General features: G+C 39.8%; 1 protein-coding gene and 1 long non-coding RNA gene across 4 annotated transcripts; one reads left to right on the top strand and one right to left on the bottom strand.

The window, feature by feature from the left end:
- The first annotated feature begins 17,761 nt into the window (after nt 1–17,761).
- Nucleotides 17,762–25,960, top strand: OSR1 (odd-skipped related transcription factor 1). Its single transcript, XM_039569833.1, has 3 exons — nt 17,762–18,106; nt 23,459–24,151; nt 24,710–25,960. Exons 2-3 carry the CDS (start codon nt 23,505–23,507, stop codon nt 24,843–24,845), a joined length of 783 nt encoding a protein of 260 aa, XP_039425767.1. The 5' UTR covers nt 17,762–18,106; nt 23,459–23,504; the 3' UTR covers nt 24,846–25,960.
- Nucleotides 25,961–85,921: 59,961 nt separating this feature from the next.
- LOC109143727 lies at nt 85,922–135,455 on the bottom strand. 3 transcript variants are annotated; one of them, XR_002044061.2, is made up of 3 exons: nt 135,361–135,455; nt 134,638–134,749; nt 85,922–86,329 (listed from the first exon to the last, which is right to left on the bottom strand). It is a non-coding gene; the product is annotated as an uncharacterized LOC109143727 (long non-coding RNA). The 3 variants fall into 3 exon arrangements; XR_005604315.1 differs by lacking the exon at nt 85,922–86,329 and adding an exon at nt 90,836–91,998; XR_002044063.3 differs by lacking the exon at nt 85,922–86,329 and adding an exon at nt 124,631–124,850.
- Between the last annotated feature and the right edge of the window lie 8,724 nt (nt 135,456–144,179).

The following is a 144,179-nucleotide window of genomic DNA, read 5'->3' as shown; positions in this document are numbered from 1 at the left end:
TGAGAGGTGTTATTTCAAAGACAAGAATGGGCTGCTCTGCTCAGGAAGGGGATAAAGGGAGTTGGACACAAAACAGAGGGAAATTAAAAGCCCAGTGGCTGGGGTCTGCCATAGAAAAAGTAGGTAGAGTGAACACTGGGTTTTTATCAGTTTCCAGCTTTTTGGCTGCTGCTTTACTCCATCTGTAGATTAAGTCAACCTCTGGCTTTCAACTCAGTGCTCTCCTGAAGTTGTGTGCCTGCCCCAGATTGTGTCTTTCTCTCAAGGAATAGCCCAATATGCTTATGATCTGAAGAGCAGAGATTAGACAAGTTATTTTTTGTGTGAGAGCGCCATGTATTCTCCTCTTCCTGATTTATAACAGGAATCTGAATCACAGTATTTCATTCCAGGGAGGAGACACCTTTGCTCTGTAGGTGAATGATGACTGATGCTCTCTCTAGCTTGCTTGGTAAAAAATTCCAGTTTGGGATGTAGCCTGTGTATTAACTTGAAAAAGCTGGGCTCTAGACCCTCCAAAAATATTTATAAAGAATGACTGGGAGTTGTGTATTCGTGCAGAAGATACATTTTAGTCACGTTGTATGTATGGAAGCATTGACACAGTGGATAAACCCTGGATATCTCCAGGATTCATCCAAAAAGGCACTTGGAATCCCAGCTGGATTTAAGTGTCTAAAGTTTCAGTTAGACATCTAATTGTTGTCTGGATTATTCATCACTTTTTTTCCTCACAATTTCTCTTTGAACTTCCTCTCTACTGGAAAACCAGTATGTTACAAATAAGCATATCCCCAGCAGCTGGAAGTAAGTTAAAGAATACTCACCCTGCAGTATTTCAGGTCTTAATAAAGCCACTGACCCAAGAAATAGAAACCTATAAACTTTAGTGCTGGCAGGTGAAGAGCTTTTCACTGAACCTGTCTTCTTAGATCATGGGTTTTGGCTATGCTGTGTTTATACACTCCTCAGCCATGATACAATATGTTATGGGCCACCCTCTATTCCAGGTCCTGTCCAATCAGGTTGCAAGAGAAAAGGATCACAGTTTGTCCCCACACCCCTCAGCCCTGGTGGGTATGCTAATTTTTGTCCAGCCGAAACACCCAAAAAATCCCTCACTTTCTCTCTAGCCACTGCACAGTTTTGTGGAGAGCTACTCCCCTGCCTGATGGATAAAATTCACCTTGTAAACACTTTTACTGTCAAAACTTGGCTTTTGAATCTCTGCACAAACTCCCCTGTTAATTGCCTTTGACTGTGCTCCCACCGCAGACAGACCTCCTCAGAATGTCCACGTCTTCATTGCCTCAGCATAAACCTTCTGCCAGATACAGTCCACTGAAGGCAGGTGCTGAGAAACAAAATAGCTGTTGTGAAGTAGGAAGTGGGTCAGTGCAAAAAGAAAAAGGATGGTGTCATAGGTTAGCAAGCATAGTCCCGGAAGGGATGTCCTTGCTGAGGAATGCTTACAGTTTCCTCTGGGACCTGATAGAACCTATCAGCTGGCCAGTTTGAATATGGACAATTCTCTAAGCCACTTAAAGTTGTGACCACCTCTGTGATCCACACTTAAGAATAGACAAACTCCCCCCCAAGCTCTCTCTCGTTTCTGGTGCTGGGACAGGTGGCTGCTCGGGCCAGGCCGGGCCGGGCCACAGCCATCCTGGAGCCGATGGACCTGTTCCAGCCGTGGAAAGCCCCACCCCCCTCCACTGTGATAAGAAAAATTCAACATTCCAGCTGCAAAGCTGCAAGGCCGAGGTGAGATTAACCCTTTTTATTGCTGTGAAGAGCTGAAAACCCTAGGGAAGACAGAGAGGAGATGCTTAAAGCTGAAATTCTGTTGTGAAGCTATGATATATCAGCGTATCCCGTTGTAATTTCATGAAGATATGGGGGGTGGAGTGTTTAGCTCGTAAGGAAAAGCACCTGCGCTGAGATAGGCAGATGCTGACGCAGCTGTAATTTCATGAGAAGTTTGGACAGGGAGAGATGAACCAGATGAGGACTTTTGCTCCAAACGGGAAAGGAGAAAACCTCAGTCCCTAGAGATGAACCAGATGAGGACTTTTGCTCCAAATGGGAAAGAAGAAAACCTCAGTTCCTAGAGATGCTCCCAGAGATAGTCCTAACAATGAAGATGAGGAAGACCCTTTGCTCCCAGGGAAGTAGAAGGGCCTCTGTTCTTGTTTCTGAATGGCTCAAGCTTAAAATTGTACCCCAAAAAACTTCAAGAGTGGACCCTTGAACGCGGGAAAACCAATTGTTATCTGTGTGTGACCTTGAACAAGCTGCAAGTCGGGGGAAGGGACTCACATGCGAGCAGAGAGACTCCTCTTCCTAAATGGACTGAACAATATTTGGAAGTGGGCGGCTGTCTCGTCGTGATAATGTTTTCATAGCACGAGCAAGAAGAGACTCCTCTTCCTAAATGGACTGAACAAGGTTATTATGGAAGTGGTAAACAGACTGAACATCTTAAGGGTTGTCTTTTCACATTGTCAGTGGGAGAAGGGAGGAAGGTGGGGGGAGGAGGAGAGTTCTGAAGGTGGTATAATTTTTTTTTTCCCCCTTCTTTTAGGTCTGTTAATAAACTTCTTTATATTCTTTCAAGTTTGGTGCCTGCTTTGCATTTCTCCTAATTCTTATCTCACAGAAGATAAACAATAATGAGTATTTTAGACGAAACCACTACACTGAATTGGTGTTTCTGCCCGGTTACAAACCCGACCCGCAACAGATGGGAAGATAGAACAAAACTAACAGCAGTCTGAACAGCCCTAGAATTGAGGAGGGGAAAGCTTTCTCCTCCTTTTTCCTGCAACCAGTGAAAACTGAGAGTCGGGCAACTGTGTCTGCCTAAGTCCCATCTAAAGATTCTGGGATTTATAAAGTGATTCCAACTTTATTGATTCCAAAAAGCATGTAAAAAACCATTTTGACTTCAGAGTGCTTCTGTAGATAACCAAGACAGATACACAGCATCCTAAATAGGACAGCTGAGTATTGAGTCCAGCCTAAGCACTGGTGACTACAGACATAATGCCTAGAAACTGAAAGGCATGATAATCTGAGCATAGTTATGATCAGTGTACAGTCACTTTTCTTTAAAAAAGAGATGGGAATTAGACAAACATCTTTTATTATATTGCTTGCACCTGGGACACTGGTTCAGACCCACCCCAGCCTGAAGATATTTGAACCTTCTGCTCCCACCCTGAGTGAAAGTACCCAAAGACTGCCAGTGAAAGAAGGCAAAGTGTGTTACTCTTCTACGCACACACACACACATGCCAACACCCAACTGTACCTCTGTGCACCCACAAGTGGTGCTTGATCATGAAACCAGGTATTGGAACTACTCTCTGAGAACTGTGGAAATCCCTGCTTTTTTCTAACATTTGTAAGAAATATTATCATTTGACCTTAAATGGGACTAAACACAGGCCATAGCTGAATGGCATAATACAAGGATGGAAGATATTTACACTGAATGAAGGGCTAGTGAAAACAGTGTAGACTAAGGCTCAGGTCCAAACCTCAACCATGGCTGTAAACAGTCTATCCATTCAGGCTGTTCTCATCTGCCATGGACACAGCAAGAGATCCGAGATCCCCCCTCCCTCTGACACCTTGTTTCCTTTCCTGTGATGTGGTTGTGGCAAAACTTGTGTTCCCACTGCTTTTGTAATGTGAGAAACACCTATATCCTACAGCAGGGAATAGGACATAGGGATTAATGTCTCTTATCGAGAGAGCCTCTAACTCCATCTCGCCAGGAAATGTCTACCTGCTTAAAAGGCAATGGCATAATCAATGAACTGATGGCAGAGGAAGAAAATTGAACTTGGTCATCTTTTCTTCTTGGTTATGAGAGCTGGCAAAGAAGGTTAACAAGAGACATTTGCCCTCCCACCCCTAACAAACACCGCTTTCAAGAATGAATTCTGCATGTTCTGCCCTTATACTGATTAGTTCAGTTTTCATGAAAAATTAATGGTGTGGTGATCCTTGCCAGAAAGAAAACCCCTTCAAATCATTAATTTTTAATAAAACTTAAAAAGGTCAGGCATATTCATGTGTTATTTGGAAAAATATGGTTAACAGAAGTCATTGAGTCATAACGTCACCTTCACTTAACTATGATATGAATCAACAGATTTGGTGAGTCCAGGCCAAGTCTTAGCAGACAGGATTGTGCATTGCAAAGGATGTGCCCTACCACTGGTGTAACTTGGCAAGGCTTGCTGGAAGCTGGAGGAGTTATAGATCAAATGAGGAGGGCTATCCTTTTTACCATCTTGTATCCTGAAGGCCCGAAGGCCACAAGCAATATGAGAGTGATTCCGTGCCAAATACAGCAGTATTTGTGTGCAGCAGGTGCTAAAAGAATGGGGTTTAAAACAGGTTAGATGAATAGCACTCTGTGACTGCCTGCTTCTTCCCACTGATTCCAAGGCAGCTTACCCCAGAGGCAAACTTCTGCACTGGAGATTTCTAAAACTGAGTAAGGCAGTGCCATTCCCTGTTGCTTTTCACACTTCCTCCCCAGAAAACAGAATTATTTCAGTTAAAATTACTAGTGACTACCAGTGGTCACTCTCTTGGTCACTGAAGTTAAGAAAGAAAACAACCAAGTAAATATAAGCTCAAAATTTTTTTTTTTGCTAAATTCTCTGTATCACCTGCTTTTTTAGATCATACTAAATCTTATACATAAACCAGAGTGGAAAACCTTCATTGTGTACATACAGAGTCCATTGCATATGGAATTTACATCCAACGTAATTCAGTTATAACTATCCTTATAAATTCATAGAGACTGAAGGAAAACTCGATTGAAGAAGATGGCTTTGAAGTGAACCTTCAGCCTGACAGTCAAAATCAGGCTCTGTAAATTACGCAAAATTAATATCAGAGAACCAGCATTCAGCTAAAAGCTCTTATGCATTTTTTTGGTCATGATTTTTGGTAAGAATGCCTTAGAGAGTGAAATTCTGGTTTTATGGAAATCTGGATAAAGTAGGGATTCTATGTAAATGTTTACAGCTTACATGCCCATGTTGAGAGCTCTAACACAATGTGTTGAGTCAAAGTAGAACAGCAATATATGATCAGAAAATTAATGGACATGTGAAAACACAAAGCAGTCTCCATTGCAAACAGCTCGAGAGCAGTTCATTGCCAAATGAAAAATTTAGTATGCTATCCATCAAATAATATAAAATAAAGCCAGATTAGGAAGAGCTTCCATTCAGAATCCATAAGTAAAGTGTCATGAAGTGTGAAATATAAAAGTTTAGTCTGATCTGAAAAGTTAAGCTCAGTCAATTATTCCCAAGCATCTCCTTTAGCAATACAGTAGCTGCACTAAATCTAGAAATAGTTGACTTGAACAGTGGCTTTAAAATCTAAAGTACTAAGTAAGAACAAAAAAAGTACAGATACAATCTTTATTAAATATATATATATATATATATATATATATAAAAGGAAGATATTTGACAATGACAAAAAAGGTGGAAATGATACTACAGTCCTCTAAGAGAGGAAGTCAGGATTGTATGGTCACTGGAAATCAATACTGTTAGTTCCTGTGAGGAGATGAAAAATATCTAAACCCAACCACAACTACAAACATCTGGATGCTCAGCTGCCCTGCTGGATGAGAGGAAGCAGGTGCAGTTGTCCTCTTGGTTTGAATTAACCTTACATTGCTCATGGCAGACATTCCTGGAAGAGGATAACGGCCCCCAGATGGAAACATGACCAGCCCCAACGCAGTGGACAGGACTGTCTGGATTTCAGTGGGAGAAATGGTGCTTGGGTACGGTCAGCCACAATAAAGATCTCATCTTTGAAAGTCATAACCTTTTCCATACCCTCTGTCCTCAGTAAACACTCTCCCTTGAGCCAAGAGAGAGATGAGAGAGCCTCAGGAAGATGGAAAAGGAAGAGGAAAGACACTCAGCTGGCCTGCACACAGCAAGGCTTCAAGAACTGAGGCATGTACAGACAGGATGTCTCTGTTGGGAGAGGAGATTTGTAACCAATATTGTTCAGGTCAGCTGAGTTGGAAAAATAGCTAAGTTGTACAACTGTCTGGTTTGTGAATAGCACGGTGTTACTTCAAAGAGGGCTATATTTCAGACTGTGTTTGTTAATCAAGCTTATTTGTATGGATGAATGAGACTATAGATGCAAACATCACATAACCATATATCTTGGGTACCAAGTACCTTTGGCACTTAAATTGCTGTAGAAGCCACCATTAAGACCGCTAATTCAAAATGAAGGAGATGCAGAGAAAGTTCATCAAAAGGAAATTGGACATGAGGCATCCATCTTTCTGAACAGGATTTGTTTACCTTAAGGCTATGAAAGCCGAGGAAGAGGAACATCAATGAAGATAAACAGTTTAAATTAGCACAGAACATATGGGTGTAATAAACTGCCCATGAGATGTAAGATGTGGGATGTTAGAATCTGAAAGGACTTTCTAAGAGATAAAAATATGAATAAACCCCCAAAATAATTCTCAACAACTTTACAATTATGTGTAAGAATTCCACGAGTAGACAATTGTCCTGGTTTTGACTGGGACAGAGTTAATTTTCTTCACAGCAGCTAGTATGGGTCTGTGTTTTGGATTTGTACTGGAAATGCTGTTGATAATGCAGAAATGTTTTCATTATTGCAGAACAGCTCTTAAACAGCATCAAGGCCTTTTCTGGTCCTCACTTCACCCCACCAGTGAGGAGGCTGGGGGTGCACAAGGAGCTGGGAGTGGGCACAGCTGTGACAGTAACTCCAACTGACCCAAGGGATGTCCCATATCATATGGCATCTTGCTCAATATATAAAACGGAGGGAAGAAAAAGGAAGAGGGGGAATATTCAGAGTGATGGCATTTTGTCCTCCCAATCACCATTACGTGTGATGGAGCCCAGCTTTCCTGAGGATGCCTGACCACCTGCTTTCCCTTGAGATCTGGGGAAATAATTCCTTGTTTTACTTTTCTGATGCAATTTTTTTTTTGTGATATTTCACCTATTAAGCTGTCTTCATCTCAACCCATGAGTTTTCTCACATTTACCCTTCCAGTTTTTTCCCCCATTCTACTGACAGGAAGTGCGTGAGCTGCTGTTGGGGGTTGAGTTGCTGGCTGGGGCTAAATCATGACAAAAATACAAAACTGGATGTCCAGAGAGCGGAGACCAAACCACCTTGACTCAGGAAAACCATTCAAGTTGAATTTCTAGCCTTAATATTTTCCTGTAACTAAAGGTGTGAGTTGTACCTTTAAGTTATTTCCTTCCCCAAGGATTATGCTAAGAGTCATGACTCAAAAGGCTGCCTCTGCAACTTCCAAAGGAGATCAACAAATTTAAGTGTAGACTCTCTTGGATAACTATCCACAGATGAGAAAAGCAGCATTATCTGGTTTCAGCTTTGCCATTCTTCTTTGGGAGGGGATGGTAAGGACCACAGGGAATAACCAGTCAGAAGTCATGATGTCTGATCAGAGAACAGTTGTTGTAGAAGAGGCAAGGTTCAATTTTGAGGCTTCACTCCTATCTCTAAGACATACATAATGTCCTGCTCGTTCTCCATCAGACAGAAAGAGTAGAGCAAGTTATAAGTCAGAAGTTCATGACTCTGGTCCTGCCCCAAATCTGCTGCCAAAGAGAGGCTGGTGGTTTAGAAGCTTACCACTGCTTTATGTGAGCAAGTTTTTGTGAAAGCATTCACAATTTAGGAAGTAATTTTGGAAAGCTGACTGTTCCAAACAAATGCTCCCCAAATTGCTTAAAAATTGCATTGTGACTAAACTAGGACAGAATATAACAGTAGCTGAGACAAGGCCAAGTTGAAGAAAATGCAGATTGCGAGTAGCTATTTTCCCCTCTGTGAATTAGGATATCTAATATTTTTCTTTACTTAATCCCTGGCAGTTAGGTGAGCATATTTACACATCTTTTACCCACCTTTTACAGATGTATATACCAGTACAGAGAACTGATCAAATGCTTTGAACAAAGCTATGGATGAGTTTGGTAGAAGAAATTGATCTATTCCCACACATCTTCATTCATAGCCACTGTTGTTCCTTTTGCCCCTTTCTTGGGTAGAAAAGCATGGTTTTAGCATTCACATTCACTGCTACACCAGGGACATCCCCTCCTTAGTTGCTTCACTTGCATTTCTTTATTCTGCTACTGTTCTCTGATCATCTTTATTACCACACTGGGCAGATATTGTTACTTTGGAGTTGCGAGAGACTGAAATGTTAGTGGTTAACGACCAAAAAAAATTGCCCATTTTTCATTCTTTTGGGTCTTCTAGTCAATATTTCTATCTTGGCTTCTCAGTGTTATGCTTACATTTATGTTATACACCTGGTTTTTTTAATTCTTCCACTATTCCTGCTTTCTACATTTTTTTTAACTTCAGTACTTTTGTCACTTTAGTGATGTAGAATATTGAATTGAAATTCAAATGTAATATAAATTGGAATTAACAGGGTTTAAGTCTCATCTGTTTCTCTATGGCTCTCTTCCATTTTGGAAAGCTACCCATGTTTTATTTTCTTTTTCCACCTTGTTGACTGTATTGATAGATGAATTCCTACACCTTGCTACATGCCAGCCTCACACTGACTGCTGCCCCCTTCCATGGGACACTGAGTGTGGATGAACCCAGCCTTCACTGCCTCCTCCCTTGCTGTGTCCAGAAACAGATGGCTGTGATTTTTTTTTCCTGTGGCTTGTGCTTTCACAATCCTCATCAGGAGATTGTAAACTCAATATTAGTTCTGAGGTATGTTCACATTTTGTTTTGGGTTACTCTATCACGGTCTACCCAAATTAGGTTGGAACCAATGGGATCTGTCATCTAACTTAGCTGACTGTAGAGCAGACAGTAATGAAAAAAGGCAACATTATGTACCTGACTTATTCAATTGACAAAAAAATTCTGTTATCTCTACTAAATAGTTTAGATTTGCTTACTAAAATGTCTGTATAACAAAAAGTAAGATGGTGATCTTTAGCATTGAGAGGTGTTTCTTTTCCCATTACAGGAATGAGAACTATTTCTAATGAGATGTCAAAATCTCCAGTTACTGTTTAGTAACAGTAAATAAAAGTAGTAACAGCAAATAAAAGACCTTGTGGCAACACAAATATCACAAAAGAAACCACAAAGATTCCTGATGTAATCATAAGGGAAAGAAAGAGGATATACATGTTTTAAAATGCATTTAACAAAACTCACTTGTACAAAAATATTTAAGCCTCGAGAGACTATTATTCATGCTGAAACATTTGATTCGCAGTATTTTCAGTGCAACACAGTAGAGATTTCAGATGAAAATTATTTTTTTCTTTAAGACAGAAAGTCCCAAAATGAAGGCTTTAACTGGCGAGAGCATGAACTGTGGATTATTTCAGCTGCTGTGATCTGGTAAATACCCACTTTAGCAGATGCTGGTAGGAGAGGGCAGCACGAGGAGGCATTCGGCCAGCAGGTGGCGAGTTTTCTTCAGGATTGCACTTCCAATAAAAGATTTTTATGGTCCTGTCTGTTCAATGATGCCCTGACTGTATTATTCCTACAGCTTTATACACAAAAGCCTATCTCAAAATAACCTTAAAGGCCTGACCTCAAACCACGAATAGCAGGAAGTTCTCAGGGTTGAAACTCTGTCACTACTTAATTGTCCCCTTGGGCCAGTGTATTGCAGCTTATTTGGTATTTAGAATCACCTGATGGCACAAAGCCCCCCCTGTTAGGTGACCTTTATCTCTGACACTTCAGCATGACTATGTAGGATAGAAAATTTTCTTTCTGACTTGACTCTTAACTTCCTTTGCTTTCGTGACTTTTAGTTGGTCCCTCAGGTTTATTTCCATGTAGTTTCAAAGGGAATTTATATCCTTTATGAAAGTTAACACTAAAAAAAACCAAACCATTTTTTTCTATAGTGCTTCTATATATTTAGAAACTGCTAAAAACAGGAAAGCCATTGTGAGTGATTATACAACTAGAATATATTTCTTATATATTATCCTAAATAAACATAATTTTAGGGTTGTTCTAAATATCAAAATTCTCACCAGATCAATATTTCTACATATTTTAGCCAGGCACCAGTTCTGTATTATTAAAAGCATCACTTTGTGTTAAAATAACACCTTTCCACTGAGTAAAAGCCAAGAATTGAATCTGCAGTGACACAGTACTGCAGTTGTTAGATATTAATGTCACTGAAGTCAATCTTAAAAAAATCATATAGTTTTCTGGGGGAGAAAGAATACTGCAACTCCATGGCTGCTTCAGTGTCATGCAGTCATGTCAGCAGTGCACAAATGGCTAAGGACCAACTGGCCTCTGGCACCAATCATGTTATAGAAGAGAGGGGGCACAGATGTGGTTTAGATGACCAAGGACTGATGTAACTGAATTTAAAATGTCCTTGTCCGCTGTGGAGAGTTGGCCATTGTGTCTGCCAGCAGCACTGGTCAATGAGCTTGCACCCAAGGGAATGGGCAGCAGAGCTGGGACCAGCAGCTATGGACAACACATTTGTTTGGAGCAGGGAAGCCCTGGATATTTAAAATACCACCCACATTTCTGAGCTGTAGGTTGTGACTCCACAGACCTGACCCAGCAGAGCTAGCCCTGGAGCCTGTCCACGACTGTCGAGTGAGTTTGCACAAGATCTTCCCAGTCTTCAGCACCTCTTCTCCCTGTTTGCTGTGCCAGACAGGCATGGCAGCTGTCATGTCAAAGGCACGGAAAGCTCACAATTCTGGGGAGACTGTTAGAGGTCTGTGGCACAAATGATGGTCCAGTCTCCCCTCATGCTACTGCACATGGATTGAATGTACCTTTGGGGTCCAGTGTCCAGTCTGTTGGGATGAAGGGATAGGAATATTGGCAACTGACTGAACACAGAGCCTTGTTTCATTACATATCTATGCAGTGGACAAAGCCAAAACAAGATACCAAATAATTAGGATGTAAAATGTGGAGTCCTGTCTGTTTGTATTGCAATCTCCAGTCCTGCTAATCCCAAAGGAGATGCTGAACTGCTGCCATGAAATGTTGCTGTAATTAAGTCCTTGGAAAAGCTTTTCTAACCACGTCTTGTGCAGAAAGTGTTTCATTTTTTTCATTTTTAACAAGATTCTTGTCACATAGGTGTATGAGCTATCAACTACTCCAGTTATGTACATCATTAACTCCTGAAGATGAAGCCTGATAAAAATGTAGAAATAGAAAAGACTTATACCCATCCTCTAACCTTCAGGCTATGATTTGAGATACCTAAAATAGGGACCATTGGCTCTGTATATGTGCCAGCATATGGTTAATCAAAAAAAGGGAAAGGTTTCTCTAAAATGATCTCAACAGGAAGTTCCCTGCTTTCAGGAAATGCTGGATCCACTGGAGATTACTAGTCCAATGTCACTGTGATGAAATCACTCAATGGAAGATAAATCTTGTGGAAGTCTGACTCCAGTCCTGTGATTGACAGACCATGGCATGTGGATGTTGCCTTTATTCACTGAAAGTTATGGAGTCCTCTTTTAAGTGCTAACTGTAGTGAATATAAGCCTTATCAAATTACATATCATTCAAAAAGTTTAAAAATATAAAGGTCACTGACATTCCTTGATTCAATATACATATCCCCCTACTTCCATTGTGCTGTGTTAATCTCTCTCTTTGTATGTATATGTATCTACATATGCATACAAAGGTTCTTTCCTTTTCTAGTGTACATGTATTTATATGTACACATACATAACTTTAATTCCATAGAAATCTTTTGGTACTGCCTAGAAGTAACTCTTTCAAGTCTGAGAGATTGCTCTTGGAGATCCTTTTTCCTAGAGAAACCAGAGCTGGATGAGTTGGAGGATACTCCTACTGAGTTTCCAGGCTAGCAGAAATGTATATTTTATAGCAGTAGAGAAAGGATTTCTCTTTAAAACATGTGGCATAGGCATAATCCAAAGCAAAATGATGTGATGTCCAGGCTTTGCTGGCATTCTACTTCAGTGTCCCAACTCACACTGCTCTTTGTCTCACAGGCCCCTTCGGAATCATGTCACCAAAGCCTTCTGTTCCTCTGGGATCATTAAATCCTTACTCAATTTCCAGCAGATATGGGAATTGTATGTGAGCAAATGTAATGTACACAAATCATTCCAGCCACCCTTGTATTAAATGAACTTTTTTAAGAAGCTGGTTTTGACCTGATAGAATATAATGGTTTCAAGGGAAACATATAGCCATTACAATCCATCATATAAATGAATACTTAGGGACACCTAAATCCAAAGATTATTTGACTGTTGTACATATACTGGCTTAAAGGAGGCTGGAGGATAGACCCCTCAAATCTGCACTGAAAACATCTGCACTTTTATGAAATTTTTCTTAAAAATGAGCACATATAAAAACTTTCTCAGATTTCCACAATGATCAGTTCATTTTGAATCAAGGTGACCCCCAGCATCAAATTACATTTTGGATGCATTGCTAATAAATTATTATTTTAGAAAAGCAAAAGATTTCAGAATGATAAAGAGTATTTTATATGACCAGTTCTGATTGCAGACTCTGGTTTCTCTATAACCTGATGGTTTTTCATGTGTTATTAATTACTGTGTACTGTACTCCTTTAACATCTATGGCAGATACTGTAAAGCTGAGGAAAAGCAAGAGATATAAAATACAAAAATGTTCTGCTTTTGCTTCCTTTTGTTGCTCTCTTGCAATGTAAAAACAGATAAATGGTTTCCTCTTTCAAATACAACAAAAAGAAATTACTCCTGGGAGGAGCCCTGGGATGCCAAGTTTGAGCCTGGATTGAATTTTTATGACCACTGTAAAAACTCCTGAAAATAGGAAATTATAATGGAAATGCTGACTCTCACTGCACCAGTGTGAGCAGCACCACCACGGCATTATTAGTGATCTAAAGGGGCTGGAAGTTAAAGTGGAATCATTTACACAGCCGACTTCACACCGCTTTGCAAACAAGGGGTGTGTGGGGTGGGGGACTGGGGGTGGGGGGAGATCTTGCACTTAATTAGTTGCTTGCAAAATCCATTGTGATTCTTGAAGAAGACAAATCCCCTATCGCTCTACTCCGTGCTCTGGATTTTCTTTCCTACTCCGAGAAATTGCTGGCAGAGGGCTGTCTCCGCCGGCTGCGCGGGGCGCGGGGGGGCCAACCGGGACTTACGCGCCCGCGGATCTCTCCCCCGCCGCAGTAACTCTCTAGAGAAGGGCGGCAATATATTAAAGCGCTGGGTTACATCTCAGCATCGCAATCAAGAGAAAACGATTTCCCCCTTGCTAACAAAATGGAGATGTTCCAAAGTTTGGCTTTTATTTTCAGGGAGCCCTAGAAGTTTGAAAAAAACCCAAAAAACTCGAAAGTTGGCAGAACAGCGTTATATCCATCTCTGCACCGCTTTTCTTTTTGGGGGATGGAGGCGGGAGTTGCTATTTGAAGAGCGTTTACTCGCACCGCGGGAGCAGTTTCCACCCGCGTTGTTTGCCGCTATTCTTCTCTTTCTTGTCATTAGCAGCTATTAAAATAATAAGGCTACATGGAACCTGAGGAGCGAACTGGGGTCGGGAGAGAGGGGGGATCACTTTGGGAAGCGGGGTGCGGGAGCGCCCGTGCTGCCTCCGGGCCGGCCCCTCGCACACCGCCACCCGCAGGTCCCGGCCACGCTCCGCGCTCGGCCCCCGAGGGCTCGTGGCCCTTCCTGCCCCTTTCTGACTCTCCCTTTTCATCTCAGTCCGGGCCATTCCAGGGAGGGCAGTCCACACACTCCTTCACCGCGGTCGTCAGCAAAATCGGAGGAAGAGGAGAAACCAGACAAAGCGAAGAAAAGCAGAATATATGTATACACATATATGTATCCCAGGTGGTACAGATAACCGGGGCGTTACACCTTGCCCGGGGAGGTGTGAGGATAAGGAGGGGAACGCTGAGTGCACTTGTGCCTGCCTCTCCCCTGCGTGTCTGCCGCTGGGGCTGCTCCATCCTCCCGGTGAAGCTCCGGGAGCGAAGAAGTTTTGGAACCTTCGCCGAGCTCTGCCGGCTGCTCAGTCCTGCTCCCGCTTCCTTTCCCGGGAGCGTCGGGAGCTGCAGGGCTGCCGAGCGGAGGCGGCTTTGCCCAGCCATCCCCCACCCACCGCCGCTGCGTTCGCCAGACTCCAGCGGCGATGGAGCCCCTGGACTCGCCGAGCACACGAGAACCTCCCCCTGCCCCGCCGGAGCCGCTGCTCCCCCCAGCCCCAGCCCGCCGATGATGCTTCGCGAGTAGCACAGTTGTTTCTTCTCAGTAAAAGAATTTTTAAGGGACAAGGGCAGTTCCCCGGTTGGGAGAAAGTCCCACGGAAGCAAAAGGGAGTTTTATCCTGTCTATGGCTATGGAATGGGGCCGAGAATCGTTTTTCTTGCAAAGGTTAAGTGGGTGAAGCTGGGTATCCCAGCTGCAGGAGGGAAGAGGAACATCAGTCAGGCTCTATAGACCTCTCCCAGCACGCGTGTAGGTGTATCCAGGGATGACCGGCATCCGCAGGAGCTTAAACCAGAGGAGGCGCGAACCCCAGTGTCCGCGGTGCTCAGGGTTAGCCCTTGAACCCAGAACTCGTTAGAGAGGAGGTGACAAGCGCAACAGGCTCCCCTGGGAGGACGGGGAGGGACGGGAAAATGCTCTCAGATGTTCTCCCCGTGCCCCCTGAGTCTGCTCCGCAAGGGTCAAGAAGCCGCTCCCCCCGGTTTGGGCACCAGCGCCGGCACCGACGGCACCGGGGCGAGGCGGCAGCGCCCGACGGCGACTCCGGCGCTGGGGGAGCGCAGCCAGCAGGCAGACCCGGCGTGCTGGGCGCCGGGTGGTGTCCGGGATGCTGTTCCCCGAAAATGGGGTGCAGAGCACAGGGGGCCTTTGCCTTGCAGATACGTGGGACAGGATAGGGACGGGGATGACTTTGGGAATTGGATACAGGTGAGAAATAGGAATGGGGGCTCCTGTCTCCCCAGTGACCCCACAAATTTCTCCTGAAAGGAATTGGGTTTCACTGTCACGTCTAAATCCTACAAACGTGGGTAGCTTTGGGAGCAGATGCCTTCACTTTTTACAATTCTCTTGAAGTTGTAACATTCCTAATCGACAGCAGATCTTCGCCATGGAAAAGCGCAGCATATTCCCTGCGTGTCAGAGCTAACAGTGGTTTTGCACCCCGTTCCCGGTATTAGGTTCTCCACCGCTGCAACTTGACAAAATGAAAATTAGCAAGGGGCATCATAAAAATCCATCTGAGAATAAAGGTTTTGGAAAAACATACCCTTCATAGCTTAAACACCAGATATTTAAATAAATGCATTTAACAAGACAGTTAACCTGAAACTTCAGTTCTATCGCCAGTGGGTTGACAAGTCCAAATATTTTTATTTTTTAACAAATACGTAAATATCAGACAACACATTATCCAGGCAGCTTTCAGCTACAGCTTCCAAGAATACTTTGGAATAAAAGGATATCTCAACGACCTGCTTTGATTATAAACTATTTTCGCGTGGGAATAATTTTTTTTGTGTCTCCCTCCCCCATAGACAATGAGATCATTTACTTCCATTTATTTCGATGTTTAAGTATTTATTTCGGAATGACGGGGTTTATATCTGGAAGTGCGTGGTTTTTATTTTGTTCTGTCAAGGGCAGCACGTGCAGGTATCATTTCTGGTTTTGTGTTTGCCGTCTCAGCTAATCTGCTATTTCTCTAAAGAGAAATGCGATTTCTGTTTTATTAGTGCACGCACCCACCCTCAGCTATAACAAGATTTTTCCTATGGGAAAAGATACATCTCCAGTTAGAAAAGTCTGTCTGCGGTCTGTGTCTTGGTCTGGGAACACTTGGGAATCTTACATTCGTGTTCTGACAACTGGACTTAAACTATATTTGAAAATGCAAACTTATTCAAAGAAGTCAGCTTACAACATCGGGCACAGGATCGCATTCTCGACAGGAATGAAAATACGAGGTTTAAGAGTTTGGGATTTGAGTTTGGTTTTTTGGTTTTTTTTTTTTTGTTTGGTTTTTTTTTTTTTTTTACTTGATTTGGGGGTTTTTGTGTGGGTTCTTTTTTTTTGGGGGGGGGTGGGTTGAGTGTGTGTGGGGGTAATGAAGAAAGAGAGAAAGAAAATAACAGCACGAAATGTGAGAGAACAGAAGAAGAGCTGGGAACGTCTTTGCTTCGCCTCTGCCTCATAAAAATGCCACTCGTTTACAAAAAGAGGGAACGAAAATCTCTTCTCCTGCCTGGAGCAGAGTGCAATGTTGGACCCCAAACTGTTCATAAAAATAGAGAGGATTTGGGGTTGAAATGGCAGTGCTAGGCTTGCTTCGCCATGCTACTGTCATGTTCATGAACACTTATTTCGCAGGATGATAACGGTGTTTTCTTGTTTCTGTTTTGTTGATTTTGGTTTTATTTGTTTGCTTGTTTTTCCTCCGGAGAGGGTAAAAAAAAAAAAAAAAAAAAAAAAAAGATGTAGTAACGGGAGTGACATGAACAATAAAAAGACACATGCGTGTCCCTGAGCACGGTACCGTGTTATCCTGACGGATCTGTCTTCGCTCGCATATTATATTACTCTGGCTCCTCGGGACAATGTAATACACCCAAGCAATTTTTCCCCCTTCACGGATCTAAAGGAGTGTGAATGGATGGATGAATAGAAAAACAAATAACCGAGGAGATTACGGCCTCAGGATTAATTATAAAGCATGTTTAACTTTTTTCTTTCGAGGGTTATTTTGCTTTTCCTGTGTTGCCCGAGTAGTCGCCCCCGGACCTAAGCAAAGCTTTGCGGCTCCCGATCCGCAGAGAATCCGCGGAGTTTCGCACGCTGCGGAACCCCTCCGGGGCGCGGGGAGAGACCCTCCCGGCCCGTGGGAGGAAGGAGAGGAGGAAGGCACCGAGGTCAGGGGCGCTGGGGCGGAAAGCGGGGATCAGGAAGGATGATGGGGCGGGCGGAGGAAGCGGCTCTAACCCGGGGGTGGACCCCTCACAGGTAAGCGGCTCCCGAGATCCTCTCGGAGGATCTTCTCAGAGACGCAGAACAACTTTGGACCCCTAAATCCATTCAGCGGGAGCAGATCCCTCCCTCCATCCTCCCCCCACTTTTTCATCCTTTCTGCCTTTGTCTCCCTCCTGCCCTCTGAGCAGGTCCCGGTGAGTCCTGTCCCGCGGCTCTGCTCGGCGGGGAGGGGGCGCAGCGCGGCGGCCGGGAGCGGCGCGGTTCGGCGCGGTTCGGCGCGGTTCGGAGCCGTGCGGCGCAGAACGGAGCGGTGCGGAGCGCCGGGGCCGGATCTGTGCAGGCAGCGCGGCCGCGCAGCGGCGCCGGGGGAGCGTCCCGTCCGCCGCGGAGCTGCGCGGGGAACCCCCGGGCCCCGGGAGGACGTTCCGCCGCGGGGGCCGAGCGCAGCGGGCCCTGGGGAGATGTTCCGGGGGAGGCTGCGGGAGCGGGGCGGGGGGGCGAGGTGAGAGGTTTGCGGGCTGCGAGCCCCGGGCTGCTGCGCCTCCGGGAGAAGCGGGTTGAAAAGTTGGTTCTTCCCAGCCAGAAACTTTCTCCCTGCGTGCGCATGCCCGGAGTGCGGTGGGAGGTTGAGGGGGGAGCTGGGAGGGGGGGTTGAAATAAGGAGGAGGCAGGAGGGAAGGGATCGGTTCAGTCTGAGCGCGACTGCTCTCGGGCGCGTTCGCACTCCAGCGCACGCAGCCGGCTCCGGGAGCAGGAGCAGGGAAAGCACCTCCGGTCCCGCCGGCCGGAGCACCTGGACACCTGGCCCCGCTCGGATCTGCCTGTACCCGCTGGAGGAGCAGTGGGGTGGGTGGGGTGAGCTGTGCCCCCCAGGGCCAGCACAGACACTGACCTAGCCCAACCTCCTTTTTTTTTTTTTTTCTTTTTTCTTTTTTCTTTTTTTTTCAATTATTTTATTTTACCAGCTCAAATTTAGCCCAGGATCTTTTAACTGCTGCCAGCGGTGGAGCACAGATCGGGATTAGGTAAATAAAAAGACCAACTCATTCTGTTTGGTTTCTGTTTTGCCAGTCCTCGGGGGTTGGGGATATCGATTCAAACATTTCCTTTAGGCTACCTCCTTTCTTTCTTTGACCCCATCCCCTCCCACCATCCCCTGGATGGTGCAGAAGTGTGGAACTTGTGGTTCACGTGAGGAGGACTGTTCTCTTTGGGGTGGGCGGAGGGCTTGGGGTAAGCCTTCACATGGGTCTCGGATATTTTGATGCTATTTAAAGATTTGTCCTCCCCTTTCAAAGTTGTGTCTCCCCCCTTGCGGAGAAACAGTGTTTCTAACCAGAGCTAAAAATGACACGAGCAACACAGAAGCCTGCATGTCCTTTTCGGACTTGAACTTCCAGCTTTTCTCCTTCCTGTTATTGGCTTTTCTTTCCTCTTCTTTCTCTTCTTTACTTATTTCTGCGGGGTTTCTTCTTTCTTTTTTTCCCCCTTTTCCTTCTTTTCCTGCAACTCCACTGTTTTAGGATCTGAAAAGCCTTCTCTGTTTCCTCCCAACGCCATAACAGAAATGAACCTGATGTTTATACTTGTCTGAGTGGATCGAAACAAGTTCAGCGCAGGAGAGACTAAGCTTCTCTCGAGGCCAAGCCTATAAAGTGTCAGTGCAAAGCCGAGGATTAGGGTATGGTTGTTACAGTTGGCTTTTGGGAGGGAAACTATAAAAATAGAGCATTTTGGAGATTATCGTAGCGCTGCAGGAATTGTTCGATAAATCGCCAGTCAGGCAGGAGGGTGAGGGTCGAGTCCCGGACAGGTGCACAGGAGGTCCGGTTCAGTAAGACCGGAGTCAGCTGAGAAAGAGGCCCTACCCCTAAGGCGGCGCCGGGCCCGGGGCCGCGGGGCTGCAGCTCCGCTGCGGAGCCGGGCTGCGGACGGCCGGGCCCGGGGATGCGCCGCTGTGCCCTGCCTGCCCCCGGGGCTGTCACCGCAAAGCTTTGCCCCCCACCCGCGGCTGTGAGTCCTGTGACAGTGGGAAGAGAGGCAAGAAATCCTCCCTGTGTCCAGGAGAGAGGAAGGGCGATTTATTCGTGTGCAGGGGAGGCACCGGGCACTCGTCTAGGGAGAAAGCGAGGGTGGATCTTGTCCTGGGGGCCTTTCAGCATCCGAGGGGATTGCAAAAGCACGCACACAACACCCCCAAACCTACCTAAAAACTTGTGCGGAGGGAAGGTGGAGAAGCCTGGCCCTGCGGCCCTGCGGCCGTCCCGCGGCAGCCACCCACGCCCGCCGTGGGGCCGCGCTCCCAGCCGTGGCCTCGTAGCCGCTGTCCCTCCTGGGGCCGAACCCGGGGATCTTTGCTGTCTTGGATAAAGGCTGCCCCGGGCAGTGTAGCGATCGCTGGTGCACTCGGCCCCCGGCTATTATTTATTATTATTATTTGAGAAGACTAAAGCCCATCTCGTTCACCCGCGCTCGCAGTGGTGGTCTGGGGAGACTTGTCAACACCGATTTCGTGATAAAATGTGAATGATGATTTTATAAGGATTGAGCGGAGATATCCAAGGCACATGCTGACTGAGTCCTTCCAGTCCTCATTAATGTTAGCAATTAACTCTTTCACGCTCAATTAGCCCCGAATAAACCTGCTTTAATAGATTCTGCTCACTTCATTAATACTTTGAATAAATCTGAGCTGAACAATGCACTTTACTCCTCAAGAGCACCACACTCGAATAATGCGGAGCGAAAGGGCAGTTTTATTCCCTTTCCACTTAGTTTCCCCCCCACAGACCTTGTAAGCTCCATTTCCTCGCTTTAACTTTAGGAAGGGAAAATTTCGTCCCCTCAAAGAGGACAAAATAAATAGGCGACCTGGTGGCAAAACGCTGCACACCAATGTGTGCAGCCGAAAGGACGGGGCTACCAGACTTGAAAAAAATCAGGAAAAATTGGGGAACTTTTTTTGACAGATGAACCTGATTGCTGTAGTTTGAGGTTCTCGCAAGAATGCATCATTTTATGTCCGCTACTTTATCATGTTTGTAAAAATAAGCAGCGTCCTCAGGGTAATTTACCTCCTCCATTCTTCCATGTGGAACTAATTAGCAAACCTCATTATTTATGAGTCAGGTATTTAATGTAACAAATATCGCTTTCAAAGGACACGTCGGAAATTGATAATTCAATGTAGAAAGGAAAAATACCGACTGGCCACAAGATTACTTACAAATCCATTTAATTTCGCCTCCTGCTATGCTACCAGCAGAAAGCCGGGTAGATTTTTTTTTTTTTTCTGGCATATAGAGTAGGTAGAATTTAATTTGGAAGGTTAAGATTGCAATGGTCTTAAAACAGTGGCAACTGGACAATAGTATTACCGTATCTTCACTCAGGACAAAGGGTAAGAAAGCTGGAGACAGATGTAGTCTTTCAAGTTTATGATCCTATTTTGCAGGGTAAATTTATCTTGGCATGAGTGGGTTTTGTTTCAGTCAGAACACAAGTGGTTTGTTCTTAATTACTCACCGAGCTACTCTTTGCTAAAAAAGAAAAGCCCGCACAGTTTTATTGCTATGGGGGAATTTAAGCAGAGAACTGGCGGGGTCTTCTTCTGTTAAAAAAAAAAAAAAAATTAAAAAAATAAAAAAGAAGACCCGATAACGATCTGTTTACATGAAGCAGAATTAAAGGTGGAGATGACACCGAAATCAAAGAAACGTTGATCTCTCTGCAGGCAAGAGGGAGACCAGAGAGTTACTACACTGTGAAACACATTTGCTTTGATGTCCCGAAGTGAGGGGACTTCTTTATGAAATACCCTGCTCTTTATCCATATTTTTGACTATCCTGGTCATACAGAGCAAAAGTATAGCTTACATTTCTGGAAAAGTGCCAAGAAGCTTGTAGTAACATGAACACTCTGCTCCCACATCCTCTTTTCTTCTTATTTTCTTCTCCTGTCTTTTTTTTTTTTTTTTTTTTTTTTGCCCCTTGTTGTCTTTTGCTTTCTCATCCTTTTTAAAATTTGTTTTTTGTTTTTTTTTTTAATTTAACAAAGCTGCTCTAGCAAAAACCCAAAAACTGTGGGCTTAATGGATGCTATTATGACCTGACTGTATTTCTCCTTGGTTTGTCCTTTATTGGGGAAATCAAAAGAGAATTTTTAAAATGCTTTCAAGTGAAAATTTACCCATATTGACATAGTAGATTTCTGTTTATATATTCCATATTAAATGTTTTCTAAGGATATAAAGAAAGAAAGAGGGATAAACTTAATTTGCAATAGCCTGTTTCATATTTGAGATATCTAGAGCTACCTAGACAGGAAAACAGACACGGAGCCATTGTGACAGACAGAAACAGACATTTTCAGGTACCTGGACGAGATGACAAGAGTGTTTTCTGTGCACTTTGTTCTCGGGGTCACCAGTTGAGGCATTTGTGCTGTGATGTGGACATGCTTAGTGTATAGGCAGCACTAACTAAATAAAAGTATATCCCCAGTAGAGCAACAAAACAGTCTGGTTGGTTCAACAGCCCTAAATAGTTTAGTGAAAAAAAAAAAAAATAGAAAGAGGGAAAGAAAGAGGAAAGGGAGGAGAATAGAGAATATAATGTGTGCATTTTTCAATCAGTCACTATCCAAAATGTATCCAATTGAAAAACAAAAAATGTCACAATGTCTTATTCTGGGTCACTGCGGTGGAATTCCTCTAAGGTTTGAGTCTCTCTTCCTGCTACTGTTTTATGTAAAACAGAGTGAAAGGTGGGCCTGGAGTATAGAGCTGCTCAGAGTAAGCTTCTCCCTCTCACACCCTCCCAGCCGCAGCTCCTCGTTCCAGGCAGCAGCCCACATATAAATCATGTTTGTTTCCCTGGTCTTTAGACCTCTTCCACCACCAGTTTCCACACCCCCAGACTTCCAGCTCAGAGGGACAACTACTGCTCTGCTGTGCTTTGCTACCTCCATTTCTCCAAAGAGGCTTTACTCTTCACATGGGGGTGAACTCTAGTCCAAATACTGCCAGGATCCCTGTGGGAATCTTTTGGGGGAACCTGCTGTGACTGAGCACGAACCCTGTAAGGATCTTATGAAGACCCTCTGTGGATCCCGTGGGAACCCTGCAGCAAACCTGTGGGGATTCTGGCAGAAAATAGCCCCACCGAAGGGAAACCCCAAAGTTCTCTGGGGGGAAAGTGAGTATAAGTTGAGGACTGTGGAGTAAGGAGGAGGCTCTCTGGGCTGCAGGGATGTGATGCTTCCAAAAGCCATGGGTGCTCTCTCACACCCACAAAGGGAGGAAGCTATGTCCCCACCAACAACCCTCGGGAGGCATCTCCTGCCAAATGTTTGACAGCAGCTGGGGCTGAATTTTCAGACTGGGCCAGATGTGCCTCAATGCTGCTGCCTTGTAGCATTTTCCCCCTCTGCCTTGTGGGATGGGAGGATGGGACGGGTCAGGATCTGGCCCAGAAGAGAGGCTAGGGTCTTGGCAGGACCCTGAAACACAGACCAAAGTGGTGGCACCCAGCCCAGAGAAGGGCTGCGGCCCTGCAGCTGCTGGTCTGCGTGTCCCATGGGAAGGGTTTCTCCAGCCCCAGTCTTTTTGCCTTTGAAGGGTTCTAATTAAGCAATTGCCTAGATTAGGATGTGGGCTTGAAGCCAGACACTTCTCCCGGGGAAGAGCAAATGGCACTTCAGATTCGTCACCCAAATTCAGCATTGTCCAATTTCTTTTTGCAGTACACAAGAGAGAAGGCTTTGGCTGGTATTTTCCCCATAATGTTTTTTTCCCCCCAAAATTATTTTCTCTTTTTGAATGAGGGAGACCATGCAGTTCTGAGCATCCAAGTGCCTCCATCACCTCAGAGGCTTGGCTGAGGCCAGACCACAGGGAGCTGAGCAACCCAGGGGCAGCAAACTCCACACCGTTCCCCACGTCACCTCGAGTCAGGGCTAAGCGCAGTTTCTCTGGACAGATGTAGTGGGCAGTATCTCACTATTTTCTAAAGGCTGAGTTCACCCAGGAAGGGATTTTAAATTACTGGGAGATGACTGAGATTTGTGGGCCAAAATGGCATCTCTCGGCTGTCCCTGTGTAGAGGATCATTGAAAGTCTGCATAGCAGGGGATGCTGCTGGGAAGCGAACAATTGCAGATGGAGTACAACATTTGTGTGCAAGAGAGAGATGGGGAGAGGGGGAATCTGGGGATACACTCTTTGGAAAGACCTGGTCAGGCATCTCCAAGTCCAAGGCAACCTCCTCCTGTGGCTTGGAGAAGGATATTAATGAGGGGTGAGGTAAGAAATTCCCTCTGCTTTTGTTTTCATATAAATCTACCCCTCCCTCTTCCCCTCTTCATCTTTATTTTCCAGATATTTTCCTCCCCTGTTCCCAAGATCCTCCTCCTGAGCGGCCACCATGGGAAGTAAAACCCTGCCGGCCCCAGTGCCTATCCATCCTTCCCTCCAGCTTACCAACTACTCCTTCCTGCAAGCATTCAACGGGCTGCCTGCCGTGCCCTCTGACCACCTCTCCAACCTCTATGGCTTCAGTGCCCTGCACGCCGTGCACCTGCACCAGTGGACTCTGGGCTACCCGGCCATGCACCTGCCCCGCTCCTCCTTCTCCAAAGTGCCCAGCGTCTCCAGCCTGGTGGATGCACGGTTCCAGCTGCCGACCTTCCCGCTCTTCCCACATGTCATCCAGCCCAAGCAAGAGGCTACCAACATGACCCTCAAAGCCAAACCCCGCTTTGACTTTGCCAACTTAGCAGTGGCTGCCACACAAGAGGACCACTCTAAACTGGGACAGGCAGACAGTCAGGGCTCACCCGCAGGGCTGGGGTCTTTGCTTGAGGTAACTAAACTCTCTCCAGAAAAGAAACCCACACGGGGAAGGTTACCATCCAAAACCAAGAAGGAGTTTGTGTGTAAATTCTGTGGCAGGCACTTCACCAAGTCCTACAACCTTTTGATTCATGAAAGAACCCACACCGATGAACGGCCCTACACATGTGATATTTGTCACAAGGCCTTCAGAAGACAGGATCACCTGAGGGATCACAGGTAACTATTTTTCTTCTCCTGTTCTTTTTCCTGTGTGTATTCGTATTTTCCCAGTTACCCTCCTACACTCAAGATTTTTGTAAGAAAAGTCAAGTACCCATCCAGCCAACAGTGTTCCCTCTAGTTTTTCCTCTGCCGGCTGCTGGTGGAAGAGCCCAGGTAAATCACCATGGAAGACATACCTCACTCACTCCATAGAAACAACTTTCTTTTTAAAACAGCCCTCTTTTTAGCTTCCACAGATGTTTTCACCCTCCATTTGCATCATCTTTTGTCCTCTGCCTCTATGATCATTCAGAAGTGTCATGAAGACATGCAGCCTGATGACCCCAAAGTAAGAGAGAAGCTCTTTATTCCTAAGAAAGGCACCCTATAACCTTCTGATGCCACCCCCCCTCTTGCCCACACGCATACAGACAGTTGCCCGGGTGCCGCACTCCAGCACTCTCAGTCTCAGCAGTAGGTGTAAGAAATCTCCAGCATGTTCTCCCCTCAGGTAGCTCACTGCTGAGTTTAGGCCAGTTATTTCTGACATTTCAATTGTTTTTCTCTTTCTAGATATATCCATTCTAAAGAAAAGCCTTTTAAGTGTCAAGAATGTGGGAAAGGATTTTGCCAGTCCAGAACACTAGCAGTCCACAAGACACTGCACACGCAAGTAAAGGAACTGAAACCTGCCAAACTTAAGTGTTGAATCTCCAACCTCTATGAACTTTTCCTCCCCTTCAGACTTTATACCAAACCTAGAGCAGAAACAAAACTTTCAGGACGGGAGCACTGGACTTTGTGCTTTGTTTTGGTTTCTACTTTAAAAAGGGCAAAATGTGCACCCCTTCAATCCCCCGTCCAAGCAATTAACTTCCTAAGTTGTGGGTGAAAAGATTATTTTCCATTTAAAATACACATGAATGATACAGAGAGTGCTAGCTGACTTGTGTGGCTTTGATAAACTTTATGCCAAAAGGTGGTGCTCACGTGTTGGACAGGAATCTCTAAAACCAAACAAAAACCCACAAGACACCCCCGACCAATCCCCTCCCAACCTTCCTCCCAAAAAAACCAAACCAAAATCGTAGCTTCCAAAAGTATTACTTAAGAAAATCCAAACTCTTATTTTATACTTTTTTTTTGACTGTATAAAGCTTCTTATTTTTACACTTCAGGAAATACAGAAAATCCCAGAAGACGATTAAGAACTGAAACGGTGGTTTTTCATCACAGCACCATTAAGACAAGGAGAGGGGCAACCTGCAAATCTCATTTGCTAGTTTGTTTTCAGAAAGGGAGAAGAAAATTAATGTTTGGAAATGACCTAAGTCTCTCAAGTGGGGCGTCCTATTATGCGTTAGAAAACGCATCGCGATCTCAGACCCACGGGTTCCTGGTGTTGGGACAGATCAGAGTTCATGGGACACAGAGACCTTTTTTATTACCTTGCGGTCTAGTGTGCTGTGAGGAAGTTTGTAACTTCTGGACTTATTTAAAAAACCCAGAGGAAAGAAAGATAGCAATACGTCAAACTGACGGTATGCACAACGTGGTTTTAGTGGTACTTTAAAGTCTTCGTGTGTCCTGGTGTGAGAGAACAAATCTCAATTTGAGAGCGTATTTTTTTAAATGCTGGCTTTCTGAACAGTGTATTCAAATTAAGAGACATTCCAATAAGTTCTGTTTATTAAAAAAAAAAAAAAAGTTGTATGGCTGTTTGGCACTTTATGCTGATTATTGGTAATTGACATTTATCACTGGATTGTGTGTGGTTTTTAAGTATTAAAATAAATTGTTATTTTACAGGCAAGTCTGCATGGACTACATATGTGTTCATTTGGTTTCTGATCTCTTCCCTGGTAAACCCTTTGTCAATATTCAGAACCTAATTATTTTTTGATTATTTTTTCTTAGTTATTTCCTCAGTGGTTGTTTCTACCAGTCTTGGAAAGTCTGGATCTTTTTTCTATGCATTAGTTTTCCCCCTCCTAATTTTCTTCCCCTCTTTTTTTTTTTTTTCTTTTTTTTTTTTTTTTTTTTAAGGCTGACAAAAGTAAACACATCTGCAGAAAGTCAAATAATTTTGCTGCTAGTGAGGAAAAAAACAATCGTCTTGGGTAACTGAGTCGTGGGTATTAGCTGATAAGATTAGGTGTCAGAAGTGTTATAAAACAAATCAGATGAGTAATGGGTGAACTGTTGCTGCTCTCGGAGCCTGGAGGCGCTGCGGGGAGAGCCGCCTTCGCACCCCCATCCCTGAGTTTGTCAGGAGCAGGCATTTTTCAGTCACATCTTCGGCCGGTTCCGCGCTGGTTGGGGCGGCCTTTGATTCCCGGCAGCTGTCTTAGATCAGAGATGTTTATTCCACTGCGAAAACGCTTTGGATCGAGACGGGGAGAGAGCTCAGTGCCGGGGCATCCGCTTGAGCCTTTGAAGCGCCTCTTGCCGCCGTCCTTTCTCGTCCCCCCGGCAAACCCTAAACCTTCTTCCTCCCGTCACAAGTCAGTGCCCCCGCGATAAGAGAAGCCTCCTTTCTTGCAAATTAGCGATGTGGCAGAGGTGACCTCGGAGCTGCCCAGCGGCTGCTGCGCGGTCGCGGCGCGGATGCTCGGCCGCGGCGCGGATGGTCACCGACGCCAGCCGCTCCGTCCAGTGCGGCTCCTTTCCCCTTCCCCTCTGCCGCTTTTAGTAATTATTTTTTTATTTGGTCAAAGAATCCTATCAACGACAGGGAAAAAGTTGCGGTTGTAACTCATTTAATATAAGGGGAGGGGAGAGAAACTTCTCTCCGCTTCTTATTTATTGGACACCCATTCGAGCGCACCGTAACTAATGAAAAGGCACTTGCAGGACGGGCTGCGGACCCACCTCCAACGTGGGAAGGCCCTCGGGGAGCTCGGGATGCGAAGTGCCGCCTGCGCATCCAGCTCCGGAGCCTGGTAGCATGTGCAGAGTTTGAAGCCGGCTTGCTTTGGCTTTGCTTCCCACCCGCCACTCGCTTCCCACCCCGCGTGAAGACTTTTTGTTTTGGCATCTGAAAAGCAGCAAGTGAGGGGTGCAGGAACCTGCAGGCAGCCCGGGCCGGCCCTGCGCGGGAGGAGGGCGGGACAAGTGCGTAGCCCTGCGCTCCGCTCCGCCGGCATCTCTCTCATGTGCGGAGTCCGGCTGGGGCTAGGAGCATCCAACCCTTCGCGGCGCTGGCCCCGCGCGGCCGAGCCGGGCCGGGATGTTTGCTCGGCAGCTTTTCTCGGACGCGATTTGAAGGTGTCGTCTCCCCCGCCTCTCCCGGGTCCTCCATGGGGGTTCAGAGGGATTGCTTTGCGCAAATCCCGCAGGAGCGGCCGCCTTTCCCCGGCATGGGTCGCTGCCCCGGAGCGCTCCATGGGACACGCCAGCCGCCCCCGGCGTGTCCCGCTGCCAGGCCAGGGCACCGCAACCCGCGCCTGGCCGAGGGCTCACCAGCAGCCCCGAGCACTGACACGGCGTTAAGGGGAAGCCTGAAGGCTGGGTGGTTCATCCTCCTCCGTGCGGAGACTCAGAGAGAAAATCCCCGAGGAACTTCCCCGTCCCTCTTGTGTCCCTCCTGGCACGAAGTAAAGGAACAAAGATGCACCCGGGATCCTGTCGCGGAGCGAGAAAGCAAAGGGCACTGTCGCTTGGAACCAGGTTTTCAGGGGTCGTAACTACGAGGCAGAAATCCGAGTCGGGTGCACAGGGAGGGAGGAAGGGACTCAGGTCACTCCACCGAGGCTTTCCCACGGTCGCTCCACGGTCACCTTAACACCGGGAAACTGAAACACCCGTGGCGAGGTAAGAAACCGTGTCAGTAACTGGTTCCTGGGAACCATTAGAGCTGCGGGGTCGCAAAGGTGGAGAAATCACTCCTTCCAGCTGGGCATGAGAAGCGTTTCATTTGAAAAGCTGAAGCTTGGTGATCTGACTGCCAAGAATGTCTTTGGACCTGCATTTTTATGTGCAATTAAAAAGAAAAAAAAAATCTCCAGAATTGACATAATTAGAAATACAGATGTATTAAAACTATGTGGGCATGCTGAGCACAGGATGCACACACAACCTCTTAATGTCACTTGTGCTACACTTACATGTGTGTGCCTTTCCTCCTCCCAGAAGGCCACTTTTGCCCTCATGCTAACAAAGGCTATCTATCTGGTCATGCTCCCAGCTGCATCGGGGAACAGTTTGCCTGTTCCCTCCAGTGTTTTGAAATTTGCTAGGCAGTATCAGTTCAGAGATTCCAAGGAAAGCAAAGTAGAGATGAAATCATGACAGTCAGAAGAGATAAGTTGTACTAAGCCCCAAAATAAATGAAAGGAATTAGACGGGAAATGTGCCTTTTGAATCAGGATCACAAATAATTTAAATGATTAATTGCGTTCCCTCTCTTTCTTTTTCTCTTCTATCTTTGCATGTGTTTTAATCTGACATTCATGCAATGAATAAAACTTATTTAGGCCTCTGTCTGCCAATCGAGAGCAGATTCTGTTTTCACAGTTGCTTTAAATTTTGCATTTTCATCATAAAAACATCACTGAATGGGAGTTTGCAAGAGTAAAAAACCAGGCACCTGACTCCAGTTGCCTCTTCCTGCAAGATTTATGAGGGAAACACAGATTTTTTTTTCTTTTAATTCTTTTTTTTTAACCATTTCCAGTTACAGAAGGAAAACATAAAGATGTGTTGGCACATCTCTCTCTCTCTTCCCCCCCTTTGCATTCCAGTCATTCTTTTTCTGCCCATAAACTGTTAGTACTCCACAAGAGCCTGATTCTGCACAGCCTACTAAGCCTGCTTTGTTGGATGCAGGAAGAAATCCTGTCAGATGGGGTCTTCACTGTACATTCATGAAACAGAGCAAAAGCCTCTCTCAGAATGTGCACTGGAACAGCAAATAGTTACTTTTCAGCTGTGGATTGCATGTGCCTCTGAAAAGGGGACCACAAATCATTGGGTTTTTAAAGGTTCCGCATGAGTTGTATATTAATCCCAGTTTCCCTAGGGATGGATTAATCCCAGCTTCCCAGTTGTGTGGCTAGAGACAATGTGGATGGGGTTGGGGGCAGGGGAGAAGGGAGATGGGGAAAGGAGAGGGAAATTAAAAAGATATATCACAGGAATACATGGCCTAAGTGGCAAGGAGCCATAAGTACTTTAGTTTCAATACCTTTTCTACCTCTGTCACCACATGTAAACTGAAGCAAATCACTTCAGCTCCCTGTTTTGGTTTCTTCATCTGTAAATTGGGGGTAATGCTGCTGATTTTGCTCCCAAGAGACTTGGCACACTCATATAGAAACTCCTGCTCAACCCTCAGTAGTGAAAGGAGAAACTCCAATTTGTACGTGGGTAGCTGAAAGCAGGGGCCGATCTGGGTGATCTAATGGAGTGTGTACGACACATTTATATTCACGTGTAATTCTTTTCCAGCCCTGGTAGTTTTGTTGAGAGATGGAGTCCTAGAGCCCAGTATGCTTTTCTTCTCTACATTCCTATCCAGTGACTACACAGGAGGAATGGCATGGGCCAAATTCATCCCTGGTGGGACTCCAATGACATCAGTCATCTTTATAGGAGTTTTTTGAATGAAGTCAATTGGGTTTTATGAGGACCAAGTTTGGCCACATGCATATTTAACTGCTCAGGGAGCTGCAGCAGTGAAGGAATCTTCCCTTGCCTTAGGAAGAAACACTTCTCAGTCTGGAAGACACAAGCAAAGCCATTGACTTGTTTTACACAGTCAAGTTTACCTCATTTAAACTCAAGGAGCAGCTGAGGTGTGCTCAGCATCCAGCAGAACTTCAAAGAAACAGCAACCTAGCTGTCCCAAAATGTTTCCAGCTTTTGATGGAACTCTGTATTTGTCCTTAGGCTCAGTGCACATCCCACTGATCCCCAGCAGACTTGTCTCCATGACAGAGGGGAGTGCCGGGCGGGAACACTGGCAGAAGGTTGCGAGCAGAGCAGTGGCCTCAGCACGGCGCTGTGCTGGGGCTGTTCCCTCTGCGCTTCATCACACCTGGATGTTCCAGGGTCCCCGTCATGCTCAGACGTCTCTGCCACTTCCAGTTCACATCTCCCTCTATGCTGCTCTCTGGGGTTGTATTTCCACTACCAGTTGCACCTGATGAGAATGTGGTAGATCACTAAAAAGGGGCATTCTGTCCTCCACCTGTGACTTGGCTGCTGGTGCTGACTCCCCCTACACCTTACTCCTATGCTTTACTGGACTATGACATTACACCAAACATATACAAAAGTTTATATTAGCATTACAGTTTCTGACTGAGTGAATATTGAAAAATAAAGCAAACCAACAATTTGATCGGTGTGGGTGATTACCAAAAGTTTGTCTACAGAATTTGTCACCGCTAATCATCAAAGTTCATTCTGTATTTTTACTGCATCTTCTAAGGAACAAGTCAGCTTGAACAGCTGGAGAACTGTATTGTCTGAGTAGAAGAACATGTTTTCTGGTCATACGAGGGACCTCAACTGTTTCCCAAGGGATGAATGCCATGCCTCTTTTCCTGATTTCTAACCTGTCTTCTGTCATTACTAGATCTTTGAGTGATGGAACTCACATTTAATTTTCAATATTTTTACATTTTATGTGTAGAAAAATGAAATCTGAATTTATGGACTTGTTCATCTCTTTTACAGCAACTTAACTTGACTGAATCGAACAGAGCTATTCTAGTTTTACAGAAGAAGTTGTGAATTAGACCTAGTGATGATTTTGCTGCAGCCACAAAATCCATACTATCACATTTTTTGTCTATTTTTACTTTTCCTAGGTTTTAATTTAGCACTTCTGTCCCTATTAGTCTGTATTTCATACAGGAGAGAGAGAAAAAAAGAAATTATTACTAGCTTTTTAACAAGATATATCAGCTTGTACTAGAGACTTAATACTCAGTTTTTCTCTTTTTTTTTTCCTTCTTCAATCTTTATCTCTCAGGTAATATTGCTTCATTTTTTTTTTTAAATTCACATTTGTTAATACTTCTTTCTCTAATCTTTTTTATTCCTCAGTGTTGATGGAATTCTTGCCCTGCCCATCCCAATTTGTGTTTCTGCCCCTTACACAGCTCCATTTTAATTTGCCTACATGCTGCCGAAACTGTATTTTTATTTGTCACATCACTGGATCTGATAACTTTATTTCAGTCTGGCCTTTTTTTGCTACCCTCTGGTCTTCTTCCTCAAGCTCAAGTTAGTGTCTTCCACAATGAAATTCACTACAAATCTTTCTTTTTCCAAGTCTCTGAATTAATTCATCTCTTCATCCTCTTGCTTTTTTCACTTGTTTCAAACAACCACATAATTTCCAGTCTTCTCTCAACATGACACCTTTTCTCTTTCTGGCCTTTTGGTTTCAAACTGGAGCTGCTCAAATCACATTTTATGGGTGAATGATTAATCTATTTAACAACTTCTTTATCCTCTCAAGGATTGTCCAGACACAACATGGCTTTCTTCCAAACCTATGTGAAAATATTTCAGTTTATATATGTCTTGTAAATTCTTTTGAGGCTTGCTTTTTATCTATTCGTTCTCCAGCAGCTCAGTACTAGTTTAAAAAAAGTCTCAGGTACATTATCAGAGAAGAGAGAAGAAAACTTCCCAGTAAGGAAATATAAAAGTAGGTAAAAGCAGATCTCATCTGAAGTTATATTAGGTGGGAGAGGTCTGGGTGCTAAATGGTACCTTTGGGAATAACTCCATACTGATGAGTGGGTTCCCAATCTTGTTGTCCTTCCTCACCTGCCATAGCCCTTGAGGCCTATCAGGCTGCATGTCAGAGAACAAAGCAGGATGTCAGCAATACACAGCTATACAGGGCTGTGGAACTCTTCCTCTGCCCAGGAAAAGTCTCTTTCAGGCTCTTCCATCTCTTATTAGTCAAACACTCAAACCCCAAAAATAACAATTCCCGGTGTTTCTTCCCAAACTTACACAGGCTGCTGAGGCCACTTCAGTGTTCCAGGCACAGCCACCTCTGTTCTGCACATTTTCCTCTTTCCTGGGTGTCTCTTCTGCATGCTGAGAGCATCCACAGCCTCATGCTGGTGCCTTTTCCAGTCTGACATTCAGCTGGTCTCACTGGGATGTGCTCAAAGGTTAATGTAGCTGACCATACTGTCATGAGGCCTTAAGGATGGTTTTTTTCTTGTGGGGTGCATTTCATTGTAACTGGGAATGGTGATATGACAGCTAATTACACATTCTTATTTTTGTTTTGGAATTGTTTGATCTGAACTTTACCAAAATTCTGTATTTTACCCAACATGATTTTTTTTTTTTCCCACTTCAGATGGGAAATTTTGTATTATGAATGAAACTGTATTGGCTATAGGCTTGCAGGTTCTTTTCCCTATCTATTTCTTTGCACATGTGAAACTGGGTTTGTGTAAATGTTCTTGAAAGGGACATGAGAAATAACATCATCTGTGGCAGAAGGAGGAATCACAGACCATCAAGAATGTGTCACTTTCCAGGGCTTCCCTTTGAACTGTCAGTCAATTCTTTTGGTGCCTATTGTGTACTTTTTGTGTTCTTCCTTAAAATGCACTTCTCTTGGAAAACGACTTCTCTAACACTTTACAAACATCTCTGGCTTTCACCACCTCTCAAATACATTGCTGGATGTCTACTGAACATCCAGTGAGTTGCTGGATACTGCTGGTATGCCAAATTTAGACTGTGTGGTGAAGACTGCCCTGAACAACTCTGAGCATAGTGTTGGCTGCTGGTCTTAGCAACCAATAAATAATTAAGAAGCTGGATATTTGATGATTCTTAAAGAAGAATGACTCACCCAGCCCTCTACTGGTGATTTCTTCATTAGCACAGACATAGAGCCAGGCCAAGAATTGGTTTTCCCTTATGATTTTATTTGGTGACCACTTGGATATGGCTTAGGAAACAGTTAGTGTCTCTCCAGCAGTTGGGAAACATTTATTTCCAGCTGTTTATTTCCCTCAGTGGATTAATAAGTCTATTTCAAAGTGCTGCAAAAATGAAAACTAGATTTTCAAAATGGGGAAGGAAGAACATTCACAGAGACACAGTGTTTTCATCAAACTCCCTTTTTCCTGCACCTCAAATGAAATGCTTAAAGGAATGGCTCAGGTTCCTTAATTTTTCAAAGTACCTAATCAAGTACATAAACTACATGAAGGATAATAAAAGCAATTCCCTCCACTGGAGAAAATGGAAGGGGAAATCAGATGGAGTTGTTAATATTCTGGAACACAACCTTTCTGCTGAACTGGTATCAGCTCAATTATCACATTATGGAAACAACATTAAGCTCCTGCAAAGATTTCACTCAGTATGAAAAAGTCAGCAGGAAGGACTCAGTGCTTGGTGCCATTTACTCAGTCTCTGTGATCCATGAAGCCTCCTTCTCTTTTCCTCTGGCACAGAGTTTGTCTTAAACATAATTTAAGACTTTTTGTCTTGTTTACTGATGTCTTATATTCTTTACCAGGTGGGGATTTAGTCTCTTCTTAGTTTGTGAGCAGTATCTATTATACAGTTATCATGATTTTAATAAGATAAGCATTTCAGCCCTGGGTGGGTGGAACATACAGTCCTGTTCTCCTGAGATGCAGTAGGTAAGTTCCCTTCAATAGTAATCTTGCAAAAGTAGAATGAGCATGGATAAAGCTGACCATAAGGATAAAGCTCTCATTACTGCTGCCACTCCTGCGAGAGCAGTAAGATGCATCAGAAGGGACTGAACAGTGAACAAAAGAACAAGACCCTCATCTGGGCAATTCCATGGCCATAAAAAGAAGCAGAAATGATGGGTTTGTCTACAAGTCTGTCTACAAGTCTGTCTGTCCCTGGCATATTTCTCAGACCAATTCCTGCCACTGTGGAGAATATGGAAGAAAAAGATCAAGGGAGGCTTGGCTAAACCTGGAGGTGTGAACAGCAATTTGAAAGTCAGAATTCCAAAGCCAAACTTCTAAAATTAACAGCAAAGCACCAAAGTCATGGTGTCCCAATTTTCAGAGATACAAAGTGCCAGAAAGTCCCAACTACAGTCTTTGTTGGCTGCAAGTGTTTAGCACTCACAGCATTGATTTTGGCACTTGAATTCATGATTGTTAGTTTCAGTAGGGTACCCAGTTTATAAATCACTCCTTGCATTTGGCCCAGTGTTTGTAGACCTCCAGATGGAGAAGAGTGTGACCCAAAGGTGGATTTGGCAGCTCCAGTATGCTTTAGGTCAAACATCTGTAGGGAACATGTGTCTGATTTCCTTACAACTTCATTGTTTCAGTAGACGGTGTATCCAGTGCAATGTTATATCTGCTACTGAAATAGCTGAATGCAAATACCAGGAGCCTCTGGGAAATTTTAGTTAATAGGAAAATAATCTAAAACAAATTCATCTGGTTATACAGCCAGGAGAAAAGAAATGAAAATAAAAGGAATTACTGATCCAACCAAGTAGGCACAGAAATGAAACCCCTCTAGGATTTTCTTTTTAGTTCCTCCAACTTCCATTAATTTAACAAGCAAACTAGGTCAGCAGCACAGTCTTGTTATGAATAAATGAATGCCATAGATTCACTAATGTTAAAATGTCCAGGCATTCAGCATCATTTGCTGCTTTGCAGAGGGAGCTATGGCACAGCAACTCTATCTTTGGCTCCAATCCTAGTTCAGATACTCAGCCCTATGAGTCAATGTAGCAACTGCTGTAATGAAAACCCAGCTATTGAGAAAGCAAGCTGCAGTACCACAAAACATCAGTTAGCCCATTTCTAGCCAGGGTAAGAGAAGTCATGTAAACTGCATTTTCAGTTCCTACATTTGGATTTTAAACTGATGAAACTCTGTGAGGTCAGCCTGAGATGTGGAAAGTTTTGTATCGAGCTTTCATTACAATACTGATATATTTGCTTGTACTCTTCAGTAAACTTCAATAGCGAAACATGGTAAAATCTAAAGAAAGTTCTGAGATGCTGTTTTCTCCATGTGCTGTCTCTTTGTGGAAGAAAAGTTTATTAACTGTTAAACAGGTTATCAAAAATCTCAGTGGACCAAAAACTGATAATAGTGCTTCATGCACACAGTATTTTATTTCTCATGTGGAGGGTGGAGATCTCCACGGGGAATTCAGTGTCGTCCCCATAGTTTTGTTTTTTTGGTGTCAAGATACAAAAGAAGAAAAAAATGCAAATAAACACATTTGACTTAATATAACCATAAATAAGTTTAGTCCTAGCAAAGGCTGTTTTCCTGATCTGGATTAAAAAACTCATTGCAGAATAACTTCTTGGAACACAGGTAAGAAGTTTTACATAACAGATTGAAAGTGAATAGTTTACAAAAAGTTCAAATGTTGAAACATCTTTGCAAGAAAAATTGGCATATTTATATAAACAAAAATACATCACATAAATGAAAAAACATGCAGAAATATGGCTTAAATATATTTAGGGTGAAATCATACACTTTATGGCAGTGTTTGAACACTATCTAGAATACTGTAGTGTTTCTTCTGCCTAGTGTTATAGGCGTAAAAAGTGCTTTTAAAACAACTCATCCTGAATTTATAACCCGTACTTTTGACTTAAAAAAAAAAAAAAGAAATTGGACACTGAAAGGTGGTTAAGACATGCTAAGTCTGGCTCTCAATTTCCAAAAGAGTATGTATCCATCTTTGGGGTTTTTTTTGTGTTTCTGCTGTCAGAAGCAAGAGCTACCAAACCCTGTTGAGAATAGGTGCCACTCTTGAAATTGGCATTGCTGATGGCAGTAATTCCTGCCTGAACATGCATGCACATATGAACAGGCACATGCATGACTCGGCTGCTTTCATGTACCATTTTTGACCTGTGGGGAACTTCTTGTCTAGATGGTAGAGCTCAGAGTTTTTCTCAACTATTTCAGGGAGAGTTTCAAGACTTTTTGGTTCTTGGGAAGGATTAATCTCTCAAAATGCTGACAAGCTAATTGAGAGAAGTAATTTTAGGTTTAACTCTTCCACGTTTTCTGCTGATGTGCAGTGAGGATTGATTTGCCAAAAGGAAATTTGATACAAAGTGGGCATTGGCTTTAAAATTGTGAGTTGGTAGTACCAAAGATTTGTCTGATCCCTTTACAGTATAGACCACCTCATAATATTTCAAATTGAGAACTTTTTCTTGTATTCTTTTATTTTTAGTCTGTCATGGAAACAGTTCACAGGGACAACTCAACAGTCCCATATCCACTCACGTGAAGTCAATGTTTTAGATAGCATGTCTTGAAGAGATGCCGAAATCAACAGCATTTGTGATCTAGGATGAAATAGAAAATAAATCAAAACATTTTAATCAAACCAGCCACGGTTTTTACTTAGCACAGATGCTTCTATGTGCACAGCGTATCAAGCCACACTACGTGGCTTTGTGTTTAAGTTTGTAAATTAGACACCAATCTGTAACAGAAGTTTGGCAAAAGTGGAGAAAATAAAAATATATTCAGAATATTTGTTTAAAGCATAATACAAAATTAATCAAATTAATGAACAAATATTTACTATATGAGAGTATTTTAGAGTTTATATTGTCCAAATGATCTTTGCTAAGTAAATTGTTTGTGGAGAGCCAATATTTGCTTTTCAAACTGTCACTGATTGGACTGACTGCCTGGCAATATTCCTTTTTCCTGATTAGATGTATGAGTAATATTTCCAATGAATATTTTTGCAGTTCTAGGTTCCACAAATACTCACATATGGATACTTTAAATCTGGTGTCTGAATCCATTATGCCTGCAAAATTCATGGAAATTGTGGCTCGAAGATATTAATTAATAAAAACAGCAAAAGGATATTTCTACACAAAATGAATTGCAGTGTTTTCCCCAGCCTAACACCCAGACACCCGTTCTCTGGTAATAGACAATGCAGATACTTATAAAGAAATAAATATACATAAATAAAACAATTGAATTTTATTTCCTGCTTGAAAACTGTGTGTGGGTGGCAGTTTATTCTCTTCTCTTATTCCAACTGGGTCAGATTCAAGTTGGACTGGAACACAGTTTGCATCTTGCCCTTTTTCTTGTGAAACTTGGGAACTTGTAGAAAGGGGTCATTTGGCAGGAGAAAGTGTAGTGTTTAGAGTTAGACTTTGCAACAGAGGTGAAGCTTAACTTATTGTACTCATATGGTGGCTGGATGGTGCTTGGTTGCTCCTCTCATGTCAGCAAATCAGAAGCCACATGTCTTACTTTTTTTTCTTTAACTCCAGACACAGAATAGTGTCTTTCACGGGTCAAACAAATATCCATGTATTCAGAAGCAAAAATCATGATCATGCTGAAGGGTTTACAGTCAAATTGGAATGTCTCAGAATTTATTTTTGAGTCAATGTCCACACCCAGGCTTTTGTTGCAAAAATAAGTTTGAAAAGGAGGGATAAAATACTTTAAAATTGATAGAATTTTCCGTTTAAGCTTTTACTTAAGTATTTTCAAATTTTCACCTGCATTATATGCAAATACAAATTGTTCTACTTAATTTTTTATAGGTGTTCTGTAGATACGATATCTGCCTAGGCTGGCATGAGCACAAGACATATGCTGCACATATAAGTTTATTGTTTCTCGCTATTCCAAAGGTCAAAAGTAGGTTGGAGCTCTAGAAAACCCAGCTTCAATGTCCTGTAGTGGCTTAAGGGTAGCATCCAAACTGCTCATGGCTGTTTAGCCATGATGCTTCTGAAGCTTTTAGACAAGATGCTTCTGAAGCTACGACTGTGCCAGCCTATGAAGTGGGTCAGGGACTGGTCTCTGACTCTGAGACTTATGAATACACAGTTAAAATGAACAATTAAAGTCTTTGCTTATACAATAAAAACATCTTATCTCATGTGCTGTTAAACCAGAAGTCTTAGGGATGCAATAATTTCAACTTTTTGTGATGTCTGTGGGACACATTTTAAAATTGGGAATTATTGGTGTTGCATCATGAATATATTTCTTAGGAAGATGAACAATGATTTTTACACCCTCCTGCTAAAAGGAAGTCTGGTGGAAGTTTCATTAGGAGTCCTATCTGTGATGGTTTGGCCTGGTTGTGGAGCCAGGCTGATGCAGTGTGCTGGAGTGGAGGCTTGCAGAAGTGTTGGGATAGACGAAAACAGACATAAACAGCACGGTAAAACCAATATGATATTTGCTCAATGAACAAATCACCACAGCTTCTCTGGAAAGGATTTGTCTCATTTTGCTAGGCAGAGCTTCCTTTAACTGCTCTGAAGGGCTAGCAGATTTGGATTAGAAAAATGTCACCTCCTCCTCCTTCCCAGGGAAAGGTGATGTCAGAAGCTGTCCTGCATCTAACACTGACTTGGACACTGATCTTAGCTTCCTGTCTCTTCTGTATTTTTCTCTACCGAGGAGCTAGGTAACACGAATCTGGGTCTGAACCCTTGTTTGAGAGCCCATTTTGGGATTTTTTTTCCTCTTAAGTGTGGTCCTGGGGTGCTAGCAAATGAAGTTTGAAGTTCCTTGCTCAATCGAAACTGTACAACCACATCAACTCTGAAGTCTGTCTGAAACCTGGAGGTTTTTCTCTGTTTCCTGTGAGTTTGAGTGCACTGCTGCTAAGAGACTGGATAAAAGAGTAGAGGGAGAGGAATCTCTTGTTTCTAGAACCAGAAATAATGTTTGAATGATGTTCCCTTATTCATGTGGGCTGTTAAGACATGACTGAGCCTAGATTTAAAAAAACTTCTGCAAAATTTATCCTTAGCATGTTCACCCAGTGGGAGAGAGAAAGACCTCCTCCCTAGAAAGACATCACGCACCACTGTAATTGGCAACATGTGCATTAGACACACAACCTAAAATTAAATTGACATGTCTCAGGGATTCCATCTGCTGTCAGATCTAACCTACCACAAAGTGAGCACTCAGAACCTCTGTCTCTCCCCTCAAGCTTCAATGACAGGATAAAGTAGGAGTCAAGACACAAGATTTGTCACCATCTTTCTGTTAAGTATTCCAAAGAAAGATATGATCATCAAGATAAGTAACAATGGCCAAAACCCTAGAAGTCCAGAGTGTTCTGTGGGATGATTTCTCACCATTTCTTACATATTCTTCTGATTCATCTTGTGCCACTCATTGCTGAGGAAGGTTATTGGGTGACTGATTCACTGATTGACATGACTTTCCATGAAAATTGTTTCTAGAAATGGACTTGACAACAAAATCAAATAAAATGGGTTATTAATGAGAATTAAAAGGATGGCTGACGTCTAAAGGAATGTACAAATCCGTAAGCCAACAGACTGACTTCTAAAGCAAATATGACAAAACACAGTTGTTCCTGTAGATGCCTGTTAAAATCAGGGATTAAAAACTAAAGAAGCCTCATTGGCCTCAACCAATCCTTCCTTATGGCTGAAAAGGCTCATGGTAGTGGGCACTGTGCTGCCCACTAGATCTTCATTTTGCTGTGTATTGTCAAAAAGGTGATGTGCACATGCATAGAAGCTGAAATATTGATTTTAAAGTGAACAGGAGCGGGCATCTGCAGTTCATCTGTCACTAACAGACAGAAAACATTTTCTTGACTTAGCAGATACTTACATTTAAAATATTTTTAGCTGTAATAGTAATCCCTAACTATTTAAAAAAAAAACCCCAAACTAATTGGAAAGAACTGTTTATCACAGCCGAGCATTCCCAGAAGGGGAATCAATTTATATAAACATGCTAAAACTGACCTATTTATGAAATGTTATGGAGAGCTGAGAAGAGAACCACAACAGATCTTTATCTTATGTTCACTGTTTTAAAGATCAACGGTTGGGTGAAGGCTGAGGCTGGCTATCATATGTGTTTTAGATGTGAATGTCAAGGTCATCTAAAATCTGTTGCCAAAGTCACTGTGATTGCCAGCAAAATGTAAACTAATGTTCCAGGGCTCTCATTATATGCTTAATATGAATATGCTTCCCTTTGCACATAAATCACTGTGAATGCAACAATCAGTTACTCCTGCGAAAGTCACAAAATAAAAATGCAGATAAAAGAAACCAGCATAAGCAGTAAATGTAGCCCCTAAGGAAAAAAACCCCAAGAAGAATATATTTGTAATTTAATACATGGTAATACGCTATTTAAAAAGTTACATTAGTATGTATATAAGCAGATTTATTTTTAATGCAGTTTAATCTAGTAAATTAGTATGCATGTCAGAAAAATATTTGAAAAGACCAAATATAGTCTGCAAGTTCTATTTTGTCCATAAAATGTCTGTCACCTTCAGAGAACTTTCCGCAGACATAATTTATCTTAACCAAAGGGGAAAATCCTCACGCACTTGAGATCAATTGCAAAATTACCACAGAAACCATCAGAGATACAGTTTCTCCCAGACTTAATTTTACCAGGCAAGGATTCTTTCTGCAAGGACCACAGAATTTCTCTTTCACTAGGTGAGTGTTAACCATGCATGGTCATGGACACTTAAGAAAGACTGGGAAGGTGTAGAAGAGCCTCCTTCCGTCAGGACTTCTGTGTTAACAGGTTGGCAAAGTTCAGTTACATCTTTTGCTCCTCTCCATTAATACCCAGATGCAAGAGCTGCCTTCAGAGCTCCTTGGGAGGTTGTGAACATGCAGAATGCTCCACGTTACGTGTGAAGCTGCGTCAAGTATCATTCAGCAGCTCCTGGTCTGTCTGCACTGATGTTCCTGATGTTGATATAGATGTTTCTTCTGAGCACCTAGTTACCACAGAAAAGTGTAGGTCATACGGAAGTACTTTATCATTGCTGGAAATAGCAGTGCTCTGTCTCAAATTCTAAAGTTTCCCTAAAATCAATGCAACAGTGAGGCAAAGCCTTAAGCAGCATCATTCCAAACCTACAAAATTAGAACAGCTGGAAACATTGACAAAGAGTAAAACAATTTTCCAAATGAGAGAAACACATACAAGCTTAGGAAAGAGCGAGATATGGATTGTCTAATAGTGCCCTGTAACAGTGTTTTATTTATGATGTTGCCCAGTAGCACTGCTCTAAGCTAAAACAATCACTGTATAAACATGGATATTTCTAAGAGTGTTAGCTTCATTTGCTGAGGAATTGAGTGAGAGATAGGGGCAGGCAGACATAGCAAGGAGGAAGGGAGGGGAAAAGACTGACAGAAAAAACAAGGAGAGTGCCAAGGCAAGGAAGATAGTGTTTGTGTTTAAAAGTAGAACTTTAAGCTGTGCCAAATCAGAATTCTCTTTAGGAACTTGAGAGCTGAAAACTTCATGAGCATGGTCAGATCATGGGCAGAGGGAGACATTGCAAGTTCACTGTAATGTGCTGTTATGAGGCTGGGGAGAGAAAATGGAGAAAAGAAAGAAATGGCCTTTGGCCACTACTGTAATGAACTGAGGAAGGATAGAACATGAGCCTTAGCAATTCTTTCAGTAAGCCTGGCTCAAGCAGATGGTGTTTAACAAAATCCAGTAGCAGGCAGGGGATTTCATACCCTTTCTATTCTAGGACCAATAAATAAATCAGTGATACATATGCATAAATAAATACATAAACAGATGAGAATCAGCTGGTGAATTTGGTTTAGCTCGGAGTTTGCAGGGGGATGTTTCTGAAAGTTGAAACTCTGAAACTCAGGCTTAAATGGCTGAACTAACACGGCCTTGAAGAAACTCTGCACAAGTTCATTAAGTTGTTGGAATGGCACAAATTCATTTTGATGGGAATTACTCTGGAGCTAAGTTCAGCCCAGGGGGTTCACAGCTCTTAGTTTTGGTGCTCTGAGATCACATTTACATAAGACACCCTGTTTGGGAAAATACACTTCATTTGAAAAGTTATTTTGAAATTTTATTGCTGGCTCAGCACTGTTCTGGATAGTTTGTGCGTGGACTGTAACTTTATCAACAAAATTGCAAGAAAATAATTGCTTTCACTGCCATAAGAGATTAAAAATTTAATATTTTTTAATACAGGCTTTAAAATATAGCATCTCATCTATGGGATTTGTAAGGTAGGTAAGATTTATAAGGTAGGTAGTCATCCTCCTTGCATATCAAGAATTTTAGATTTCCATTTAGAAGATAAACTGTAGAATTCAGACAGAATCTAAGGCTCCTTGTCCCATGCAAGGAAATAATTACATCCATGGCTGCAGGGTTATCAGTGTAAAGGGTTCAAACATTTAATAAAGTGTGTTAATTCACTGCAATTAATGGTCTTACTGTCAATGAAAATGCTCAATTCCTATAAAAAAAAGAATAAGAATCAAGCCATCATTTCTCCTCTGTCCATCTTCCCCAAAATGGGGCAGCATGGTGGAAGAAACTAAACAGTGGAAGAAACTAAACAGTGGAAGAAACTAAATGGACTGGAAAAGGTCTGCGAAATCTTGTGAAGCAAGGAAAAAGGTAACAAGGAATCACTGTGCTCTCTCCGTTCTTCTGTGGGCATCTTTCTACTGGTCACTACTGGTGTCCATAGCCTGGACCAGATGAAGGTTTCATTGACTTAGTCCTGTGGTTTTCCCTCATGTAGAAATCATCATTATTCAAAAAGCTGGATGGCAGTGTTCTGCTCCTACATTTCAGGGAACTGAAGAAAAAAACCCAAGAGATCTTGGTCAAAACATTGTTGCTTTCTTTAATGAGAAAAATGGTAAAGACATTTCCTCCAATATTCAACTGGATAAACTTTACAGACACCATTCTGACAGAAATTCAGAGCATCCCATTTCCTTGTACCAGCACAAGAACTGGTTACAGAATCACAGAGCTGAGAATGATTTCAAGAAACCACCCACATTTCTCCTGCCTTAAAGTACTGTATTTCTGTAATTTCTGATAGAAGTAGTTCAAATCTATTTTAGAGACCCTTAATAAAGGAGAGTCTACAACTTTCCCAGATATTTTACTTCTTTTTGAATGTGATTACCTAAGGCCCAACATGGGTCTTCTATGTTTCAGTTTCATCATACTATTTTTCTTGGTCTGTTCAGCCTCAGTAGAAAGTGTATTCCCATTTTCTTGGATGCAGTCTTTTATACATTATTATGACCTCTCAGGGTTTTATTTTGTAGACTGTGTCCTAGTTCATATTTGGGATCAGACCTTACTCCAGCTACTCCATTCTATCTTTAGTAAAGGAATGTACGTCATGTAGGTGATGAAAAAATCTGTATTAAAAGTAGTAACAGCAGAAACTTGTGTGCGTGCAGCACTTTATCCATGCAGACTATTGCTTTGGAGTAGATTCCAGGATTCTGTGTAATCACAAAGTTCAAGAGCTTGTAAAAGAGTACTGTAGCAGGAGTAGACTCTCCTATTCCACATTTTATTTAAATACTTTATCAAATATTTGGAAATGTCATACTCACTTGGAAGTCACTGATACTACAGCTGATCTGCTACTGCATTCATGTTGCACCAAAATAGAGAAATAAAGTAATAGATAAATTATTCCTGCTATTAAAGTCTACAGCCATTTTTTCTTCTGCAGAGATAATATTAACCTTCATGAGAAACTGTGTATCTCAGGCCTGATTAACTAAATTAGGAACTTGTATTAAAAGGGCAGATTTTTCTTTGGTGCTTTTTTTTGAGTATACAAATTTTAATACTAACACATATTTTCAGTGCTGTGATAAACCTGATCTGTGCAAGTGACTTTCATGCTCTCAAAATAATTCAGAGCTAAAGCTCTCTTTAACTTGCTTCACTGGATATCTGTTTATTCTTAGGAATACTGAAGATTTTAAACAGTATGACTCTGTCCCTTCTCCCTGATTAGTAATTCACTAGAAGCGTCATAAAAAAAAAATCAAAGAAATGAAAATAAGTGGCATGACACTGGAGGCCCCATTCGAGCAATGTTGCAGCTCAAGCTGGAAATGGAATCTCCAGTTTCATTTGTTTTGATGTACTGTATAAATATTTAAAGAATGCAAGCTGCAATTTTATCCAGCCTTTGCTGAATTTCAGTGTCATGTCTTGGTGGGGGTCTTAATGCTGATACTAATTGCTCTTAAAATTGCTGGTTCAGCAGACCAATGGGGGATGTATGTAAGCCCATCTCTGCTCAGAAAAACAACACAGAACAAGTCTGACTTAAAACAATGCTTCAAGTCTCATTGAAATACCACAGAAGACAGTGAGCCTTGTATATACGTTATGGAATTCAATGCATGAATGATGAATCCCACCTAACCTTACTCTGCACATATGCCTTTACTGCATTTCAGGGCTTTTTGGTGTAGAAAGGATAATTTCATATGCAATGAATTAATCTGAGTGACTAAAGTAGACAAATAACTTCAAGTAAGTAACAGTGCCATTAGAGAATGTTTCGTGATACTTTTATTTAGAACATTCATATGAAAATCTCATAACCTGTTTATTGAGAAATCAGATCCTTGTGAGATTAGAGAGCCAGGACACTCCATCTCAGAAACTAACAGTGGTGTAAGATCAACAGTTAAAGAATAATATACTAAAGTGAAAGCTGTAGTGCTCTGTGGATTAAACTGAGGACAATCAGACCTAAAAATGTGAAATGAAGACCCTGGAATTTCTATCATGGGTTAATAACAGAATCACACTGACCAATAAAATATGTCTGATGGATACATGTAGCCTATCTTGGGGGATGAAAACCTGCCACCTAAAAATCTATTGGACTTTAAAATCAATTAGACTCACAGGGTAATTACTATAAGCTGCAACATGAAAATTTTTGGGAAACCATAAAATACCATCAGTCATTTGGCTGTTAATTCATCCTACTTTCCAACTGTGTGTTTGCTGAAGACTGTTCACAACATCTGAACAGAAAGAACACATGATATGGGAGGATACTCCTGTGGGATCATTAATCTAACCACTATGACATCCATACTCTTAAATAAAATAAGGCAGGGTTGCTGTTTGGCCCTGAGGCTGAGTGACAGAGGGTGATTTCTGTCCACAAGACCCCTCGAAGAGGGTGGCTCTGTCCAGACTGCTTCCTGGGAATGTTGCTTGGTTTGTGTTCTTTCCAAGCTGTGTTCCTGCACTGTGAGTCATTGCATTCAGAGCTGGGCCTTGAACAACCTTAGGAGTTCAAGGTCAGGAAAAATCACAGGACAGGACTTGCTCCAGTACCTACTCCTGTTTCATTAGGAATACAGTCAAAGTTCATGGACAAGGGCTTTGTCCAGTCTATCTACTGGTGGTGATGCTAGTTAAGGAAAGGGAGAGTGTGTGACCAGCTGCTGGATGACTTATTATTGGCTCAGAGAAAAGGTCCAAAAGTTAAGTAGAGAAAGTCTTGGTTAGTTCTGAACTTCACCAGCCTGCCTGGCTCATCAAAAATATCCCAGACTAATATTTTCAAGCCTTTAGTCTCTAAATGTAACCCTGTAGAAGAAAGTGTTGGCTTTCCCTGTAAAAGGATGGATTTTTGTTTAAATAAGAAACAGAAAGGTATTGTTAAATATTACTAAGGTGTTTCTGGGAGTCTCAAGACTTTATTTTTCCCTGGGAGAGGAGTATTCATGAATGCATCATTTAAAACTACAAAGACTCCCATGCTGGAAACACAACAGCTCACTGAGCAGACAAAATATGGGCAGCACCAAAAAATGCAGCCTGGTTTTGGAGCCTGAGGAGCTGGAAGGCAGTTGGCAACAAAATAGCAGGTTTTTGAGCTCCCCAAAACCATTTCAGAGGCAGTGTAAATTTTATTTTGTTTCTGGAGGTAAAGAAGCGTTTGTTCAACCCACTCAGGCACATGTGGTGATTCTTGGGATGTCCTGTGCATGGCCAGGAGTTGCACTTTGATGATTCTTGTGGGTCCCTTTCAACTCGGGATATTCTATGGTTCTATGATTCTACTTGATTTCCTTGAAAAAATAGATGAAAACTTTTTTGTTAATATTGTCCAAGAGAAATCACCTCTCCAAAATATTTTCCTGTTCATTTCAGAGAGAACATGTCTTATATGATCTGCTCTCCAAGAAAGCAGTCCCATGGTTAAACATGCCTGTACAAAAGTATGGGGAGTACACTTATTTTGGTTGCTTTATATACAGATGAATGTAACACTGACCTCAAGTCATTCATCTCACTTCAAAGCAAAGTTGTCTTTTCTCCACGTGATAGAACTGTCCTTTCTGGAGCTTGCAAAAAATACTCTTTCATGCTTTGGGTCTGTCTGTTTTTAAGGCAAGGAAACACATACCATTGCAGTTTTCTCATTCTGCTCCATGAGCCTTAGATAATTCACAGAGATGTGCAAATAGCTCTTAAAATTTGCCCCATTGGAGATACACAGTTCTAATAGTTTTCTACCTTTGTCACCTCTCAACTGTAATTTACTTCCCTCGATGAGACTTCTGTTTTCAAACACAGACCTCCATTTTGGTTTTGGTGCAATGAAGTCCTGCAAAGAAAGCACACAATGTTCTCTCCTGTAGCCTTTGCTGTAGTTTTTTTCTTATTTTGCAATGTCTTGCTAAATTTTTCCATGCCTCGGAATTCTGATAAGAACACCAGGAGTAACCAAGAGAAAGTTCAAAGTGAAGAAGAGGAGAAGAAGCTTCCTGATTAGCAAGAAAAATAAGTATTAAATGGCCAATATTGTGACAGATCTGCAATGCACGTCCAGTTGAACAGTTGGAAAAATGTATACAAAGGTATAACAGATTCATAATTACATTTGTCCTAAACCATTGTTTTTCAACCTATTCATAGAAGATAGTTTATGAACCTGTTTTGGGATTCTTCTGGTTGAAAGGAAGAATATAAATACAAAGTGCAACCATGGCTGCATTATGTACTGTATCTCAGATGATTGAAGAAATTAAAAACATGATGGACTGTGGAGTGTGCTGTAAAATAGAAATTAATGAACAAATGTGCTAATAAGTAAATGACATATTAAATACATTATGAAGTATAATTAGTAGTAGAAAACGATTGTTTGCAGATGACCTAGGTTTGTTACTTTGAAAGCAGAATCTCAAAGTAAAGCAAGTGCAGATTAATTCCTTGCCTTGTACCCAAGTCAATTAATTTTTTCTTTCCACAGTGTTGAGGGAGGTACCCAAGATTAGTTTTCAGAGTGTTACATGAATAAGTAAAATTAATGTGATACCTCTATCTGCAGAGTGCATTTTTACATGTGAGGATAAATTACTTTTGTGTCACTTTCAAACCTAAATAGTCTCTGTCAAGAGAATAAAATATCCATTAAAAAGATATTTTTAATGCTTATCAGAGGTGTTTCTGTGCCAAATACACACTATCCTGTGAAGTACAGAGTAGTGTGCTGGTTACTCCTTTGATCTCAATATCCTTCATCCTGGTCTGCTGCCAAGCATCATTCACTCTCTGCACAAATCAGCTGGAACACAAAAAAATGAATGCAACTGAATTCACATCTCACTTCCCCTATTTCTCTGCCTGACTGACTCTGATGTCTCCAGGGAAGCTGTTCCTCCCTAGTGTGGTATGAGCAATACCACCTACATCTGTACCTTCAGCACAGACAGATGGCATCTCCCTTGCCTAGTCAAATAACAAAGTGCCCCTCTTTAAAGCTTGGAGCTGGCCATGTTATGATGACATTTCTGAGGAAGGACAGCCTGTGGCACAAATACATTACAAAGTATAATGCAGAACTACTGATCTAACTCTGCCCACACCAGGATGTGATCACCTCAGCATGGCACTGTTAGTTCAGGTGCCAGCACTATTAGTTCAGGTGCAGCAATGTGCTAACACGGCTCTGCTACTTCCAACATCCACAGAATTTTTCCTGCAAAGAATTGCCATGCCTTGTTCAGCTCTGCTGTGTGGTGGAACACAGGACTTACACAAATGCCCTGTCTACATGATGCTTCCTCTTAGATACCATAACTACATTTATATTTACCTCTTCATTGGATTTAACAAAAAAAAAAAAAATCCATATAGGAAAAAATCTTTACTGTGAGGATGGTCGACATTGGAACAGGTCACCCAGAGAAGCTGTGGACGGCCCATCCCTGGAAGTGCTCAAGGCCAGGTAGGATGGGGCTTTGAGCAACCTGGTCTAGTGGAATTCCCCCATGGCAGGGGAATTGAAATGAGATATCTTTAAGGTCTCTTCCAACCCAAGCCATTCTATGATTCTACTCTATGAACTTAGGTGGCAAATTAACATCCAGTAAAAGACTTTGCCTTGAATAGTTCACCATCCTAATAGAGCAGGAGGGATAGGGGTTTGCCTAAAGCAGCAGATTAATGTCTGACATGCTGGGGTTTGAATTTCTGCTGAATCTACTCCCCCATGCCTCTGGTGATGCCTAAAGATTTTTAGCTGTTTGGGAAAGATTTGTGTTTTATTCCAGGCATCCCTGGATGCTGCCTCTCAGAGGTGCTCTGTGAAGAGTACGTACACCAAGGGAAGCCAGGTCACATCTGTTGTGTTCTATGCTCACCTGGTGCCCATCAAACTACACACATCTAATAGTGATGAGGGGGCTGCTCTGTGGCTCTATGGCCAAGTGTCACCACTCAGAGCCACCAAAAGTTCTCGGCAACACAACCTACAGCTGTGTGTGTACAGTTGGCCTGGCCACTGCAAAGGGCAGTACAGGCTGGCAGGGAAACAACAGCCAAGCACTGTTCTTTCATGCTTACACTGTGACAAGCACAAGGTGTGCAAATGTTTACAGCACTGTAGGGAACAAATAACTAACGATTCACCTTGAAACACAATGCGGAGATGCCTGAAGTCACATGCTCGAGATTTCAGAGCATAGTTCCCTCATGACAATACTGTGGTATTGGACGTCATAAAGCTTCAGAGTATCTTAAAGTAAATACGCAATGTTTCCTTAGACTAGTCTAATTTTTCTGTGCAATTCTTTCCCTATTCATTCTGATTTCTATCATGCTTTTAGGGTGATATAAACTTGACTGTATCATGAGTTTGGATCTGGCTGTATATAGCTTCCATGATTTATTATTTTCCTACATGCTATAGAATAGAGTATTTCAGTTGGAAGAGACCCACAATGATCATCTAGTCCAGCTGCCTGACAACTACAGGGATGACCAAAAGTTAAACATGTTAAGGACATTGTCCAAATGTCTCTTAAACACTGACAGGCATAGGGCATTGACCACCTCTCTAGGAAATATATGCCTATTTCTATGTTTAATTTGATATGGTGAAACTGAAGAATCACCAAAGTACTTTGCCCTGAAGTGTTGCCACCAAAGAAACAACAGCAATGGGTCCAAACAGACAGTGCTTTACACACATAATTCTCGGCAACCTAAACTTTCATTTTTGCACTAAAACAGCATGAATGTCCCTTAGAGAGGGATTGATTAGATTACTGGATTGCTTATATCCATTTTAAGGTACTTTTGTTCTGCAAAGGTGGTGAGGGGCCCTAATTGTGAATTAAAATAAGGCCTTTTCAGTCAAAATTGCTTTGAATTTTTGTAATCATTTAATAATGGTAATTATGATCCATTGCAAGTATTCCATGCCTGCAACACCCATGACACAGCTCTCAGTGGTAAACCTTGCAGAGCCAGGTATAATGATGAATGCCAGATATTCCTTCAGTGTTTTTTCAAAGGGTAAGTGTTTTACTGCATATGTGTCTACATGCACTGGACTTTGGTACTGAAACAGACCTGGTGGCACACGATACCCACACAGGTGGCTCTGTGAATAGGCTGTGTCCTGTCTGTGAATAGTCAGAGCATCACCTCCTCTTGCAGTAACAGAGATTGCACAGGGTTACAGTCAGGTGGTAGCTGCAGGTATCCTGGAACAGTCAGCTTGTCCAAGTTATCCACTGCAGACAGCAGATGGGAATGACCCATAACCTGCTTGTAGAAATTCCTTATTGGAAATTTTTTAGTTTCCTTCTGAATTTTTTGAACTTATTCCAAAAATCCTGTCTGTTTTGAATTTCTTTTGTGATCTTTCTTATTACAACGCAAGATGAACAAATTTTGAATACCTTTTCATTTACATACTAATACCTGATCATGGGAACAATTTCTGATGCAAAAAACCTTAAGAAAGAACTACAAAACAAAAGTTCAACTTCTGAACAAAATGGGTTTGAGTTTTTCAGGCTCTTGCACATCAAGTTGGTGACCAGACAAGTGCAAAGCAAGTGTAAATGTATACCGCTAAGGTAGGTGATAGATGAGAGAGAGAACTCATTTTAATATGCTCTTATACTATCTTGTCTATTGGAATGATGTTAAAAAAATATAATTTCAAGTCTATATGTTGCCAGATAATAAATAAGACTGAAACCCCTGAGTTTTGAACTCACATGGCACAGGTGCAAATGATTACTCCAAGTTATGTGAACAGAGGCAGCACATGCCGACATTTGGGCATGAGAGGCTTGACATTTACATATACATCTTCTGTGGGTGCAGCCTAAGAGCAGCAGCAGATTTTTCACTTTCCGTATCTGCAAGCCAGAACTTGATGAAACAATGGTGCTCAGTAGAGCCAGTGAGAATCAGATGGTAAAGTGGTCTAGTAAGAATAATTAAAAGTTTCAGGAACCGATATAATAGGAAAGAATCTCAATTATATTTATCTTAGTTTGATTCCCAAAAGAAGACAAGCTACAAAGTTTTGGCCTGTGCATGCACTTAAGACATTGGAACTCTGAATTAAGATGTATTCATTCAAATCCCTTTTATTGTAAAAGAAGGTAATGCATTTCACATCACTCTCACCACTGGAGTTTAAAGAATCCAGTCATGGACATGATTTGGTTGATGAACCACACTGGTGTGGATCCATGAAACTGCCTTCCACTAACGGTGACCTGCATTTTAGGGATAATTTTAAATGCTGGTGAAAAAAGAAATGAGTGAAAGCAGAACAAAAGAAAAACCAAAGCTCAACTGACTGAAAACTCCTGGAATAGACCAAGTAAAAACTGTTTGCTGTGCTCTTTCATGACACATCTAAGCAAACTCAGTGGAACAAAACCTCTTTGAAGTTCTTTAAGTGTTCAGTGTTTGCTGTGGTGCATTGCCTTGCACCTGCATTTGTGAAATAAGATGTATTCTGGAGGGGGGAAGGTGAGATGGCTCACTTTGTTGTGCAAGTCAAGTGCAACGGCAGCACACCACAGATGTTTGCCACATGTTGCACACATTTTAATATTCAGTAGCAAATGTTCTTATTATATGAGAGCAAGAAGAATAAGTTTCATTTCATAAAAGCAGGTGAAGTAAACCCCATTGAGATGTGTGTCATATGGAATGCATAATGGATGATGGTCCAGATGCATCCAAAAAAGAAACGTGCTTTGCGTGCAGCTGAGATAGGGAGGCTTGTGGTAAATTCTGCCCTCTGTCTATGAGGCTTTGGCTCTGGACAGGGATTCTTGTCATGTGTTTCTGCCAAATATGTTAGTATTTAACTCATATGTTTTACCATATTTGGGAATCTACTTCAGCACTTTTGTGTTTACCATTTGCATATTTTTTTCTTTCTCATTCTTGCAGAACTGCTTAGTTAAAAATTCAGTGGGCCCAATGGTTACTGATTTTACATTAACTCAAGAGAAGACACACACTTTTATCTTGGGATAAGTAGAACACAAGGAAAAAAAACAAAACAACCCCAACTAAAAAAAAATTTAAAAAATGAAACAAATTGAAATTCTCAGTAAGAGGACATTACAAGAAAATTCTGACCTCAAAAATGTACTTAGCTACCAGACCCTCTACAGGATAAGCCACATAGGTAATTGAATGAGCTGGTTTTTTGTCCAGTGAAAGGTATGCCTCCATTTTACAATGATCATTTAGAAGACGAAAGACCTAAATAAAATGTTGTCTGTTTGTCCAACCCTAATGTTCTCTGGGATCCTATTCCAGTCTAATTGTCATAATGGTGGTTATAGCAGTCAGTACCAAAGTCCCTCCTATGAGATGGAACTTGAATTCTTAATAAATCTGACTGAGTTCAGATGACAGGGGTCAGGAAATAAAACATAGGCTTTTACCAGAATGCTAATGTGTCAAATAAGGCTGCTTATTTAGGTGCCTAAATATGGATTTACTGCCTGATGTTTGTGTTTTACATTAGATTTGCATGAGTAACATCTGAAACCTTGCATTCTTGGCCTGAATAAATGAGTAATGTTTCTTTAAGGAAAAAATAAATAAAGCCAAAAAGCTAAAACCCCAGAGCCTTCATTAGTTTTTGTGCTAACCAACATTCTTATGTTTTATATTCAAACCAGCATATTAACATGAAACAATCATTCCAGATGGAAGAAAATATCACTTCTAGGGTCAGGAAAGGGGTACATAAAATTCTGGCAAATTAGAAGGAAAAATCTACAGGGGCTAAAAAGCTCATTAATATATGCTTTAATCCCCTTGTGGATCGTTGTGGTTTGGACCTGCAAAAACTGAAATGAGAAAATGCTACCATAAGCTGACCAGCTTTAGTGCTGAAAGGCAATATCCAAAACGTTCCTTGGGCTTCCAGGGAATGAAAGGCCTTGAATGGATATTTCTATATTGTTCTTCTGAACAGCTGACTGAGTAGACGCCTACCCTAAATTAACGTGTCTCAGGTTATGGTGTGAACTTCAACAGAAAGCATGTACCTAGCCAAAAGCCAGCATAATTTAGAAAGTATAGCACTTTATAAACAAGATATTTTTGAAGTTGTTTTTTTGTTGAGGAAAACAACAACAACAACAACAAAGAAACTCAATCATTGAACATTTTTGTTTTGCCTTGGGGATAGAATTTCAAGAAACTACAGTTTATGCCATGCTTTAGCTAATCTACCTAAATAAAGCATCTGTAACTCCTTTATGTGGTATATAGTATTTTGACAAGAAAATTTTACTGGTTTTCTGTCACAAAACATTACCAGACTATGTTAGTACATGCTCCAAATTTGTGTTCTAAAAGTAGAATCAGATGCTTCTTCTTTTGACATATTTCACCTGGTAAGACCAGCAAACAAGTCACATCTTTTACTATCTTTTCTTCTAACTAAGGGTTTGGCTCTTTGCAGCTGCAGGAGCCACATTGAGGGGCAACAACTCACAGAACGAGAGGCAACATTTTTAAACCATATTCAGCTACAACACCTGACTCTTGGTCCCTTTTGATGTGACATCAATTATCTCCATGTTGGGAAGTAGAACTCATTTCACATGAGTGCTGATTCAATTTGACCAAAAAGCAAGAGTTGAAGTCCCAACATGAGGCTGCAAAGCCAAGCACATGGCTGTAGCTCTGCATGAATTTCACCAGCTGGCTGTACTCTAGAAAACTCAGTGTCCATGGCCAGGACCTGCAGGCATCTGAGGGTGCTACTTGAAATGCAGCCCATTTATTTCATACCTTCTGAATCAAAACGTGATTTATTGGATCAGCCAAGAGGCTCAGGATGGGCCTCTTGGATCCAAACCTCTTACTGGAGGAAGTACTTACATATAAACTACTACTTCTGCTTTCCTTCCATTCCTCTCTTACTGCTTTCTTTCCATTCCTTCTGCACCTCTCTCACCTACATACACATTTGCATGTGTGTTACTCACATAATACATATAACTGTTGATTACTTCAAGACTTTGTATCAACAGAAGCTCGGCAGAAAGTGAGGCAATTCTATCAGCCAGGAACCTGAAACATTTCTGAAATGTTTCCTAAACATTAACAGGAGCCAGGAGGTATTTTGATACTCATATAAATTTAAACTCATTTATAACAAATACTGAATTTATTGGTTTATTATGCTAGCAGGAATCGCATATTGTACTATAAAATCAAAGGCCAACATAGTTCAGATATCTTCAGCTATAATTAAGACTTCCATGTATTTTATGAGATTTGAAAGAGAGGAATACTATAAAATCTATAGACCTTATTCATTAAAAAAGCTGCTTATGTAATCAATTCACATTTTTCAGTGTGTTTTATGGCATCCTGGAATATCTGCATTCAAGATATATGGGATATTTCAGCTATATTTATAACGTTTATGGCTGTGGATCTACAAATATAGATGGCATAAGGCTGCTAAAAGGTACGTTTGTTTTTATGCATGTCATTATTTATTATGTATATCACAGTTAGCACCCAAACTGTATGTACATGTTTAACGTCACTCATGTCAGTCCCCACTCTGGCAGCAAGATCTCTCCTTGATTTGTAGCTGAGCATCCACAGGATTGGTACTCTGATTTGCTTACAGTGGTGGTAGGAAGTCTGTGAAATAAACCAGGTGTTTCTTAAACTGAGTTTGTTTGAGGACTGCCCTCAGAAGCAGCTCCTGGTCTCCTGACTTCCAACCTCCATGTCTTCTTTATGGTCCCCAAAGGATCCAATCCCATGTCACTCACCCAGCCAATCTTTCTGTCAAGCTCATTTAACCCTCTAACTCACATATATTCCTTTGTTTAGCTCTATGCACCCATCCTAACAAACCTCCCCAGGATCCTGACATCCTTCTGGTGTGCAGGCCAGTGCTGCTGTCCCTGTCCCATGGACCTTGCTTTCTCCTGCTGCACACCTGTGCTAGTGCTGGTCTGAAAAGAGCAGCTCTTGCAGGCTTTAGAATGGTGCATCAGTGACAGCAGCCCCAGAGACACTGCCAGTTTTATTTCTATGCCAAGGCAGTGTCAGCCACAGCTCCTTACTCTGGCAGCGTAACACTTTCTCACGGGATCAGTGAGGCACTTACATAAGAGAAAGGAGAACTGCATGCTAACACTGGCAAAAAAATTTAAAGGTGCACATATCACAACTGATGAACCTCTTGTATAAATAATTTAGTTATAATTAACATCATTACTGCAATGGAAGTGAATGTTTTCTGAGCTGTTGATTCAGATCATAATTTTGCGGGATTTCCATGCCACTAGCATCCCAAAATTGTCTGATCCACTGATACAGATACTCATATATTTGGTAAAAAGGCATTTGAAGTAGAAAAAGGGAAGGGGAGTATGCTCAATAAGCCTCTGCCTCCTATCCAGCCAAGTTTAGAGATATTCCAACCCGATGTACCACTTTGTGGTTTTCGTGCCTTAAACTGAGCAGTGTCGTTTTCACAGTTTAAAGGGATCTGCTCAGCTGAGAGGGTGGCGGTGGCCTCCAGTCATGCCTGGGAAGTGCCTGTATATTTGCTGCCCATATCTGTTATTAATTTGAGTCTTAAAATAAACTTGTAGGCATTCCCACAGGAACTTGAAATTGAAAATATATGAAGGATTGGCAGGATCAGATTCATAATGATGCATTGTTACCATTTGTGATCAGTTTTTTGATGCTAAATATGTACTGTACAGTTTCATTACAGATTTCTTTCTCTAATAATCAACCTTACTGCTAAACATCTAAAGCAGGATTAAGCAAAGAATAAACTACTGCACAGCTAACTACAGTAGGGGAAGATTTATTTATCCAGGGAGATTTCAAGTGGACATTTAGATACTGCCACAGTGGCAGATGAATTAGCATGGGAAAATGCTGCTGATTCTTCTTTCCAATAGATCTAGCACATTAGCAGAACACCATGGGCTGGAAAAAATTATAATCTACAAATGGAAAATTGAAATATACTGAAATCTAACCAGGGAGTCAGAGGAACATGTCTCCTGGAATGGCTCCTGTGTTGGCAGAAGTGACTGGGCAGTGATCCCAGAGTGTATTAATCTCCAGTCATGAAGCTAACACAGGAAGGTCATTTAGTTATTAGGAAAATAAAACAGGTTTTATAAACTGAAGTGTGGTGATCATGAAAGGATTACACTCCTACCAGTTTTGCTCAGGACTGTCCACTGGCTATGGTTAGGGTAGCAGGACTGCCTGTTACAGATTGTCTCCAATCTGTAGGATAGCACAGCTCACAATCACACAGTTTGGCTTTCTGTCTTTGCCCAAAAAAGGTAGTCCCGAAATGTTGCCAAGATTTATGTCTCAGAGTGGCATCTGGCAGGAGCTACAGCCATGACAGAGAGAGTGTTAGAAGCTAAAGAGTACAGGCAATTGCTGTTCACTGCTCTAGCTAGCACCTTCTCCTCATTTTATTTGCTAGTACAAGCATTGCCTACATATTTTATAACAGCTCTCTGCACAAGGTATCCTTTGGATGTCCCTTGGCCTCCAGGGGCATCCCAGGACATGATCACTGGAAATCTTGAACCTCATTAGGCAAAAAGAATGGACAGGATACAAGGCTGGAATACTTCTCACCAAATTTTAGTGATTTATATGTAGTTGATGAAATAACTTATTCTATTTATGGATTGAAGCAAGGACTTTCACAAGCAAGCCACCTCAGCTCTCCACCTCACAGAGTGTCGGGTTTGAGTGCTAGCCCAAAGAGAACCTGGAGGTCTAGCCATGGACCAACTGCACTACGGCAGGCACACACACACAAAAGCACAGGCAGAGGTGAAGAAGTATAGAGAGAGAGAGAGAGAGGGCACTCTGTATAGGTTCCACAGAGAAAGTATACTCTCATGAGACAATGGGGCAGAGAACACAGCTGAATTTTTGACAGGGCCCACGGATTTTATAGTGGGGATGGGAAAGCGGGGAAAGGGACTACAGCCAATGAGATAAGGACAAGTAGGCGGGGTTAACAGTGAGTGAAACAATGGGAACAACACATAGGAGGGGAAGGAACCAATGGGGTGTCGAGTACTACAGAACCTTCTAGAACTATTACATATTTACTAAGGGAAATGAATATTAACAAACACATAAAACAGGGAGGGGAAAACATAAACCAATCATATAAAGGTATGTAAATAACTGAACAGGGGATTGTGGGTTCTCACCCTAACTACAGTGGGTGGCTAAACCTCAGGGCCTGACCACCACAGCTTATTATTGGTGTTCTCAGGGGTCAGGGGGGCTGCAGCTCCTTGCACTGCCATAACAGAGGGCAGGTTTAATTTTAGGAAAAGTTCTTCCCTGTGAGGGTAGTGGGGCATGGGGACAGGTTGCCTAGAGGAGTTGTGAATGCCCCATACCTAGAAGTGTTCAAGACTGGGTTGGATGGGGTTTTGAGCAAGCTGGTCTAGTGAAAGGTCTCTGTATATATGGCAGGGTGTTGGAATGAGATGATCTTTAAGGTCCCTTTCAACACAAACCGTTTTATGATTCTGCGATAGGATTGAAAACCTCCAAGAATGGATAGTGCACAACTTGTCCGGGCAACCTGTTCCAAAGCCTAGCTGACCTAAGGTTTTTGGCATATGCTAATTTGTGAACTGTCCCTGGACATCTGACAGCAGCCCTACTGCACCAATGTCCACTCATTGGCCTTCTTCATTTATCAGCATAGACACAAGCCCTCCCATTGCCAAGCAGGACCCCTAAAAGCTGGGGCAGGGCCATCACTGAACCAAGGAATGCAGCCTCTCCCCCCCCCCATCCTGGCCTTAGACTCACACATCAGAGAGAGAGTTGAAAAGAGATCAGAAAAAAAATACTGTTTTCACTAGATCTATGTTTTCATTTGCTTCATATTTTAGGAGCCATCAGACGAAAGGGCAAGAAAGGAAGCTACAAATCCTTTTCAAAAGGCAGAGAAAAGAAATGAGCAGCAACAACAACAAGAAAAAAAAAAGAAAAAGGTAATTTTGAAATATATCCTTAACTTCTAAGCTGTAGAGCTAGGCCTTGGATATTGTTAATGAACCATTAGCCCTGCCTTAATCACAACATCTCTTTCTTTTGTTCTCACACCCCACTGCTTTTTCACAGCCGGACACACTTGGATTTTCAGAAGTGACAGCACTCCTCATGAGCATGGCTCACGCTGGTTATAATGGACACATCTGTGCTTGCAATGTTTGTCCATCATACCCACTGTTTGCTTTTAGCAGCACGACGACGAGAGTGTGGCAGCCTGTGTGTGTGTGCATGTGTGGGAGCAGCAGCGAGAATGCAGAGACTACTTAAAACCCTGCTAAGCTGCTCTGTTTCTCAATACTGTATTTATTGCAACTCACTTTGTAGTCAGATGAATGGAGTATTTTTTTAAAGGAATTTTACTCCCAATTGTTTTTACTACAACATAAATTTGCTGACTGTTTATTAGACAGTAAGAACTCGGGCAACCCTTTGTGAGACTTGATCTTCTATTGAAATGTGTTCAGCTTTGCCCTGGAAGTTGGCCTTTCAGCTGAATAACAAAAACTCACAGGCAAAGCTCCCCATACAGTCACAGCATTGGTTTTCTCTGTGCAAGCCTTCCTCCAACACTCCCCCTCAAATGAGTTCCCTGTGGCAGTGTCAGTACTGGTGAGTGAAACATGGCCAGGGTGTGCTGTAAAATTGTGAGCACAATTTTGGGCATGGTTTCGGCCCTGGCCAGCAAGCAGCTCCTGCACAGTGCCTGGCAAGGTCTGGGGAGCTGCCTGAGTGATCTGGCTGCAGCAATGCTGATGTGGTGAGAGTGTGAGTCATGCCACATCCTTTTGGCCCCCTGCCACAGGCTGGCCTCCAGTATGTACTCGAGGAGATGCAATCACACTACCTGCTTTTTATTTTTTCCCCTTTTCTTTTTTTCTTTTTTCTTTTTTTTCCCCACTTTCTTTTTTCTTTTTTTTTCCTCCTTGTTTTTCCTTGTCTTTTTTTCCTTTTTTGGCAACAACTTAGATTACCATTATTTTAAGCTGTGATTCTGCACTGAAGGTTGCATGAATGATTCTTTCTGCAGCTTTGGGTTCTTTCTCTTCCACTTGCAACTCTGTTTTTACCCTACAGCAATTTCACTGACCCTGTCCTTACACTGAGGGAGGTGAGGGAACACCCTTCAGTGCTCTACATAAGTTTGAGTGTTTGTTGTCCTTGAAACTATAGACAGAAACCCAACCATACTCCTGTGTAGGGAAAGGATAAAAAAAAAACTTGCTCTTTTTGCTGTCCTTGATAATTATTTTTTTGCTTCCATGTATCTCAAAGTAGTTTTTATTTTCTTATATTTTATCTAGAATTTGCATTTCACATAGTCAGAATTAGAGAATGTTTTGAGTTGGAAGGGACCTTAAAGACCATCTAGTTTCAATCCTGTTGCTATGGGCAGAGAATATGAAGCATTTCGTGACGATTTTTTTCTTCAAGTTAATCCTATAAATTAGAATGTAATATACAAGGGGATGAAAAGTTAGCATTAAAGCATATTTAGATTTCATTTGTCCTTTTGTGCATCTTCCTACCATCATTCATTCAATCTGCTGTTATGTCCCCTTTCGTATATTGTATCCTAACAATCCTTTAGAACATTTCTGGAATGTTTATAAGCCAAATGGATATTGTGAATCTAATGATGCTAAATGTCAAATTAATTTCCTTATTGGCTCAATATTCTTGGATTAATAATATGCTGGTTTGAAATAACCAATATTTCAAAGAGAAACTGATTCTTCTACATTTATTATTTATTTCATTGAGCCAAACAATAATAATGTGAAGCAATCATACAAATTAATGTTAAAAAGATTCATAATTTACTTTTATTTAGTGATACTGATAGCTGGAACAGCAATGGCAAATATAATTAAAGTTGCATAACTTTTCCATTCTATCCTCTTTTTAATTTGCTCATAGTTTTCTTAATTGATCACTATCCATTCCCAACATTTGTATTCATAGTTTCTGTTAGTAAGCGATTTTTTTTGGTGAAAATCTATGTAAAAAATGTTCCAGCAATTCTTGAAAATAACAAAACTACAAAACTCAAAACTCAAAACAATCCCACAAAGCCATTATTTTTTCCCATAAAAAGAATAACTAAAAAAATCTGTCTTTTAAGAACAGCCTTCATCAAGATAGCTTGAGGAGGAGGATGAAGAGCCAAATACTTTGTTGTTATAAATGGGAAATGTCAGTAGGAAAAACGGGACTTGTGGTCATTTTTATGTGCAGAAAATCTGGCACAAAACTTGCTATGGAATGGTCTCTTGTGAGATGAAGTGATTTGGTAAACATTGGTTACATTTTGACCAGAGTGGGAATCTTTGGAAACTCAGCTCTGTTTGTGTGGAGTATATTTCTTGCATGTAGCTATGAGCTGTTACTCAGGGAACAGTGAGTGATAAACAGTTTGAAAATTTTGATTAAACAGATGTTTTGCCTTCCTAAAACTTGGAAGGTAAACAGATCTTTGACACAGAGAATATCCAACACCACTGTCCCAGTCTGAGAATACCTAAAACACCATTCTGAAAAGAATGGATGAATTCATCTAAGTATGTCACATTTTAGATCTTTCAGAGTTTAATTATTGCATGGATTTTGCATATACTCTAAACTAAGAACAGAAATTTAGCTTAAATCTTGATTGAATGAGCAATTATCACCATTAGAATTTTCCACTTCTGCTACCTTTTCCTTCTTTACTCTATATTTGGGCATTTATTGACATCTGGATTCCATTTGACTGAATATGTAATTGTAAATACAGTGAAAATAATCAGATCCCCTTTTTGAGAGGAATGTTAAGCAAGCAAGCCAAATACTTTGATTTTGCCCCAGATATAGTCTCAGCATCACTTATTTTAGAAAAATAAAGCTTTTTAGAAAAGCTGTTCCTGTCTTCATGAATCTGTCATTGAACAAAATTGTACTGGTTGTCCATAGATGGAAAAGATCAGGGTTAATCCCAAAAGTAGATTGTGGGCTTTGCTAACCACCTGTCAGCTAAGGACTACCACAGTAAAGAACAGGTTTGGAGGAGAAGCCAAAAAATACCTCCAAGAAACTTGTCACTGCTATAAATTCTGACCCATCAACATTATTGACAGTGGAATCCTTAGCACCTGATTTTAACCATTCAAATATTAGACATTTGGTTTAAATTGGTTACTAAAGTCCATTGTGTAGGCAGTGGAGAAATAGATACAAGTCTTTTTGGATGGTGATGCACACCAGCTTTCAGACAGTGGTGGCAATACAAGATAGACTGTCCTCTGAAGGTTATTTCTGATTCCTTGAGGTTTGGAGAAATGTTCATATTTTGCTGCAGGCACCTAACCCTTAAACTGCTAAAATCAGTGAGACAAATCCCAGAGCAGATTCTCTAATATCAGCAACAGTCAGACATAATCTATTGATGGAATTCAGCAGTTCATCAAATAATCCTTTTTCAGTTACAGTAATAGCAAGACTTGGCTATGCCACTTAACAGAAGCGAGAGGGGACAGGTGACAAGTAAGCTGTATTTGTTCACACATTTAGGAGCAACTTCTGTGAATACTGCATCTCAGAGACATTTTTCTTCTCATTTCTGTCACATTCCAGGTAGCAATTGCTGCAGTCTTGTTAGTGCTATTTATTGTATACCTAAAAGTACCCTAGTTGGCACAGAGGTCACTTTCTGTTCTTTTATAAAATAAGGAATATTATCTTTAGAAAGTGGCTAGTTTTCCCCTTTGTTCCCACATTCAATTCCTTAGGGAATACTAGATCAGTTTTGAGCTACACTTTTGCTTCTAACCCTGGAATTAATATTTTCAGCTGGTCTAAATATGTTTAATCCAGTACAAGACCTTTCCCTTTCATATTTTTTTTAATCTAATTTTTACCTATCTTTAAGTACACATCATGCTATATATGAAAACAGAAAGCCTTCTGAATTGGTAAGCACAAATATAAAAGGAAGGTGTGAAAAAGAACCCATTTCATAGCTTTGAAACCAGTGATCACAATGTGTCACATGAGACCACCCCTCAGCAAGTAAGAAATTAGAAATTTTGGGGGCTGTTGAACACCAAATTTTCACAGCAGACTGGCACAAAGTTGTTTAGCACAGGTGTTTCTGTAATTGTGATACACTGGGAAAATTCTCAGTGTTCCAACTTCAATGGCTCCCAGACTCACACTTCCACCTGCGTGGTGTGGTGGTCTGCTCTGAACACACTGGCCTGTAATCTGAACCATGCACTAACATGTGCCTGGCTCAAAAACCTGTTAAACCCACCCTTCCCCCCGTTCTCCTGACATCTTTGGGCTTGTTTCCTCATTTCTGTCTTTATGTTTAAAGGATTTACAAAATGGAGAAAATAGAAACAGCAGAAATCTCGTGGGACTGGAGGTGTGGGAGGGAGTTGGTCAGGTACTTCCAGTTTCGTAGGGAGTTAAATTTGCTCACTGCTCGGTGCAGGGCATGCAAAGGTCTTTGGAAAGAAATGTGATGGTGTTCTTTGTAAATGGATGACCCAATTTGTGGGGAAAAATTTGATGCATTGTTTCTGTTCTTCAGGTTAAGGTACTACGTAAAAAAAAAAAAAGAAAAAATAGACATGCAAATACATTTCAAGCCATTTATTTGTCTTGTGAGCTGTTTTTTTGACCAACATTGTTATGATTCCTACTAGCCCTCACATAAAACTTTGCCTAAGTAAATCTCAGTGTGCTTTCAGTTGTCATTGTATACTTACTGTCAGAGGTTCACTGCTGAACTCACCATTGTGCTTGTGTGTGTTTGTGTGAACAGAGGAGTCTCAACCTCATAATACAGGAAATGTGGACCAATATTTTGATAACACTTCTATAAACAAGTAGCAGAACTGTGTAAATAATTTTTATTAAAAAAAGATGTATGTAAAAATGTTAGTAGATAACAGAATATAACACACATGAATTCAGCCATATTCTCTAAGAAAAAAAAGAGGAAAAGACTAATTTTCTCTCAAAATCCTGGTTAAAGCAAGACAATTAAATTCTATATTACTAATGTTTATACATATACTTTCATTTACTGTTTGCTATTTTGTACAGGTACTATAAAATTGATAATATTTACAGCCAGAGCTTTCTTCAGTATTTCCCCAGAATGTATCTACATTGGAAAATTGCTGATTTACAAAAAACTTCTACAGATGAAAAAGTTTTAGTGAAATTGTTCTTAAAGGAAATATACAGAACTACTTTGAGAAATTCAAACTAAACTACTAATTTTGTTGTTTTCAAAAAAAAAAATTAATGTTACTTATTTTAAAATTTATTTTTAACTATAAAGTCTTGTTAAAATTATTCTTTGGATGGCATACCTAACTGGCCTAGAAAATTTAATTTCATCGGGAGCTAATTTTAAGGATCCTTCCTTTTTTCCTTCCTTCCTACCTTCCTGCCTGCCTGCCTGCCAGAAAATAAGTCCTTTTTTCTGACTATCTTTACAATATTAATGCTATTGATTGATATTTGAGAAATGGTGAAGTTAGGGAATTTGAGCAATTCAAGCAAGTTTTTCTTTTTTTTTTTTTTTTTTGTAGTATACCTAAAAAGACAAAACTATATATTGCTAAAATGACAGTTTTATCATGGAAAAGTCCTTATACTGATAATAAATTTTTAAGTATAAGTGTTTTTATATTGGCTGAACTGTGTCTAACCCAGAAAGGTCAATTTTACTGTCCTAAAATGGTACAGTTTGAGCTTATATATCAGTTAGAAAACGAGTGCCACCTGTGTCATCTAAAACATCACTGTGTCACCTTGAAAACCCTTCCAGCTGGCAGTAGCAAAGTCCCCAAGGTCTTAAGCAACCCTCTTTTCCTTGTTGTTGGTAATATTAAAATAACACTGAGGCAAAGATGTACTGTCTTTGTTCCTGAGGAGCAGGGCTGCCTCTCCAGATTGTTCCCACATCCCACGGAAAATGGCTGAGCTCTTGGCAGCCCTTCTGGTCCCCACTGACCTTGGGCTAACGCGTCACCATGGGGTCACCGGACGACAGATTGATCACCCTGAAAGTGCCAGTTTCTCAAGGGTCACACAAACAACCTCCAGTCATTAAAACTAACTATAAAAAAAAAGTCCATTCTCCTTTTTTTAAAGTGGGTGAGTCACAGTTTGAGAATGGAAAAATGGACAAAAACACTGAATAAACTCATCTCAATAATTTGTTTACTTCTATTTATCAGGCCTTGTAGATGACAACACAACTGGAGATGGATGTGAATACCCTCTGTTTAGAGCTATTACTATGACTATTTTTCTTAAATTCAAAGTAGAGCTAACTCAAATTAACACTGCAGAATAAAGAAAAATTATTTTCTTCTACAAATGATGTACTAAACTTGTTTTATTCTGATGGTGACACATGAGTCATGGCTGAAGAATAACCTACCTGTACTATGAAACATATTCTAGCTCAAAAAGGAGCAGATTTAAGCTGGCTGAAATAGCAGGGATTTATATGATATTTTCCTAAAAATGTCCCTTTATGTGGAATTTCAGTCTTTAATTGACCAGAATATCCAAAATTTAACTAGCTTTGCAAGTATTCAGACAGAAGTAGATATCACTTTTTAAGAGACACAGAATTTCTATCTAAACACAAACATTCTAGAAATAATAGTCTGAAATATTTTAATGCAATTTTTTTTCTAAAAAAAATTAAGACAAAAAGTATTCCTATTTTTCACTGAAATTTGCTCTGTTGACAAAAAAATCAACAAACCAACAAATTAAAACTAAAAGTCAAGAATTTAAATGTTGCGGATTGTAATGTACATCTTTAAAGAGAACTGAGAATTCACCCAAAATCATAATGTTGTAAAAGTAGAAATAATTCTTAATTTCTTGCTTTGAGGACTGTATGAAAAACAAAAGGAGTAAGATCTTACCTTTTTTTTTCCTTTCTTTTCATAAAACAAAATCTAAGGTAGTTGTAAGGATTTTCACAGTAGTAGACATTCCCAGCATAATAAACTGCACACCTGAACCACCAGGATCCTGATCTTTTGCATTCTATTAAGAGGAGGTGAAGCCTGTGTAATGCTAGATATGAGTTACCATGGTGGTTTTTAAACCTTCTGGAATGTTCACCTGTTCATAAAAAATTACTATGATGGTATAAAGTGTTATCTCTTTGCAGATGATAATTCTCTTCTGCTGAATGTTTAATACAAATTAATACAACAAAATTAATTAATAGTTAATGCAATTAAACAGATTTCAGAGTGTCTATCTCAAATGCTCCAGTGACCTATAAAAGAAGTTACATAACTTAAAAGAAGCTTGTGTTTATGTCACGTATTGAAATGATTCAGTGTCCACATGAGGGCTAAGTAAAAGGATGCCCCATTTTCTGTTGTGCTGCACTCGAAAATGCATCACATTTGCTTGAAGTTATTCATTCTCTGGGATCATGAAAAGAAGACAAATTCAGACAGTTTTTCACAATTACAGATATGCCTCCTTTTCTGTTCCTTTTTGTCTGTAAATGACCTCTTTCACTGCAAGATATGAAGGTGCAACATATGTACAGTAACGAATTAGCTCCTAAGAATTCTGGACTTGATTCGTTACTGCTTCATGTACCACAGGCAGAAGCTGACACTAGATTTAAGCTCCTTGCTGACTTTTAGTAAGTGTTGCATCCTTTTAAAAGGCAAAATAAACTCTCCAATATCTGTGAAATAGCATTTCTTACAAGAAGCAATGGGCCTATTGCAGCACTTGAATGCTTAGGTTAGAATTCATTAGATTCTCTGCCACGTCTTGTAAAGGACTCTTGGGAGCTTGAATAAACAGTTTTGAAGAAAATGCTTTGCTTTAATGATGTTTGTGTTTTCTTTGTAAACTGCAATGGAACCTGGTAACCCATGGAGGACATTTGCAGCTCCAACGTTTTCAGCTATAGCTGAGAGAGAGGAGGTTATGCTGAACTCAACACTTAGAGCTTGAGATTGATGCTTTCATGTGCAATTTGAAATGCATAAAAAGTATAAACAGATCTTCCTTCCCTCACCCTAAATTGCAGCAGAACCAGTGGTGTAACCTGTTTGCTAAAGGAGTGTCTAAAGAGAAATTTAAAGGCTTCAGCAAACTTTTTGCTGGAGAAGAGCTGAGCTATCCTGTCTTCTCAGAGCTGAGCTATCCTGTCTTCTCAGACCTTGAGGAAAACAGTTAGAAACTTGATACATTAGGACTGAGGGGAAATAACATAAAATCTTTTTTTTTTCTGAGGAGACCTTTTATATCAGTTTATGTTTAGTTGAAAAAAAAAAAAAGAAGCAAGAGGAGCTGGGTAGACAGCTGGGTTAACAGTAGGCAAGCACTTGCAGCCTGGTGACATTTGTGAAAATAACAATATTTTTCATTTGTAGACTCCTCATTTAGGCAGCCAAGCTTTACAAGCAAGTGAGATCCCTGCAGAGTGAGATCCTTTCAAAGGGTAAACTAATGTGTCTTCATACCAGATGCCTTTTCCTTGCTCATTTATGTCAATTTCTTGCTACCCTGTGTACTTTTTTGAGCTTTTCTGAGCTTTTATTTTTTTTTTTTTAATGACTGACAGATGTTGTGGATTGAATGTCTATGGCACCAGTCTATCAGCCAGTCAGTTCTGCAGAGGAAAACAAAAACCCAAATAAAAGCAAACAAAAAAAGAAAAGAAAGAAAAACCTGGGTCCAAATCCTTGGCTTTGTGCTCTTTGCTTTCTCCAGCTCCTGCAATTTGACTTAATTTCACTGTCTCCTTCAATACTTATAAAAGTAATGCTCACCTCAGACCTGACCTGCAGCAGCTCTTCCTGCTGCCAACTTGCTGTAAAATTTATTGCTTGTTTTATCGGATGACATGAAACAATGCCAGCAATTTCTCCAGTGTTATCTATATGTGATCAAACAGCACTGAAATTACCCACACTGAGCAAAGATATGTTGTTTTCTCTTGAATATTTTTAACCTGTAAAGTCTATTGGAACCATACTTGTTTGACAACAGAACTTTTAACCGGAAGCTTCTCAAAAGGAATACCTGACAAGCCAACATTCAAAAGTGCTGGGAAAAGGAATTTTATTTTATACTGCAGAACTTTGCAATATCATTTGCTTTAGAGGTCAGCCAGCTAAAGTTATTTATTGTTCAAAAGGTGTTTTTAATCAAATTTGAAAAAGTGTGGCTTCTCTCCAACTATGCCTCCCTTCTCCACAAGCACCAGTAATCAGGATTAAAGAAGTTTAAATAACAACAAACCTTGTGTCAACTCACACTGTTGTAGGAAAAGGAAAGTTGATTTTTTGTTTGTTACAATGTGCTTAAAGTTGAAAAAAAAACCCCTTCTTTCATCATTTAAAAGTACCCCCAAAAATTCTCAAGCCCTCTGTTTCACAGTGCTTTACACTTAGAATCTCTGATCACTCATTCTTTAAACCTAAGGACATGTCAACATTTGCAGTGGAGTGAAGCAAATATGCCTGTACTCATGGAAATGGAAGTCAGTAAAGTCTCTGTGTGTATCAGCACCCTGCAGACACACTGACAGGAATCCATAAAGAGGACAGTTGTGTTCATGCCTTGCTGTGACCATGCCTCTTTGAAGCTGCTTGAGACCTTTTTCTCTTGATGCAGCTCTGCATAAATGCAGTGCTTTGCAAACTAGTGGGGCTGTCTCTGCATCACACTCTTGCACATCTCCACCAATACGAGTGGAACTCTTTTGCATCTACAATAAACTATCCTTCCTTCCTTCCTTCCTTCCTTCCTTCCTTCCTTCCTTCCTTCCTTCCTTCCTTCCTTCCTTCCTGCCTCCCTCCCTCCCTCCCTCCCTCCCAAATTCCTTCCGAATTCCTTCCGAATTCCTTCCTTCCAAATTCCTTCCTTCCTTCCTTCCTTCCTTCCTTCCTTCCTTCCTTCCTTCCTTCCTTCCTTCCTTCCTTCCTTCCTTCCTTCCTTCCTTCCTTCCTTCCTTCCTTCCTTCCTCTTTTCTGAAAACCTCACACATTTTGTTGCAGTTACAATAACCCAACTTCCCCTTGAGGCAGAGAATATTGTTATCATCTACAAATGAGTAATTGAGGCACAAAAAGGTTAAGTGTCAGATCTATGGTCACAGAGAAAGTCCAGGGAAGGTGTATTCACCTTGTGTAACTTGAAGAATCTACCTCTACCTAACTCAAACCCCTTGAGTTGTCCATTTCCTTCCACTGATGTACTGAACAGCAGTGCCAGCATAATTTAAGTAGTATCCTAGGCTGAATTAAATGCTTCAAATACCTTTCCCCATCTTCAGATTAGCACTCCCTTTTTTTACTTCTGCCAGGTTAGAAAGATGTGTCAGCATACAGATCAAATTCTGTACTTCTTCAAAACATGAGCAAACCTTGAAGATGCCCAGTTGCAGTTCTTAGCAGGAGATTGTTTAAACTCAGTGAATGCTGGTCAACTGTTGAATCTTCATGTGTTGCACACTGTTTTGATAAACATTGTCTGAGTTACCATTCAACATACAATCTAAGTTCTGATAATGACAAACATTATGAAAGAAAAGAATCTGAAAGGCAAAAGGGAATAAAGGCTAGCTCCTGTACTCTGGGTCATTGGGAGTTTACATATACAGAGAAAACTCCAGCACTGCTGCAGTCAATAGGAATTTTGCCTTTGGCTTCAGAGGAGCTAGATTTTCACCCACAGACTTTCTGTGCGATGTGTTCTCATCTTCCAAAAATCTAGGTTGCTTATTTTATTTGCTTATTTTTTTTTAATTTGATGGTAGAAAGTAGGTTCAAAAATGAATTGCTAGTAACAATGCAGTGATTTAGATGTATTACCCTGCATTTTCATAACTTGGTCTGTTATGTTTATTTTTAGATAAGTTCTTTCTTCCTTTCTTCCCTTTCTTCTTTTCCATAGTGGCTTTAGTGACTTCTGCAGAGTTTTATAAACTTACCTTTTTTCAGTAAACTATTTGAAAACAACCATACTTTTAGAATTAAAATTTTGCTTGCTCCTTCCGCACAAACAGGTTGTCAGCTATGTAAAAGCTAAACTATCAAATAGTATTTATTTAATTATGATTTTATGTAGTTATTTAGGAGGGTTTATTAGGTTAGGTTATTTAAACCTAGCTATGTTTAAAAAAATATGCACTGTACAGAATTACATCAAATTTGTATAGCCCATAATACTTGACTACTATATCAGCATTTTGTTTCTGTATCAATATTTCAGGGATTTTTATCTATGGTGAAGATGAAGACATCTTAATGGAGAAATTAAAATAACAATACTCTACCTGTAGAAGGGCTGTCTTACTGAATAAAGTAACCAAATGCAATATGACTCTGAATATTATACCCTTAATATTGTATGAGCATTGTTGATCTCTCTGCAGTCCTTCTACATTTAAAAGTATGTTTGGGGAAGAATTGTGCTTATAAACTCAAAGGGGCTGGAATACGGTTCATAACTAAGACAAAAAGGGCTTGGAAATTATCTCTTGCAAGGCGCATTCGTATCTTTCAACTGATTGTGCCAGGGAGAGCACCTTCTGTGGTGTTAATCCTGGTCTGTGTAAGTGGGACTGTGCTGAGCTTTGCACCTGATTCCCATGCTGCCCCAGCCAGCAGAACTGGACTGGCACATGGGAATGGAAATAACCTCTGCCAGGTACAGGGCTCCTGTGGAACAGTGCAGAGGAGCAGGAGCTGCACTACGACCCAGTCAGTTTAGTGAACTGCCTCTGGGACAGTGCAAATGCCCATGCTTGTGGTAAGGCCACGGCTGTTTCCTAAATAAGCTGGTGGTGCTCGCTGCAGTTTTTTAGGATATTCCATGTGACCTACGCCCATTGACCTGAATGAGAATGAAAACCAGGGAACTTTCTCTTTACAGATAAGGCAGCTGAAACTCTTTGCTATTGACTGCAATGAAAAACTACTGGCTGTGGATGTAGAAACCACTACTACTAGAGCATTGAAATTATTTTAGTTAATGAAAATAGAAAGTGATTTCATTTGCATTAGCAGAACTTTGTTGAAGAGTTCTTTACAAAAGGGAGGGGTTAAAGAAAAGGTGTGGGAAGGACAGAGGAATATTAATGTTTTCCTATCCTGACTTTTTATAGGAATGGTGCTATTAATGGCTTAGTGAATGCTTGTTTGTCTCCATGTGAAGAAAGATGGATGTGTGAAGTCACCCAAGTTCCAGGGAGAAACAGAGCAAGACTGATTAATCCCACCTCAGCCTGACACCTGGGGCACATCCTTATCTAAGGGGGTAAATGGATCAGAATGTTACCACCCGTTTATTTATTCTCCTTCTGTTTGGAGACTTTCCCTGATTAATTACTCTCTAGTAATTGCTGCTGTTAACTAATGTCAAACCTAATTAACCTGGAGTCCCTTCATCCAGTACCTTCACCATCCCTTTGCAAAGATGAGAAGGTCATCAGCAAGGAGGTTCTGAGGATGGCCACACTTTACCCATTCGTTTATTTGCTTTGGGCCTTGTTTGCTATTCCTGCTGCAATGCCTGGCGACAGCTTTCTAGAATTCCCATCAAGTCTAATTGGCCTGCTGAAGCAGCAGTGAACACAAGATTTAAGAAATGTTTTCTTTAAAAACTTCTGGTCCTACAGACACTTTGAGATCAAGTTTCACTCTGCTGAAATCACACACAATTCCCTGTGATTTTCATGAGAAATACTGCAAGAAAGTATTAAAAGAGAAACATGTCTCTGTGGTTTGGAGGGACTGATGGCCAGGGGTGAAGAGTGGGTGGTGGTAACATAGCAAGGCATCTACAAAATCTTTAAAGGTTGCCAAAATTAACACATACAAGGTATTCAGTATCAAAGTTTTCAATATTTGGCTCCATAAACACAATACCGGTTGCAAAAACAAAGCTAAGGATTTCATGCTGATTACTTAAATAAAAGCTGTTTAATTATGAACATTTGGGAAATGGAGTTATGAAGGACTGACCAATATTGCTATGGCTTCCTAGTGTTCATAGCAGACTGTGAACACTGCGCCAACATCTTACTGTGTAGTGCACTGTAGATCCATCTATGGTAAACAGTCCTAAGGCTCAGTGTGGCTCGGGCAGATGGCTCCATGCAGAAGGAGGTCTCCCATCACTAAAGCCTGTGGCTTTTAGCTTCACTAAGCAGTGGACTTTCCAGTCCAAAACAAGCATTGTCTGTGGAGAGGCTGATCAGGGATGTCAAGATTTTGTCTGCTTTTAGCTATTTTCATAGAGCAGCAGTAGAAGATTTATTTCAGAAACATGAATAGGAACAAGTCAAGTCGTGTTACTATCCAGGAAATACTGAATGACACTTCAGATTGGTCACAAAGATCTAGTTTGCCTCTCTGATTTTCTAATATTAATGTTGAAAATATCTCTTGGAAATTTTAGTCCTGGATTACTCCTCTCTGTGTCTGACTTTTCAACCTCTCCTGTCCATCCCTCTGACTGGCTGCAAACCATTTTTCTGACTCAATTGCTTTATCTCACCATTTACAAGTCTCAAAGATACAACTTCCTGTTGAAGTTTTGGAAACATAAATGAAAGTTATAGAACGACTATGGTATTTTTGGATTCTATGTTCTCAAAAACACAGTTTTGGGTCACATGATTTACACTAGAGTGCGTAGTGGAGCATATTCCAAGTCAGTCACCACCTACCAACTGGTGAGTACTTGGTATGACTACCATGTGCCACCTGTTAAGGCTTTTCACTCACAAGTGGGATAGTAGAAAATCTCATAGAGAGAATAGATTGAACTGCCCTGTTGTATGAGAAAAAGAATCATTTATGAAGTAAATTCTGCACTTTAGAGTCTAGCATTACAAGATAAACTAGCTTTAATTTTAATTTGCTGTAAAAATTTAGATTACAGTAGTTCAATTGTTGTTTCACAAGAAACTCAATATTTGTACTGAGGAGAAAAGGAAGATGAGGACAACAGATATCTAGAGTTTGAAGTCTTTTTAAGCATTGTGTATAAGTTGTTTCCAGCTAGGAATCCAAGATGTAATGTTAATCATCAGATTAAATGAGTGTATTGTAATGATTTACTGGCTTGAAGGCTGGTATGCTTTATCATGATACTCTTTGTGTTACCAGTACTCACATCTTATTTACATCTTCTTTGAATTCATCTCCTTTGCTTCATTTTAATTCTTCTGTTACAAAAATTCTAAACCACAACACTCTCAATGGCTATGTCTCGCTACCAAATTAAACAATGACAGATAGTGTTTTCAGGACACAAATTTACTCATATTTGATTGCTAGTGTGGTGCCTGATGTATTTGGTCTGGATATTTTCATATTTCCCTAAATGATTGCAGGGCACACTCTTGAAGTTTGAAAATATCAGGGACTATTCCCACTAACTGGTTTGGACACAGCCACTCCACTTTAAAACCTGGAGTCCTCAGAAGTATTTTTTCCCCATATCACTGAGGTTCATGGCTAGAGATTGTCTTGGATAGGTCACTTTGCACTCCTTCTTTCTTGTCTCAGAAGTCCATTAAGAGTCATTCAGAATAAAATAATGTTATTCAATGTTAATCTTAAAATAGCTAACATTAGGATTGTGTTCTGCTTTGATTCTCCTATGAAGGCAGAGTCAGTGGAAGATAAAAAACTGAAGGAAAAAGGTATTCCTAACATTTCTAAGTGAAACACATCACCACCCCCAGCAGAACATTAAGCCTTCTTGGTGTAAGGACTGTACTTTCTAGATCTCCTGAGAACAATAAGGAAGATGAAATTGCTGCCACCATCTAAAGCAAGAAATGAACACTTGTTCCAGCTATACCCAAACATGTATATTTGACATAAAATATTCTGTTATTAATTCTAACCAATCATATAAAATATGGTTAGATTGTTAACAAAAATATAGGTGAAACTATCTGGTTTTCATTTATAGGATCCTAAAGCCTTAAGAATACTTACGAGCTTGAAGAAAGGCAGTCTTTTGTCCTCTTATTCTCTTACCTTCCCTGTGCAAGTACTAATATGAACAGGTGGAAAATGGCAGAATTCCTTCAACTGTGATGTCCACAGAGTAATGATGTCAAAGTGAATAAATTTTAAGAAAAACCTTTTTCCCCTCCCTTCTCCTTTCCCGTTACTTCCCCTCCCCTCCCTATAGTACAGAACAAACCATACTAGAAAAGGAAATATGGCAGGACGTGTAGCCAGATAACATCTGGCTGAGGATCTCAACTTCTGGAGATCTGAAACTGCTTCTATAATGGCAAGTTAAAGACTACCTGGAAACATTCCCAGACACTGAAACTGTGCACTGTGAAATAGTTAGCATAGACCCTGGAATGGCTTTGACCCACTCCAGCTAACCCCTTCCCAAGCATTCCTAGATAATGTGCAGGAGTCAAGATTGCTGGGGGATCACTGCCAGGAGGCAGTCTGGGCGGAGTTACAATTTAAGTTAAAAGACCTTAATTTCACAGATGTGGCCAAACTGTGCCACTTGGCCAGCCCAGCGCTCTTGGCACTGTTTAGTTTTCTGGTACAGATGTTACCTGAAACTTCCAAGATCTGTCCACACATACAGCTGGTTCTGCTACAGATTAGACTTTGTTTTTCTGGAAATATTTCTAGCTGGTCTATTGCAACTGCTCGTGAGATTTCTATTCTGAAGATATTTTGATATATATTTACCATTTGTGGTATATCTGAGTGTCTCACAGATACTTCTAACTTACCTGACTACACAAGATGAGTAAACAGAGCAGGATTATGAACATATTCTGAAATTCATACATAGATCTGGAATAAGAAGATAACTTTAAGGCTACCTTCTCCCCCTCTCCCCCCCCGAGACACCCAAGCCCCTTCTACCTATGATTTTTTTTCTTAAAATGTTGCAAGTGAGGTCGATGTCCAAATCCTTTGCAGTCACACTGAGTCTACAATGGCCAAAAACATTTTAAGAAATAATAATGATAAAGAGGATTTTCCAACACTATTTTAGCTCCTCCATAACACTGTCCAATGAAATGTCTTGTTAATGTAGTTCCCTCATAAAGTTACATCCTGCTAGAGCTACAGCAGCTCTGAAAACATCTTGGCTACAGATATCAGTACTAAGTGATCAGATTCTAGACTGATGTAGCTGAGAACAGAAATCTTCCTTTATTAGTCATCCTTTTGCTTCTATTGCTTTTATGAGCAGTATTGTCTATACTTAAAAGTGACAACAGTCAGATACAGGTATACTCATAGGGATGTATTTGTTTGTTTGTTTTCTTTCCAGCTGCAGCTCTACAGAAAAACACTTTCTTTTCCTTTTTGAGCTTAATCTAACAAGAAAAAAGTGAGTTAAGATGTTAAAAAATACCTTTACTGCCAAAAGGCTTTCCGATACATTTAGACCAGTTGAGCTATACCAAAAAACTCTTTAAGTGTAGACAAGTGTTCATACATGCTGAGTAAAGAGAAAATATTCTTGTTAAAGGCTTTCAGCATATTAGTCTCAAAATATATGTGAGGGAAATTGTCAGAGTAGTTTAGCATTAAATGTTTTGAAAAATGCATTTTACTGTAACGAAGACAAAGGCAAAGCCTTCTTAAGAGCCTTTGCACTTCCCAGGTGCCTTCAGCAGTTTCCTTTACACAAAGCAAGTTACAGGAGGGTTATCCATTGTATTCAAAAGTACCTAATTCTTTCTTTTCTTCTAGAAGTTACATGTATTTCTGTTTCACATGACAGATTCTGATACAGATATCTCTGTATCTTCTGACAGGTTAGGTCATCAGAAGATCTTTCATCACCAAAGAGAAAGACACATTAATACTAATAGGTTTCCCATAGGATTTCTACTCAACTGATTGCACTAATTTAGCTACTCTGTTTAGAAATACTACAGCATAATACTGGAAATACTAAATAAAAAATGGCAAGTTTTTGTCACTCTTAAGATGTAATTGACTTGCTTAGGATAACTGTAACCTAGAAATTAGCTTCTAACCTAGGAGACAGGTCTTTCCAGTGACATGCAAATAGAGTCCAGAGGAAGACAGTTTTATGAAAGAGCAAAAAGGAGACAGGAAGAGGAGAAATGAAGCAATGGATAGATTTATAACTGAGATTCAGCTATAAAAACCTTGGGAACTCACAGCCTAGGAGAACTGTGACTTGCATCCTTGGGCGTTTCTTTGACATGTGACAGATATGAAATCAAGGAAAACTGTGTGTACTCACTGAATGTTTAAATCTTGTACATTGTTTGTTCTTTCTTTGTCTTTCAAGTATCAAACCTAACAGAAAATACTGCTTTGCACATATAAAAAACTCCATCCCTGCCAAAATTTCAATTTTCCTGTTGTCCAAGGAGCTGAATGTAATTCCTTTATACATTGTTTATTCCTGATCCAATAAGTAACTTTATTTAGGGTGAAAATGAATTCACTGGGCAAAATTTCTGAGGGCATTTATTGCAGAAAAGGGGCATTTTATTTTAATACAGCTCTCTGAATTTTGTTGAGCTGATTAATAACACTAATATTTCCAGAAAGTCTAAAAAAACCAACAGTAATATTTAAAGTAGAAGAAATTGCATTTCAGTTATAACTGGTTTGTGATAAGAAACCATTTTATTACAGGGACAATTTGTACAAAATTTGGGAAAAAAGACATTAAGAATAAATATTAATTAAAATTGGACTAAATAAATAAATAAATAAATAAATAAATAAATAAGCAATCATATTACAGCTTGACTTAACTTCCTGTTAGGCAAAACAATATGCTGAGAACTTTACAGAGTATAAAAGCTAACCTCCATATCTGGGGTTGATAACATGCTGTGTCTCATGGCATTATTTAAGCAATGATTTCACTCCTAATTCTGTTTGTAGAGAATTGTGCATCAAAAGTCCTACAGCCAAATCAAGCTGTAAATGAGGTGCACTTAATAATTAATGCAGTTAATAATTTGAAAAAAAAAAGCATATAAATATCATAAATTCTCCATCAATAGTAGTCTTTCTATCAGAACTGTGTGGCTATGAGAGAGAGACTAACACAAACAGAAGTTATCAAAAGGTAATGTAGAGTAATCAGCCACATGCGCTTCATCAGTCAAGAGAAGTTCAGCACTGGAATAGAGAAACAGAGATTGCCAACTTTGTTTTGCATTTACATGGATGAATTTGACTCTTAAAGGACTGCAGAAAAGTATATATGAAGTGGATACTTAAACTATGCAATTGAACTTTGTTGATTTCTGTCAACCAGTATCATGAAATGCTCTACAGTTGACAGGGTTAGAGCAGAACACAGAAGGTCTGTAACAGTTTACAATATTTATTAAGAAAACAAGCAAAAAAATTCTTAAAATATTTGTCATCACACAACAGCATATGTTATTAGGTCTTTTGTACTGTGTGACTTGACCAGAAATTCCCCCTGCTTTGTACTGCTATTTACACTTGCTCACATTTCTTAAGATGTCAAATGTTTAAAGCACAATTTGGATATTTCTGCTCTCAGAAAATATAACCTCAATTGGATTCTCTTTCCTTCCTTTGTAATTTCTCCATACTTTGTAATACTCCATACTCCTTTGTAATTTCTCCATACTCCTTCCTTTGTAATTTCTCATTTGTAATTTCTCCTTCCTTTGCCTTTCTCCATACCTATACTTTTTTTATTTCTTTGAACAGTTCACAATATATTTATGATGTTTCTAGTGCTTCTTTGCTGAGAAATTTCATCAGCTTCATATCTCTGAGCTGCTGGTCTGAGTACATGCAAAAAAGGCTGTATTTTAACAAAACCGCTTGTGCCATGCAAGACAGGAAAAAAAAATGGATGAATTTTTGGCCTCACTCTTTTGCCTTTGCTTTCAAAAGGTTTATTCATATTTGATCTATAGTCCACTCAGTTTGAGGATGAGATGCTACCTGCATTTGTCTGTGCCTGTAAATTTGATAAGCAATCCATTTTTAGGCAATTGTGAGACATTTCTTAACATGTCAGCTATATGTCCCAGATGGAAACAAATATGCCAAATCAGTTATTTTTAACACATGCAGACAGAATTGTTTCTATTTGTCCTTGACAGATTTTTTTTCAGGGATGTCAATTTCCTTCCCTATCAGTTTATTAGTAAAATCTAAGTATCTTTATCCAGTGGCTCCAGCCAACTGCAAATAGAGCCTAAGATATCTAAATAAAACATCATTGTTTTTACTGACATCTCAGCCAACATCTCCTCTTGATCAGCCTTCTCCTGCCAGCTACAAAAAGCAAAAAAGAATCCAGAATGCAACAAGTTCCCAACCCTATTCTTAGCATGAACTTGTATTTTCTAGATTACTCAGAAGCCAAAGTTAGTTATCACAGAATGGGCATAGATGTATGTTCTCTGAGCTATACAATCCATCTGTACAAAGAAAACTCTGATGCAGTTTCTTTCTTGGCTCCAATTTCTGGTAAAGAAAAGTTTTTCAGTTAAATACACTTGCCATCTGCAAAGGACAGTAAATCAGATCCCATTGGTAAAAATATCTCCTGAAAAGATACCTTGAAATACCTTTGATGTCATGGTTTTAAACCCCTGACTTCCTTTTGATATGTCCAGATCCCTTCTTCAATGGCATTTCCAAATGTCCCTGCTGGTTCTCTCTTTTTTATAGATCTAACAAAGAAATAAAGTTGGACATTGACTGGGCTCAAGAGGTGGTTTAAAATTTAGCATCCCTTTCCCTAAAAGACACTGTTTGGGGATTCTTACTACTTCATCCATCTTTCTCCTTCCCCCCGGGTGGCGGGGAAGGACCATCCCATCTTGGCTCTGACCCTCCACTCCTGCTACTGTTGTTGATATTGCTGCTGACTCTCTGTAGTCATGATTGATGTCTTGCTGACAGGCACATAAATCATGCCTGTTCATAATGGTTAGTGTTGGTATTTGCATGTATTAGGCATGTTTTAGCTCTGAGACACTTAGCACCATGTGTGCTGCATTCATTCTGCTACCTCAGGGCCTTGGAGGGAGAGGAAGGGAGTTTTCCATTTATAGATAGTTTTGTTTGGGCAGTGGGGAGAGCAGAGACCATTGTTAAAAACCCATCCAGATGAACAGGAATGAACTTTGCAGCTGCAGCACAATTCGCTCAGACTACAAGACCCTACAGGATATATTGTCTGGCCAGCAGCGCATCGGCAGCTGCAAACAAAGATGCATCTGCAGTATCACTGGATTTTGTACCATGAGCTGGGATATGAGTGCAAAAGAAAGATGTTTCTTAAACACTGAGGCTTTTAATGTTTCACACAGATTTTTGCGGATACCTGGCCTTATACAGATGATTTTTGAAGAAGGTGCAATTCCAATTTCATAGATTTTATCACTATAATTTCTTTTCCCCCCGTTGGCACAAAACAACCAAGAAACTATTCCTATTATTTCATAATATAATTATCAGTCATGGATCCTATGTTTCTGTCCTCTCCAAAAGTTCTCTGAAGGGAACAATTTGTCCCAGAATTTGGCAGCCTGGATGGCCTGCAGTTTTTACAAATCCTCCTGATGGGAATGAAGTTTTGGCAGCTGATGGAATCACAGAGGTATGTGAAAGTCAAGACAAGAAAATCCAGGCTCAAAGCTCCAAATCTGCAGAGAGATTGTCCCTTTGGGGATCTCCAGTTCTTCGATAGTCCAGGTCATGGAGGCAGCCTGTGACCCTCCCCATGCAGTTGTAGAAAAGAAAGTTAATGGCATGAACCATTTCCTCCTTTGTATTCAAGGCTGTTTTCTTTGCAAAACTAGAACTGGAGAGCAGATCTCCTACCTGGCATTATCCATGTGTGATGATAATCACTAGGTTTGCTTTTTACGGTTAAATTGTTAGCACAGTTGCTGGTATAGTTTAGGGCTTTGGGCTTTGCACTATTCCAAGAGATATTCCACATAGTTTGCAGTTTACAGCAGGTCAGATATCATTTTCACATGATCAATTGTTCATGATGTAGTTTCTAGCTTCCCTTTAGACAACACGAAGGAATCTGCATATGTTTTTATTGTTTACAGGCCACCTTAGTATCAAAAGAAAAAAAATATTGTAATGCAGTAAAACATTGCAGGATGGACCCCAGTTTAAATGGCCATGTTTCAACAAAACTTTACAGCAGGAGCATGTAATATCAGAAGAGGCATATGCATTTAGAAAAAAAAAGGAAAATAGTTTTGTGGACATTTACATTCTATGGAGAGAATTTTCTGTTCAGAGGGTTACATTTTTCTGTTAGTTTGTAAACATATTCATCACTCTATAATATTTTTCCATTAAAAAATGGGCTACATGACAGAGAAAAGTAGTCATAAGAAGTCCTTATGATGAAATAGGTCCAAATCCTCTGCTCCTGGGAGTTGAACCCAAGCCCTTTGGCATAACAGAGAGTAGCAATTCTTGTAAATGTCAGTGCTGATTAATTAGGGGCCTGGACTTAACATACCTATTGAAGTAAAGCTGTCATTTATTTCAGAGGGGATTTTGCTCCATCAAAAAGAAATGATCAAATATTATGTAGCTAAACCTAACAATGAATTTAGAAAATACTCGTTTCTGATATAATGAAGGGCCATTCTCCAAAGAAATTTTTCCCAGGAAAAAATGGCACAAGAGCCATACTCCAGAGGTGAAGACTATGGATATTTCATCAGGCTCATTTAGACTGAATGTATTCCTGTTTCACAGAAGTTCTTCAGGTGTGGGACACCAATCCAAAGACTGACATCTAAGACCTTCTGGTTTGCAAAAGCAGCACTGGTGTTCTGTTACCTTCTTCCATTCATTTCCAGGGTGCTTCCATACTATTAAGAGCTTATTTCTAGGGAGCATGACACTTTTCATATTAAATTACAGCTAAGGAACAGGAGAGAATCTTGATCACGTGAGATGAAGAAGTGAGAAACCTACAGTGTGAATTCTTAGACAAAGAGATTATTGGAGGAAATCCCAAGTTCATTTTGAAAAAAGGGAGATAGAGAAAAGGAGCAGGAAAATGAAGAATTATTATGAAATTGTCAGTAAATTATACATGTAAACATATGCATCTTAAAAATTATGCAGTTGCTGTGACTGCAATAGTGAAAGGTGATCCAAGGAGAAGGTGGCTGTCTTTTTTCACTGTATGAACTCTGATTGTTTCTTGATTTACAAGTTTTACAAACACCCCAAGGATTACATGTTGTGTACTCCTGTGATCAACTAAATGTGGTAAAGTTTAGACACTAGCCCTCCATAAGGATGAGACTTCCTGGCACATCTATAAGGTTTACTAAGAAATTTTGCAGATAGTACAGAATTGGGATTTGCTGTGAGGTCCTGCAGAGACCTCAACAAATTAGAGGACTGGGGAACGAGAGGCTGGAGACCAGTGCTGTGGAAAGGGACCTGGGGGTCCTGGTCGATGCCAAGTTGAATATGAGTCAGCAGTGCCCTGGCAGCCAGGAGGGCCAAGCCTGTCCTGGGGGCATCAGGCACAGCATCGCCAGCCGGGCAAGGGAGGGGATTGTCCCCCTCTGCTCTGCACTGGGGCGGCCTCACCTCGAGTGCTGGGGGCAGTTTTGGGTGCCACAATAAAAGAAAGATATTAAACCATTAGAGAGTGTCCAAAGGAGGGCCACAAAGGTAGTGAAGGGCCTTGAGGGGAAGCCATATAAGAAATGGTTGAAGTCACTTGGTCTGTTTGGACTCGAGAAGAGGAGATTGAGGGGAGACCTGATTGCAGTTACAGCTTCCTCATGAGGGAAGGAGGAGGGGCAGGCACTGGTTTCTACTCTCTGGTGACCAGTGACAGGACCAGAGGGAATGGCCTGAAGTTGTGTCAGAGCAGGTTTAGGTTGGATATTAAAAAAAAAGTTCTTCACCCAGAAGGTGGTTGGGCACTGGAACAGGCTCCCCAGGGGAGTGGTCACAGAACCAGCCTGACAGAGTTTAAGAAGTGTTTGGATGATTTTCTCAGGCACATGGTCTTATTGTTGTTGCTGTCCTGTACAGGGCAAGGAGTTGGATTTGATGATCCTTGTGTGTCCCTTCCAACTCAGAATATTCTGTGATTCTGTGATCTTTTCTTTGACTCTGGGGATTTTCAAAAAATTATTTTATTCGTTAGTATTTTAAGCTGATTTTGCTCTCCCTGAAAGCATTTGTATACTTGTCCTTACATAAAACATTTCTGCAGAGGTGTGGAATATTTTAAGACACCTCAGAAACATTCTTCCCTGGATTTGCCAGTAGCAGAAGGATTCAGCAGATGGCAGGATGTGGCCACTTCAAGACAGCCAAGAATCTGGGCCCCCACCCTCCTTTCTGAGCATGTGTAACCAAGCTGTCTGTCTGTCAGACAGTGGGAGAGAGACCAGTGTGGGAACTGCATGTACTATTGGAAAGCTTTTTAATGAATATCACTGTCATAATTAAGAAATTATTTTTATGCATTTAAACAGAGGCCCCACTTATGTGCTGTATGAAATTCCTACTTTGCATCTCTGGAAATCATAGAATATTTCTTTGCATTGGCTAGGAACCCACAACTTAGCACATGTATTATGGCAAGTATGAAAGGATTTTTTTTATGATCCATTAAGATTAAGAAGTACAGGCACCCATTGCCAACAAGCACACCATCTAATCAATCTTGCATTCCATTATTCTGTTTCATACTATTTTTGATGGGAAAATTCCACTGGGTGGGCCGTCATCCCTTTTATAAGTTAAGGAATAAAATAAACAAACAAATAACCCACTCACAACCCAGACTGATTCTAAGGCTCACGAGGTTCTCATATATTAACTGACTGCATCCCAAAGTAACATCTATTTAGCATTTGAGTTCAAATTATTTCAATGAAAATTAATGGCAGTTGTGCACATTTGGGAAAGTAAGGATAGACCCCAAAATACAACATTATTGCCTGCTTTTGATGGACTTGGAAGGCTTGTAACCCAGCTTTCTATCAGGGGAGAAATCAGTGATACAGAATATCTTAGAATAGTTTATTTATACTGTGTACAACAGTCACTGAACATAGGTGGTCATAGACTACATGCAGGCAAAACCTTATTTAGAAGTCTTAACCCAAAAGCTAATTTCAGGTTCTCAGGAAATAATTTTCACCAAGAACTAAATCTAATCAGAGAGCATAAGATAGTTCGAACTCCCTCATCATTTACAAAAGCTCCCCCACAAACCTGAACACCAAAAACTAACAGTACAACATTCCTTGAAAGTGCATGTATTCCTCATAGACTAAGAAAAGGAATGTGTAAGATTATATTTAACATGACCACCTGGTGACTCCGCTCCTACCATAACAAAAGAAAGTTATTATTTTAAAAGGTGCTTAAGACTTGCTGACTTTAGTGTAAGTAACTTTTATGTTCCATAAAGGATTAAAAACCCCAAGTCCACTCACAAATAGGATCCAAAAGTGACCAGAATGTAGCCCCCAGGTGCAGTGCTGTTGGCATGAATATTCCTTAGGTGTGGAGGTGGAGTTCATGTGCCCACATTCAGTCATCTGCACTGCAGGGATCTCTATCTGAGCTTATTGCCAACAGTCTCTTTTTTGCCTGTGAAGAGAAACAGTTGCTTCTAAGGTGACAGTCTCATCCTGAAGTAGATGCCTGAACTAGATGTGGTAAGACTTCACTAACAATAAAAAACTCAGGCAAAGGGTACTGGCTGAGGCATGGTTTTCTATATTGCAGAGGCCTATATTTGGGTGAGATGAATCCCTCTGCTTGTGTTTGGGCAGTTTTCACATAGAGAAACAGCCCAGTTTTGATGTTAATGAGTGACTTGCTGTTGGAACCCTGGATTCTGAGAGTTTCAGCCTTTCAGTGCTGAGAGGCAGTGATCCTCAGAAACACACTGTATTCAATCCAAAACCCTGGGAAAAGTTTCCTAAATTGTGTGATAACACTGAGGTTGTTGCTGTGTAATTAAAAGTTATGTCACTGGGTAAAATATGTAGAAATGTAGAAAATTAGGTTTAGAACATATAGGTTATAATAGGTTACAACATGGAGGATTTTGGGTGTGGATTTTTGTCTTCTTTCTCCTTCTTCTTCACAAACCTGAATGTTCTGTCATTGGATTAAAAGTTCCACACTGGAGAACTTGAAAAGTTAGTAATTGGATTGTAAGTAAAAACATATTTTATAATTGGTTAGTTTAGACTTTAAAAAGCTTGGAGAAGTAAAACTCACGGCCATTTCCCACCCTTCCAACAAAGAGGCACACGCTGTGCAGCTGTGTTACTGATAAGATATAATAAACAATAAGTCCAAACAAGAATACTCGATCTCCTGTGTCTCAATTCAAACTCTGAGTAAAAAGAACTCGAGATGTAAGAGAAAAAGTAATAGCTTGTCACCTAGTTTGTGCTTGGACTCAAGTAAGCTCTAAAAGAAAGATGTCTCTCAAATCCTCAGGGAGTTACAATGCTGGAGGACTCCCTGGGAGTACCAACATGCTCCAACAAGAGAAGAATCTTGACAGAATGTTGCTATGGCATCTTTCAAAACACCAGGAAAAGGCCCCCACTGTGTGTACAACTGTGACCATGTCTCCCTGGCAGAGGGAAGGTTATGTTCCCCTTTACCCTGTAAAATTCTGGAATGGCATCTCCCACAGGAGCTTGTAGCCCTGTTCACAGGGCTCTGACCTTCTTGCTGGAGATTTCTATCAGGCCAGAAGATTGAAACATTTCTTGAGCCAGAAAGAGAGAGCAGGTGTGACTCTGATATTTGATTGCTAGTAATTAAAGACTTGGGGGCATAGGCAGAATTGGGTGAACTGGGTTACAGGCAATTCTGTGAGAACTGTTTTACTGTTTGGCATGAGATAAATCTTGGCTAAAGTATATGAAATGCAAAAAAAAGAAAATATATATCTCAAAGGAGGAAAAGTATTTCATTTGAGTAAAGGAAATCAGTGAATATTGTAGTTTTGCAGCCCATGTCATTTTTAATAAAATCTGCAGGTGGCTTGCTTCTTGTGTAGCCTAATGTTACAGAAAGCAGTCAACTGTGAAAGTGTAAAACTGGAATAAACCAATAGCAAATAAGCCCAAAGTTTAGACATTTAACTGACTCTACATTCACAGGGCAAGGATGAGATTGCTGTGAACACAGCCTACATAGCTGGGAATTCTTTGCGTGTGTCCTTTGAATTTCAAGAGCAGAAAGTAGGAGTCAAGTTTATTAAAGCTGATAAGGGAGGTGGAAGATTTTGTAGGAGTGTGCTTGAGCATGCTGACCTCTCCCAGACTTCCTTCAGTTAGCTTTTTTGTGAGGCTCCAAATCCCAGAGGCTTTGGAGCTCGATTCTGAGGCTGTAGTAGGCTGTATTTAAGCAAATATTTGAATAGCTTTTCAACTCTTGTTCAAACACATGCATTGCTCAGCAGCAGTTCAAGGGTTAATAAAAGCACACAAACATAATTTATTATAAGTTTTTCCTTAATGTGTAGAATGAAGACATTTTCAGTAACATTTTAGCCATTTTGCAGCTCATACAATATAAAAAGGAGAAGTTTAGGTTGCATATCAATTATGAAAACACTGGATTTTCTGCTGCTTTGCACAGGAGGATCACAGTTCACTTTCTGGCAGGAAGAGCAACATTCTCAGAGGTGCCCCTTCATGTTAGGGCTGATTTTACTCCATACCTGGAAACTACATAGCTCTGATTTTCACTGCAAAGGAGACTTTTATATTCTCCTTGGACATTTAGATCTTTCTCTGGAAAAATGAGTCCTATCCATATCAAAATTTGACATACAGAAATGACAATATTAAAAATCTATGGTGAATACATATTGCCATTATGTTAGTTAGTAATCAGGTCAGTAAAACCCTCATGACTGCTGCATCAGTTTCAGCAAGTGCTGAAATGCTGCATGGCAGTTTCTGGAAGGAATGTAAAAGTCTGCTGCATGGGAATGTAACTGCTTGGGGAATAAGGCACACTGTTTTGACCCAAGTTTGAATTTGTTCAGGACAGAAGAGTAAGTATTACAAAATTCCCTTAGGGGACTTGAATTTGTTCCATCTACCCTCATAATGTGGTCACTACTTGTCACTGGCTCGTCAGGTAGTGACAAGTGAAGTCTTGCTGAAGTGACACTATTAGTCACTTCAGTAGGACCCTACACATGGCTAGTGAAGTAAATGGAAGCGATCTACATATGTGGGAGAAGTAGCTGAACCTCAAAAGCACTCCAAAGGCTCATGTGGGTCATTTCAAAGCCTTTGCTGTCTTCTGGGGAGGGTGGGCATCTCATGGGAGCATTCTTATGAGAGATCAGATTGGCTAGAAAGAAATGTATTAGCAGCTGTTTGTGCAATATCCCAGGAATTCAGCTTATTTTCTCCTAATTATGGAACTTCAGGAAAGATTATGGTTTGAATTTAAAAACAAAATAAAAGTTCAGAAGTATCCTTATTTTATCCAATTTGGCTAGGTAATAATCTTCCACCCACTCTAATGGGTGTTTATTGCTTCATTTTGTATGGGCTGGTAGCACTGGTACTAGCTAAAGATTCCTGTTTGTTAATTCTCTCTGATGGAGATATTCCTAAACTAAAAGACAGATGCAATTTTGATGTAGCTTAAATCTGTACAGCTCTCATTATATTGTTTCAACAGATTAAACCCAGAACTTTAGATTAAAATAAGCCTCAAACTTGGAACAAATGTGGGCAGAATTTTAGACTCAGTTTGATTTTCTGTTAATTTTTAAATTTAATTTCTAAGTTGCAACATTAAAAAGTGGTTTGTTGTTTCATGTGTATAAAAGCTGCTGTGTTACAATGGCTTAAGTACATATCATACCTTATTCAGATGTATCCCCTATATTTACTCTGTAAAGTTTATCCCATACAGATTGTTTATACTCAACTTTGTTAACAACAGAAAGTTTAACGATAAACAAAGAACCTTTACTCAAATAGTTTAGGCCAGGCATTTTTAAACTAACCTCCAACTTATAATTACTTTACCTTTATAATGGAACATGATGGCTAAACTTAGGTAAATAAAAATCATGTAATGTTTCTGTTTAACTTCCTTGATAGTAGAGATGAAAATTCTAGACTGAAATGATATTGTATGACATGAACCAACAGTCTGGCTAAATAGTCTTTTCCTTCTCTTTTGGCTGTCTGGATCAACTCTTTGATGAGTTCAGTAAAAAAGGACACAACTGATGGTAATCTCCTCTATGCTAATTTTACATGAGTGAAATTTTGCTGGCTTTGATTACTTTATTTCTGAGTTACCCCAGCGCAAGATTACTGAGGAGCTGAAGATGTCAGTCCTTGGTGTAAACAGGTGTAGCTTTAATGAAAGGATCATAGTCATGTGCCTGTAAACAAAGAGAGAAATAAAATTTTCTGTTTTATTTCTAATCTCAGAGTTACTGTTTACATGGTCTATTTAAATAAGAAAGTTCATGTATAATTCCATAAATAATAAACAGATATTTCAGGTACTTTGCCAGGAGGAGTATACTTAGCAAAGGGAAGGAATGCTGAGGTCCACCTGTAAAATTATTTGTTCTTATAAGCAATAACAGGCATATGTTCTACATCATATTTGGGCCCAGTCTCTGTGGCCCAGAACCAAAGTAAACACATTTTTCTGATGTAATTGTTTATTCTAGTTGAATTAGTGCAACACAGTCATAGCTGTGAGAAACATTTTATTTGGATCAGCTCTCAACCAGAGCTCAGAGAGGTTGCCTACCTGGCAAATCAGCAACAGTAGCTTGTTTTCGCAAAGTCCTCCAAGTTTTTTACTCAGAGGAGCATATAAAAACATTTTAAAGAATGGGTTGTGGTCCTTCTCCAGCTGACACTTGAGTAAATCAGAAGTAACTGCAGCGAAGTCAAATGCAGCCCTCCCAGTATATGTGAGATGGGCTTTATGTTCCACTCCCTTGCTGTTTCCCACTCTGACGTACTTGACACTCAGAAGAATGTACTCACACACTGTTTGGGCACACATGCCACAGCTTTTTTCCTGTCCCTTGATTTCCTTGTGCAAGTATTGGCTACCAGATGAATGTGCAGCAGTAGTAACAATAACGCTACCTGGGTGCTTCACTGGAAATGCCTGCATTGCACTAACTACTCCTTTGGAATGATACAATTACTTTCCCCCTTAACTATCCTCATTCACATGCCTAAAGAGGAAGGGAAAGTAGGAAAAGAATGTAAAAATTTTCACCCAGCACAAGAACACCATGTGCTTTATACATGATACACCTTTGAAGAAAAAAGTGTAAAGTTACAATGGGAAGATTTTTTTTTCAAAGATTTAAAAGTTCACCATAAGCTTCTAGAAATACTGAACTAAAAAATCTCTCTGTTTTGACTTTGGGAGGCTCATTATGTTTTAGGAAGATTAAAACCATGTATGCCTCTGTAGACAAGTATATTAAGAAATAAATAAGCCATGGGTAAGCAACTGAGGTTGGGAAACATGGGAGTAAATACATAAAATGCTGGCTGACTAAAACTATTTTCAAAATAAAGGTGTTATTTTGTACACATTTTCAGGTATGAAAGGGATTACACAGTTTGATTTATTCCATATTTCTGTGGGATTTAAATATGGAAGTTCCAACTTTTTATGTATAATTTTTTGGAAAACAAACAAAAATTTTATCCCTTTTGAGGGGCACTCAAAAGTGAAATAAAAAAGTTTTAAATTAAAAGTTTTCCAAGCCATTTTTTTTTACCAGATTCCTGAAAAAGTTCCACTTTAATTCTATTATGGATTATTACTATTTACTCCTTCCTCATTATACATAGAGATCTGTTACTCATACAACTAAAGCAATAATGAAATATTCAGACTATTTCTTACCAGCAATGGAAGGGATGAATGGAGAAAGAAGTTAGGAAAGGAAGTGACAGAGAAGAAGGGGACAGTTTTAAGTCTAAGGCACTTCCAATGCGCTTTTGCTTTACTTTAGCAATGATCAAGTAAATTGCAAGAACAAGAGCAGTTAGTCACAGGAGTTTTCAGTGTGATTGCCCGAAGACTGAACTTAACATTTTATCACAGACCATCGAATTGAGAAATCTCACTGGCACAGTGTGTGCACACGGAAAGGAACTGATGTAGCATTCCTCTATGCAGTATTCCCAAGTGATCCCCAGAAAGCCATCTAGTTATTTAACAGATAAACTATTTTTTATTTTTTTGCACATATACAAATAACTAATGCTGAAAACTATCTTTCCTCTGTTTCCTATATTGTTACACAGGTGGTTCATTCATTGAAAACACCCTCTGCTGTTCCAGATAAATTATAGTACAAACAAACAATGGAAACCTCTGCCCTGGCAACTGAAAAGAAAGATCCCAGCCATTGCATTTGTAATGTTTCTCCAGCTTTATTCACTCTTCAATCAAATCCTTCTGTGAATCAAAAAGAATTAGCCATAAGCCATTTTAAACAAAAGATGTACATCTGGAAAGAGATTACCTAAGCAAAAATGTACAACAGAAATCTGCAAGTCACAAAATGATAATCTTTCTGCATTCTTAAAGTCTTAAGCCAAAATGCTTTGCTTATATTGTAAGTTTTCTGTTTGGGCCTCTTCTGTCTATACTCTCTCATGAAATGGACTTTTCAACATGAGGAGGGAAATCTGGTTCTAGATGTTTAGCTGGATTGAGCAGCCTGTTAACTTTCATCCGCTGGGCCATGCTGATCTTCTCCAGTGTAGATGTGGCATTAGCCAGTATCAAATCAGTCTTTGTGTTTGCAATTTCTCTTTTAAAAACATCTTTCACGTCTTGGTAGTTTTTCACTCAGCCAATAAAAGCTACTTATGCACAGAATATAAGGTTTTCAGTACTACTTTTAACCTGATTTTCTTAGGGGATTAATGACAGAGTCCAGTGTATTTAACTTCTGCCTAAAACTCAGGCATTTAAAAGTAGTAGACACCTCCCTTCCTAGCTGAAAATCTCCCACAGATGCTTTGCAAATTTTACTGGTCATGCAATGCCAGAGATGTCTGCTGTCAGGACACAGTGCTTGACTCTTCCTAACACAGTGATCCAGCAGAGTATAAATTGTGCCTCACGCTGCCTCAGAAACTGAAGTTAGTGTGCTCAGCACTGGAACTAACTGAAGTCAATGGAGACAGAAAGGGGAATTAATTTTATAAGCAACTGCTTTGAATAGTAAGGAAAAATACAAACATATGAGGAAAAGACAAAATCCTGAGTTCCTTGTTGGGTCACAAGAGGGAGAGAGGAAAGTAACATATGCTGGGTCTCCCTTGTAAGTTCTGAGGTCTCCTACACCTTTCTCCAGGGACAGCCCAGGCAACTTAGGCAATTGGTTTAGGGTTGCTAAAGCTAGAGCTCACTGCCTGTGTACATAGCTGAACACCCCCTCTGATTACTCTTGATTTTGATGATTGGTTTCAGCCACATTTTATATATCTTTCAAAGCTGAAGTTCCATCATGCACTATGAAAACAGACATCTAGGTAAAGGTAGGAGGCCTTATCAGTGTTGCTGAAGGAAAAGGTATGGCACAAAGTCAGCTTTCACAGAGAAAAACTTCATATGACTTGTTCTCATAATTAGTCACTGTAGGATGGAGAATTCTCTCCTCTAAGGACTGTGTGATATCTAATAATTTATTTTCCCTCACTTTGAAATATTCACAGCATCTCTCCCCCATGTATATTGTCTGACAATCATCAAGAGTGAATTAATGTTGTAACATTTGTATCTTTCATCTAAAACTGTGAGCCAATCATGAAACACAAATCTGTCAGAAAAAAGGATTCATTTTCTTGACTATCATGAAATGATCTCTCTTAAGTACTTCAACCACACTTCTTATTAAAATCTGAAAAAAAAATTTAAAATTTTTTTCCTAGTATGAAATAATTCACTGAAAAAATGGAGTGAATTAAAAAAGAAAAAGGAGAATGTGTGTAAATAGAGAGATTGTCTTATGGGGAGGCAATAAAAAAGGAAGGCATAGTACATTGATGGAAGTGTACTACTGGTACTGATATACTTAGCATTGGTAAAACTGTTTTTCTAGTAAACTAGAATACTTCACCCTTTGCTGTGCTGTATTTAGCAGCCATAAACTGGACTTTACTCATGTGAAGGGGTAAAGGATGCCCACACAAACTATAGGTTGCAGTCACTCAGAAATTCCAAAAGAGTAGGAAGGGCAGTAGTTGTTCTCCATGCCCCTCAAACATCTCAGTAATTTTGTTCCATGATTGCCACTCCTCAAACCCAACTGTTTCAATGGTGAGAAGAAGCCTAGGAGAGGACACATTTTTGATTTTAAATAGAATGAAATAAAAACTAGCTTAAGCTGAGAAACCTTTGGAATAAATACTAGGAATAAAAATATATTTGCAAATGTTATATATGTTTTATGATGGACTCTTGCTAAAATGGGCAAGGGAAAAGAATCTAATTTTCTTTGCATTTTATTGAGAAGGGCAGCCAGAAGTACTCCCACATGCTCTAGAATATAGATAAAAGCCAAGGCTGGAGTAGCACCAATGTCAGATATCAGGCTGGAAATCAGTTATTTAATTTTCCAGAGGCCAACTGTACACATTTTACAGGAGCACAAAATGAGTTTCATTCCATTCTTCCTGAAGGTCTCAAGAGACCTTTGAAAAGAGTTAGGAAATGTTTGCAAGGTGGTATGCAGTTGCACCTTTCATAAAGGAGAAACAGAAAGCAAACCACTGCTCGTGCAATAAAATAGCATTTTACCTCTTTGGGGGCATTCTGCTGTGTTTTTTTGAACTCTGTCAACTTCCACTTTGAAATAGCCAGGCCTCCTAATGGAAGTGCCTGAGTTTCCAGTATGGCCTGTGGTAAGAATGGATGCACTTAAGTGCCTCTAGAGAGAAGTCCTGTCTATGTGACTTATATACCCACAGGAGAAGTAAGAATTTAATCTAGGAACTCTAGTTTACTACACCCAGGACATTTAGACAGAAGTTCAGGACTTATTTTAGGTGAACTGGATGAGCTTACACATTCATCAGAGACCTATACTTTTAAACTCTTTTCTAGTATTTTGTCAGAGTTCCCTGACTTTGTATTACTCATTCACAGTTAGAGCACTGAAATGTTTGAAGACCTGTCTGGATTCATTTACTCAATGCAAAAAATAATCCAGTGATTGGTTTTGTGTTTAATATTTGTTTCTATAGTAGAATCTCATTAATAAATATGATTACTGTTATAGCTTCTTGGATTAATTAAAAGGTATTAGTTTATTTTCCACAGTATTTCTTGATTTTGTAGAAAGCAGCAATACTTAGTCTCCTGCACCCATGTCTTTTTATGTATCTGAGATATCTTATCATACATCTGCACAGATCCATTGTTTTAAAATGCAGTCATTCCACTGATCTTAAATTTTATTTTGTGCATACCAGGTGGATAAGTGCTTTTAAGAAACGACTTTTGCAGTTGTGTTGTTTAGTGATTGTTTTCCTTCCAGATTTATATTCCACATACGTTCTTTATTAATGGAGAGAGAAAAATGCAAAAATGTGAAGATCTTGCCCTTTCCTTTGTGCTCATTTTGGAGCTGTATCAGGGGTACATTGAACAGCCTTGTTTCAAGCCATGAACTTATGAACTGATGATTTCATGAAATGCAGCTCTAACTTCTATTATAATATAATCCTCATGCCCTTCATGACACAATTTTTCTTCAGATTTGGACCTCGTTTTATCTTCTCTGGGGTGACAAGGAAGTACATGCCCACTTCCATTGCTGTGTGATGTGGCATCCCTTGGGTGATCAGATAGGCAGTTACTGAGTACAAACAGCTCCCTCTGAAATCAGTGCCTGAATGCTTTTGCTGGGCAGTGGGTGCATGATCCAGTCCCAGGGTAACAGTGTGTTTGGTCTCCTCATCTGTCTCCCAACAGTTGACTGTTAATGTAGTTTCAAACTTCTTTTCTTTCCATGTTAGAAAGTGAACTGGGCAGCCATTCGGAGTTCTTCTTCTGCACAGAGAGGAAAGGTAAGCTGCTATTACTTTATCAGGGTCTTGTCTATGAAATTAATTAATTTCCATTAACTATTCCTTTTGTTGGTTTAGAAGTAAAACTCTATTTCTCCCCAGAAAAAGTTAGCAAGAAAAGGTACAAAAAACCACAGCAGTGGCATATCCAGCAGCCAGCCATCTTCTGTTGCTTAGGTCCACTATAGAAACAGAACTTAGTGTATCCAAGTCTGTACTCAGTTCCATCATGTTGATGGAGAAAAGCAGCCTGGAAGCCCTCATCTGTGCGGTGAGACAGGGAGGAGGGAGGTGTTGGGGATCACCAGGTGGCGCTGGAAGATGCTGCGTGCCGAGCTGAGCGGTCGGGCTGTGAGCACCGCTCAGCTCTCGCTTGCCTCTGGTCGAAGGCTGTTGTTTGAAAAGCTGTCAGGAGAAACATCAAAGTTGCCTTCTTGCTGCAATTTCCCCTGAAGGGCTATTCTGTTTCCTGGGCACTGTTTCCTAGGCAGTTGGGTTTGAGTGGAGTTTTCAGAGAATCATAAAAGCATAGAAAATTTGGGTAGGAAGGGACCTAAAAGATCGTCTCGTTCCAATCCCCACGATATGGGCAAGGACACCTTCCACTAGACCAGGTGGCTCAGAGTTCTATCCAACCTGTCCTTGAACACTGCCAGGAATGGGGCATCCACAGCTTCTCTGGGCAATCTGTGCTGGTGCCTCACCACCCTCACAGTAAAGAATTTCTTCCTAACATCTGATCTAAACCTAGCCTCAGTTTGAAACCATTCTCATGTTATATCACTACATGCCCTTGTAAACAGTTCCTCTCCAAACTTCTTGTAGGTCCCCTTTGGGTGCTGAAAAGCTGCAGTAAGGTCACCAAAGGGAGCATTTCTTGCTTGGGTGCTCAGCATCCTACTGATGGTAAAGGCCTGGGGCAGGAAACCTGCAGCCCTCCTCCTTCAGCAAAATACCCAATGGAGCAGCAGGAAGCAGTAGACCTTGGGGTCTGAGCCTTGGATTCACCTGCTTGAGCCTGCCTGTCTTGCTGGTCAACTTACCTAACAATTAAATAAAAATGGCTGAAAATACTGGCTCCTGTGTGGCTGAATAAATTCTGTTCAGCTTTATGATTGGACTGTATTCATTGTAAAATGTGCTATGCATTAGTGGTTTTTAGTTGGTGGTATCCCCAAACACCTTGCAGGCTGATAACCAAGCGTGAGACTTCTACTTGCATGCTCTGTAATATTTCCGTTTCAGAATTAAAATAAAAAGAAGAAAAAGGAAAACCAAAACAAAACCCCTAAATGCCATCAGCAATTGAAAAAAAACCCCAAAATACAATAGAACTGTGCATATTATTTGGGAACAAAAGGTGAGAAAACTGTTTATTTATTTGAAACTATTTGAGAATCACTAGAGTTGAGATGACCTTTCCTGTCACATATGATATTTTTCATGTTTAATTTTCAATTAAAAATGTAATTTTTTGATTTTGTTATTGTTGTTCATAAAATCATAGAATCAGAGAATATGCTGAGTTGGAAGGGACCCATCAGGATCATTGAGTCCAACTCCTGGCCCTGCACAGCACCATCCCAAGAGCCACACCATGTGCCTGACTGTTGTCCAAACACTTCTTGAATTCTGTCAGCTTTGGTGCTGCAACAACTTCCCTGGGGAGCCTGTTCTAGTGCCCAAAAACCCTTTGGGTGAAGAACCTTTTTCTGATATCCAACCCAAACCTCCTCTGATACAATTTCAGGCCATTCCCTCTGGTCCTGTCACTGTCACCAGAGAGAAGAGATCAGTGTCTGCCCCTCTTCTTCCCCTAATGAAGAAGCTGTAACTGCAGTGAGGTCTCCCCTCAGTCTCCTCCAGGCTGAACAGACAAAGTGACCTCAGCTGTTCCTCACATGACTTCCCCTCAGGGCCCTTCACCATCTTTGTTGCCCTCCTTTGGACACTCCCACATAGTTCAATAACTTTCTTATATTGTGGCACCCAAAACTGCACACAATATTCAAGGTAAGACCTCACCAGTTGTTTAGAAACATAATTTGGAGAAAAATCAAAGAGAAATTGGAAAGCATGCTCTTTTTGTTCTATTTGAGAAAATGGATAGCATTAATTTACTTTTAACCTTTCATAGCAAGTATTTACTGTTTTGGCTATCTGTACAGCTAACTATAACAGGACTATGACAGTCTCCCATCAGGATGAACATATTTAAAATGAACATATTTCTCTTCTTTCTTTCCTGTTTCCTATGAGTTTGCCCATTCTTTTCTGGTCACAGTTAGTTGGGGTGTCTGATTTGCGTTCAGTATTAGTGCATGGAGAAAAGTGTCACCTCTTGCATTATTAAAATCACTCCCTGCAGCCTCTGGGGATCTCTATATGTCTCTGCTTCTTGTATGACCCATCTTGATCCTGTTTACCTTGTAAAATTTGACTGGATCACAGCTCAAAGGGCTGTGGTAGATGTACTGTCTGATTTTAACTCCTTGATGACCTCAGAGAAGTTCCTGTATACGGATATGCACATGCCCATCTGGGGCTGCATCCGGTGAGGTGCAGAGCATTGTGGCTCTGCTCCAGCAGAGCACTTAAACCAACTGCTCACACAGAGCCACAGGGCTCGAGCCAAGAGGGAGGTACTGTGATGTGACCTGCACTGTGAATTGCATTCAGATTTATGGCTAGAGCTGGCCTGAGAATGACGATAGGTAATCCAAACATGGTGTTCATTTTACATTGAAAGGGGCTATTCACAAAGGTTTGCTCAGTCTGATAGAGTCAGAAGGCTCCCAGGGGAAGCCCACCTTGCTCCTGTCCCTGTAGAGGATGTGTCTAGAGAGATCAAGCTTGTGACCACCAAGTGAAGCTTTATGAATACTCTCAAAAATGTCATGCAAATTGTATTTTTCTAACCTGCTCCAGTTCTTAAACTCTGGGTAAGTTTTCTGAAAGGTTCTAAAGCATTCCAGGATTTTTGAAAGTGTTGCCATTTCACTTAATCCCCAAGTAAATGGTAGAGTATCCTGAAACGTGTATCATTGAAACTTCCTTTCAATGCTGGTGTTAAAGACAGCTTTATCCTTGCAGGTTTTCAGCTGTTCCTCCAGGTCACTGACTGAGGGATGTCACTGACATGTTTGTGTATCATATGATGTTTATTTCAGTAATAGTTTGGGCAAAGATGATGCAGGTTTCCAAGTTGTTAAAGTAGCTTTATGCCTTTCAGCAGTTTTTACCTCAGCCAACTACAGTGACAAAGTTGGTGTTGAACAAGTGGAGGGTAAGATATTGACAGGGACAGTGGGTTTACAGCAAAGGTGAAATCTGGATGATAAAACATTAAAATGGTGATATGTGACCCTAGGATATTTTTTAGTATAAATCCATTCAAGAGTATATCAGAGCATCTATTTTTGTACATTTTATACACTCTGTGTTCTTGATTTTAAATCTATTGTCTTCTAATTGTTCTTAACTTTGTTCTGTGTGTGGAATTAAACCGGTGGATTAATCCTTTCATCACTCATGATCCTATGGCATGAAGAGGCAAAAGGAGAGGACAGTATCTTGGTGGACAGGGCTGAAGATGATTGGTAGCAACTGGCTCCCTAATAGTTTAGGTGTGATACATGAGTGTGCTCTGATAAGTGGAGGAGTTTAAGGCAAGAGCATGAATTCAGGAGATTGTAAGCATCTCCCAGTTCTGTGCATGGGTTGTGATAATTTGTTGTAGTTGTGGCTGGTTCTTTTCAAGACAGCTTTCCTGGGCTCTATCTGATCAGTTCCTCCAGCAGATAATATGTACGCCTTCCATGAGATGATAACTCTAGCGTCTGGGCATTGCTTCAAATAAGTATCATTTTATTTGGCAATACTTGTCCGTCACAGTAAGATTATCTGGTGATCTTTGTCCTGTCTGATTTAGTCTCATTTTAGTAAATTCAGCCAGGAGCTTTAAATGTTCTTTCTGAACACTCTGTTCTGCCTGAGCTCAAGTCTAATCAAAGGAAAAACAGGCAGGTAATGAAAGTACTAATAGCCAGAGATCTGCCGGGATGAACCACGCTTCTCATAGAGATATGATGGAACTCCATTTATTCTATTGTCAGTCCCATAGTTATACCCTAATTCCCCAAGCACGTGTAAGCAAGCTCCATACTATTGGGTTACAGCTACTGTTCACGTGGCCTTTAATAGCAAGCGATTGGTTACAGATTAATATGCACGCCACTAACTAACATAAGTCTTCCTCTCTCTGTGGTCAGCATCCCCCTCCCCAACATCCTGTCAGCTTGCCACATCAGCATTGCTCTTCTCTTTTTTCTCTAGTCAAGGACAGTTCACTAATATAGCTTGGTTTGTGCACGTATACATGTCCCTTCACTCAACCATTTCTCTACAAGGACTGACTTTCTATTTCTGTGTGAAATGTTAAACTACTGCCTTTTGTCTGCTGAAATACGAAAAGTACATCTTATACTTATTTTGGTCTTGATTTTAGAACCAATAGACAATTTTTAAAAAAAGTCAAATGATGCACAAGTAAAAAACCAACTTAAGACTGACTGCAAATTGATTGGATTTTTCTGTATATTTTCTCTCCAGTGCATAATAATAGCACCTAAATCTCTGTCAGAGAAACTTTTGTGCCATTTGGACTGCACAGCTGTGAAAGTTACTCTCTATCCAGAGGGAACCATCATAGACAGGGAATGGTTTCCTAGGCAAAAGGAGTCCACTGGTATAAAGTTCATTGTTGCGTTGCTGGGTTTGGTTTAGCAAGCCGCAGCCATCCTGGAAAGCTCTGCGGGGCTGCTTAGGATAGAGCGGCAGTTCCGCCCTCCCATAGTCCTCCCGGAGGGCCCTGTGCTCCTGCTCCAGCTAGCTGTTGGCCCTGCAACACAGTTACAGTAAGGGGGAGAGAAGGGTCCCTCCATATGGACCTCAGAGGAACTTTTATTACATGGTGACAAGCCAGTTCCCAGAGGCAGAGAGACCACATGGTCAGGGATCTCTGGGGGGGATCTTCAGGGATCTTTATCTGTGGACAAGGGGGGTGGAGAGAGCACATGGATGAATGATCTCAGGGTGCAGGGGGGGTACATGGGCGGAGTTGGGGTACTGGAACCAATAGGGAGAACCCGAGGGAGTGGCCAGAACTAGGGGCAGGGGAAGGTGGGGACAATGTGGAGGGCGTACAATTTAATAAGAAAAGCAGTGGGGAGATACAACACTGCAGTTCATGTTCTCCTATACATCTGCTGATTCATATATGCAAAAAAAAAAAGTCTGGGAATGAAGGTCTTTGAAACACCTTTTGTGAATGATCATTTCACACAGTGTTGTAGGAAAGAGATGGAGGTGGATAATTCCATCTTCAGCTCACATCTCTCATCGTCTTTTCAAGCACAGCATCAGTATAGAGGAGACTCCTGTTTTGATCCATAATCAAGGCCTGCATTTTAATCCTCCAAAGCCTAGAGATTTTTTTGGATAAAAAGAGACAAATCTGAAAACACACGCTGAAGCTGTACAAACTCTGAGCTGGAATAACTCCTGAAGGATGCTAGGCCTGATGGGAATTAAAAAGCCTGACCTGCTTCCCAGCTTCGAGCTTCCTCTCCCAGGCACACAGCAAATGTGTTATTCACTCCCCGACCCTTTGCACAATGGGCTGACCTTCCCCTCAAATAAGTCAACCCAGAATGAGAGCAACATATGGACCCTTTGGGGCCTTCCTCTGTCCAAAAAATTGTGTCATTTTTAGGCAGCATAGGACTCCCAGTTATATGGACCTTCCTCCTGCTGAAGTAAGTATCAAGACTCTCATTGACTTCTGTGTAAAGGGGACTGGGCATTAAGCTTGCTTCTGGGAAAAGAGAGTATAAATAAGGAAAGTTATGTGGATGCCTGAGGATTCCATAACATAGGAATTACTCATGCAAACACAATATTTAGACTATCTTAAATGCATATTAGTTGGAACATGCAGAGTAATGTTTCACAGTTTTCCTGCAAATAGAACTTCTGTGTGTGCAAAGCAGCTGGTGATGGTGCAGTGACACAGGCAGGGAATATCAATCCCTAGAATGGGACAGCAGTGAATGGTAGGGAAAGGCTGAGGCAAAGCAGTTCTTTACTTCGGAGAAGAAGATCCTTGTACAGTAGATTGTGATATTAAGCTTTCACTCTGAGGCTCTTAGAATTGCCATCAGATCATGAACATAATAATTCATGAGAATTTTGCCTGCACTGTCTTGGGAAAGAGTTTGCGATACATTTTTGTGGAAGGAAACATACAAGTTTTTTGTTGGTAGAGGAAAACATGGTATGAGTTTTCCAGCTTCTTCAGTACTGTTCTAATGCACTTAAGATTGATTTAAAAACTTCAGTTCTTCTCTCAGCTCTGCTCATGAATAAATATAGGTATTGATGATCCTCCATCCAACTCACCCAAAGAGGACATGAGAATCTGGAGTCGCTTTTGTAAAACAAAAAAAAAAGTTTCCAAAATGCTATATAAAATCCTGAGATGATCTTAATGAAAAATATCAAATCCTAGAGCCAGATACACGGTGATGGGTGGAGGCAGATGTATACAATTATAGAGCTAAAACTCCTTACATGCTTCTCTGCATGGCATACACTGATGGAAGAAGTTTGTCTTGCTTGTAAATCCCTACCTCACCATCCATATGTGTTAGTTATGAGTGAACTATAATAATGGATCAGTCCAAATAGCTTCCTCTTACTAGAAACAATACCAGAGACTGCAAAACTGTAACATCAACAGGACCTTTCAAAGCGAAAAAAAATCTCCTTTGTTTTGATCATTCCAAAATGCTGTTCATACAAAGGTTACTGGGCAAAACCAAACTTAAAGCAAAACAGATTCATTCCCATGTTTATATCCCACTATACGCGCTCTCTACAAATCAGGCTGTGTAATGATGGGACTGACCTCAGAGTGTGGGAGGCAAATGGGTACAACAGGTCACCATCTTCCTGCAGGAGAAACCTTCTCCTGGAAATAGACAAGCCAGGCAGTGTGCATTTTAATTAAAATCACATCCTGGGCATTTAAGTTTTCAAAAATTATTAGTATGACAGAGCTTACCTTTTCTTGTGACTACTACTATTACTGTCAGACTGCCTGCTTCAAGTGGGGGGCTGAAGGTTACATATGGGATGGGGGAATGTAAAGTTAGCTGGAAGGGGTTAGTACACAGGGCCGTAGCCTTGGAATGCTCTTTGTTGGCCAGAGCTCTCTTGCTGTCTTGTCTACAGCTGTGCAAAAGACCCCTCAGGACATCATGTACAGCCCTCAGCAGTGACTGTGGTGCTATAAACTGCAGGTGACTCTGGTCAAATCCAATTTCTCTTCCTGAACAGAGTGCATGCTATCACTGCTGTATATTCCTTGCCAAGGTAAACAGGGGTAACAACCTTACAGACTATTCTAGAGAATTTCATTCAAATTTATGCTTGGTATTTTTGTATTTCTTTAAATAATTTTGAGCTGTTTGAATTCCTGTGCTTGTAATTGAGGCTAATGGGCCATGATGAAATAAGATGATGTTTGGGTGTATATAAATAGACTTAAAGATGGAAAGATGAGCTGTTCAGTTTAGTAAAGGACACACTTTCATGCAGGAAACCTAGGACTCACAGGCAGTCTTTCCAGGAATGCCTTAATTTTTTTTACTATTCATACTGACATTCCTATGATTCATCGACGTGCATTTTACAAAGTAAGCTGTGCCACAAAAGGCTGAAATGACCTACCCAAGGCTGTACAAAAACTTGTGGTGCAGTCAGCAGTTGACTCATGCTCTAAATCTCTGTTCAATTCTACTATATTATTCTTTGGCACCCAGCTAAATCTTGTGCCTTGAAAAGCCTTCCCTTCTTAAACCAGGTTTTGTTTCAGCTCTGAGGAGCACAACCACTTTAAAAACAGAGACACAAACAGCACACATCTTTGAGGAAAAGTTTAAAAAAAGCACAAGGAAAACAAATTATTTCATAGTTTAAAATTCCACTTTGAAGTGCATTTTGGTGATTGTCAGATAAACCCCTAAGAACAGAATTGGAATGACACAATATATGTGCTTGAAACAGTTCTCTCTTTAATGGATCTTTTGGAACTTGCCTAAGTTGCCATAAGAAGTCCATTTTTATCACGGTGTACTGTAAATATTTTAGTACTGAAATTGGCTTTTAATAAAATTAACTGCAAGTTCAAAATGTTTAATGGACTCCATGGCAGTAAAATTAAGAAGAATGTAATTTTGTCTCTTTAATGTGCCCTGAAACATTCTTGCATTGAATTAGAACGCTGATTGTTATTTTTCAGCTCAGGACTTGGCAGGTGTGTAATGTGACTCCTGATAGCAGGACAGCAGATTACATTCTCCTATAAAACCATTTCTAAGGGACTTGGCACAAAAACTGTTATTGCATGTCTGCAGGTGTTTAGTAATTGGATTAATGCAGAGCAGAAGGAATGTCTGATGCCCCAGCAGTGAGAAATGCTGAGGAAAGACACATTCATTTCTGAGAGTAACCTGGAATGCATGATGACAGCCTGTTCACACACACAGAGCCAGATCTAAGCCTGCAAGTTTAAAATTAACTGCTGTGAGCAATCACCTTCCACAGGAAAGTTTATCCAAACCTAAATACAATAACAGGAGTTCTGTAAGTAAGGAGGTAGGGAGCTTTGGGCTATGTTTTGATCCTATTCCAAAAGTAACTTGCATAACCTTAGAAAAAGTCCTTATATCATGCATATCATGAACCCCTAAAATCCTAGGTGCCTAATAAAAATGTCCTTGATAAACATATAGACCCTCAAAATTCTGTAAAGGTGTAGAGAATATAATATGATCTCATATCAAGGGCTTTCAGGATGAAATTATGTTCTTTTAAATATCCTGGTGATGAATTAGAAAGGCTTTTGTAATGGCCAGGGACTTAAAACATAAATATTTCCATACTGATTAAAATATCTCAGCTTGGGTGCTGACATTACACAGAAAAACACTTCAAATGCAAAAATGCATGAAATCTTTAGATTCACTAAGTTTTGATGTACAACTGATAGGTTGTCTTCAAAAATTAACTCGAACATGGGTACTATTTTAAAAAGCATCTTTTACCCTTATGGTTTATACATTAATTTTAACAGCAGAGGGATTTAGGAATAAGAACAATTCTTTGTTGTATCTTGTGGTGGGAAAACTGGGCCTGTGAGAGAAAGCTCTCTGCTTCTAGGGCTCCTGGGAGAACAGAAGTAGTGTAGATCCAGTGAGGACACTTCAGGAGGTATTGCCTTTCTCATCTGTCAGGAAATAAAGGTACTGAGGTGACTGAGCACTCTGCTTTTGGGCTGTCTGGTTCCTCTGGGAGCAGTACTGGCTAGCTGCAGATAGGACTGACCAGTGCTCTGTAACAGGCTCCTGGTTAATTAAAAACGACACTATTTTGAATAAAGTTCATGACTCATACTTGCTGGGATTTCTGCAGTACTTCTTCCAGATCATGGAGATGTCTCAGGTGAGGACTTCAGTCCTTTTGGCTTTTGCCTCATCTCTATAACCTTATGGATAAGATGAGGAGTGAATAAAACTCCACATCTCTTTCTTATGTTGATTAGTCAGAATTAAAATTTACTGAAATAAGTGGTGGATTCATTTCAAGAATAAGTTAAATTTGAGTTCTTTATATTCTCTCTATGAATTTATTAGAAAATAAGAATCATAAGAGAGGAGAATATATTCTTAAGACTAAAATAGAAAATTTTAATTGCACCACATTGCCTACAGAAAAGAAGAGCTTTCCTTGGGGAATATAATCAAAATATCCCTACTATTTGGGAATAGGACTTGGAGATTTTACTAGAATCTTAAAAGCTTTGTCCTATGCAATGAAATGGCATTTCATTGGGGATCAGGTGTTTAACAACCATGGAGCAAATGGCAGCCTTATGGAGGCTGTTGGGAGCTCTGCACTGACTTCCAGATGCAAGTCATAGGCCCTCCCCACTGCAGTTAAAGTTGTCAAACAACTTCCATTATAGCTTTGTCTTTTACAGGCACAGAGCTCTCCCTGGGCTTGATCTCGATCAGAGAAGACACAGACCAGAGGGGGCTGACTGCATGTAGAACAGAGCTCATATTGCACAGATAAATGCACATGCACAATCTACTGTCTTGAAAGTTCTCTAGAATGAAAGGTTCAGCTTCTGTGAAGCTCAGAGAATGCTGCATCATCACCCTTCCCTTTGCAGAGGTAGCTATGCCTCAGTTTAGATCCTTTTTGTGCATTGCATGAGTCAGTCTCTAGTGTGGAGGGTCCATTTCATGTGGTACGGGGAGTGCTTCATTTGAATTCTTCCAGATTTCAGATGTTTGACTTTGGAGCTTTAAAACTCCTTCCCCATCAGCTTTTATGACTTTAATTGACTATTTTTTTTTTAGAACATGAAAATGAAAAAAAAAGTCTGTGGTGAATCCACAAACTTGAGCATTGCATTCCTGTGGCACAGAACTGCTGTGCTGCATGATGATGCTGACCATACAGACTGACAGCAGGCTGTTCTAACAGGGAAATGAATATTGCTTGAATGACTCAGGGAAGTTCTACATCTAACCATCCCATCCCCCAGGAAGATGGTGTTTTCATCTAACCTTTTCCAGCTTTACTACTCAAAATTGGATTATCCCCTGAAAAATAACTTTTTAACATTTCTGAGAAAATCTTGGAAACCCAGAGTTCCCTGCAGGTGGAGGAATGGCTGCATTCTAAAAAGCATCCCAACAGCAGTAACTAAAAGGAAATAAAGGAACAAGTTTGTAGATGTTTGCCCTGTTTGTACACTCGCTATGAATTCACTCAATCTATTGTTGAACATAAGAAAATAAGTTTCTGGACCTTTGGTGGGACTCAATACATGCTGCTATGTTTTTAAGTCTGAAAGTTACAGAGTTCAGACAAAACCAGTTGCCTCCACCCCTTTATTGTCAGTGGAGACAAAGTGCTTTGTCACACCTGGCTTTGGAGTTGCATTCTAGAGGTACCTGCACTTCTTTCTCCACTGACTAAAAGAGGACTGTGCATAAGTCTTAAGCCTGCCTAAAACTTGAACTTTAAAACCATTGCATTAACCTATCTGAATCTCATTCCAGGCCTCATTATCAGGAAGAGTTTATTATTCATTGCTGCCTGCACTGAAACACCACTTTCTCCTCCAAACAAAATTACACTATCCTGTAAAAATTCTGAATTACTGAAACAACTGTTGACACAGATATATTAGGCAAGGTTCACATCTTGTCACATAGCCATGTAAGAAAATTCTTCAGCCTCTTGAGTAGCTCTTTATATTTTTATTCTCTGTAAATAGAGGCATTTTCTGTCTGTAGTTTCACTGATTTCAGGGAGTGTCCTCTGGGAGAAGACTCTGTAGCAGGGCTGATTCACCTACTCTGTTTGCGTGCTTACTGATGGGAATTACACACAGGATTACTCAAGAAAATAAGCGTTCATCACCCTTACCAAAGGATTGTTTTAGTCCCCCTTTCGCATTAATATTAGTATTGAAATAGAAAGACTTCACTAGAAAATCCTAGAAACACAGCAGACAGTTCATTGTCCAATTCTATATCTTCACTGGTTTTTTTCACATTGTACTCAGAGAGAGTGATTGTAAATTACGAAGTTTTATAAAGCAGTTTTTCTTTCAGCAAGTGGAAGAAGAAATGCAGACCTCATTCCTAGGATAGATGTCATGACTATTGTTTAACTGTATACATGCCTTTTAGGAAGCAAGGTGTGAAAGGATTATCTTCTTGAAGTATTGAGTATTGTACCCTGTATTTTTAAAGAATCATTAACTGTGCTATGGAATAGATGTCTGTGGAGTTTCTTTAAGAAGTTTGAAATTCCTATCATGTCATAGTTTGTTTTAGTTTCTTTGTCTTATTTTTACCTTTTAAAAAATGCAGAAGATCAGGAGACGTGCCAGCTAGGGGTGGAGATGTGTTCAGACCTGTAGCCTTACAGGTTCAGGAAGACTTCAAAGTTGAGACTGGTAGGATCCAGTTACATTTCATCACAAAGGATAAATTTATGCCTGTAAGCTGTAACCTTTGGCCAGTCTCTGTTTCTTCCTATTGGCTAAGAGATATACTCGTGTTATTCATCTGTCATGTATTCACATTGCATAAAATTCTCTTTCTTTAGTTTTTCATTTGTTTTCCTGGCTACTTACATCTTCAGCAAAGATGGAAGCTATCCAGATTGGTGGCGTGCCTATCTACAGAAGGCAAATAAAACTTTTAAAAATGTTCTCCACTGTGCTAATGCAAAGGATGGCAACTGCTGGGGCTGCTGTAGAAACCGAAAAAGTAGAATAGCTGTTCCTTACATAGAAATTGAATTGAGAAAACATTGAGTAGTTATTAACACCATGTTGTTTTAGCCACAACACAGAACTCTGAGGCTGCATTCATACCAGTAAATAAAATGGACCATGGCTCTGCTCTGGCTCTGTGACCAGTTGACATGAGTGAGCTTGTGATCAGCCAGCTGAACTCTTCTACTTTGCAAATCCACCTGACTGCCTCCAAACAGGCTGCTGGGTTTTGAGTCAGCTAAGACCTGAGAGAGGTGTCCAGACATTATCTGGAAGAGTATTACTTTGGATCAAAACAGTGCCAAGAGGAGTGCTAGTAATTAAAGGTCATGACCTGCCTCTGTTTCATATGCTTATGTAAAGGTAGGTGCTGTAGAGAGCCAGAAACCAGTGCAATTCCAGTCAATGATACAAGCAGCAATACTGAGAGAAGACATATAAAAACCTGCGTTCTGCAAAGATATGCATAATTTTCCTTCCGCACTGCAGAATGGAACAAAAAGACACTAAGTTTCTTCCAAATTTTGGGAGACGGTGTATGATCTTGCTGCTACTCTTAAAAGTCTGAGAAGGAGAATATACTTGCTGTCATTCAAAAATGTTCCTTTTATCAAAGGAAGGCACTATATGAACAATATAATACAAAGTTGTCATAAAAATCCAGCTTCACAAAACCAAAAAAATATGAAGCATTCTCTTCATCCTAAATTATGAAAGTTTCAAATGTCAGCCTGAATGAATAGCTCTGTTTTCCACCCAAACATATTTCTTGGACAACTCCGGGAAACCTGATGCCTGGACACTGCTGTTTATAGGAGCTCTTCTGAGTTTCCATGCCAGTCTCCACCTGAGGGTACACTGAAATACATGGCTGTTCATAGCTGGAACCATGAAGCCATAGATGTACATCTGCTGTTCCTTCATTATGGACTGCACTTGGATATTACATCTGACTTCTGCATTTAACACATAGTCACCACTGAATTCTGGTGGTGTGTGCAGTGTGGGCCAGCTGGTGAAGGAATTAAAGCTCAGGTTCATATTTCATCCTTTTTCTGAAATGAGGACGAATCCCTCAACTGGATAAAGCTTTTCTGTAGACCAGAAGATAATAGTGGGCTGATACCAGAGAAGAGGCCAGAGCCTCAGTTGGTTGTGGAACTGTGAGTACCTTAGGCACCTTCAGGACAAAATGCCTCCAGATTTTAACTGTGAAGAAGTGCAGCCCTAAGAAGGACTCAATAATGTGGCTACAATTTTCTTTTATTGCTGGCTAAGCCAACGTGGCCACAGAGGTGTTAGTGCTGATTACATGAATTATTTTACAACAAAGACATCCTCTTCAGATTTCATTTCAGAAATAAATTCTTGACCTTAAGATGAAAAAAAATTGGAGTGCTGGACTTTTGAAGGATAAAAGTAAAAGTAAGGTGCTGTGCTTATGAAGTTCCTTTAATAAAACAGAGGATATTACTACTGACATTATTGTCTCCAGTTCTCCCCTGTTTGAACAGACCTTACTGCTAGCTGATAATACTTACTCAAGGTGATATTTAAATTTCTTTGCATTCTTACCTTTGTGGTGTTCTATCCTAAGCAAAAGAAGTCTGGTGTTAAAAGTACAGCTATACTGGCAAGCAGGGCTTAAAAAAATGCAGGGTGCAGCTGCTGCTGAAAAAGGCTCTCTCACATTTCTGCATAACACAGACTGCAGCCCAAGATGAAGCCACTAGAAAACCTCAGCACAAGCAAGATACACAAGACTGTATAGCCAATGATAACAAGAAAGTTTAACACTATATCAACACGAGTATAATTAGCTGTTTCAAGTGGAGACATTATTCTTCATTTCCTGCTCTCAGCTTGTTGCTCGGAACTGTTAAACAATAGCCGTGTTTCATGCAAGAAGGGCTGGGTTTCAGAGGCTCGTGAAATTGTTCCCCTGTGGGAACAGATCCAAGGGTGGACAGATTCACTGGGAGCGTCTCTGGGCTGCTTCAGGTGGACCAAGACAGCCTGACAAGCACAGAAACAGTGGGGAGAGATAGCTTGCTTGACAATTAATTCAGCAGTATTTTCATCCAGCTGATTTCAGTCCTTTTGACTCACATAGGCTTTATACCCACTGTACTAAAACACAATCATGAGATCCCCTTCCTTTTCTTCTAGTAAGCTCTAATTTTCAATATAATGAGAGTTCCCCTTTCTTTTCCCTACTAATCTGTGCACAACTCTTCTTTTTTGTCCCTACTTTGCCAGTCTCCTTCATCCACATCCCATCCTTCAGCCATATTTTTTCAATCATACCTTTTTTCTTTCAGCATTCTCTTTGCTGCCTACTATTAACTTCCAGATGCACTAAGCTGTCTTTCCATGGATCCAGACTTCTTCAAGTCCCCGTGGGACTTGCCCTTGCCAGAGATCACTAGACTGTGGAGGCAGGCTGGACACCATCTGAGTCAAATTCCTGGGTTACAGGTAATGAGAAGCAGCTAGATCCAGGGAAGAGCTGCCCTCCTGTTTATCCTGCAAGTTTTGCAACACCTGAACTCAGTATTACATAGTGAATCTAAAGTGAACGTAGACTTTTACCAAATTCATAACTACCTTGCAATATCAGCAGAGTCTGGCATCATCCTGTGGGATAAGAAAAACTTTTAGAAGTGTCTAACTGAAAAGTTTCTATAATTAAATCAGTCATTAAATCTTTTCTATATGTGCAGGTTATAGTTACGTGCATGTGTACCTTATTCTTTTTGTCTGACACAGCAAACATTTGATGATTTTTTGAAACCTTCTGCCATTTAAAAATGGTAGACTACAAAAAAATATAGGTTATATAGTGCTCCAGTTTGAAGTTTTCTGAATGCACACATGCTATTGCTGAGTCCTGTTCTGACTATCTGCAGATGTGAACAACATGACATGCAAAAAGGATTACACATAATTGGAAGATGTGATGCAGAAAATTATTTCTTTCAGTGTCACTCTATGCCTTTATTTGTTCTTGAATCTCTTATTAATAAACCCAACACCACACACAAAGAAACAAACATGTACACTGTACATCAGAACCTGGAAACCTCCCAAGCCACAGTCTAACAATTTGCAAAACTATCAGATAAGATTCAACAGAAAAACTACAATGTGATGATGGGCTGATTTTAGAGACAAGACATAAACTTCTGGTAGGATTCCTAGATTAAAAAAATTCAATTCTTGCTTCTGGTACAGGTTTCCTATATTACCTTAAGTAATTTATGTTTTCTGCTCCTTTGTTTCTGTAATCTGAAAACTAAAGAAAACCTACCACCTTTTTTTTCCTCCAACAATTTATCTGACTTCACTTTTTAAAATACAATAAAATGTTTGCAAATAACTCTGCAAATGAACAGAATAGATCTTACACCTTACAAGAGTCTATTGGCTCATAAAGAACACCAAGTTCATGCATTTAGATAGTATATAAGCAATAACGAAGCTTTTTTCTGCAAAATGGTTTTGTTACTGGTTATATAAAACAGTGACTCATTCCTTTCTTGTAGCAAACATTTTTTCTTGTCCTCATTTAAAAAGTAAAAGAGAAGCAAAAGGAAAGTTTGCCTGGATGGTGTGAGATGGGATAGATAGAACAGAAAGATGGGAAAGAAGACGTGGAACACATAAATGGCTTCAGAGTGTGTATAAAGACTTTCTCTGCAATCTCTGATCTTTAAGTAACATTAAACTTCCTGCATTAGGTCTTCTTCAGCTGTATCATTCTATACAACAGATGTTGATCCCGTGAATCTTTCAAGTGAAAACATTCCGTGATTCATAGAAAATTTATGATTAAAAGATGGTATAAAGATGAGAAACCACCCGCCATTATGAGCCATGATGAACATGTGTGCAAAGTTATTGCAAAAGACACTGTGCATTCTACTCCCAGAAAAGGGGAAAAAATGTTCCCTTTGGTTAAATAAAATGTAGAAATTAAGTAAAGATGGTCCTCTCCTACTGTTTGAGTCTTTCATATCAGTTTACAAGCAGTAAAATCAGAAGAGTTCAGCAATAAGTTCAGCAATACTTCTACTCATCTGTCAATTTCAAGAAATCGGAGTATATAATTTGTTGGGAAATCCTTTGAATTCCCATCTGAACATTAAAAAAGAAATGTGGTATCACTTCATGTACCTGTCTGTGACTTTTCAGACTGTAAACAACTCCCAGTGCATAGCTTGATTTGTCTGTCTGAAGCCATGAGGCAGACATTTGTATCAACAAAGGGTTAGTTTAGATTTTCTGGTTTTATCTATCAAATTCGGTGATTCTTCCCCCTCCCAAGAGCATGCAGAAAAGGCAATGGAGACAGTAGAATTTACATGATTTTGTTACCTTTCTTTCCATTCAGGGAGATTTAAAAAAAATGGCATCTGAATTAAGGAACAGTGTGAAACTGGAGATAAATTAAAAAAATTGAAAGTTCATTTACAGAACATGAAAACTTAAAAAGGAAAATAGAGTTGAAATATAAATTTGAAAATGGCCTGCCCACCTTCCTGGAGGTCCCCTGCACACCACAGGTGCGTTTCTGAGCTGGGAGTGGTATAGGTCCTCCCAGGCAGCAAGTGCCAGAGAGCCAGAGGGGTTTGTTGTCACCATGGAATGGAGAAGATGAGGCTCCAGTGCTGTTCTCCTGCTGACACTGTAACAGTCAGAGGGAAGGGCAGATAAATGGCCCTGGGGGCACCATGTTTCCTTCTTGCTGTGCAGTGGGGTGGGCCCTTCTCCTCCAAACTCTCTGCCTCTCCCTTTAAAGAGCCATCTAAAATGGCATGGAGATGACCTGAAAGCCCTGGGGGAGTGGTAGAATCACAGCCTTGAGCTCTGGAGTTTGCTAGCAGGTACTTTTGCTTGAGGCAGATGACACTGTGCTGAAAGCACTGCATCTTACACCTTCCTTTTCCTGAATCAGAGCAGATCCTGGTGTGGGAACAAGACCAAGGAGGAGAGCAGGATCCCCCAACAGACGGACCAGAGTAGTGAGAGCTGGCAGAGGCAGGTGGGAGGAAAGAGGTCTCATAAGTCCCACTGAAACTCTGCATGGCTCCTGGCTAACTTGTTTCCGAAATAAATAGAAGTGATTTACTGCATCTGAAGTCAACTACATACAGAGTATATATCTAGTTTGAACTGGTCGTCTTTTCATCAGTGCTGAAAGGTAGGTACATTCAAACTGAGGATAGCAAGCTGCCGACAATAAGAGAGCAACATTCATTTGTTGTGTGCTGTAATGATGAATAGGGGTGAAAACCAGAGGGACTCTTTGCTCTTCAAAACCTTTCTGCAACTGACCTGCTGTATCCATCTTGGAGTTCGTATGTTTCATATTCTTATAAAGGACGTCCTAGGACAAGGCACTTTAGACTATGACTGTTTTTTTATTCTGTTTGGTATGATATGTTTTTAATGGTAGTTTGTGTTATGCCCTTGAATGAAAAGACATAATTGAAGTACAGATCTTGCCTGGAACAGAGATTAGGAATGTTAAAATGTTGTAAGACCTTGGCAGGGTCCTACAGCAAAAGAAGAAGATTGTCTTGGAGGCAAGGAATTATCATGATGTCCTCTTCTGTTCTGCTGATAAGCTTCTTAAGGGAGACACTAGCTAAGGACATTTTTATTCTATTTAATGATATCTTGTAATATTTCTGTGTGCTTTTTGGATACAGATGCAATGTGAAAAATATGGCTGCTGATCAGTTAAGGGAGTAGGTACTTTGGGTTTTTATAATCAGATACTCTAGAAGCATTTTCTCAGGTATCCTTGTCAGGCATTTTTGAGATAATGCAGAATTTGCTTGATCGTGTTCCAACATGGTTGTTATAAGAATGCCTGCCTTCCTCGGTCGTGCTATCCTGAGAGTTGTGAATTGCTCTCTTCAATCTGGGATGGTTCCAAAATAATTTGAAATGGGCTACAATCGTTCTTTTGTTAGAGAAGATGTCTTATCCATGGATGTTTTCTTTAATAGCCAACCAGTTCATAATTTACACATTTCAGTTAACAAGGAAAATATTTTAAAGTTCAGTGCAGATTTTATTATATATGTTATAGTACACATCTGGGAGAGCTAGACTTTATGATGGTCCCTTGGCTGTTAATAGTGTAACTTTTTTGCATCAAGCTCTGCTCTTGGCAATTTACTTTTTGGCAGCAATCTGACAAATACCTCATTAGTGTTATGCACAAACCTTTTCTTATGGCCATTTTCATGCTTCCCCTTGTACATAAAGCAAGATAATAGCAGTGTCTTCTTAAGGGGAAGTCAGTTGTAATTCTGAATGCAAAATGAAGTCCTAGCGATTCAGTTCCAATAAATTATGAACATGACTGACAGGAAATAAATAAATAAAAATATAGGTGAAACTTTGCAGCAGAAACCCCAAAGATATCCAATAAGCCTGACCCATTTACATAAAAATCAATGACATTGAGATTCATAAAAATTTCCTAGGTTTTCCTAGAAACATTTTCCTAGGTGCATAGGGAGAAAAAGGCACTTTCAGAGCACTATTTGCCTGTAAATGAGTTTATACTTTGGAAATGCCAATTTTTTCTGTTATTTCATGAAGGAACAAAGTTCCCTAATAGAGAGCAGACTTTTACTTTTGGGTGTTGAGGTTCAGTGAGATTAGTCTTGAAGACCTTCTCTGGAAACGAACTCTATGTGAAGCAACTGGGGGCTCCATAGATTTCTGAAGGCCAACCTGTTGAACAGCAGTGTCAAAGTCAGGGTTTTATTTACCATCTTTCCTCTATAAGATCTGTAAGGCTTTTATAGTTTCTTGGAGAATGGCACAGGATTGCCAGTTTACAGAATTTTTTTTATGGTGGTTTGGTCATCTTTGGTAGTTTCTCTTCCCTCACTGAGTTATATAATATGTGAATATGCTGGAATTCACTTGAAAAAAGTTCTTCTAGCCCTCAGGGCAACATAAAAGAAGCTATAAAATGGAAACCATATATAAGTAGTAAAGTTGTGATATTTAATGTTTCTAAAGAGTTGTGGGGCCTGAATTATTAGAGCCCAATCACGGTTTGAATCATCTGTGAAATACTCCCACTCTTAAGATAAACACATATTTTTGTAATACAATCTCTCTTCTACCAGTAAATTTCATTACTCAACTATTTGTCAAGGAAAAGTTTAGCTAAGTGTCAGAAACAAAAAAATCTTATTTTTTATAGACGACTCCAAGAAATTATCTTTCCAATATTATTTGTACCAACAGTGAGGAGGGTTTCACTGAGCATATAAAGCTCTGTGTGAACTTGCTGTTAGAGACTGTGAACTGCCTTCCAGCTTTTTCTGTATCAGTTGGAAATGAAAAATAAAACCATATGAAAGATTAAATAAGCATGTTGATGTCTTATTTTTTCAGATATCACACCAGTCTTTCTAGCAATGGGAGAAAAAGAAATTGTCAGAATTTTCCAAAATCATAAAAATGCTTTAAAATACTATAAACCAATTTCCAAAATTGTAAAAATGATTTATACTTATTCACTCTCTTAAAGGAAATTATTTTGGCAAGGATAAGAAAAAAAAGAACTACAGCATGAACAAAAACCACTTCATTTAAAAAGGTGGGTTCCCCTAACGCGGATTATTTGCTTTTGTAAGCCTGAATAAAACCGTGATACAGTGAAATTGTGAACATCTGGAATACTCAAAATCAGTAGGAAATTATTTTAACACAGAGTATGGGATTAATTTGCCTAAATTTAGACATCTACAAAGTAGACATCTAAGTTCGAACTGGTTTTCCAGGCCCTAGGTAATCAGTAAAAAGAAACAGGCTTTTGCACAGAACAATTCATCTGCATTCTAAAACACATCGGAAATGGTCCAGATAAATTACTCCCAGAAAATGTTTATTTTTCTCTGTTGAACACAAAGACAGACATGATTGACTACCTTGGATGTAAACATCTGTAATGTAGTCTACAGTTAGGCAAGACACCTCCATTATTTTTAGAGTTATAATAGCATGTAAAGTCTCTACTCCAAATTTGGGTACAGAAATCATCTACGTGGTTGAATTTTCTTAGGTTGAGGTTAGTTACCTCAAAATCTATGTGTGCAAATGCTTGTATCTACTTGTGTTTGTACAGTATGTATAGCCTCTGTCAAGGTTTATATTAGAAATATTCATCTTGATAACTTGCCTCTGCAATATCACATACAAAACAAACATTACTCAGAGAAGATTTTCAAATTAATGTTATGCATTTGAGCAAGAATATTAACAGCACTGGGATGGAAAGTTCCTTTGCTTACCTTGTAAGCCTCAGATCCAGATGAATGCCACATCATCTCCCTTAACTCATTCATACATGTGTTTGGAAATCAAAAGGAGACAAGTTCTTCACCAGAAGGTTATTAAGGTTGACTTTATTACAGGCGTCATCTTACAATACACAGTACACAAGGTATAGAGCTATTTAACCAGTTTAATCCTCAGATCCTAAAATCATAAGAACCATTCTATGTGAAGCAGACCTAAGGGGTTGCTTAACTGTTAGGCAGTGCGTAACAGAAGGTGAAATATTTGCAGTTCTAAAGCCTGTATGGAAATCTTTAAGAAGCAGGGAAATGCTTAATTTCCACTTTGTTTGCATGAAGTCTGTTGTGAAGTGGTGAAGTGTCGTAGTGGTCACACCACTAAGATAGAGCTTGGGTTGTGTCATGTGGGATAGATGGAAATTAGTTACCGTAATTTCTACTAAGAATGTCAATCTACAAACCCATATATCAAGTTCTGAATAATTTCCCATAACAGGATCTGATGTGATCCTTTACCATATCCTCCAGTTCCTTCTTCAGTATTCTTCCATTCAGCCAGTAACCCTAATCTATTTCAAACTTCTATTTTTAATTTCTGTTGCACTCAATAAGACAAATGTCAATTTGATATCAAACTGCCTTCATATCTCCTTCTTGGCTGGATGATCCCCAGGGCAGGATTCAATTTAAGGTGCATTTAGATGTCAGGAAGTGTGGATCTTAGAAACAGGAATCACAGATACAAGCATGTAAGTATCTGAGAACTCATTAGAGACAATGGGGAGCTAAAGCTTAATTTATTCCTCTAAACCTAGGCCTCTAGTGGAATTTAAAATGCACTAAAATATCTTAAGACAACTGTACAGGACTGGAAGCTGTGAGCCCTTTGGGGAAGAGAACTGTCTTGGTTCAACCACTGCAAACTTAGCAGGAGACTAAAGAAAATCAGTGGGACCAGATGCTATTTGTTGGCGACTGAGCTTGAGCCCTCATGGTATGAGATGTCATTCCCAAATCTCACACGCTGGCTATCTGCATTTGCCACCATTCATATGGTTCAGCAGGAGGGATTAATGAAGGAATTGATCTGGCATGGAATTAGTGCTGAAACCAATTAACCAGGAGCTCTGGGTATGGCCCAAAGGAACAAGGTTTAAGAAAATTATTTACCCTAGCCATGCTACACAGAGATCAGGCCAACTGTGCATGAAATAGCTTCCAGGATCAGATCTATCATGAATTCAATATTCACTACAGATTTAATAAAACTGCTTCAGCAGTATAAACTTGGTTGTAAAATACAGAATTTAAATCAGCATTCGGCCCTTGCAATGTTTTATGCATATGATCCACTTACAAACTTTCATTAAGGAAGCTGGGTTAAAGTCATGAGGCATAGTTTTTACAAGCTTTGTCTCCTTCAAATCTTATAAAAATAAATTTAAGTAGCTTACATATCCCTAAATAAGCTGTAACAATAGTATAGCACAGTTAAGTTATTTAGTGTGTTAGAAAAAAGTTTTTTTACTGGTTTTCAGAATGTTAGAGTTTTGCTGGATATATCATTACCACCAAGTTGGTACTGACTTGCAGAGGCTATAAAACAAATAAAGTCATTAAAAATAATTTGAACAAAAGGAGTAACTTGATATCATAATGCCATCCACATTTGGTTAAAATGACTAATTTTAAAGCTCCCTTTCATCTTACTAAACAGATTTCCAGAGTTAAAAAAAATGTGATTAATAAATTATCCCCCATAAATCTTATGATAACTATGATAGTCTTTGGAGAATTATGAAGCCACATCTGGAAAAAGTATTTTACTGCCTGTAAAACAGCATGCCATGAATTTTACTAGTTCATATTAGTAAGTGAAATACGGTATATAATTTTGCATTCATCAGTGTGAGTGCAAAACACATAATTTTCTTCTACCCAAAACCATTAGATTTATTTCACAAAGAATCTTTCTTGTAAAGTTTATAAGGAACTTGTTTTCTTTTATTCATATAGAGATATTCTCCCTTATATTGGCTGTAATTTACAAGATGAACTGGAGAGTACCTAACATCAGAACAGAAGTAAGCAAGCAGTAAGAGTAATAGGGTTCATTTGTTATTATTATTACACCAAGGCTAAAATGAGCAAGGCCAAGCCACTGAATAAATGCCAGAGCACTAATCAAGAGAGAAAGCAAAGAAGTTCATTTTCTGCTGTGGAATCCAACAATAGCTATTACATTATTCTTTTTCATTAAGGACATTTTTAAATATATAGATTAGAGTCGCAAGTCATTCAAGATGAGTGGCTGTAATATTTCTGGAATTAAAAACTTGATTAAACTTAAGTATTTCTTAAATAAAATGAGCAATGTTCTTGTAGAGCCAAGTATGTCCCAGGGAAATATAAAACCCTTTTTATTTCCAAGCAGATGTTTGCAATAAGAAATGGATGGTGAGTGAAAGGGAAGAACACCATTAAGCTAAGGTAACCCCTAAAGATTTTTATATAGTTCTGCAATCATAAGCTCCATCAGTGATAAATATCACAATAGTGCTTGTAATGTACCTGGTTTTATTTATGTGTAGATCCTTGAATATGCTTTACCTCAAGTAATATAATTCGCTTAATGACCACAGAAAAGTTATATTTTAATATAAATGAAAGCGACATAATTTTTGTAACCTGAAAAGGTTCTTTCTCTAAAGATACTATAAATCAGGACAATAACATCTGTAAACATGCTTTGTTTTTCTAACAGAAATAAATAAAAAGCTCAGAGAAATGCTTACTAATAAAATGTATGTGGATTAGACCGCTTTATTGCAAACAATACTCTCACAATTTCAACACAAATTATTTGTGCAACATGTTTCTCAGACTGATAACGTGGATGACATTTTGGTCATAAAACTGCTATTGCAGTAAATATAGCTCTCTTCTGCTCTGGTTTGATATGGCTGTTATCTCACTGCATTGTTTTGCTTGTTGTAGCTGATTTATTAAATATTCTAAGCTGAATTTGGTTTGTACCTATTGATATTTGCTGACATTTCTGAAAGACTTTATTTTCTTTAGCTTTCCTCAAGCTTTCCTTACTCTCTTCCCTTGATTTTGGCAGAGCTTTATGAGAAAGGCTGGGGCCTTGGCACAGCTGTTGTGATGCTGCTGTAGGAAGGGTTGGATAATTTCAAAACTGTGTGTCCCCAGACAGGGGAAGGTGAGGGTCAGATGGACATTCAGAGATGTGTTGGGTTTAAGTGGCAGGGTCTTGGTGGTGGTGGGGCTGCAAGAGAAGCCTCTGCAAGGAGAGGCCAGGGGCTGCCCAGTGCCTGTCACAGCCACTTCCAGCCACCTCCGCAGCAGACTCAATGCACCAGAGCGCAGCCCACCTGGGGAGCTGGTGGTGCCTCTGGGGAATCAGTGGTGCTGCTGAGGGAACACATTCAAGAAAGGGTAAATAACACAGGAGGGAGATAGGGGGAGGGAGCAGAACAGAGTGAGAAACAAGAGAGGGTACCACGGTCCAAGAAGGAGGCTCAAAGCTCCAGAGCAATTGTTCTTTGCAGCCCATGGAGAACCCATGCTCTGCAGAGCAGGTTCATCCTGAAGGACTGCAGCTGTTGAGAGGGACTCATGCTGGAGTGGGAAAAAAGCATGAGGGAAAAGGAATGGAAGAGTTATGCATTTACCAACCCTCATCCTCCATCCTTCCTGTGCTGCTGGGAGGGTGCAAATGAGGTTGGATTGTTGGAGTGAAGTTGAATCTGGCAGAGGAGGAGGAAAGGTGCTGGGTTTAGTGTTTGCCTTTTTGATCCTCACTACCAAAGTCTATTTCAATTGACAATAAATTGTTCTTTCCTCCCCCACCACCTCAACTTTCAGTCTGTATTGCCTGTGATGGTAATTAGGAAGAAATCTCCCTATCTTTTTCTTGATCCATGGGTTTTCTCATCCAATTTCCTCCCTGCTCTGTCCCAGTGAGGGGTGGTGGTGACGGGGGCACGTGAGTGAGCAGCTGGGTGGGTGTTAGGCTGTTAGCCAAGGCTGACTCATCACAAAATAGCATAACACTCAAAAATTAGATGCATAAACAGACTGGTACGGTGCAAATCACATGCAACAAGTCCATGCTTTTCAGTTTTATTATTGAGTTATTCCACACTGAATGTGACCCATTTTGAAAGACAACTACAAAACTTGTAAAAGTTCCTCAAACATTTTTCTCTATGAATTTCAGCATATAATTTGCCTTGAATAAATACCAGTGTGAAAGGTTTCTCTGTATCAACCAGCCTCTTCCCCTTATCATCAAGGTGCACTCTACAAATTCTGTGTCCCATAAGATAGAAAAAACAACTGCACAAACTAGTCAGAAAGCACCAGGGTGTAAAAATTCTCCAGGAGCTATAGGGGAGCACGAAACTTATCCATTGCTCTTTGATACTACTGCAAAAAAGACAACTCTCATTTGGGAGTGTAATAATAGAAGTGTTGCCTCTGAGAGAAAGCAGATTACTATTCCATTCTACTCTGTACCAGGGAGCCCTCAGATGGAGTACTCTGCCCCTTTTCAGCATCACATTTAAAGAAACATATAGACATATTGGAAAGAGTATGAAGATGAGAAAAACCCAGGAGATTAAGAAAACATGACCTCTCTGAAAATTCAAAAAGAACTGCTATTTTTAAAGGGAAGATTGCAGTTGAGTGGAGTGGGACATGAACTGGTGACATGATAAGGTCTGTAAAAGACCTAGGATGAGAAAGATCATGATCTTTTTTCCATACCTTTCATAAGCAAGATAAGAATAAATTGAAAATTTTAAAAAAAGGAAATTATAACTAGATAGCAGAAAAACTTTCAAACTAAAATAGAAGCCAAGTTCTTGTAGATGTTTAACTATTAAAATTGTTGAAAGTCCAGAAAACTTGTAATTACCATTGCATGGGAAGAAGACTGCAGTGATTCACGGCACAATTCCAGCCATAAGTTTCAATGGTGCCTAAATTTTTCTATTTGAAAACTGGTGCCAAGTAATATAAGTATGAACTCTCATTTGGAATTTGACTAGGGATAAAATCTGTGGCATTGCCTTATCCTAGAATATCAAGTTCTTTATATCTAATATGCAAGGGGTGGATTTATATTAATGATTTACTGAAGTGAATGGGTCCTTTTTATATTTTTTGTCATTTCAGTTGCTCTTATGATGCACACTCGAGTGCACACCTGAAGCACTTGTAGTCCTCTTGATGCAGGAACTCGAAGCCATTCTCAGAGACACTACTGAAAGTATCCACTTGCGATGTGGATGCCTGATCCTTCAGGATGTAGCTCTCCAAGACTGTGCACTGTGGGACTGGCACCTACAGCTGCCATGAACTCCATTGCTGGTAAAGACACGTACTGCTAGAGCCCAAATGGACAGCAGTGAAGCAAACTTTGTTCTTCTGTATTTGTGCTGCACAGTGAGGAAAGTGGATGCATCCAATGTCCAGCATTTAATATGAAGTGTTACAAATGTAAGGTCAGTACATCAACCAACAAACAAGTACCAGGACTTACTCAGAAATAACATTCAGTTACACTCAGAAGATGGTTGCTGAATAACCCTATCGACAACCCTACCATAATTCTGTTGTGAGGGTGATTTTATTTTTTGTTTTCACCTAAATGTCTCTTGCAAATCCATTCAAAAACTAAGTCCATGTTTATTTCTTTCCAAAACTATTATGGAGGAGGAAGTGACCAACTTTTAAAATTTTGTTATATTTTAGTGTAAAAAAACCCATTAATATGAGATATTTGAGAAATTATTATGGTGATATTTGCTTTGGCTTTTTCTAAACAGTTTTAAACTGTATTAATGAATTTTGAAATATTTTAAATATTCCAATGTTTAAATATTCTGGATATTTAAATATATCCAATATTCCTTTCTAACACACCCTGCTCTTTTTACAGGTTAACTTCAGTCATGTGATGCTGTTTCAAGCTGTAATAACGTTGCTTTGTTCTTTCCTTGATCTATCTGCATTTGAGTGAAGCAGCAAATGAATCCATGCATATATGCACTGTCCAGCTTTATGCAGGCGGAGACTTGCAGCAAAGTAAAACCACAGAGAAATGAGTCTGCTGGAAATGATGATTCTCTCAGCACCAGAGCAACATATCTGTTCTTGGCATGGACCACAACATCTTTAAAATATGGAGAAACTGTGTATGGAATGTATGGTTGGTCAATTTACCTAATTGTTTGCCTATTTCTAGTAAATACTAAATTAAACATAATTCAGCAACAAAATTGTCTTTAATTTTCTCTCACTTTCTTTTATAATTGCAAAAGAAACTCTCTGCTAGTTGTAATTTATAAATTAATTTCAGGCAACACTGATTATGGAGGTCAAAAATTTAGATTCCCTTCCGAATAACAATTCTTCTTCCAAACACTAAAGTGCAAAACCCCTGTGGGTTGCACCTGTAACCATGAAAGAAAGATGTGTGCTTCCAGATGGCAAGTCATGTCTGTGGATGGGCTGAATGTCTTTCCTAGTGGTGCTTATACTCACAGAACTGCAGAACAGTTTTAGTGGAAAGAGACCTTTAAAGAACACTTATTCTGCCCCCTCACATGGGCAGAGACATCTTTTTCACTAGATCAAGTTGCTCAGTGGCCTTTCCAACCTTACCTTGAACATATCCAGTCATAGAGTCATTAAGTTTAGAAAAGACCTTTAAGATCATCAAATTCAACTGTCAAACTAACACCACTACCATATTCACCATCAAACCATGTCCTCAGCTGACATATCCACATATTTTTTACAACACTTCCAAGGATGATGACTTTACCACTTCCGTGGGAAGTCTGTTCCAATGGTTTACAATCCTTTCTGTGGAAAAAACGCTCCTATTATCTAATTTAAACTTCCCCAAGTGCAACTTGAGGACATTTCAAACTTGTGGGCAACCTGTTCCACTGTCTCAATATCCTAATTTTAAAAAAATTCTTTTTTATGCTCAGTCTAAATCTACCATATTTCAGTTTAAAACCATTACCCTTTGTCCGGTCATGACATCCCTTGGTGAAAAATCTCTCTCTTTCTTTCAAGCCCCCTTTATATACTGAAAGGCAACAGTAAGGAGTTCTGTAGAACCTTCTCTTCTCCAGACTGTACAACCCCAACAGTCTCAGCTAGGTCCCTCTCCACTGATTATGGACAATTAATTACTAACTTAAGAGGCTTAGTCAACTCCTGAAGTCTACATAAAATGCTGGACAACAGAATAATTTTAAAATAGTTTCTTCACAGGCTCTTGGAATAACCTTGTTCTACTGTGCTTTAATCCATTTTCTAACATCTCTAATAGAGGCTGCTTCAAGTGTTTTAAAGATATTTGATACCAAAACAGGGAGGGGAATATTCACGATGTCACATAGACGTGACAAACATCCCTGTCAGTGTCAAAGCTACCATGGGAGCTTCACATGATTTCTGATTCCATATTTGCTTTGGAAAACCTGTTCCCAGGATGTAAGGAGTATCAAGGAGAGGCTGTCATCTCCCTGACTTCAAGAAGGAATGAAGATGGAAATCTTTTCTCTGTTTCAGCCAAATCTGTGGAGAAACAAATGATTTATTCAGGGAATCCCTTGACCAAATGTACTTATGATAAGAATTAAGGAAATGGAAGTCTGGTAACTGGAAGAGGTACCACTAGCAAGGACTGAAGCATAAGGGAGCCACAAATCAGAAATGCTGAGAAAACCCACCAGAGAGTACATTAATATTCGCTTCCACCCATGTGCTCTGCTTCCTCTGTGTAATCTTGATGCCTGTGTTATGGACCAGCAAAAGATGTGTTACTGAACTGGAATTGGTAGCCCACTTTTCTTGTAAATCACTGCCCCAGAGTCTATTCTCTATGTTAAGGTCCGCTTGCACAGTCTGACAATGTGCACAATGTTAAACTCCTTTACTCTCCAAAACACATCAGCTCCATCCAAACTATCCATCCAGTGAAACCTTTGGCCTGAGGGGGCTGCTGCACCACTCTGAGAGTTCTTTGACAGAGGAAGTATTGATTGGTCTGAGTGAAAAGGTTGCCAGGAACCAGTCTGACACTTTCTACAGTCGTGACAGTTGACTTCCAGGTCTTAGCAATGTTCCCTGGGATTGTTCACTTTCCTAGTATAAATAAAGCCAGCACATTCTGGGTTAATAAGGAGTGACAAGTAAGACTGCAACTCTATATCCTCAAAAACATCTGTACAAATTCAGAGCATAGTGTTTTCGAGGCCTGGAAGAAAAGGATTTTGTTTATTTTTCCAACACCTGTCTTCCTGAAGAGCAGAATGAACAACCCTCCACTGTAAATCACAGGGCCAGGCTCACTGCAACTAAGAGGACACCTCTTAAACTATCAAAGCGCTCTTAATTTCACGATACTGGTTTTTTCTCCTTCTGTGAGTGAGGACAACTGTCTTCCACAGCAGATGCTTGGTCTGATATTAAACATGTAACAGGTCATCACATAGTCAGGTCCTGTTGTGAAGTTTTCCATAAGAGCTAAGACAGAGACACTGTAAAATATCAGCACTTCGAATAAACATAGATACATATAAATGTCTCTTATTTGAAAATACACTGTTAACATGGACAACTTTTTTACATCTAGGAAGATTTAAGGGAATTAAGGCTTCTTGTTTTTTTGTTTCTTTTAAGCAACTTCATTTAACTTTTCCTCTGTCTTTTTTGGTTGAAAGCAAGATATAATCATGTTCCTTGTAAAAGATGCATTAAATGACTTACCTCCAGTTTATGTATAATTTAAAGTCTGTATTCTCAGGCTGCAAGGACTTCTGATCTAAATATATTAAATAAAATATTGTTTGGTTTCTGCTGTTGCTCAGCCATAACAAAAGGGTCTAAAAAGCAGGAGACATGACACTGAAAAATATTGATGGTACTGATCCTCTGGTTATTATAAAAAGTTTTCTTGTGTTTAACTTTCCCATCTATTTTCACAGAAAATCATAGTGTGTATCCGGGCTTGTAAAACTCCTAGAACTTGAGACAGCTAGTGCCACTGATTTGATGATGTGTGAGACTCAAACCCTGACATTTTTCTAGGATAGCAAGATGGATAATTTAGGCTTTTTGTTCTCAATTTCCACCATGTTATAAACACAAAAATGATTTGTTTAAATGGTATTGTTACTAAATACACTGCAAATTCTTTCAAAGTGTATTTTTTTTGGAGGAGTCGAGTGGGGCAATTGATTTTGCCAGAAATACCTTTTTAATTTGGAATTTAAAGCACCAAGAACTGTAACGAGTGCATGTTCCACCAGAGGTGGAACTGAAGGGAGAGTCACAGGTCAGCACAGCTACATGGAGCCCAACCACATTAATTCATGCAGGAAAATGTGCTCACCTGTCCCTTCCTCACCTGGAGCACCAGAGAGGTGAGTTTACCATTTTATAAACCTACTATTAGTTCAATGAAAATGTAAGAGAAACCACTAATTAGAACTACTCAAGAAATAGGAAGTCCAAAAGAATAAACATACCAAATGAAGTCTATAATTCCAGGCTTTCATCTTGATACTGGAATTGTTTCTCTAAACTCACTTTTAGAAAGAATTGCTAGAATTTTTTGTTTTGAATTGACTTCAAGTCTGCGCTAAAACATATGAAGACATGTGCAGATACTACCAGATTGTTTTTTCTGTTCAGAACTTCAGAAGAATCACTTTTATATTAGAACATAAAAGTCTTAGATAGATCTAACCCCTTCAGTGCACCAGAACACCAGCACTTTTCAAGGGAAAGAAATATAAAAAACACTGCATTTTATTTTTCTAGGAATACTAATTATATTTAATAATCCTAATTCATTTTATGAATTATGTTTAGAATATGTATTTATATATTTAATGTATAAAGTGCTAAAACAAACCCTAGATAGATTTGCTGGAAAATATTGGGCAAATTTGCAGAGAAAAAAAAAGTATTTCCTTCTAAATTCCTTACATGGTCTTTGTCTTTTGATGAAGTGTTTCCAGTTGTTTTCGCCTTCTTCACATAAGAAAAATAACTTTCTCTCATTTTTTTACTGCCAAGATTTTGATGATGAAAAGAAGCATATTAAGAAAAAGGGTGAGAATGCAGGAAAAAAGGAAGTCTTAAAAATCTGAAGGTGAATATTAACTCAAAGTAGCAAAAGAGAAAGTGCTAATTACCCAACTCAAAACCATGGCCATCTACATTGCCACAATTTACACAAGCCAGAAATTGGGGGTGGCATTAGTGACGCTCAAAGGTGCCTCCTCACAGCTGTGGCCACAAGAAACCTCTCCATGATTGACTGGTGAGCTGGACCTCTCCTGCTTAGCCACAGGGAGTCTTGAGATTCCCCCAGGATCCTGAAGGAAAAGTGGCTCCAGCTGCTTATTACTGACTCCCCAGAATCATTCACCTTTCCTTTTTCAGAGCTCAAAGGCAGAAGATTTATGAAATCCAATCTGATTTTTCTTGGTTTGGTGAATGGAGGAAACTGGTTAGGCTGGCTAGTCCAGCTGCAGTATCATCACATACAGCCTTAAATGCTATGTCCACAGGTACTACCTCCGCCACATCTATTCTTTCCTAATGAAGCAGCCCAGCTGAGAATATTAATAGCATTATCTTCAGCAACACTAAGTGTAACCTTTATTCTCATTTCTTGGAGGTCTGTCTCACATCTTTCCAAGGCAGAGTAGTCAGAGTTATTCACTGAAAAATAAGGTTCTTTCTCTTCCAGTCTCTAAGGAAATGGCATCCTTTCCTCCTGTGTAAGGAGGAACGGTGACAGTGATCTGTATGTTTGCAAACTCATTAAAGGCTTCATCTGAAACTGAATGTGGCAAAATTTCCAGCTGGCACAGAACGTAGGTGCCACCTTCCTGGCGTCAGACAGAGCACGGGAGCCTCAGATTAATGATATAAATCCTCCAGTGACATTTAGTTCGATCCAGAGCTGAATTAGTCTTTGATTTTGATTTTTGAATCATTTCCAGCTACATAAAAAAATTAAACTTGTCCATCAAGACACACTAGTTCACAACAGTGATCTGGGGCAAAGATCCTGACAGACCAGAATGAAAAATTTAAATCTAGTCTCAAAGTTTTCCTCATATAGTCTTCTCACCAAGAAGGCTATAATCATGTGAATATCCTTCTTTGTTTCTAAACCCCACATCATCCCTGTTTCCCAGTCTATGACCTCAAATAGACATTTATTGCTACAAAAAGAGAAGTACCAGAGGCTTAATGAACTCCAGCGAGGACCTTCCTGTTTGGGATGGGTAACTTACAAACACTGCAAAAACAAAGGACAAATTGAAACTGTAACTAAACAAACAAACAGATGGACTGTTAGTGCAAAAACATTGGAAAACACTGTTATTTAATGCAGAAAGTCCAAAAAAGTGCAACACTGAGATAGGATTATAAAGTAATTTCCAGATTTGACTGGCAGATGTTTAACCATACAACATGTTCTTACCATCAAAGGGTAAAATTTCCATTACATCAGTAAGGAAATGTTTTAATGTCTATCCTGAAATAGAAAAATTAGCATGACAACCCTCCTGACAGCTGACAAATAAGGATTTGGACAGGAACCATCAGCCCAATAACCATGAGCTACTGAAGCTAAGAGGTAAGCTGAATCTCTCTCCTTTTCTTCACTTATGAGAAATGTACTTCCTTGTCAGACACAGAGACAAATCTTCAAAATTCACTTATCCCATTACCATGAGAAAACACATACGAACAAAGGGGAATGTGAGATGCCAAGAGTGTTCTGCATTTTATTTCTCTAAAATTCTGTATGGTAAAACTCATTTATTCACCATGATTATGCAAATTTTGTCACAGGTGAAGGGTTTTGCCTGGTTTCAATAACACTGGTTGTCTTAATGAGGTATGTTCTGAAGGTGTTTCAGACTTCACTTTTCTCACTATTCATTACTCAGTGTTGCATCAGGTTTATTCTCCTGTCCTGTCCTGTCCTGTCCTCTCCTCCTTTAAAAAAAAAAAAAAAAAAATAAAAGAAATTCAGCTCCATGTCTGTGGATAGTTGACAAATCAGCACATGTTTTTGTTCCCAGGAGAGAAAGGAATGTGTTTATTCTAAGTTTTCTTCTTCGTTTTTAAAAAAAAACTCCTCTCTGTTTAAACTGTTTTGATGAAATCACACTCCTAATTATCTGACCGCTTAGTTTCTTATCTTTTGCTTTGGATGTATACTGTGTTCTGGATGGGTTTAAATGTTGTTTGGAAATATTAATCAGTGTCTGATGAGTCTGTGTGCAATCATGTCACATGAAGAGGTAAATACATATCTTAGGAGCAGAATTCTTTTATGGATGGAGAAATGTACTGGACGTTAAAACCAAAGTTGGTTTGAATAAAATGAAAACTGACATTTCCTTTAATTTCAAACTTTTTCGTGTTTCTGATTTTCCATTTTTATGAGGGCCTTTTTCTTTTTTTCTCCCCTGAATTTCCTGGTTTTGGTTTCAAAACAGAAATAGCAGATTAAAAGTGACAAGGCTGTTTTCAAGATTTCCAGTATCAATGGAGGCCAAACCAATTTTCCATTTTGCATGTTCTCAACAATGTTGAAATTTGACTTTCAGTTTGATTAAGCATCTGAATAATTATGCATTAATATTCTGCTTACAACAAACACTCTTCCTTCACCCTCAGGTTGAAATTAGCATCCTTGCTTCAGAAATTGTCTAATCTTTGATTGGAGTCTTTACATAAAATTGAAGCTTATTTGTATGAATAAAGCAATAAGGGATTAATGTTTCTGTGATCAGAGATGATCAGCACAGGGTGAGGTGTTAATCCACCACTAGAGGGCATCCACATGGGAAGGAATACGATCCTAATGAGGTTGCGATAGAAGAATTAATAACAATTATTAAATGAGGTCAGCAGATGTCAAACAAAGCACGTTCACTACTTCCTGCCAAATTCTACATGTGTAGAAAATTAAAACAATGCCTCAGAATTAAACAATCTTAAAACAAATTCTCAATCCCATAGTCAGGTTTTACGTAGGAAATAATCTCTGGATCTCCAGAACCCAAAATCCTTGTGTTTTTAGCCACTACAGCTTCAAGAAGGCTCCTATTGATATTCTTCTGAATAAGAACTGACAGAATATTGATCAGCTCACAGATCAAATGATCACTCAACTCACAGACATGTCTGCAACTACAAGATAAATGGACTTTTAATTTTAGGCCCCAGACAATGCATTATAAGGCTGCTAGGATGTTGACAGAACTCTTTGTAAAAAAAGAAAAAAGCAAAATGTGGGGAAAATTATTTTCAACATATCACACAGCTGAAAGTAATAGCTTTTAACGCTTGGTATTCCATAAACTGTGTGTTTAAGAGACTGGGGAAGGAACGAAAGGGCAAGGGGTTTGTGCCCAGAATGCCAGTTTTCAAAAAATAATTTTGAGGAGAGCATCAGTTACCTCAATATCATGAAATCTGAAGACTTTTGAAAACTTCTGATCTCTAAGGAATTTCAGGAAGAAGCAGTCCCAGGATTGTTAGATTTTCTACTCTTTGAAGAGTGTGTCTCAGTAGGAGGACGAGACATCAAGAAACTGTGCTATATTTCTTACTAGATTCTGTCTACCGCATATCCTGCTCCCAGGAATGTTACTATTTTGGAACATTTGGCAAATGGTTTTGTATTTGCATGGTTGCATTCTGTAAGCACTAAGAGTAAGAAACAATTTGTGAATCTCCCATTGACTGGGCAGTCACCATTGCTGTCAATATTCTCAGTAAAGAGATGTTAACGTGCATGTGATGTCTGGACTATTTGCCCTTTTTTATCCTACATAATCAGCAGATGATGAGGTGTTAAGCTGAAAACAACACTCAAACCCATTCTATGTATATTGTTTATGATCTGCTTATATTCTCTTTATTTTACAAATGAGTTCAAATCTTTGAGCTATTTATGAAACTTCTTTTGGGAGTCAGGGCTTTCAAATCTGAATTGTGCTTTAAAGAAGGGGATTTAACTTCAGGGCAACGGTGTACCAGAGGCAGAAAGGAGTTATTGGTGTTTTAAAGAGTGCCAAATAACCCTTAGTTGTTAAACTAACGGTACATAACTTTGCAGAAGATTGCAAGTAAACTTGCAGTCAGAGATAAAGAATGAATGATCCTCTTCTGTTCTGTAAATGAAAAATTTTATGTTACTGCACAAATTCTTCCTAGCAGCCAAGTCTGATGATATGTCTTAGAAGAATTAATTTAACTGATGTGGAATCACTATAACCTCAAGGCTTCGATAATTGTTTAAAGATTTAAGTTTCACAGTTGCTTTCGTAAGACAGAATAGTTAGCGTCCAGGTTTGTGGCTGAGTTGTGAAAGTTAACAGAACACTGTCAGAACTCACTTTGAAATATTAAATTAAAGTCATGGGACTGGCAATGAAGATTTTTAAGCAGCATGCAAAATTTTACCTGTCACAGTTTAACTAGTGAGGAAACCTGCAGGCTCTATAGGAAATATATTTCAACTGAAACACAAATTTCTTCTGGTCTGAGTGTGTTGAAACAGACATATTCCCAGCAAGATTAGAAATGGACACAGATGCTAACTGTGATAAACTTGGGAAAATAAATACCCACTAGCAAGAAAGCTTGAAGTAAACACAGGTTTTTGCATGACAACATATATGCTTGAAGACACAGCATCTATGGACTAAGGAACACACCTGTGTGCTTTAATTTGGTACCATTGAAATGGCTTTTTTTAAAATGAAGTATGGCTTCGTCCAGAAGGTTCTCTTGTCTCAAACAGTAACTCTGAGATGTAATTAACCATGAATAACCGAGAAGTCACTTTGTCAGTCTCCTGTTTGAGTGAGAAAGCAGGCCCACACTAATAATCATCTTCCTGTACCAGTAAACATAATTCTGTCAATTAACTGAGCTGGTACCAGTTAAATGAGTCTATTGCTACGATTTTTTTCTTTGACTGCTAAGTTTCAACGTTAAAGGCTAAACTGTCCCAAGCTCCAAAGGGTGGAATCCACTACTGAGAGCAGAGGAAATTCTGTGGCAGCACAATACTTCTTCCCTCCACCCAGATGGACCAAACTTTAGGATTCAGATTGTCAGACTTTTGATGAGCTTAGGGCCAAGTGAGGTGTGTCATTAGTCAGCAGAGGGAACACAACTGAATATCTTCAGCCAAGTATCTGTTTCAAACAGCTAAAGTTAGATGAGAGAAACCTCAGCCTCAGACTTTTGCCAGGTACAGTAAAAAAAAAAAAAAAATTAGTTCCCTAGTCAGATTTTTTCTGAAGCCTAAAAAGATAGGATGTGAAATCTGGTTTTAAATCTAAACCAGTTTATATTAAAAAAAAAAAGCTCTGTATTGAGATACTATGAAGTTAGTTTGTGTCTGAAATGAAATAAAACACTGTAAGTTTCTTACAATGGTGTTCACATTCCATGCTAAGTTCTACAGGCCCTAAGCCAGATGGTGAGGCCTTTCACAGTCAGATATGCCACACATCAAGATGAGGAAAATGTTTTAATTTTCAACAGACAGAGCTGACGACAAAGAAATAAACTACTGTAACAGTTGCTTTATAGGTCTGATGTTTTGAGGAGGCACAAGAACTACCAGATCTAACAAACCTTAAAGTTGTTTCACTACTGGGACATTTCATCTGAGATAATGAAGAACTGATTCAAAAGAGACAAAAAGAATCAGGAAAAAAAAGGAAAAGGAAATAAAAACCTTCTCCACAACCTTTTCCCACTTTCAGAACCAAACTGCAACCAAATATTTTTGAAGTTCTGGAGCAAGTAGAAAGAGAGTTGTTATTATGACAATAGTAATTGCCATCAAGGTCTGAAACTGTAACACCGCAAAAATGATGTTTCTGGCCAGCACCTGAAAGGTAAGTGCCAGAAATCTCACATGAAATGCTGGTTTTCAGGAGACTGCCAGTTCAAACTGGAAATTTGAGAGGTTCAGATAATTTCAACAAACATTCAGACTTCTGGATGGTTGTCTGAACAGAACTTGTTGTCTGAACAGAACTTGCAGTCTGAACCTTTCCATTCAACTTTCAGAATAGAAAATCCCATTTATTGGCTGTAGATAATAGCATTATCTAGGTGTTGTTATCAGAAGGGTATAGTACTCAAAGAAGAACAGTTAGTCAGGAACATCTGAGATTTATCTTATTTTTTCTCCCACTTATAGTCTCAGTACTTCGCATAATGTCTGGATTTGGAAGACTTTTTATATATATAATTTGTTTATAAGAAGCAGGATTTTAAGACAAAGACTTTAGTGAGCTGTGAAAACACAATTAATTTGTTAACCATGCTGACAACAAGAACTTCGGTTTTTATGGTCATGCATGCTACCTGCAGTCTGATATACATTAACATTTGATTTTAGTTTCAGATTTGTCCCAATAGTACTTTCTTTTTCCTTTCAGTTGATGGAAATCCCTGAAATGAAGAGCTCAGGCAGGTTTCTTCTGCATAAAATAACATCGGTTTTTTGGACTCTCCGAGCCTCTGTTAAACTACCAACCTCCATTATATCACAACTTCAGATTTGTTTAAACAAGTTTCCACCTGCACAACAACCCCTTTTACTGACAGTGAAACACACTCTTCCCCAAGGAGCCCAGTATTATAAATCACCAAAGTGCACATGCTGCTGCTGCCAGCATGAGAGGGGTCTGGCATGATGAATCTGAGGAGTAATGAGGGGCATGGAATGGCCCACACACGTAAGAAAAGGAGAAAGCAGAACACAGCCTTAGAGTGTAGAAAGCAGGGTATCTAAAGGTTTTAAACACAGTATATTGGATTCAGATATGTGGCTTTTATCTATGAGCTGTGACCATGATGAGAGCAATCAGTCTCCAAACAAAGACAGAGAGCCTAGGATGCATGTGTTCATACACCTGTGCATTATGAAGCAAGAATAAACTGTAACATCTGACTGCTCTGTGTGCATTTCATCGTAGCAACAAGATACGATCTTCAAATGGCTGGACAAAACCTCTACTGAATTGAGTAGACTAGAATCTGTGAGCCCATCCTGCCCAAGCTGCACATTTTCATCACTTGCCCAGTTTACTAATTTTTTTCTCAATAAGGTCTCAGGAGCTAGGTTCAAATACTAAAAAAAAAGCAGTTCCCAGCTGCAGTTCCCATCGGTAACAGTAAATTGCTTTCTGTTGCAAGAAACTGTAGCGCCTGTAGTCTCCATTTCCCCCTGCCTCCTTCACTGTTCTGAAGGAAACTGGTGGTCTTACAGCATCCTGGGGGTGGTCTGCAGACCTCCTCTTAGTTGCAGTTGCTCTGGTTCCTGTCTATGCTCCAATCCATTCATACCCAGTTCAATGCCACCCACAGTGAACAGTTGCATGTGAATATCAGAAAATCCTCTGAAAGATGCCAGCTCTATCTTCCTTTGATGTGCCATATTAGGTCCTAATGGGCCAAATTCTTCCCTTGCACACATGCAGCTCCTGCTGGCTTCAGCTGAGGCTGCAGATTCACAACACACAGTTTTATGCTAAGCTGAGACTAACCACAGTTTCTGAAGTATCTCAGAACAGAGCTCCCTCCAGTACAGGGACTCATGTTCTTCAGTGCCTCAGCTATACCCATTGCTGGAATCTTTGTCCCCAGAAGAGGTCCATATCCATGTGTAAACATATTTTCATGGGTACACTATTGCAAAAGACTAGTTATGTCAAATACTTCTCAATGCCTGGGGATTTTTCTGTACTCTGTTTACAAATCATACATGTACACACAAGCCTTTTCTAAATAAACTAGCCTGGACACCTACTAGAAATGTAGCTAGAAATGTAGGAAGAGATTCAAGATGCAAAGCTCACAAGAAGACTGGGTAAAGATTCATTGAATTTATCCATACTATGTTCTGTATTGGGATAGTTGCACTCCTAGCACTACCTAATGAGATAGTTTAAAGATAAATCAGCTTCAACAAGTGGTATGAATTGCAGACATAGTACAGATCTCAGCAGAGCCATCCCTCAGTGATTGTTAAGCTTATGAAGTTATTTGCAGGATTGAATCTTAATTATACCAGAGCTGTTCCACTCCTCCATGCACCATATGTGGAGATGGCAAAGCCAGGTTAACAGAACATGACATCCACATGCCTGTGGATTTTTTGTTCATTTTTTAATAACTGACATATATTTTATGGTAGGATTACAGTGATGAGCTGGGTGCAGTTCTGAAAGCAATCAGAAGCAGTTATTTACATATACTTTAGAAAAAAGCACCATATGTTGAACCCAAGGCTGTTTATAAAGTACACAGGGTAGCAGGAATACTTCAGAACAATCCTTTCTATAACTTCTCAAGTATTTTTGAAAAACACATAAATATTCAACAGTCAATACTGACCTGAAAGTTTCTTGTGTTGTGTGCACACATGCTGTACATTTTGCCAAGTATATTGGCACAGGATTATCCCAACAGAAGGGGCTATATTGAATTTTATATAGCAGACACTTACAGAATTTGTACCCACATCACTCATTCTATAACAGCCTGCAATTAATTTGTTGCAGAAGAATAATGGATTATTCATACATGAGTGGTAAATTTAATACAGGCTGGAAAATCTGGTGGAAAAATTAGGATTGGGCTATTCTCAGCTAGTTCAGGCAGTGGTGCTTTGATAAGATAAAGCAAGGCAAGACAAATTAAGACAATATAAAGCAAGGATAAGCAAGGTGTAAAACTAGGTGGAGCGTGGTGGTTTGCAAAATCCCTTATCTCACTCCTGGTAGGGAGGGGTTATTGTGCTACCATCATTGAATTTCTCTGTTTGTATTACTGTATTCAGATTATCGGCTCTGATAACATTTTCTCAGATGAAATAGAGGCATTAGTAGTCCAGTGCAAGATAAATGGGGGGATTAATTGCTTTGTAGCTCCTTGCTCTTTCCTTCCGTGTCTTTATTTTCTTCCCTGACCTCATGAGTTCTCCCTTTTGCAAGGTCACGTAATTCTGCAGAGCCTGTGAAGTGTGCAGCTTCCCCAGCACGCTGATTGCCTTGGCATTTGTCCCTCAGAGTCATAAGGCCTAAAGCTGTGACAGTCCAACAGGCATTTTACTTTGCCATGTTTTCTGGCAACAGGGTGGAAGAGGAATTCTGCCAAAACCATCAGTGAAATGAACTGACTTCATAGAGCTGGTTATTTTAGATTTCATTGAAATTAAGGACAGAAGAAAGAGACAAGGAAAAACTGTTTCATCTGGACCTTCTGTTTGTCCCAAAACATTAAATATTTGCAACCACAATCCAAGAATATGTTCGCCTAAGAATTGTTCCACTTAATATTTAATTCCCAGGTCCATTGTCTAGCCTCAAACAGGGGCTCAAAAAGGGACACAAGAGGGGGGCAAATGGAAGGTGACAGGGAGACTTAACTGCTCTCCTTCTAATGCAGCCAAACACGTATTTTTCACAACAAGAGTGGTGCATGGGCACTGCATCAATCTGGTTCTCACCTTCCCACCAGGTCTACTATTGAGACAGTTCCCAGTCTGTGCTAAAGCCTGGACTTTCCTGTCTCGAGTGCAGGACTTTGCACTTCTCTTTGTTGTACTTCAGGAGTTTTCTCCTGAAAGTTTGCCCTGTCCTCAAGTTTACCCGGTTCCCTCTGAACTGAATCTCTGCTACTCAGTTTTCCCCTGACTTCCCCTCATTTATTATAATCCTCAAATTCCCTGAAGGTATGTTCTGACTCATTATCTTATTAAGGAGTAGCAAACATTGCAGCAATGTTCATGGCACAAAAGGTAAGGGATGAACAGAGGACTTCAGATTCTGAGATTCCCACGTCAGGAAGACACATTCCACAATGTTCAGCCAGATCTTCCCCCTTTGCACACAGGCTGTGAGCCATCTCCTGTCTTTTCTTACAGATAGGCCAGTGTGAGTAAGTCATTCCAATATTTAATCATTCTCACTGCTAGGAAATTCTAACTCATTAAAGCTTTTCTAAGGAATTTTTTCTGCCCTTTTGCAACTGTTTCAGATTTCAGTCTAAAGCCTTAATTCAGTATTAGCCGAATTGATATGGGAAAACACCCTCAGATACAGACTTTTACGATTTTTTTTCCCACATTTTTGAAATTGAAATTTGAAATATTTTATTGGTCCACAGAGGGGAAAGAAATTTTTGAAAATGTTGCATATGTTTTCTCACTTTATTTGTAATGTTTGAAATTTTACATTTAAGAAAAATTTAGATCCATTCCACTGTGTGTCCTTTAGACTATACCTAGACAGCCAGAAACTGGTTTTCAACTGTGTTTTACAGATCTATATGATTTTCAAACAGTGATAATTGCACACAATGAAATTTCCTGAGTCTGATACACATGAGAGATGGCAGATGTGAAATCTTTGGAAATTATTTCAATAAGTTAAGTTAACAAGTTCTCAGCCTAGTCTAGACCTCATATATTGCTTCTCAAAAGCTCTTGGTTTCAGAGTTGTGGAGCATGGTGTGGTGCTAATAAAAGCCAACTCAATATTTCTGTCTCTTCCTACAAAGAAATATGGTTGTAGTGAGTTTAAAAACCACATTAGTGAAAATTTGCTTGCATACTAACTTAAGAAACAGAAATTATGACCTGTTTGAAGTACTGCTGTTAAATTCTTGGTTTTTCTTTCTTCCAGTATTTATTTTCCATGTATTTTTCACTACATCTGGAATTGGTACTAATCTTTGATGAGAAAGTCAGAAAAGTGAGAAGGTAGGAATGGTAAAACACTGCAATATAGATTTCCCATATATGTTCCAGCTGCTCTGTACTTTTCTGGTGACACACAGCAGCCTTAAATTAGTTAATCTAGTTTTATAGCTGTCTTGTATCACTGGGGTAACATAAAACCACTGGACCATATTGCGGAACCTGGTTCTGTGACTATGCTTTTGGCCAGCTTTCACTTTTATTTTTACCTGCGTCATTCAGCAAAAATAATTCATTTGACATCAGTGGAGTAGTACCTTGTACATGCATGAGGGTGTTAGAGCATGCCTCTGAGAAGAAAATGCTTGCATTTGTAGCTTTAGAATGAGACTTGAGAGCTCTGCATGCAGTTCCTTATTATCACAACCTTTTTGTGAGAACTTCTGCAAGACATCATTTTCCTGATCATGACATGTAAAATGACTGTGGAATTTTCTTCTTTCATCCTTTGTATGTCCCATTTACTTGCGTTAAATACTGACATACAGCAACTGCTTTCTGGCATGTCTCTGAAAAAGCACAACACTGCCCTAATTTATGATGAATTTTTGAGGGGGAAAAAAAAGGTTAACTTTCCTTAATTCATGCCTAATGGTGCTGTAGATGAGACACAGAGAAGCTCACATGCACTCTCTTTTTCCTGGTTACTGTGTTGAACAGTCTGACTAGAGCTGTTCTTGTTTCCTCCAACATGCTGGTAGCATTTTCTATTCTACCAGCCAAAGAAACTGAGCCTCTGATAGAATCCTGGAAATGCTCAACACCTGTTTTTTTCTTTCCAAAATATTTTCAAGGTGTTGCATGGTGCTGAAAAGTAAATTTTGAAAATTGTTTTTCCCCCCAATGCTAAAACTCATCCATTCCCAACAAAAACATTGCTCATGTCTCAGGCACTCTCTGCCTTACAGGCTATTTTATGAAGAAAAAAAAGCAGGAGGCAACATTCCGCATAATTCCTCACAGTCCCCTGCCAGCACCTACCTCATCAGTGGAGTTAAGTCTGAGAGGTATTGTTAAATCCTTATTTCATCCTTTTGAGACTTGGATCCAATTTAGTCTCCCATTGCATGTGCTTCCAGGTCTACTGGGATTGCTTCAAGATCAATTTAAAAAAAGAAAAAAAGAAAATGAGAAGAGGCAAGAAAATATCCCCAAAACCCCCTTACTAATGTGGGAGGTCTCAGATTTCCAGTAGGGCTCTCTCATTCGGACACACATTTTGGCAGTTTGCCATCACTAAAGTACAACGTGGACTCCTGAGCTGTGTTTCCCAGTGACTCACTGTCACTCTGTGTTTGAGAAAGGGTGATTGTTAGAATAGGCAGTGTGAGTTCAAGCCTACGTCTACCGTAGAATGACAAGATGCTTTCCTCTCCCCTGACCTGTTTGGGTGTGCCCATGTGTGTGAGGAAAGGTGGAGAGCTGCCTTGGTCTCTCATCTGTTTAGAAAGTGCTGCTCTTGCTGGCCAGGTGGGCAGATATTTCTTTCCAAAATTTCCAGTTGCACTCTATGCATTCAGCCAGGTATGAGTCTAAGTCATGTACATAACATTTCCATTCATTTGTCATCACCCCTCTCTGAAACTACTCATTTAAGAATCATATTTTTGATTGATTGCACCAGCTCTGCTTGCCTAGCTCTCTTTTTTAAAATGTTCCACCTTGTTCCTTGTTTATTCCCAATTCACCTATGAACTGACTCACCTGTTGTATGCTGAAAAGTCTGAGTTGATGATGAATACCAGTTCTGTAAAGTTGTTCAGAAGAGGCAAATTACATGGCCATTATAAGCCACTTGCATGAAAATCCTTGGGTAAACATCATGTAAGTCAATGAACAGAGCTCCAAGTTGGCACATTTTCCTTTTAGGTAATGGATAACCCTGCATACAACTACTAGAGTGTTCCCTCTGAACTAATAATGAGGAGGAAGCAAAGATCATATTTGGATTTAGTACAGCCAAGTGTGAGGGCAAGAGTTTTATTAAAGGAGTTCAAACAAAAGGGCAGGCATGACCAAGATGTTATGCCTAAGGATTTAAATTTAGTTTCCTGTATAAGTATGCAACGTCTGCCAAGAGGCAAATTGTTTCCAGGGTAACACTTGAAAAGAGTGATCATATATCCCTTAGAGCCAGGCTGTTGAACATTTGTAGAGCAGGACTCCACCATGACTTTGTGCTTCAAGTTTTATGCAGGAACTGAAGTTGTACTGGGGGATATGTCATTCACAGAACTTTTTCTTTTCCCTGTCATTTCCCAGAAGGGCCACCAGCAAAGGATTTCCACCTAGAAGTCTATTGTTGTGGATACTGCTGAGTGAAAATACAAATGACTGTATAAGAGCACCAAGGCTTGAATTTTCAGAGGAGACTGGTGGAATCAGGCATTCAGTTCCCATTCAACTGTCTTAGAATTTGCATATTTTCTGTCCAAGGTTTTTTGGAAATCCCAGGCTAACACTAAGAGTCCACGGCACTGTGAAATGGCTGAAAGACTGATCATTCCATGCATCTAATGTCTAATCACTGAAACCGTGACTGATAACAGGAGTCCCTTATTGGTTTCTTATACAATAATAAGTACAATAAACATTGTATCACTACATTATTTTTGAAGCAAATGTGGACATGTTCATCTGGAGGGTGGCTCAGAGGAGTCCTGATGGTGACTAGTTTAATTTCTAAGGCATCCTGCTCTTCAATTTGAAAATATTGTACTGACAACTTCATGTTCATTTACTGGAAAAAAGGAAAATAAATGCTAAAATATCTTTGCTCTCAAGGTGTATCCTACATTTTATCTGGGGTCAGGTTTCTGGTATCTGAGGTAGCTGAGATAATTTCCTGATTTTTTTTTTTTTTTTTCATTTTTTGATAGTTTAAAAAATTAAAAAAAAATTAAGGAATTTGAAGTCACTTTATGCTTACTTGATTAGAGAAATTTCCTTTTTTTTGTTAAATGCAAAGGTACATGGAGCTAACTTAATCTAATATTCTGCTCATACCTTTTTTTTTTTTGATAAAAATAAAACCATTTATGAAAAGCAAACATAATTTTGAATAAAAAACCATTCCCTCTGAAAATCTCAACATTAAGTCTTTGAATCAAAAACCAAAACAATTCATTCTCCAGAATTGGCATCAATTAGGAAATTTTTTGGTTTATCAAATTGAAAAAAAAAGTGGTATTCTATTTTATTGATCTGGAACTGTTTAAAGAATTATACAAGCTGAGTGGAAAAGTTAGAATATAAAAAAAGGAAAGTGACAGGGCATTGTACTGTGTTGCAGATGTCCTGTTGTAAATACACCAATATCAGTTTTCAGGGTTGCATTTTTCTTCTGTTAATGCAGAATCATTTCTCCATTTCTCTCTTGGGTGGCTGGGAGACCAGTGAGCAATTTCTAAATGTCAACTCATGCTTTTCTGCTCAGTGAAGCATACTCATTTCTGCCTTGCAAGGTTGATTTAGACTTTATTGAGAGAAACTTTTGTTTTGAACCAAAGCTAAGAAGTTTGGCTTCCTTCTGCTCAAAGCTGAAATACCCAAGATCACGCTCTCCTGTAAATAGGAGGTAACTTCTGCTCTGGAGACCAAAAGTGTTTAAAGAACATAGTTGGCTTAAAAAATCTCCTTTCTCGGGCATTTGATTGAGAGAATGGGATGTGGGGGAAGGAGGGTTTGATTGTTTGTAGTTTTACGTCAGGAAGTCTAGCAGAAGCCACTGCAACATCTCATAAAACATTGTGCAGCTGTGTGCAGACCTCAGGGTGCACAGATGCGTGTGTATTATATTACCTTGGAAGGGGCACAAGCTGAACTTTTCGATTTTGACACCCGACAGCATCCAGCAAAGGTGAGGTCTGCTACTTGTGCCTCAGGTTTTCAAATTAAAACCGTGTGTGTTGCGGTGCTCACATGACATGTATAAATGTATAAATGAGGGCCATTAAGTAAATGCGTTTACACATCATTTAAATGAAACAACACACCTAACCAGATGGATTCCTAAAATGAGTAATTGTGTACTGCTATTTCCATAACTTTTGCCTTTGCTGGTATACCCTCACTTCTCTGGTATGTCCATCACTTTGACTTGAGCTTCCAGGTTGGGGGCCAGGACCTTGCTTTTCTGTGTTTTCTGTGAAGATCTTGATGTTATTATGTGCAACCAGGAGCAGGATATTTCTCACCTAAGTTTAGCCATCAAACACAGAGGCATCTAGTTTGAGCTTGTCTTTTGGGCATCCTCATGAGGCAAAGGAAAGAAAAAAGGTTTAACCCACCCAAAGATTTATGTGACACAGATCCACATAGTCTTCTAAATGTGCCTGTCACGGATTTTTTATGATAAAGGGGATCTCGATAACTAACTTGGACAAAGTGGTCACTTTTTGATGTAAACTGGGAGATAAAAGTGAGCTTATAAAAAAATAGCAGAGAACTAAAAGGAATACAGAAAGATAGAAAAGAGACAATATTCAGGGATTTTTAGGAGACACCAAAAGTTGTTGCGACATCTCTGCACATAGCAAATTCTATAGCATTTTGTTCAACTTTCCATGAGGAAGTCTGTCAACAGAGCTGCATTTTATTATGGTTTCCAGGATGACTGCCCAATTTAAAACAGGAAAACCAGGTCTCAAATCTTGACATGCATGGAGGAGGACTCCAGAAGCCAAATTCTAGCTACATGTCTGCAACAGCTGGATCAAACTACCAAACAAAAATAGACTGTTAACTGGTCTACAATCCCTCTTTTAAGTCAGACCTAAAACATGCTAGTGGTGTGCAGTAGAAACTCTTGGTTTTTAGTTTTTGTTGTCTTTGTTCTTGAAAACTGGTGAAGGTCTCATGCAAATTTCACCCTCCACCCAGATAATATGAGCCTATATGAAGCTGTCAAAACACATCTTCTTTGTTTCTGTTATATCAACTTCCTTTTTTTACCTCCACAGATGGTAAGGGAAAAATAAAAATAATGCCAGCTTTTCTTGAAGCTTTTTTTTGCCTTTGATTTCAAAGTGCTCTACCAAGGTCAATATCATTTTTCATATGTGGAAATTGAAGCATTTAGCTGTGAAGTGGCATCCAAATATAGAACCTGAATATTAGTTTCCAATTAAAACCATAAATTGATGGTCTTTTCAGTACCACCTCCAGCAGCTGAAGTATGCTAACTTCAGGATGAGTATGCTAATAGTGGTGCCTTTAGGAGTTCTGGCACAAAGAGAAAAAGTTATGCAACTGTCATTCATTATTTTGACCCATGTTGTTGTTATGGCCATTTCTCTTTGCCACTTGGACGTTCCATACAGCTGCACAGCAAAGCATTGCAACTTCTGGACTGTTCATCAGTTGATTTTTAATGATGATAAAGTGAAAGCTGAATAATTGTGATAATACAGGATATGTGTTCACATGTACATGCAATGTGTGTAATATAGGTGTGTATCTGTGTGCTATGAGCAGTTGTTTGGCTGTGGTTTGAGCTGCATCTGTTAGCAATGAAAAATATGTGTTTTCTCACAGACATAAAATTCTGGGCCACTTAAAGGTGAATATTTTCATCAGATCTCTCCCCATCCTGTAATTTATAATAAGTGGAACTAGTGAGCAGTGCTCTAAAACCATAAAAAAAGATAGAAAATAATCATGAAGGGAGAAGTTTGTAATGTTTGCCAGATGAAAATCCAGAGTCTCCATGCTCAGAATTTATGTTGGTGACCCCTGTTACCTTCTTCAACAACACAAGAAGGAAGAAGATAATAAGCTTATGTACTGTACGGTAAGTAACCAGCAGTGTAATGGGTCATAATTCTATTAAAGTGTGTGGACAAGATTTTATAATTAATGGGCAAGTTTATGCACATCCTACACATGTGCTATGGGATACAGCAAGGGGACTGGGCCAGGGGAGGGAAGTTGAGGAAAGTATGTCAGAGGACAGATGTGAAGAGCTAAGGGAAGGTAGCAAAACAATATCACCAGCCATCCATCTGTGAAGAGGGAAAAATCTTAAATGAAGGATCGTTTCTAGGCTTTAAATATGATATATATAATATATAGCTTTGTACTTCCTGTTTATGTTTTGTCTATTTTATGACCTCAGGAGAAGGAGTCAGTCAATGTAAAAATGGAAATGCTTTGCTGGAAAAATTTCTGGTCTTTTCATGTGATATGAATCCTGAAATATTATTTTTTTCTGTCTTTTGTTCCTAATAGGAGCACTTACAGCTCTTGGAGGCATTTCCCAGGACTCTCTGGATGTATTTATACAAGTTCTATCCAGGCTGTTCTCTGGCTCTGAGGTCAGTGGCACAAAGAGGTATCAAAGTCCTTCAGTCTGCAGAGGATTCAGAGGACCATAACCACACTGCCTCTGGGGAATCCCTGGCCCATGCATCCCATGGGTACTTCCAAACAGTGCCCAGGAATTGCTTATGGAAGAGCCAATAGTAGACACTATTTACTTAATAGATGTACCCTGTTTTGCTATCATCTGTAATGCAAATATTCCCACACCTCAGTCCTTGAAGCGAGAAGAAAAAGTAGTGAAAAAATGTTTATTATTTAGAGAAACTACCTGTGTTCATGTTAATGGTAGTGAGATGATGATGGCAACATGCTTATCTTCAAAATGAAGTCCCACTCTATCTTGGCGATACAATACTCATTTAAAGGAGATTATAATTTCAGATTCTTACCATTACTTCTGTGCCTTTAGGTGTAGAGCTGGGGATTTATGAGCTCTATATCCAATGCAGAATTTTCTCTAATGATTTATGTAGGTTGACTCTCAGATGTGATGGTTCTTCTCATTTATGAATTGAGCAGCTTTTTTTTTCAGAAGTCACTATGCAAGAATAACAACAAAGATACAAGGCTGAATTTTTAGAGTCTAAAAATTTAGAGATCAAAGTAAGATAAGCAAAACAGACTGTTTTCATTAAAAAATGTTTGCTGATTTTGCAGTTGTCTAGTGTTTTGGGTTTTTTTTATCCTGGACCTAGGTGATGAAAAATTAAACCTGTTTCTTTTGAAATTGATAGAAGAGTTTCTACTCATTCGGTTGCATTTTATTGTGAGTCTTTCTGGTACATCCTAAAAGGTAAATAGTGACGGAAAGTCTGAATTATAAAAATTCCCAATCTTCATGTAGACTCTGCTGTTCACAGGCACTTAAATGAGCTTCTAACCTGAGCTCTGACCTGAAGTGCACCAAGCTTGAAGATTTTACATCCTAGGTGGCTGTACCTGTAGTGCCTTCTGGAGCTCTTCCAGCAGTGTCCAGAACTTCCTCTTGTCCCAGGATGTATTGTCTTCATCTCCTGGCAGCAGCCTAGGAAAATGTGCAGGTAGAAACAAAACAGAAAGTTTCTAGCCCATGGCATAGTATGTTAAAGGAATCTATTGTATTGACATATGAGTAACCAGAGATGAGTGAACTAGTTCAGTTCAAATAACAACCAGCCCCAACCTTTGCCCATTCAAAAAGTGACCCTAACCCAAATCTTTTTCCAATTTGGGTTGGTTCAGAGAGATCAGCTGTCAGGTCTGTCAGCTGGTAGCCAGACATCAGAGCAGACATAACTAATTAGGATATACTCCCCACCAAGAGATTAAATGTATTTTTTTTTCTCTCTTCATATGTTCCCATAGTTTCAACTTGCATTAAAACCTCTTGGTCTGAAAGCAACATCTTCAGAGTGAAAGCAAGTGGAAAAGTAGATTTTTCCCAGAGAAACCTATAGGAGTTGAATTCATCTTAAATATATGTTTTCTCCCTCAACAAAGTTGAGTCTGTAGAGTTACTGACCTCCCATCACAGAATATCTGACTGAGTTTCAGAGCAACTTATTTCTCAGTTCTTTTAGTCAAACTTAGCCCACTTATTATCAAAATTTGTACAACAATTGTATGATTTTGTCACCCATGCCACGAGAGTAAATGCTGCAAATCCAAAATCTAAAAGTATGCATAAGTGGTAACTTTAGTGAGGTGCAGTGTATTCTGATGGCTAGAGTTCATGAGGTCACCAGGGAATATGCATAGCCCAAAGGACTGAGAAAATTTAACTGGGCAGATGAACTCTGGGCCTTTCTTAAACAGCTTTATTGACTGCAAGAGGTGGAGTACAAGGCTTCCATATTTGTCTGAAAACAAGCACTGGTGCTGAGGTTATGTGTTCTTCTGCATGTTCTACAATTGCAGCTTTGAGTGACTTTCCTCTACCTTTATTATTTTCTGACTAGATTTCAGTGTGGTTCCGCAGTAGTCAGACATTGTGCTAATGTATTAAACTCAGAGTATTTTTTCCCTGCACTTTTATGCCAGCGATAACCAGAATCTGGAGAAAAGTTAATACAATGGAGATCAGGACCTCAATAGGTTTTGAAACCAGGATTAAATATGCTTGTGGCTAAAGAGACCATAGGACAACTTTTTGGCAGGGAGACTATAAATTCACACGTTCCACATGTGTCAGTGAATGATGGGGAAAACTCCTGATATATAGCATTTCAGAGAAACTAAGCATCATATAATCAATTTCTTTTCAATGTGGATTGTCATCCTGAAAAAAGTTTTAATTACATCTTATGTATATATGGCCAGAAATTATTTAGCCATGCTGCTGAATAGGATGGTACTGTTAGTTGTCTGCATAATTTTTTTTAATTGCAAACTGTGGAATGATTACATGTAAATTACAATTTTAAATAACTGGAACAAGAAATATACTTGTGCAATCTATGTGTCAAAGCTTTAAGACAACTGGAATGGCTTTCTAGAAATTCTGCTTTCTGAAAGCCCATGCCTATTACTTTATTTTTTGTCCAAATCCAGCTCAAACTTCCCCTTGCTGAGTCAGTCATTGTTTGTAACAGAAATGGCCTGCTGTTGAGTCTCACTCCTTAAGAATTCAACGGAATAATAGTCAGGATTTATTTGGCATAGTGAAACTCAAAAACATCTGTACCAGAAGGCACAGCAGTCACAAGAGTTGAATGGGGCCTGTTTTCACTGTCATTTAAATCTTCTTATGTATTTTATACAATTAACAATTCTTGGGAGCATCTTCTAAATTTTTTCTTCCAACATTGAGAAATAAAAGTTGAGACTGATTTAATCTCCTTCAGCCATGTACTCAGACATGTACATACAAAAGCATGATGCTTTTGTGGACACCTTACTAGCTGCCACCCACATGCTAATCTAGGGAGGATAGGTGTCACGTGATGTGGCATTAGATCTGTCAGGTATCCTACAGTGTTTCAAGAGGCACCAGAAACTTGTATTTAGGCAGCTGAGTCTGTCTCTAGTCTGTAGGAAGCTGAACCACTCTGTGCTCCTTTGACTTTTTGAACTGCATCCTCATTGACCACTCAGGGAGCTTAGGCACCTGGCCCATGTAATACATGACTGTGGGGAGGATTAAATTAAGGTGTCTGAATTTCTTGCTGAATTCTGCTCTTATTCTGTTTAATCATTTGTTATTGAAGGCAAGAGACAGATATTTCTACCCATCTCAATTCTGCTCTTATTCTGTTTAATCATTTGTTATTGAAGGCAAGAGACAGATATTTCTACCCATCTCAATTCTGCTCTTATTCTGTTTAATCATTTGTTATTGAAGGCAAGAGACAGATATTTCTACCCAGGCTAAGACATGACTTGTGTTCCCTCTTAAAGGTCTGGTCTCTGCTGATGCAAGGTGACATGGGCCCTTGCTGAAACACTTTCTTTCCTGGACTTTTGGTGAAAACCTTAAGCCTTGGGAACACAAGTTTCTGCTGTCTGTCCATGCTTCCCACAGGCAGGGTTGGGGCTGAACTTGAAGCTTAGAAGTCAGAGGAGCTTTGCTTTGATGTCAGTGAAAGAGCTTAGGACATAAGATTTCAAGCTTTCTGTGTGCAGTACATCTTGTCTATTTCTCTGCTTATTTTTAAGAATAGAAAAACCTTGATATTTTCCAGGTATTGTGACTGCTCTTCATTTGAGAATCTCAAAGCATTTTAGAAAGATTAAAATTAACCCTCACTCTATGTGTATATTCTGTGTAAGTTTTATTACAAGCAGTTTACAATACTGTCATATAGCACATACAGAGAATCAGTTAGGAGGTGGAAAGCTGAAGCAGAGTCCAGTTATCCAGCATCCTAATCTTGTTGTTAGAAATCTCTGACTAATATACAAGCAATTCTCGTGGACAGGGTTAAAGGTACCAGGACCTTCATGGAAGGGCTCAGTGCTTGTCAGCAGCTAATATACTGTGGAATGATTAGTGCAGACAACTAAGAACATTATTTATGCTGTAATAAATGTATGGGAGTACTGGAGCTGAACCTCTGGATTGTTCATATTGCCAGGTTGATAAAAAAAATCCTTGTTACCAGACTGATAGGTCCAACACCCCTTTCAGTATAAAGCTTTCTTTTGGTATGTATTAAAGCAATCACAACCTACACCAAGCAAAACTGGAATTTGAAGCATAGTAATGGAGCATATGTTCAACAAGC

This window comes from Corvus cornix, chromosome 3, assembly GCF_000738735.6.
Source record: "Corvus cornix cornix isolate S_Up_H32 chromosome 3, ASM73873v5, whole genome shotgun sequence".
In the NCBI taxonomy this organism is placed as follows: Eukaryota; Metazoa; Chordata; class Aves; order Passeriformes; family Corvidae; genus Corvus; species Corvus cornix.
This window is presented reverse-complemented; position numbering and strand designations above follow the sequence as displayed.

Bases quoted from the DNA above. Each gene is read 5' to 3' on its own strand.
- OSR1 (XM_039569833.1), top strand. From the start codon at position 23,505: ATGGGAAGTAAAACCCTGCCGGCCCCAGTGCCTATCCATCCTTCCCTC. The intron at 24,152-24,709 runs GTAACTATTTTT...TTCTCTTTCTAG, and splicing joins GATCACCTGAGGGATCACAG to ATATATCCATTCTAAAGAAA.